Below are 144,179 nucleotides of genomic sequence, written 5' to 3'. Positions count from 1 at the left end.
ATGCGCACACCAAATCATGTGGTGATATTTCTGCGTAGCGATATCACGAGGACGAAGGTGATGTGTGAGGCTTATCGAGGAATGTGGGCTGATGACAGGGGTATGCACAGATATATATAGAGAGATCTGCAATCACGCGTATTCGGGACCTATTGGGGGCAGTTGTAATCTTGAAAGAATGTGCGTAGACGGTCACCGAGGGTCATGTAACTTCTGCTGTGGCGGCTACGGGCTTATGTCCGCGAGTGTCCTTGAAGAGCGACCTTACACTTCTGGAAAACATTTCTTCGGCATTGGCCAACGCACCTTGTTAAAATGAGAAATAGTGGCGTTTCCCATGCCTATGATCCGTTATTAGGAAGACCAGCGTTGATAAGTTAATTCAATATGAGAAACATGTCTGTCATCTACTCTGAGCCAACTCCTAATGAAATAGAGAAACTACCTCCAAACTTGCGCACGACGAAAAAAAAACCGGTATCTCTCTTCTAAAGTATTTATCGATTTATTTGGTTATTGCCCAAGATGAGCGCGTCCATTAATCTAGTTAACCATAACCATCAGGCTACTAATGTCATCTTCCAGCGATTTTCATAACCCTTGTCATGCACCAGCTGATTCAATGTTATGTCTACAAACTTTCTCATTTGATCACAGCACCTAATTCCCTGCCGTTGTCGACAGCGCTTCCTTTTCCTTGGCGTTCATCCTGCAACTCTAATGCAACTTGTGTTATCTGCCCTAGGCATTACATCGTTCGTAAACTCTATATTTTACTCTTTATGTCAACTATAGTGTCGGCGACCCCTGTTTGCTCTCTAATCCACATCGCTGTCTTCCTGTCTCTGAGCGTTACGCCTAGCATTTTTCTCAAAGTTGTTCGTTAATCCCCAAGTGTATGCTCCATATATTGGGACCTTTAGAATGCTGTGATTGTACGCCTTTCAAGGAAGGCGGTAAGCTGCCGGTCATTATATGGTAATTCGTACCTTATGGAATCCAACCGATTTTATTTTCCTGCAAGTTAGGTTAGCATGATTAGTCAACATAGCTAGGCTATCAAATATTGCCTTAATGTTATGCCTTCAACCTCACTCTTACACTCAGACGGCTCAGTCAAACCATAGCACACATGCTTCACTTTACTTATGAATTTGCCATTCATCATCATCATCAGCCTGTTTTATGTCCACTGCAGGACGAAGGCCCCTTCCTGCGATCTCCAATTGCCCCTGTCCGACGCCAACTGATTCCAACTAGCGCCCGCGAATTTCCTCATTTCATCGCTCCATCTAGTCTTCTGCCGTCCTCGACTGCGTTTCCCTTCTCTTGGTACCCATACTGTAACTCTAATGGTCCAACGCTTATCTAACCGGCGCATTACATAACCTGCACAGCTCAATTTTTTTTCTCTTGATCTCAATAAGAATATCGTCTATACCCGTTTGCTCTCTGATCCGAACCGTACACTTTCTGTCTCTTAACGTTATGCCTAGCAATTGTCATTCCATCGCTCTTTGTGCGGTTCCCATTATAGACATATTACTCAGCGCAATGATATAGACGTTATAATTTCGGCAACAATAGTCTGGTAAGGTTATTTTATCCAGCAATTGATCCTTTTAGCAAAACTAATCACAAGCTCCGCCACCCTTACGTTGCATTAGCGGAAGGTGAAATCTGACACTAGACACTCAATCATCAGGCATCACGTAGGCAAATTTGCACGCTGCGTTAAGGTAACGTCAAATGAGCATCAGCCAAATGTCAGAAGAACATCATGTTGGCCTCCAGCTTCCATAAATAGTCATCACCGAGAGTTCTATGAAAGTCACAGCCTGCATATTCGTAATATTAGCGAAGGCGAAAGCTGTACTTCAGGCGAAAGACTATGGCAGTTAGGATTGTCATGTGTTAGCATCCCATGCGCTCGGTTGTCTTCCGTCAGGAATTGCGGTATCATGGCCTTTACGGAATCTGGGCCTAGGTCCTTTTACACAAGCTACCATTTTGCGCTTTGTTCCTGTGTTTTGCTTTTCCGCACTGATGAGACAAATTATTTTTGCTTCTTACGGAATTATTCATTTGTCGGACCTAAACACTTTGTTTGTGTGTTTTGCTTGCGTTCACCTGTTTTTGTACGCGACCGAGATACTTTCTGGCACTTTGACAAGCTGACTATCTTCACGCAAGGCAAAGAACAGTGCCAGCCGTTTACATAATTGAGTCCGGTGCCGAGTCTCGCAAAATCTAGCGAAACTATCTCCATAAGTGGTCACCACAGAATACACGCCTGCTTTTTCAAGATGACGAAAAAAGAGGAGGCATGCTAGCGGTGGCCGGCACAAACGGGGTCTGCTGTCCTGTCGTTTTTATAACTAGGTTGTACCTGACTCAGTCATAGTCGAGGTAAACGCCACAAGTGTCGATGTCTTTCTAACTCAAATGAGACCGCTTGTCTATATGCCTAACCAACTCGGGCCAAGCTGACTATACTAACTCATATGAGAAGAGCCGAATGACCTAATGAGTCCTAATGTCGTTATAGATATCTTTTTTCAATAGGTCATGGCTGCGGTTACGGTGTCAAGAACAGAAACCGAAGGCATCGCGTCCTCATTTTTTTCACCGTGTTTCTCACATACCCGTGCCATGTCTCTTTTTCAACGGTGCCGTCAGCGAACGGGAGGAGATCGAACCGATCGTGGCGAGTACCTATTCCTCAAGCGAAGGCGATGCTGGCGTTTCGTGCATCGTCACCGGGACCGGTGTGGGAGGCCGCACTGTGACCGACTCTACTAGCTAGGCCACCAAGGCGATCGCATCGAAGACGTGTCTTCTTGCGTCTTGATCTTTCCGTAGCCTTTCGCTCTACAAAGGTAATTACCTAAAAAATTATCTTACGCTCAATAAACTTAAGTAAACAAGCATTCCTTATAACCCTTAGCAATAAAGCGTAAAAAAACAATAATAAGTGGCTATCGTTAGCGCATCGACAATTATGCCACCTCTTTTATGGTACAACAGAAAAGAAATGCAATCTGGGTAAATTGCAACTTATTCAGCGAAGTATCGCTTGAGGAAAAATCAAATAGCAGACGTGCGTTGAATCAGAATGGAAAGTTCATTGAAAAATTATAACAGTTTTGTCATAAACGTCAGACGTCTGAGCAAACGTGTAATGTAAATGAAGATGTATTATTTTTTTTCAAGCTTGTGAGCCCCTAATGTAACGCCTTCAAGCACAGCGGAAAAATTTATCAATAAAGAATAAAGAGAAACGGCGACCAAAGCAAGGAATGCGATTTAAAAATATTACACGAAGTATAGGAATCATAGATGCAGTGGCTGTATGAACTGAAGTAAACGTCAGCTAAATAAAAAGAGCTGTTGTGCTAGGGGTCCTCTGTTTGAAACTTGCCACTGGCCAATTTCATTTATGCTTATTAATTAAAGCCAACGCCCTTCTTTAGCGATTTAGTGATAGGATACGTGCATTTGCAGGGGAACTGCTGTCAGCGTCCAGTTCGAGCCTTTGAGAGAATTGAGTGAACAGGAGTTACCTGAGCTTCTAAGGGCAATAGGGTGATATCGTTTTTCTGTGAAAAGTAATTTGGGAAAATTCGTTTATCAATTATTCAAGTCAGTGTCAGTATACTTACATTTGCAGGGAGAGCGATGTATGCGTCGAATTTGAGCTTCTCAGAAAATTCAGTCGATAGGATTGTGGTGAGGCACTAACAGTTTACAGGCTGGCGTATTTCGCACCGTAACTTGAGCAAATTCGTTTACTAATCATATATGTTAGTGGCAGTATTCATGCCATTGCAGGAGTAATGAAGTTAGCGTCCAGTTTGAGCATTTCAGAGAATTGAGTCAACAGGAGTTACCTGCGCTTCTAAGGGCGTTATAGGGCGACATTTCTTTCTGCGAAAAGTTATTGGAGCAAATTTGTTTATCAATTAGGCAAGGTATTGTCAGTACACGTACATTTACAGGGAGAGGGATGTATGCGTCGAACTTTAACTTTTCGGAGAATTCAGTCAATAGGAATGAGGGGAGGTACTTAGTCTACAGGTTCCCGTTTTTTGCGCTATAACTTGAGCAAATTCGTTTACTAATCATATATGTTAGTGGCAGTATTCATGCAATGGCAGCAGTAATGAAGTCATCGTCCAAGTTGAGCATTTCAGAGAATTGAGTCAACAGAAACTACCTGAGCTTCTAAGGGCACTGTAGGGTGATATTTTTTCTGGGAAAGTAATTAGAGCAAATTCGTTTATCAATTATTCAAGTCACTGTCAGTATACGTACATTTGCAGGGAGAGTGATGTATGCGTCGAATTTGAGCTTTTCAGAGAATTCAGTCAATAGGAATGTGGTGAGGTAGTAACGGTATACAGGCTGGCGTGTTTTGCACTATAACTTATTTGAGCAAATTTGTTTACTGATCCTATAACTTTGTGGCAGTATTCATGTAATTGCAGGAGTAATGAAGTAAGCGTCCAGTTTGAGCCTCTCAGATAATTGAGTGAACAGGAGTTAGCTGGGCTACTAAGGGCGCTATAGGGAGATACTTTGTTTTCTGCGAGAAGTAATTTCGACAGGGTCGTTAATCCAATAGGCAAGTTAGTTACAGTATACGTAAATTTGCAGGAAGAGTGGTTTTATGCGTTGCTTTTGTGCTTTTCAAAGAATTCGGTCTATAGGAATACGATAAGGTACTAATTGTCTACGGGCTGGCGTATTTTCCGCAGTATGTTACTTCAGCAAATTCGTTTGCTAATCATACAAGTTAGAGGCAGTATTCGTGCAATTACAGAAGTAGTGAAGCGTCAAGTTTGAGCGTTTCAGTGAAATGAGTGAGCAGCAATACGCTGAGCTTCTAAGGTGTTATAGCCTGATGTTTTTTTCTGCGAAAAGTAAATTGGGCAAGTTGGTTTATCACTTAGGCAAATTAGTGTCAGCATACGTACATTTGCAGGGAAAGTGTTGTATGCGTGGAACTTGAGCTTTTCTCAGAATTCAGTCAACAGAAATGCGGTGAAGTACTAACTGTCTATAGGCTGGCGTGTTTACCGCTATAAATAAGCTGAGCAAATTCGTTTTCTAATTATATGATTCAGTGGCAGTATTCGTGCAAATGCAGGAATAGTGATGTAGGCGTCCAGTTTGAGCCTTTGAGAGAATTGATTGTGCTGTATTACACTGAGCTTCTAAGGGGCCAATAGGCAAATTTTTTTTCTGCGAAAGGTAATTTTGGGCAAATTCTTTTATCAATTAGGCAAGTTAGTGTCAGTGCACGTACAATAGCAGGGAGAGTGAGGTATGCCTGGAATTTCAGCTTTTCACAGAATTCAGTCAATAGGAATGCGGTGAGGTACTAATTTTCTACTGGCTGGCATTTTTGCCGCTATAACCTACTTCAGGAAATCGGATTACTAATCATACTTAGTGGCAGTATTCGTGCAATTGCAGGAGTAATGAAGTTATCGTACAGTTTAGCCTTTGAGAGAATTGAGCGAACACGAGTACCCGAGCATCTAAGGGGGCTATAGGCTTATATTTTTCTGCGACAAGTTTTTTGGGCAAATTCGTTTATCCATTACGCAAGTTAGCGTCAGTACACGTACTATCGGCCAAAAAAAGTAAACGGACCACGGCTTAGGTGGCCGGAGCGGCTGCGGGGCCACACCGGGGCGCTGCTGTCTCGCTCCGCGCGCTGACAGCGAGAGTGCCCCGGGTGACGCCAGACTTCGCCCACACTCTCGCGTGGTGCCTTGTCACGCTTGATAAATTTCTAGTGCGCCGTTCGGTTGCTCTACTGCTGGCAGTCGCGACGAAGGAAACCGTGCATCGCCGGTAGTCCAGCACATGGCGCTGTCGCACAGGGGCGGACGGCAGCCGGACAACAAACCGCGGCACTGAGAAGGAACGGAGACCCGTTCTGATTGTTGTTTTGTTTATATTCACCGTATCTTTTATATTAGTGCATGTCGCCGGCGTCCACCGCTGCTCGATTTTAGGCAACGTCGCGCAAGTAGCCGCAACAACGGCTACGGTGACGCGCGCTCTTTCTCGCCGGCGCGATAGTCGTAGGCGGCAAGGTTTACTGCGGGCACAGCTTATATGTCGAGAGCACTTTTCCGTCATTGTCTCCAGTAGTACGTTTAATATTAACATCAGCGATGCCTCTGAAAACTGCTTTAATTAGATACTACAATGCGTAGACCGTAATGAAACTTTACAAAAGCACGGCCAGGAAGAGATAATTGGGACGACGAATAGCAATAACTATAGTCAGTCATGAAAGTTTATTCGTGGAAACATTCCGTGGCTTGAAGGGGTCCTCAGTGCGATGGAAAGTTGCCGTCGACCGTGATGACTTGGCTTAGTCGCCTTGGCATCGAGAGCGCCGCCGCTATAGCTTCGGACGTCCACGCAGCGCTTCCAACTCTCTAAGTTATCGCGATGACGTGAAAATGCGCGCGTCACGGTAGCCGCCGTTACGGCTACTTGCGCAATGTTGCCTAAAATCGAGCAGCGGTGGACGCCGGTGACATGCACTAATATAAAAGATACGGTGAATATAAACAAAACAACAATCAGAACGGGTCTCCGTTCCTTCTCAGTGCCGCGGTTTGTTGTCCGGCTGCCGTCCGCCCCTGTGCGACAGCGCCATGTGCTGGACTACCGGCGATGCACGGTTTCCTTCGTCGCGACTGCCAGCAGTAGAGCAACCGAACGGCGCACTATAAATTTATCAAGCGTGACAAGGCACCACGCGAGAGTGTGGGCGAAGTCTGGCGTCACCCGGGGCACTCTCGCTGTCAGCGCGCGGAGCGAGACAGCAGCGCCCCGGTGTGGCCCCGCAGCCGCTCCGGCCACCTTAGCCGTGGTCCGTTTACTTTTTTGGCCGATAGTACATTTGCAGGGAGAGTGATGTATTCGTCGAATGTGAGCTTTTCAGAGAATTCAGGCAATAGTAATGCTGCGAGGTACTAAATGTCTAAAGGCTGTCGCTTTCCCGTTATAGCTTTCTTGAGCAAATTCCTTTACTAATGATACAAGTTACTGGCAGTATTTCTGCAATTGCAGGAGTAATGAACTAAGCGTCCAGTTTGGGCCTTTCAGGGAATTAAAGGGAGCGGATTAGGCTGAGCTTCTAAGGGTGCTATAGGCAGATCTTTTTTCTTCGAACAGTAATTTAGGCACATTCGCTTATCCGTTAGGCAAGTTAGTGTCAGTATTCGTACCTTTCCAGGGAGAGTGATGTATGTGCGGAACTTGAGCTTTTCAGAGAATTCAGTCAATAGGAATGCGCTGACGTACTGACTGTCTATATGCTGGCGCTTTTTCCGCTAACACTAAGTTGAGCAAGTTCATTTACCGATCACGTATGTTAGTGGCAGTATTCGTGCAATTTCAGGAGAAATGAAGTGAGCGTCATGTTTGAGCCTTTCGGAGAATTTAGCAGATAGGAGTATGCTGAGCGCCTAAGAGGGATATAGGCTGATCTTGTTTTCTCCGGTAAATAATTTTGGTAAATTCGTTTATCAACTGTGCAAATCGGTGTCAGGATTCGTAGATTGTCAGGGAGAGTGATGGATGTGTGGAATTTTTGCTTTTCAGGAAATTAGGTCAATTCGATTGCGGTGATGTACTGTCGACGGGCTGGCGTTTTTTCCGCTATAGCTATGTTGAGGAAACTCGCCTAGAAATCATATAATTTAGTGACAGTATTCGTGACATTGTAGGAGTAGTGAAGTAAGTTTCCAGTGTTTACCTGTCGGAGAACTGGGTGAACAGGAGTATCCCGAGCTTAGAACGGAGCTAACACATTTGAGCTGATGTACTAACATACCATTAAAGGCAGATTTTTTCCGTGTATAGTTCATTTACGCAAATTCGTTTATTATTCAAGTACCTTAGTGTCTATAAGCGGGCATTTGCAGCGGCAGTGATGGATGGGTTTGAATTTGAGCATCACATTGAACTGTGCTAACACGGCTGAGCTGCGGTTCTAACATACTTTTAAAGGCAGGTGTTATTTCCTCTATTAAGTTTTTGTGCAAATTCGTTTATTAATCAAGTATGTTAGTGTCTTTAAACGTGCATTTGCTCGGGGAGTGATGGATGGATAGAGTTTCAGCTTCACATAGGAATTTAGCTAACACTCTTGAGCTGAGGTACTTACATGCCATTATGAACTGATGTTTTTTCCTCTATAAGGTATTTGCGCAACTTCGTTTATTAATCAAGTAAGTTTCTCTGTGAACAGGAATTTGCAGGGCGAGTGATGGATGTGTGGAACTTGATGTTCACATAGAACTATACTATAATAGGCTGATGTTTTCTACCGTTTTAAATTATTTGCGCAGATTCGTTCATTAATCAAGAAAGTGTCTGTAAGCGTGCATTTGCAGAGGCAGTGATTGGTGGATCGAATTTGAGCGTGACATAGATCTGAGCTAACACTACTGAGCATAGGTTTTAACATATTAATATAGGCTGATGTTTTTTCCGCTATAATTTATTTTTCACAAATTCGTTTTTATTCAAACAAGTTAATGTCTGTAAACGGGCATTTGCAGGATCAGTAATGGATCGATCGAACTTGAGCGTGACTGAGATCTCAGCTTACATCAATGTGGGCAGGTTCTAACATACTATTACAGGCTGATGTTTTTTCCGCTATAATTTATTTGCAGAAATTAATTTATTAATCAAGTAAGTTTCCGTGTAAGCGGGAGATTTGCTGGGGAAGCGTTGGATGGGTCGAATTAGAGCTTCACAAAGAACTAACTATGCTATTATACGCTGATGTTTTCTTCCGTTTTAAGTTATTTGCGCAAATTCCTTCATTAATCAAGTATGTTACTCTGTGTAAGCGTGCATTTGTAGGAGCAGTGATGGATGGCTCGAATTTGAGCTTCGCATAGAACTGAGCTAACACGACTGAGCTGAGGTTCTAACGTACTATTATAGGCCGGTGTTTTTTCCCTCTATAATTTATTAGCGCAATTTCCTTTATAAATCAAGTATATTACTGGCTGTAAGCGTGTATTTGCATGAGCAGTGATGGATGGGTCGAATTTAACTTCACATAAAACTATTCTATTGTAGGCTCGTGTTTTTGTCCGGTAGAATTAGTTTGCACAAATTTGTTAATTAACCAAATAAGTTAATATCTTTAAACATGCTTTGCAAGGGTTTTTGTCCACTGTTAGTTATTTGCCCAAATTGGTTTATTAATGAAGTAAGTGGGTCTAAGCGGGAATTCGCAGGGGGAGTGATGAATTGGTGGAACTTGAGCTTCACATAGAACTGTACTATTATAGGCTGATGTTTTTGTGCCGCTACACTTTATTTGTACGAATTCGTTTATTAATCTAGTAAGGTAGTGCCTATAAGCGTGCGTTACCAAGGGGAATTATGGATGGTTCGTATTTGAGCTTCACATAGAACTATACTTTTAGAGGCTGATGCGTTCTTCCGCTATAATTTATTTGGGTAATTTCGTTCAATAATCAAATAAGTTAGTGTGCTTAAGCGTGCATTTGCAGGGGCGGTGATGGATGGATCGAATTCGAGCATCACATAGAACTGAGCCAACACGACTGAGATGAGGTTCTAACATGCTATATGCTTATGCGTTTTCCCGCAATATGTAATTTGCGCAAAATCGCTTCATAATCATGTATTTATTGTCTTTGAGCGTGCGTTCAAACGGTGGCATGGATGCATCAAGTTTCAGCTTCAGAGAAAAATAAGTTAGCACGATTACGCAGAGGTTCTATGGGGTATAGACTGATGTTCTTTCCTCGAACAGAAATTTCTGCATATTCGTTTGATTTTAACGGATGTTAGTGTCATCATACGGGCTTTTGCAGGGGGAGTGATAGATGCGTTGAAGTTGAGGTTTTCAGAGATTTGGGTCAGGCGACGTGGCTGAGGTTCTGTTGGGCTCTGTTTAGTTTTTTTTTTTCGAGATTAGTAATTTTTGCAAATTTATTTAATAGTGATGTAACTTAGTAACTCCGTACGTGTGTTTGCAGGAGCAGTGATGGGTACGTCGAGATTAAGCTTTTCATGGAGGTGATTTACCACAAATGAGCTGGTTGCAGTTTTCCGCGACAACTAATTTCTTGAAATTCACTTAATAATCGTGTAGTTAACTTCTGTATATGTGCATGTGCAGCGGGAGTGAAATATGGTTGAAATTTGAGCTTTATATATAAGTAATCCCGACAGCGCAGACGTTCTATCGGGCTATAGACATACGTTCTTTCCGCGATGATGTACTTCGCATATTCGTTGAATATTTATGCAAGTTTGTATACGCGCATTTGCAGGGGTAGTGATGGATGGTTCGAATTTAAGCTTTACGGTGAAGTGAGTTAACACGACGTCGCAGAGGTTCTGACATGCTGTAGGCTGGTGTTTCTTCTGCGAATTGATGTATCTATCATTTACGTGTCTGCACACGTGCATTTTTAGGGGTCGTGATGGATGCGTTGAGTTTGAGCGTTACAGAGAACTGAGTTAGCACGACGTAGCGCAGGTTCTAACGGGCTAAATGCTTGTATTTTGCTCTATAAGTAATTTGCGCAAATGGGTGTAATAACCGTATGTGTTAGTTTCTGTATAGGTGCATTTGTGCCAGCGATAGTAATATTGCTCATGTAGTGTCCATATAAATGTTACCGCAATTAAAAGAAAAGGTATGGCGGAATCTGAGAACAAGTTCGAGTTTGATGCTGACTAGGCTAGCAACCCAGTGTCTCGTATCATGAAATGTTTTTTCCCGTTCCTGTCACACACGAAAACCACGTTTTCTTTTGTTTGCTTTCGTCCATCGCTGCCGAGAACGGCCGGCACGACATGGACCCAGTCGTGTCGTGCACCCATCTGCTGGCCGAGGACGATGCCGGATTTTCTGGCTTCGTCACCAGGTGAAGCGTGGGAGGCAGCACCGGAGGCAGCTGTAAGAGTCAGAGCAACAAGGTGAGCTCATCGAGCAGTTTTCTTGCGTCGTAATTTTTCCAATACCTCTCGCTCTGCACGGTGAATTGCCTGTAAAATTATTTCGGTAGCTCTATACTCGAGCAGCCCAGCGTCACAAGGTCGACTGCGGTGTGTGCAAGGTGTGCTGCAAAGACCGTTATGCATCATTTTTTGTTTAATTCTTCCTTTTTAATGTGTTTTGTCGTTTCTTCCCGCTATCACTCGCTTTTTTTTTTTCTGGCTGGAGTGCTATAGTTCGCACTGATCCATCAGTCCTAATAGTGAGAATAAACTGCTTATTGGCTCCTATTCCATCATTTGTGCTTTTAATAAGCTTTACTTCGAAACTTGCAATATAATCACAGAAATTTCGGTATTGTTTCGAGCATACTGGGATGTGAAGACCTCTTTATATTCATGGAGAGAACGGCAGTTCCTCGTTCGAGAACTATTCTGAAAGTATGCGATATTCAATTCGTTTCGCTTTTGACGCTATTCGATTCGTATTTGATGCAGTTTTGTAATATTGCACTCATACACCCTCAGCAAAATTGAAATACAAGCAAAATAGTGAATGTTAGTAATTACGGTGGGCGTTATGATCGTCCTCAAAGGATAGCAGGCGCCCAGCGTGCTCATTCAAAGTTCGTGCAAGAACTCCTTGTGACTGGTGCGCCATTTGCTTTCAGTGGCGGTGGTTTTCAGAGGCACATAATTTAATAGCGGGAAGCAACGTAGGCGTTCTGTTGTAGTCAGAGGGCTTCCTGAATCTCAGACAAAGTATGCCCCTGTAGGACCAGTATTGAAGCAGGTCCCGTCGCTTGCCGTCGTACAACATGCGGCCAGTCGATGTAATCGCCACAAGACTAAGGAAGAAGGAAGATAGCTGCTATGAATGCCATTCAGATAGAAAAGTCTCATGACATGGAGGCTTTGTGTAAAACTGGCGCAACGTGATTTGATCGTTTAATCACAGCCGCAGCCTCATCTGCGTCTGTGATCCAGTGAGGTGGTCAGCTTTCATTGCATATTCGCCAACACAGTTGGCGGCATATTACCACAATATCCCGAATTTGAGCTTCACAAAGGACTGCGCTAACACAATCGAGCTGAGGTTCTAACATAGCTGATGTTTTTTTTTCTCTATAATTTATTTGCGCAAATTCGTTTATGAATCAATTTAGTGTGTGAAAGCATTTGCAGGGGGAGTGATGGATGGGTCGAACTTGATCTTCACATAGAACAATACTATTGTAGGCTGGCGTTTTTGTCCGCTATAAGATATTTGCGCAAGTTCCTTTATCAATCAAGTAAGTATGTGTGAACATCCTTTGCGGGGGGATTCATGAATGGCGGGAGTTTGAGCTTCACATAGAACTATACTATTCTGGGCTGTTTTTATCCGCTATAAGTTCTTTCCGCAGATTTGTTTATTATTCAAGTAAGTATCTGTAAACGTGCATTTACAGGGGAAGTGATGGATGGGTGGTACTTGAGCTTGACACAGAACTATACTATATTAGGCTGATGTTCCTTGCCCTATAATTTACTTGCGCAAATTCGTTTATTAATCAGTTAAGCTAGTATCTGTAGACATGCTTTGCAGGGGAAGTGATCGATGGGTGGTATTTGAGCTTCACATCGAACTATACTATTATAGGCTGATGTTCCTTCCCCTATAATTTACTTGCGCAAATTCGTTTATTAATGAGTTAAGCTAGTATCTGTAAACATGATTTGCAGGGGAAATGATGGATGGGTGGTAATTGAGCTTCACAATAACTTTACTATAATAGGCTGATGTTCTTTCCCCTATAATTTACTTGCGCACATTCGTTTATTAATCAGTTAAGCTAGTATATGTAAGCATGCTTTGCAGGGGCAGTGATGGATGGATGTAATTCAAGCTTCACATTGAACTATAATATTATAGGGTGATGTTTTTGTCCGCTGTAAGATATTTGCGCAAGTTCCTTTATCAATCAAGTATGTATCTGTAAACATGCTTTGCGGGGGGATTCATGAATGGGGGAGTTTGAGCTTCACATAGAACTATACTATTATAGGCTGAAGATTTATTCCATTATAACTTATTTACGGAAATTCGTTCATTAATCAAGTAAGTTAATGTCTCTAAGCGGGCATTTGCAGGGGGAGTGATGCCTGGGTCGAACTTGAGCTTCACATAACAATGAGCTAACACGACTGAGCTGAGGTTCTTACATGCCCGTACAGGCTAATGTATTTTTGTTTCGCTATAAGGTACTTACGCAAACTTGTTTACGAATCAAGTTAGTTTCTCTAACGAGTTGCAGGGGGAGTCATGAATGAGTCGCATTTGGGCTTCGCATAGAACCATACTATTGTGGGCTCGTGTGTTTGTCCGCCATAAATTATTTGCGCAGATTTGTTTATTATTCAAGTAAGTATCTGTAAACGTGCATCTACAGGGGAAGTGATGGATGGCTGGTATTTGAGCTTCATATTGAACTATACTATTATAGGCTGACGTTCTTTCCCCTATAATTTACTTGCACAAATTCGTTTAATAATCAGTTAAGCTAGTATCTGTAAATATGCTTTGCAGGGGAAGTGTTGGATGGGTGGAAATTGAACTGCACATGGAACTATACTATAATAGGCTGATGATCTTTCCCCTATAATTTACTTATGCAAATTCGTTTATTAATCAGTTAAGCTAGTATCTGTAAACATGCTTTGCAGGGGAAGTGATGGATGGACGGTATTTGAGCTTCACATAGAACTATACTATTATAGGCTGATGTTCCTTCCCCTGTAATTTAGTTGTGCAAATTCGTTTATTAATCAGTTAAGCTAGTATCTGTAAACATGCTTTGCAGGTGAAGTGATGGATGAGTGGTAATTGAGCTTCACTTAGAACTATACTATTATAGGCTGATGTTCTTTCCCCTTCAATTTATTTGCGCAAATTCGTTTACTAATAACTTAAGCTAGTATCTGTAAACATGCTTTGCAGGGGCGGTGATGGATGGGTGGAACTTGAGCTTCACATGTAACTATACTCTTATAGGCTGATGTTCTTTCCCCTATAATTTACTTCCGCAAATTCGTTTATTAATCAGTTAAGGTAGTATCTGTAAACATGCTTTGCAAGGGAAGTGATGGATGGGTGGTATTTGAGCTTCACATGTAACTATACTATTACAGGCTGATGTTCTTTCCCCAATAACTTACTTGCGCAAATTCATTTATTAATCAGTTAAGCTAGTATCTGTAAACATGCTTTGCAGGGGCAGTGATGGATGGGTGGAACTTGAGCTTCACATGTAACTATACTATTATAGGCTGATGTTCTTTCCCCTATAATTTACTTCCGCAAATTCGTTTATTAATCAGTTAAGGTAGTATCTGTAAACATGCTTTGCAAGGGAAGTGATGGATGGGTGGTATTTGAGCGTCACATGTAACTATACTATTACAGGCTGATGTTCTTTCCCCTATAATTTACTTGCGCAAATTAGTTTATTAATCAGTTCAGCTAGTATTTGTAAACATGCTTTGCAGGGGCAGTGAGGGATGGGTGGAATTTGAGCTTCACTTAGAACTATACTATTATAGGCTGATGTTCTTTCCCCTATAATTTATTTGCGCAAATTCGTTTATTAATCAGTTAAGCTAGTATCGGTAAACATGTTTTGCAGGGGCGGTGATGGATGGGTGGAACTTGAACTTCACATGTAACTATACTATTATAGGCTGATGGTCTTTCCCCTATAATTTACTTGCGCAAATTCATTTATTAATCAGTTAAGCTGATATCTGTAAACATGCTTTGCAGGGGCAGTGATGGATGGGTGGTATTTGAGCTTCACATAGAACTATACTATTAATGGCTGATGTTCTTTCCCCTATAATTTATTTGCGCAAATTCGTTTATTAATCAGTTAAGCTAGTATCGGTAAACATGCTTTGCAGGGGCAGTGATGGATGGGTGGAACTTGAGCTTCACACGTAACTATACTATTATAGGCTGATGTTCTTTGCCCTATAATTTATTTGCGCAAATTCGTTTATTAATCAGTTAAGCTGGTATCGGTGAACATGCTTTGCAGGGGTGGCGATGGATGGGTGGAACTTGAGCTTCACATGTAACTATACTATTATAGGCTGATGTTCTTTCCCCTATTATTTATTTGCGCAAATTCGTTTATTAATCAGGTAAGCTAGTATCGGTAAACATGCTTTGCAGGGGATAGGATGGATGGGTGGTATTTGAGCTTCACATAGAACTATACTATTATAGGCTGATGTTCTTTCCCCTATAATTTACGTGCGCAAATTCGTTAATAATCAGTTAAGCGAGTATCGGTAAACATGCTTTGCAGGGGATAGGATGGATGGGTGGTATTTGAGCTTCACATAGAACTATACTATTATAGGCTGATGTTCTTTCCCCTATAATTTACTTGCGCAGATTCGTTTATTAATCAGTTAAGCTAGTATCTGTAAACATGCTTTGCAGGGGCAGTGATGGATGGGTGGTATTTGAGCTTCACATAGAACTACACTATAATAGGCTGATGTTCCTTCCTCTATAGTTTACTTGTGCAAATTCGTTTATTAATCAGTCAAGCTAGTATCTGTAAGCATGCTTTGAAGGGGAAGTGATGGATGGGTGGTATTTCAGCTTCACTTAGAACTATACTATTATAGTCTGTGGTCTTTCCCCCATAATTTGCGCAAATTCGTTTATTAATCAGTTAAGCTAGTATCTGTAAACATGCTTTGCAGGGGCAGTGATGGATGTGTGGAACTTGAGCTTCACATGGAAATATACTATTATAGGCTGATGTTCTTTCCCCTATAATTTACTTGCGCAAATTCGTTAATAATGAGTTAAGCTAGTATCTGTAGACATGCTTTGCAGGGGAAGTGATGGGTGGGTGGTATTTGAGCTTCACATAGAACTATACTATTATAGGCTGATGTTCTTTCCCCTATAATTTATTTGCGCAAATTCGTTTATTAATCAGTTAAGCTAGTATCTGTAAACATGCTTTGCAGGGGCAGTGATGGATGTGTGGAACTTGAGCTTCACATGGAACTATACTATTATAGGCTGATTTTCTTTCCCCTATAGTTTACTTGTGCAAATTCGTTTATTAATCAGTCGAGCTAGTATCTGTAAACATGCTTTGCAGGGGAAGTGATGGATGGGTGGTATTTGAGCTTCACATAGAAATATACTATTATAGGCTGATATTCTTTCTCCTATAATTTACTTGCAAATTCGTTTAATAATCAGTTAAGCTACTATCTGTAAACATGCCTTGCAGGGGCAGTGATGGATATGTGGAACTTGAGCTTCACATGGAACTATACTATTATAGGCTGATGTTCTTTCCCCTATAATTTACTTGCGCAAATTCGTTAATAATCATTTAAGCTAGTATCTGCAAACATGCTTTGCAGGGGAAGTGACGGATGGGTGGTATTTGAGCTTCACATGGAACTATACTATTATGGGCTGATGTTCATTCCCCTATAATTTACTTGCGCAAATTCGTTTATTAATCAGTTAAGCTAGTATCTGTAAACATGCTTTGCAGGGGATGTGATGGACGGGTGGTACTTGAGCTTCACAGAGAACTACACTATAATAGGCTGATATTCCTTCCCCTATAGTTTACTTGTGCAAATTCGTTTATTAATCAGTTAAGCTAGTATCTGTAAACATGCTTTGCAGGGGAAGTGATGGATGGGTGGTATTTGAGCTTCACATAGAACTATACTATTATAGGCTGATGTTCTTTCCCCTATAATTTACTTGCGCAAATTCGTTTATTAATCCGTTAAGCTAGTATCTGTAAACATGCTTTGCAGGGGCAGTTATGGATGTGTGGAACTTGAGCTTCACATGGAACTATACTATTATAGGCTGATGTTCTTTCCCCTATAGTTTACTTGTGCAAATTCGTTTATTAATCAGTCGAGCTAGTATCTGCAAACATGCTTTGCAGGGGAAGTGATGGATGGGTGGTATTTGAGCTTCACTTAGAACTACACTATTATAGGCTGATGTTCTTTCCCCTATAATTTACTTGCGCAAGTTAGTTTATTAATCAGTTCAGCTAGTATTTGTAAACATGCTTTGCATGGGCAGTGATGGATGGGTGGAATTTGAGCTTCACATGGAACTATACCATTATAGGCTGACGTTCTTTCGCCTATATTTACTTGCGCAAATTCGTTTATTAATCAGTTAAGCTAGTATCTGTAAACATGCTTTGCAGGGGAAGTGATGGATGGGTGGTATTTGAGCTTCACATAGAACTACACTAATATAGGCTGATATTCTTTCCCCTAAAATTTACTTGCGCAAATTCGTTTATTATTCAGTTAAGCTAGTTTCTGTAAACATGCTTTGCAGGGGAAGTGATGGACGGGTGGTATTTGAGCTTCACATAGAACTATACTATTATAGGCTGATGTTCTTTCCCCTATAATTTATTTGCGCAAATTCGTTTATTAATCAGTTAAGCTAGTATCTGTAAACATGCTTTGCAGGGGCAGTGATGGATGTGTGGAACTTGAGCTTCACATGGAACTACACTATTATAGGCTGATGTTCTTTCCCCTATAGTTTACTTGTGCAAATTCGTTTATTAATCAGTCGAGCTAGTATCTGTAAACATGCTTTGCAGGGGAAGTGATGGATGGGTGGTATTTGAGCTTCACTTAGAACTATACTATTATAGGCTGATGTTCTTTCCCTATAATTTACTTGTGCAAATTCGTTTATTAATCAGTTAAGCTAGTATCTGTAAACATGCTTTGCAGGGCAAGTGATAGATGGGTGGTATTTGAGCTTTATATAGAACTATACTACTGCAGGCTGGTGCTCTTTCCCCTATAATTTACTTTCGCGAATTCGTTTATTAATCAGTTAAGCTAGTATCTGTAAACATGCTTTGCAGGGGCAGTGATGGAGGGGTGGAATTTGATCTTCACATGGAACTATACTATTATAGGCTGATGCTCTTTCCCCTATAATTTACTTGCGCGAATTCGTTTATTATTCAGTTAAGCTAGTATCTGTAAACATGCTTCGCAGGGGATGTGATGGATGGGTGATATTTGAGCTTCACATAGAACTACACTATAATGGGCTGATGTTTTTTCCCCTATAGTTTACTTGTGCAAAGTCGTTTATTAATGAGTTAAGCTAGTATCTGTACACATGCTTTGCAGGGGATGTGATGGATGGGTGGTATTTGAGCTTCACATAGAACTACACTATTATAAGCTGATGTTTTTTCCGCTAAAATTTACTTGCGCTAATTCGTTTATTAATCAGTTAAGCTAGTATCTGTAAACTTGCTTTGCAGGGACAGTGATGCATGTGTGGAACTTGAGCTTCACATGGCACTATACTATTATAGGCTGATGTTCTTTCCCCTATAATTTACTTGTGCAAATTCGTTAAATAATTAGTTAAGCTAGTATCTGTAAACATGCTTTGCAGGGGCAGTGATGGAGGGGTGGATTTTGAGCTTCACATGGAACTATACTATTATAGGCTGATGCTCTTTCCCCTATAATTTACTTGCGCGAATTCGTTTATTATTCAGTTAAGCTAGTATCTGTAAACATGCTTCGCAGGGGATGTGATGGATGGGTGATATTTGAGCTTCACATAGAACTACACTATAATGGGCTGATGTTTTTTCCCCTATAGTTTACTTGTGCAAATTCGTTTATTAATGAGTTAAGCTAGTATCTGTACACATGCTTTGCAGGGGATGTGATGGATGGGTGGTATTTGAGCTTCGCATAGAACTACACTATTATAAGCTGATGTTTTTTCCGCTAAAATTTACTTGCGCAAATTCGTTTATTAATCAGTTAAGCTAGTATCTGTAAACTTGCTTTGCAGGGGCAGTGATGGATGTGTGGAACTTGAGCTTCACATGGAACTATACTATTATAGGCTGATGTTCCTTCCCCTATAATTTACTTGCGCGAATTCGTTAATAATCAGTTAAGCTAGTATTTGTAAACATGCTTTGCAGGGGAAGCGATGGGCGGGTGGTATTTTAGCTTCACATAGAACTGTACTATTAGAGGCTGATATTCTTTCCCCTAAAATTTACTTGCGCAAATTCGTTTATTATTCAGTTAACCTAGTTTCTGTAAACATGCTTTGCAGGGGAAGTGATGGACGGGTGGTATTTGAGCTTCACATAGAACTATACTATTATAGGCTGATGTTCTTTCCCCTATAATTTATTTGCGCAAATTCGTTTATTAATCAGTTAAGCTAGTATCTGTAAACATGCTTTGCAGGGGCAGTGATGGATGTGTGGAACTTGAGCTTCACATGGAACTACACTATTATAGGCTGATGTTCTTTCCCCTATAGTTTACTTGTGCAAATTCGTTTATTAATCAGTCGAGCTAGTATCTGTAAACATGCTTTGCAGGGGAAGTGATGGATGGGTGGTATTTGAGCTTCACTTAGAACTATACTATTATAGGCTGATGTTCTTTCCCTATAATTTACTTGTGCAAATTCGTTTATTAATCAGTTAAGCTAGTATCTGTAAACATGCTTTGCAGGGCAAGTGATAGATGGGTGGTATTTGAGCTTCATATAGAACTATGCTACTGCAGGCTGGTGCTCTTTCCCCTATAATTTACTTTCGCGAATTCGTTTATTAATCAGTTAAGCTAGTATCTGTAAACATGCTTTGCAGGTGCAGTGATGGAGGGGTGGAATTTGAGCTTCACATGGAACTATACTATTATAGGCTGATGCTCTTTCCCCTATAATTTACTTGCGCGAATTCGTTTATTATTCAGTTAAGCTAGTATCTGTAAACATGCTTCGCAGGGGATGTGATGGATGGGTGATATTTGAGCTTCACATAGAACTACACTATAATGGGCTGATGTTTTTTCCCCTATAGTTTACTTGTGCAAAGTCGTTTATTAATGAGTTAAGCTAGTATCTGTACACATGCTTTGCAGGGGATGTGATGGATGGGTGGTATTTGAGCTTCACATAGAACTACACTATTATAAGCTGATGTTTTTTCCGCTAAAATTTACTTGCGCTAATTCGTTTATTAATCAGTTAAGCTAGTATCTGTAAACTTGCTTTGCAGGGACAGTGATGCATGTGTGGAACTTGAGCTTCACATGGCACTATACTATTATAGGCTGATGTTCTTTCCCCTATAATTTACTTGTGCAAATTCGTTAAATAATCAGTCACGCTAGTATCTGTAAACATGCTTTGCAGGGGCAGTGATGGAGGGGTGGAATTTGAGCTTCACATGGAACTATACTATTATAGGCTGATGTTCTTTCCCCTATAATTTACTTGCGCAGATTCGTTTATTAATCAGTTAAGCTAGTATCTGTAAACATGCTTTGCAGGGGCAGTGATGGATGGGTGGTATTTGAGCTTCACATAGAACTACACTATAATAGGCTGATGTTCCTTCCTCTATAGTTTACTTGTGCAAATTCGTTTATTAATCAGTCAAGCTAGTATCTGTAAGCATGCTTTGAAGGGGAAGTGATGGATGGGTTGTATTTCAGCTTCACTTAGAACTATACTATTATAGTCTGTGGTCTTTCCCCCATAATTTGCGCAAATTCGTTTATTAATCAGTTAAGCTAGTATCTGTAAACATGCTTTGCAGGGGCAGTGATGGATGTGTGGAACTTGAGCTTCACATGGAAATATACTATTATAGGCTGATGTTCTTTCCCCTATAATTTACTTGAGCAAATTCGTTAATAATGAGTTAAGCTAGTATCTGTAGACATGCTTTGCAGGGGAAGTGATGGGTGGGTGGTATTTGAGCTTCACATAGAACTATACTATTATAGGCTGATGTTCTTTCCCCTATAATTTATTTGCGCAAATTCGTTTATTAATCAGTTAAGCTAGTATCTGTAAACATGCTTTGCAGGGGCAGTGATGGATGTGTGGAACTTGAGCTTCACATGGAACTATACTACTATAGGCTGATTTTCTTTCCCCTATAGTTTACTTGTGCAAATTCGTTTATTAATCAGTCGAGCTAGTATCTGTAAACATGCTTTGCAGGGGAAGTGATGGATGGGTGGTATTTGAGCTTCACATAGAAATATACTATTATAGGCTGATATTCTTTCTCCTATAATTTACTTGCAAATTCGTTTAATAATCAGTTAAGCTACTATCTGTAAACATGCCTTGCAGGGGCAGTGATGGATATGTGGAACTTGAGCTTCACATGGCACTATACTATTATAGGCTGATGTTCTTTCCCCTATAATTTACTTGCGCAAATTCGTTAATAATCATTTAAGCTAGTATCTGCAAACATGCTTTGCAGGGGAAGTGACGGATGGGTGGTATTTGAGCTTCACATAGAACAATACTATTATGGGCTGATGTTCATTACCCTATAATTTACTTGCGCAAATTCGTTTATTAATCAGTTAAGCTAGTATCTGTAAACATGCTTTGCAGGGGATGTGATGGACGGGTGGTACTTGAGCTTCACATGGAACTATACTATTATAGGCTGATGTTCTTTCCCCTATAGTTTACTTGTGCAAATTCGTTTATTAATCAGTCGAGCTAGTATCTGCAAACATGCTTTGCAGGGGAAGTGATGGATGGGTGGTATTTGAGCTTCACTTAGAACTACACTATTATAGGCTGATGTTCTTTCCCCTATAATTTACTTGCGCAAGTTAGTTTATTAATCAGTTCAGCTAGTATTTGTAAACATGCTTTGCATGGGCAGTGATGGATGGGTGGAATTTGAGCTTCACATGGAACTATACCATTATAGGCTGACGTTCTTTCGCCTATATTTACTTGCGCAAATTCGTTTATTAATCAGTTAAGCTAGTATCTGTAAACATGCTTTGCAGGGGAAGTGATGGATGGGTGGTATTTGAGCTTCACATAGAACTACACTAATATAGGCTGATATTCTTTCCCCTAAAATTTACTTGCGCAAATTCGTTTATTATTCAGTTAAGCTAGTTTCTGTAAACATGCTTTGCAGGGGAAGTGATGGACGGGTGGTATTTGAGCTTCACATAGAACTATACTATTATAGGCTGATGTTCTTTCCCCTATAATTTATTTGCGCAAATTCGTTTATTAATCAGTTAAGCTAGTATCTGTAAACATGCTTTGCAGGGGCAGTGATGGATGTGTGGAACTTGAGCTTCACATGGAACTACACTATTATAGGCTGATGTTCTTTCCCCTATAGTTTACTTGTGCAAATTCGTTTATTAATCAGTCGAGCTAGTATCTGTAAACATGCTTTGCAGGGGAAGTGATGGATGGGTGGTATTTGAGCTTCACTTAGAACTATACTATTATAGGCTGATGTTCTTTCCCTATAATTTACTTGTGCAAATTCGTTTATTAATCAGTTAAGCTAGTATCTGTAAACATGCTTTGCAGGGCAAGTGATAGATGGGTGGTATTTGAGCTTCATATAGAACTATACTACTGCAGGCTGGTGCTCTTTCCCCTATAATTTACTTTCGCGAATTCGTTTATTAATCAGTTAAGCTAGTATCTGTAAACATGCTTTGCAGGGGCAGTGATGGAGGGGTGGAATTTGAGCTTCACATGGAACTATACTATTATAGGCTGATGCTCTTTCCCCTATAATTTACTTGCGCGAATTCGTTTATTATTCAGTTAAGCTAGTATCTGTAAACATGCTTCGCAGGGGATGTGATGGATGGGTGATATTTGAGCTTCACATAGAACTACACTATAATGGGCTGATGTTTTTTCCCCTATAGTTTACTTGTGCAAAGTCGTTTATTAATGAGTTAAGCTAGTATCTGTACACATGCTTTGCAGGGGATGTGATGGATGGGTGGTATTTGAGCTTCACATAGAACTACACTATTATAAGCTGATGTTTTTTCCGCTAAAATTTACTTGCGCTAATTCGTTTATTAATCAGTTAAGCTAGTATCTGTAAACTTGCTTTGCAGGGACAGTGATGCATGTGTGGAACTTGAGCTTCACATGGCACTATACTATTATAGGCTGATGTTCTTTCCCCTATAATTTACTTGTGCAAATTCGTTAAATAATTAGTTAAGCTAGTATCTGTAAACATGCTTTGCAGGGGCAGTGATGGAGGGGTGGAATTTGAGCTTCACATGGAACTATACTATTATAGGCTGATGCTCTTTCCCCTATAATTTACTTTCGCGAATTCGTTTATTAATCAGTTAAGCTAGTATCTGTAAACATGCTTTGCAGGGGCAGTGATGGAGGGGTGGAATTTGAGCTTCACATGGAACTATACTATTATAGGCTGATGCTCTTTCCCCTATAATTTACTTGCGCGAATTCGTTTATTATTCAGTTAAGCTAGTATCTGTAAACATGCTTCGCAGGGGATGTGATGGATGGGTGATATTTGAGCTTCACATAGAACTACACTATAATGGGCTGATGTTTTTTCCCCTATAGTTTACTTGTGCAAATTCGTTTATTAATGAGTTAAGCTAGTATCTGTACACATGCTTTGCAGGGGATGTGATGGATGGGTGGTATTTGAGCTTCACATAGAACTACACTATTATAAGCAGATGTTTTTTCCGCTAAAATTTACTTGCGCAAATTCGTTTATTAATCAGTTAAGCTAGTATCTGTAAACTTGCTTTGCAGGGGCAGTGATGGATGTGTGGAACTTGAGCTTCACATGGAACTATACTATTATAGGCTGATGTTCCTTCCCCTATAATTTACTTGCGCAAATTCGTTAATAATCAGTTAAGCTAGTATTTGTAAACATGCTTTGCAGGGGAAGCGATGGGTGGGTGGTATTTTAGCTTCACATAGAACTGTACTATTATAGGCTGATGTTCTTTCCCCTATAATTTACTTGCGCAAATTCGTTTAATAATCAGTTAAGCTAGTTTCTGTAAACATGCTTTGAAGGGGCAGTGATGGAGGGGTGGAATTTGAGCTTCACATGGAACTATACTATTATAGGCTGATGTTCTTTCCCCTATAATTTACTTGCGCAAATTCGTTTATTAGTTAAGCCAGTATCTGTAAAGATGCTTTGCAGGGTAAGTGATGGACGGGTCGTATTTGAGCTTCACATAGAACTACACTATTATAGGCTGATGTTTTTTTCCACTATAATTTACTTGCGCAAATTCGTTTAATAATCAGTTAAGTTAGTATCTGTAAACGCGCTTTGCAGGGGCAGTGATGGATAGGTGGTATTTGAGCTTCGCATAGGACTATACTATTATAGGCTGATGTTCTTTCCCCTATAATTTATTTGCGCAAATTCGTTTATTAATCAGTTAAGCTAGTATCTGTAAACATGCTTTGCAGGGGCAGTGATGGATGTGTGGAACTTGAGCTTCACATGGAACTATACTATTATAGGCTGATGTTCTTTCCGCTATAGTTTACTTGTGCAAATTCGTTTATTAATCAGTCGAGCTAGTATCTGTAAACATGCTTTGCAGGGGAAGTGATGGATGGGTGGTATTTGAGCTTCACTTAGAACTATACTATTATAGGCTGATGTTCTTTCCCCAATAATTTACTTGTGCAAAGTCGTTTATTAATCAGTCAAGCTAGTATCTGTAAACATGCTTTGCAGGGGAAGTGATGCATGGGTGGTAATTGAGCTTCACTTAGATCTATACTATTATAGGCTGATGTTCTTTCCTCTTTAATTTATTTGCGCAAGTTCGTTTATTATCAGTTAAGCTAGTATCTGTAAACATGCTCTGCAGGGGCAGTGATGGATGTGTGGAACTTGAGCTTCACATGGAACTATACTATTATAGGCTGATGTTCTTTCCCCTATAATTTACTTGCGCAAGTTCGTTAATAATCAGTAAAGCTAGTAGCTGTAAACATGCTTTGCAGGGGAAGTGATGGGTGGGTGGTACTTGAGCTTCACATAGAACTATAGTATTATAGGCTGATGTTCTTTCCCCTATAATTTACTTGCGCAAATTCGTTTAATAATCAGTTAAGCTAGTATCTGTAAACATGCTTTGCAGGGGAAGTGTCAGGGGGGTGGAAATTTAGCTTCACATAGAACTATACTATTATAGGCTGATGTTCTTTCCCCTATAATTTACTTATGCAAATTCGTTTATTAATCAGTTAAGCTAGTATCTGTAAACATGCTTTGCAGGGGAAGTGATAGATGGGTGGTATTTGAGCTTAACATAGAACTATACAATTAAAGGCTGATGTTCTTTTCCCTATAATTTACTTGCGCAAATTCGTTTAGTTATCAGTTAAGCTGGTATCTGTAAACATGCTTTGCAGGGGCAGTGATGGATGGGTGGTATTTGAGCTTCACATAGAACTATACTACTATAGGCTGATGTTCCTTCCCCTAAAATTTACTTCTGCAAATTCGTTTATTAATCAGGTAAGCTAGTTCTGTAAACATGCTTTGCAGGGGAAGTGATGGATGGGTGCTAATTGAGCTTTACTTAGAACTATACTATTATAGGCTCATGTTCTTTCCTCCTTAATTTATTTGCGCAAATTCGTTTATTAGGAAATGCGATAGAGCACATTGGCGCTAATATTTAAAGGGCTAACGCGTTTTGCTCCTAACGGGGAAACTAATTTGCGCGAATTCGTTTTTTCATTGTTTAAATAATTGTCTGAAAAAGGGGACTTCAGGGTGAGAATGATCTATGCGTTGATTCGGTGCTGTTAGCGAAAGTGATAAAGAGGTGGGGTTAATATTCTAAAGGGCTAGAGGCTTCTCCTTCTTACGCGGCAAATTATTTGTGGAAATTCGTTTGTTAATCGAGTAAATAATTTGCTCAGAAAGTAACTTTCGGGTGTGATTGATCTATGCGTTGAATCTGAGCTGTTAGGAATAGCGATAGAACACATTGGCGCTAATATTCTAAAGGGCTAATGGGTTCTGCTCCTAACGGGGAAACTAATTTGCGCAAATTCGTTTTTTCATCGCTTAAATAATTGTTTGAAAAAGGGACTTTCAGGTGGGAATAATTTATGCGTTGAATCTGAGCTGTTAGGAAAAGTGATAAAAGAATATTCTAAAGGCTATAGGCGTATGCTCTTAAAGGGGAAGCCAATTTATGCTATTTCGTTTATTCGTCGCCTAAATAATTATCAGTAAAAGTTTATTTGCTGGGGGAATGATCTATGCTGTCAATCTTAGTTGTTAGAAGTTATAAAGCAAATGGAGAGATTATTCTAAAGGGCTATAGCACTCTGCTTTTAACACGGAAAGTAATTTCTGCAAATTCGTTTTTTTTTTATCGCGTAAGTAATTTTCAGTGAAATTGCATTTACTGGAGGAATGATTTATGCGTTGAATCTGATCTGTTAGAATAATCTCTCCACCGTGTTTTAAAGCTTCTAAGGGGCTATGAGCTTCTTGTTTTAACGCAGAAAGTTATTTACAGAAATTCGGTTATTCATCGAATAAATAATTGTCAGTAATAGATAATTTCCTGGGGAATGATCTATGCGTTGAATCTGAGACGATGGAACTTTTCAAGTAAGCGGAAATATTATTCTATAAGGGCTATAGGCTTCTGGCTTTAACGTGGAAAGTAGCTCATGGAAATTTGTTTTTTTTTTTTATCGAGTAAGTAATTGTCAGTAAAAGTGCATTTGCTGGTGGAATGATCTATGCTTTTAATCTGAGCTGTTAGAAGTTATAAAACACGGCGGAGAAAATATTCTCAAGTGTTATAGGCCTCTGCTTTTAACGCGGAAAGTAACTTACGCAGAATCGTTTATTCGTCACGCAAATAATTGTCATTAAAAACGCATTTACTTGTGGAATGATGTATGTATTGAATTTAGCTGTGAGAAATTATAAAATAAGGCGGAGAGAATATTTAAATGCTTATAGGCTTTTGCTTTTAACGCGGAAAGTAATTTACGCAAATCGTTAATTCATCGCGTTAATCATTGTCAATAAAATTTATTTCCAGGGGGAATGATCTATGCGTTGAATCTGAGCTGTTTGATTTTATAAAGCAACCGGAGAAATTATATTAAAGGCTATATGCTTCTGATGTTAAAGTGCAATGTAATGTACACAAACAAGTTTATTCATCACGTAATGAAATGTCAGTAAAAGTGTACTAACGATATCCCCAGTAGACTTTCTCTTCTTTTAATCTTTCCGTCCCCTTTTCCCTTTCCCCAGTGTAGGGTAGCCAACCGGGCTCAGTCCTGGTTAACCTCCCTACCTTTCCTTTATCATTTGCTCTCTCTCTCTCTTAAGGGGGAATGACATTCACTCATGAATGGATGAGTGACATCGCATGTCATCTGACTTCTCCGTCTGTGAATTATTCTTTCGATAAAAGTCGTCCAGCTAGGTTTAGTTGTTTAATTTTAGCCCTAGTTTTATGGGAGCATGTGCTGCCGTCAACTTTCTTTGCCTATCCGCCAACGCAGTTGGCAGTATATTAAAGTAGTGTGCCTGTCGACACGGCTGTTTACTGCAGACGGCGATCCACCTCGCGTCGTTATGGTGAAGATGTCATAGTTGGGTCGATGGACCGTCATGATGACGATGGCCGCCCTGGTGGCCTGTTGGACAAAATCAATTTAGGACGTCAGTCAAAAATGGGTTGGTTTAGCAAGGCTACATCTGCATGAAGGATATAAACATCACTGAAGTTAAATGTCATCAGCAGCAGGCATCATCATCAGTAGACATATCGCCCGGAAATTCAATCCAATAGGCATTGGGAAGTGCTATTAGCAGTGAAGAGTAGGCGAGAACATATGGTGCCATTTATTTTCATGGAATGCCACTGACAGTTTTGCACAGAGGTCGGGGGTTTGCTTCGCATTGAGTCATGTCGTATAAAGAACAGCGGATAGGTCGTTTTCATAGACTGCCCACAGCCGTCGCACCTATTACCTGGTGTATTGTAGGGGCAAAGTTGTTTCAAATGTTTCATGCTGGTTATGCTATATAACACTACTAACGACTGCAAAAGGTTTTGACAGTCATGTCAAAGACAAACCTAAAGGTAAGGCTCTTTTGCACTAGCTTTTACATGGACCCATGCTGTAGTGCTTGCAGGCCATATAGTACCCCTGTGGTAATCCGTTGTTTATTGAAATAAAGGAGTGAACGGCACAAACTTACTCCTGATTGCTCTCTAATGGGGCTGTAACTGTTTAGCCTGGTCAATTGTTCAATAAACTCAGAAAGACGAGTACATGTCATTCTCACTGTTGCATTGGCATCATCCCAGGTCGACCTGACTTCTTTGGCAGCGAGGTGAACATCTCCTGCAGCATGCTCATGTCAAGCCACATGTAGCAGCTGCGAGCAACGTACGTGACACAGTGTTCATGCCACTGGCAAGGCTGCAGCACACTCTGTTGTCCTCGCGCAGCCGGATGCTCCATTTTGGATGTCGGTTAGCCAGGATGTCCAGCAAGGTTGAACCTTCTTGCTCAGCATTTCTAAGTGCAAAAGTATGTTGTTTAATTGACTCGGCCGCTGATATTTGCAGATGTGTACGTTTTGCTACATTTTCAAGTTTCATGTCAGCGATGCACCGTTTCTACATTCCACACTAACAATCAACGACCTGTGGATGTAGATGTCAATGTAAACAAATGCACCGCTTTGGCTAATCCGACACGCAAGGCTGCGCGCTAAGACTTATTCAATATGCGTGAGGTCTAAAATATGTGTAAAAATTATACAAAGAGAGTTTCAACTGCTGAAATCAGCGACAACAAACTCTAAGGCAGCCGCGTCCGCAGACGGAACTCGGCACGCCTACAACGGCCGCATTGCTGGCACGAGAGAGCGCTCAGGCTTGCTCATCCGGTGGTCGATGATTGCGACGTGGCTTCCAGGTACGACATTGCTACCATGAAGAAGCCAGCCGCGATCGACGAAACGCCTAACCGACGCAGACTCAACATGGGTGCAGCTGCACAAATCGAAGGGCGAAAGCCCCGGCTCCCTTCCAAAGCGTTGCCAGCGGCATGCGACAGAGCGCAGCACAGAAAAGTGAAAAAGTCTGATTAGAAACGAACGCATGCTGTAAACTACTTTTCCTTGGTGAGCTGAACATTTTCGGTCTAATCCTGAGCTTCGGAATAATTTGCTAGTACTGAAACGAGTAAATCACAATTGGGGGCAGCATCAGCGTAGTTTCAAACGTGAACAATTCTGAAGATACTCGGACATATCGTCCCGTTCCCAAGTTCACCTGCATTTGTTTATGCGATTTGAATGAAGACACCAAAACCTACACTAGAGACAATTGCTACATGCTTAAACAGAGGCTACATAGCAATTATATTCCGTGTACCTACCTCACCAGAAATTCAATTCGGTTATTTTCTGATCAGGTTTGTATTTATGCTGATGGTACAGTGGTTCAGAATTAAAATCTAGTTAAAGCCCACTGGCTAAACTTAGGCCCTCAAGTTAACAGTACGTAATTGCGGGTCTGCGTATGAAACATCTCCTTCAGCTAGCTTAATGTGAGCCTTGCAATTGGAGCAGATAAGAAGCACTCGTTTCTGTATCGGAATTCATACTCCGCCGATTCATTACTTGGACTCGTGCTTTTGACACACACTGGCTCGCTTCACAAATGAGCAGCGTGCCACTGACAGGTTCCTATTTGAAACATTCAGTTCTTTGGAATTAATAAGGCGGGCCATGAAATAGCGTATATATTCTGGCTGGAATTGTCCCCTATGTAGCACGTGGGTAGATCTGTGCTTTTGAAACGAAACGCCAACTAGATGCATGCGCAACAGCACGAGAACGTTGTGGCGTTCAAAACTTTAGATAATGTCCAGTCGTCTAGTTTATATGAGCTCTGTCGTGTATTCGCTTGACTAAGAGCATTGATATTGTATTATTTTTCGTACATAGCCAATATATGTATGTTTCTTTCAGTACTCGTCACCATATTACTAACCACGTAAAGCCCCCTTACATATTGATCCGATCAGCAGCCTGTTAGATACTGCAAATAAATAAAAAATTAAATACATAAATAAAATAGACTATAATTGGGCTATATGCTGCGTCAGCGGCGCTAGGAAGCAGGGTCTGTAAATTTCGCCCTCCCACTTTTCGTAGCACCAACTTGGCATCGAACAGTATGCGAATTTCTGACAACTGAACCGCGCGGCAATCATTTATTTCTGCCTGAAGGAGTTGCCAGCGCACTCAATTTTTTCTTTATTTTTTTGTTACAGTTCCAGAGCAGCGTGCTCACCGGAAGTTCTCCGGAGGATCCGGATGCTCACCGGAGGATCTCCCCACCACGGACTTCGGAGAATCCCTCGATCTGAAGCAACCTGGTGCGCGAGCCACCGAGCAGCCGCTGACCCAGACTGGAGAGGTTCAGCTCGAACGCCAGGTTTCGAACTTGCGTCAAAGCGGCCACTTTCACTGTCACGACGACGTGGCCATTCGCACCGTTGCTGAAAATTACGACAAGCGCTTGGTTCCGCACACAAAAAAATAAAGTCTGAAAACACCGCAGGCCAAAAGTCCAGAAGACGACGACGACGGCGACGTGTAACGCCCATGACGTGCAAGATGTCTTACACTTCACGTACCACGACTCGAACTAATAAGTGTTTACGGGGTACGTCCTGGGTAGCTTGAGGTGAGTTACGGGCGGGTCTTCGAAATAGAGCACCGATAGCACGGCGGCTTACCGAGTTATATAGTTGGTAAGGGGGGAGGGGGAGACAAGGAGTGGAATGTTGGTGGAGTGCATGGCTAGCTGAAATAACGAAGAACCCCCGTACGACTGCAAAATTAGCCGGAGACTTTCGCGGTGGCGTATGTTATTCGCCTACTGTTATTCAATAAGCGAAGAGCTTTGTTCAGGATCCTTTTAACCCTGCAATGCATAACGCGCCATCCGATTGCTGCGCCATTCGAGACTGCATTTCAAATTTCTGCACGTGAAACAGAAGTAGCGACATACATTCCTAAGCCGTTCACGTGTGAAACTCGGCTGCAATATAACTACTAGCTGCAGTGCTCGTTATGTTTGCTGAAGCTATCTTCAGTATAAGTATGCGCTCCATGACGAGAAATCAAGTTGTACGTATTTCGTGTAGAACGCTGTTTGGGCATTGCAGGGTTTAATGCGCCCAATTACGTTTGGTGTCTGTGTTGTTGGATGCTCTGAACAGCGAACTCTTCAAAGCACTTGAAAAACTGCAGCAATGGATAACGAAGCCTGAAAGGACACCACACCACACTACTACAAAATTTGGAGTTCATCTGGGAGGCATACCGCAGGTTGAGTAAAATAGACGTCGGGATAATTTATCACTCTGAACTGGCGCCTGTGTTGTGTAGCAGGCAAACTTACGCGTGACATTAGCATGTTAAGCAATCGCCGTATAAGAATGAAAACGCTTGTTGAGCATCGGAAGTACTTCCGGGCTGTTCTGTAGTTTTTCCGCGTAGTTTTCTCTCGCGTTCCGCAATCTTCGCGAACAGCCGTGCGCCGTGCTTATTAGCCGCAGGCTTCCGTTAAGCTGTTCCAAACATACCTCTAGAATGGATTTCGTTGTTTCTCGCACAGATGCAGCCTTCTGGGTTTAAGATCTCCAGGACTTCGGAATTGCCACCAAGAATTTGTGATAGTATGTGTTTTCCCCTGCCAGCGTTACTTTCTATTCCCGGCACCTGTCGTTCTAGTAATGATTTCGATGTCATATTTGTGAGAAATTTGCACTTCCGGCGTCATGTGCGCGCATGTATACGGCGTAAATTAAGGTGAGAATGTTCAGTTTTTGATCGTCCCTCAATTTTGTTTTTTTTTACAGGGCCGGAGGAATGCTTTTACTGGTGTACGAATGGTTAAGAGCTTCGAAATAAAGTTACGGTGTGTGGAATTAACGCCCGTACGTGTCTGGTCTCTCTTCGCTAGCATTTTCTTTCAGCGTGGACAAGCGTCCGAGTGTCGCCAGTCAATCGACAAGTAATTCTGTCAAAGGGGGACGTGGGTCTTCTCATGAAACGAATTCAACAGCTTGCTATAACCGCTCCTCGCAGTGCTACTAAACCGGGTCAAGGATTCAAATAACTACAGCGTGCTCAGTGACGCCGGATACAGTTCCGCTACGCTGCTGCAAAGTGTACGCAGAGTGTAGCGTAATGTGCACATGAGCACGCGGATAGAGCATGTGGTATGTTGTCGGCAGAACGAACTGTGTGGCCAGCTAGGCAGCAATAGCGGGCCAGCTGGCCAAGCTACTGGTCGACAAATAAACAGCGTTTGATGTGCCGTTCCGGTGGTCGAGCGGCTTGAGTGTTGATCTCGTATCCTTCAGGACGGCAGTTCGAATCCCGGTGCCTGCGTCGCTGAAAAAAAAAAAAGACAGCGACGCCGGGGCTCAAAGTGCCATCCATGAAGGTTCGAGGTGGACCGTTAAGGCTGGGTCTCGGACCCCAGAGGACCTCCTGCATCGTAGTACCGGCGTACGCATGGCCAGTGCGCGGATTGAAGGCGGTGCGGACGTCGGCACAACGACACAGGTGACCCCCTGGGATCTACGTCGCCGTGCAGCTGGCTGGCGGAACTAGGAGTTCCGGCACCCAGCTGTGCTCTCGGCCGCCGGAATGTGGCGGATAAGAGGGAGTTTTGTGTCATGGTGCACACTATTTCCTCTCGCTATCCCCCGGGTATCTTAAGAGGGTGGATACCTGCTGCTTTTGTGGGAAGTGCGAAGCGCACCCCCACGCGAAGCGCACCGCAAGGAGAACGGCGACGAAAACTCCGTTCTCGTAACACCGCCAGAAGACGACCACGTAACACCCCAAGAGGCAACCTACCTGTAAAAGACCCGAAAGCTCCCCCCTAGACCAAAACCCCCCTTAGAGAAAGCGACGACCCGGCCCACCTCTAAGAGACCGAACCCCCCCAGAGAAAGCCGACCCGGCCGACCTCTAAGAGACCAGCCCCCACCCCCCCCGCTCTTTTGCCGCGCGACCTCTATAGAGGTGGGCCCCTCTCGCGGCAAAAGAGCGAAGGGGGGGGCTGGTCTCTTAGAGGTCGGCCGGGTCTGCTTTCTCTAGGGGGGTTCGGTCTCTTAGAGGTGGGCCGGGTCGTCGCTTTCTCTAAGGGGGGTTTTGGTCTAGGGGGGAGCTTTCGGGTGTTTTACAGGTAGGTTGCCTCATGGGGTGTTACGTGGTCGTCTTCTGGCGGTGTTACGAGAACGGAGTCTTCGTCGCCGTTCTCCTTGCGGTGCGCTTCGCGTGGGGGTGCGCTTCGCACTTCCCACAAAAGCAGCAGGTATCCACCCTCTTAAGATACCCGGGGGATAGCGAGAGGAAATAGTGTGCACCATGACACAAAACTCCCTCTTATCCGCCACATTCCGGCGGCCGAGAGCACAGCTGGGTGCCGGAACTCCTAGTTCCGCCAGCCAGCTGCACGGCGACGTAGATCCCAGGGGGTCACCTGTGTCGTTGTGCCGACGTCCGCACCGCCTTCAATCCGCGCACTGGCCATGCGTACGCCGGTACTACGATGCAGGAGGTCCTCTGGGGTCCGAGACCCAGCCTTAACGGTCCACCTCGAACCTTCATGGATGGCACTTTGAGCCCCGGCGTCGCTGTCTTTTTTTTTTTTCAGCGACGCAGGCACCGGGATTCGAACTGCCGTCCTGAAGGATACGAGATCAACACTCAAGCCGCTCGACCACCGGAACGGCACACCGAACACCGTTTTTTTCTCGACCAGTAGCTTGGCCAGCTAGGCCGTTGTCGCCGCCCATGCTCTCACAGTTCGTTCTGCCGACGAGACAAGACGTGCTCCACCCCGCTCCAAGACGTGCTCCACAGGAAGCCGCCAGTCACGCTGGCTGCGCGGTGACGCTACACTGTTCGTCGTCGACTTTGCCGCGGCGTGGATTAACAGCGTCTTGCCTCTAATGCACTAGAACAATTACATACGCTTGACTGGTGCCATTTTGTCCACGCTGAAAGAAAAATGATGTAAACGGCAACGCAAGTACGCGTGCGTTATATTGTAGGTAGTGAACGCATCTTTCGTATGCGAGACATTCGTGAGGAAAACAAAGTCAGACTGGACACGCACGGCGTTAATTCAAGGCAAGTTTATTTCGAAGCCAGTAAACGTTCTTACACGAGGCAAACCATTTTTCTGGTTGTGTGAAACAGCGTGCGCGCGCGCGCACGCTCAAACACTACATTGATATCAGCTCTGCAAGAGCGGAAAGGCGGTAGCTGTTCTAGAAAAGATAATCTTCATTTTAGACGCAGAACATATGGGAAATCTTTAAGGAAGCCTTTGGAATGAACAGCTGTACGCTTGTGCGTAGCCGGAGGATAGGGCACCCGAGAAATGCACGCTGCAGAACTACAATAGAGCACGAAACTATCACACCGTTTTAGAAGCGAGTTTGCAGACTTACGTACGTTAAACGTAATCGGATTTGTGGGACGTCACGCTGTGCATCCTTTGAAGACGGTCAGTTTACCGCACGGGAACACATACGTAAGGACTCCACAAAACAGACCGCCGTCTGGTGCCTCGTGCCGAACGTATCCACGCCAAGACGACCCACTAGCAAATACCTCGCCGTTGCTATGCCGACGAGTCTGGTTAGGCCTACGGACGCCGGAATCGCCGGCTGATCTCTGAAATTGCACGCGCTATGCGCTAACGTTTCAGGCGAGTTCAGAGGAAGCGCAAACTGTTTTGTAGCTACTGGCGACAAAAGAGTCTCCGAGAGCGGTTATCAGAACATACGCTGAAGCTGAAGCATGTTCGACGCTACTAAGCGTACGTAGACGTTCGAACCAGAAACTCGTTAAATACCGTACGCTATCACAGCGCACGCAAACCGCAGAACCCCATTAACGTTCAGAACGTGTGAAGGGTCAAATATTTCTTCACCTACGTAATGCTATTGTTCGGTTGCAAACGCTAAACTGAAACGGTCAATCGAAGCATCTCTAACCCTGAACGACGATTGCTTAGCTCGCGCATAATGCCAGTGGCACGGTTAACTGTACCGGCTACACAATCGACAGGCACCAGTTGAGGCGTGCGCTTCATAAGTCATCGCGTAATTTTTTTTCAGCGTACTCATCCTGTGGCGAGTCCTCAAGATTCGCTGTGAATAGCATTATAAGTAACGTGTCCGACCAGGCTTCGTTGTCCGTTAACGAGACCGCTGGTTGCGGAAGTCTCCAAATACTTACTTTGCAGAGTTCGCTGTTCAAAGCACACAACACTAACGCGAATACTATTAGGGAGTAGTTAACCCTGTAATGCCGAAACACATTTCTACATCAAAGAAAATTCCTAGAATTTCCTCTATTTCTCGTCTTGGAGGACACATTTGTACTGAGAATAAGTTCAGCAAGCACTCGTTTGTAATTAGATTCGAACCTAATCACAACAGCCACATGGCTCCAACGCATTCACGAATTTCCAATTCAGTGAAGGAACCGCTTGACTTCAGTGAAGGAAGAAAACAGGCTAGCTTCGGGATGTTCAACGGATCTCTTCCCTCCTCCTCCTCCTCCTGTCATCAATGAGGTAATTGAGAAATCTGCAGAGTACGAGCAACCACTCTACAATGCTTTCATTCATTATGACTGCTGGTGTCTCTAAGCAATCAAACGCATTTTCACAGAAGTATTGCGTAATCAAGAAGTACATATGGCATATGTGAATATCTTCTGAAATATCTAAAAGGATTCCTCAGCTACCTTTTTTCTCCACAAGTAGAAAGGTACGTATAGAGAAAGTAGTGAAGAAGACGCAAACTCTCCAATGGTATTCACTGCATGCTTCAAAGTACTGAAACTAACAAAATATGATGGACTAGGAGAGGTTTAACGGCGAACATCTCAGCAACCTTCGGTTTGCAGACGACGTCCTGTTAAGCAGCACTGGGGAGGATATACAAATGATTGAGGGCCTTAACAGAAAGTCTAATGGTGCAGTTGGATTAATATCAGAAGGAAAAATGGTCAATAGCCTGGCAAGGGAACAAAAGTTCCGGATTGCCAATCAACCTCTAGGCTGTGTGAAGGAGTCCATTTACCTAGGCCAGAAGTCGCAAGAGACACTAATCAAGACAAAGAAATTTACAGAAGAGAAAGAATAAGTTGGAGTCCGTACGGCAAGCATTGCCAGATCCTGATTGGGAGAAAAAGTCACTATCACTAAAACAGAAACACTATCGCAGAAAAAGTCCACAATCACTGCATTCTACTGGTGCCAACATATGAGGCCGAAACATGGAGGTTGACTAAGAAGCTCGAGAACAAGACCGCGAAAAGAGCAATGGGACCAATAACGTTAGGCGTAATGTTCAGAGACAGGTGAAAAGCGCTGTGGATTCGAGGGTAAACAGGGATACCCGCTATTGTAATCGACGCAAAGAGAAAGGAATGGAGCTGGGTAGGCTATGCAATGCGTAGGATTGATAATCGGCGGAGCGTTAGCGTTACAAAATGGGTGCTAAGAAAACGGAAGCGCAGTCGAGCTGAGATGAGAAAATTCACAGGCGCAAGTTGGAAGTAGTTGGCACAGGACAGCCGTAATGGGAGATCGCTGGGAGAGGCCTTCGTCATGTAGTGGACATAAAAATGCCCTGATTGTGAATTAATACGACTACTTGTGTTCCACGTGCGCCAATTTAAATTACGAAGCCTCAAACGCGCACCGTACAGAATCTGCGTTGTGCAGTACAGGGTTAAAAGGGTGCAGAAACACCTTGGTGACTGGGTGAAGAACACATTGCGCGAATACGCTCCCGTGAACATCACATTTTGCCGTCGTGCGTGGTTTTCCGCTCTTTGGGCCATTCATGCCATCCACCAACGTTTCGCTCCTCGCGTTTCCTCTGCCATCACCAACAGGGTAACTCCGTAAGCCTGTGTTACCGAAGCTCTATTTCAATGACCCGCCCTAACCTCTCCTGAGGCTACCGAAGATCTACCCCGCAAATACTCATTAGTTAGACTCGTGGTACGAAAGCGCGAGTTGTCTTGCACGTCATCGGCGCTGAACGCCGCCATCGTCGTCGTCTTCTGGCCTTGTGGCCAGCGCTGTTTTGAGTCTTTATTTTTGTGTATGTGTGTGCGTAACCAGGCGTTTGTCGGGATTTCCAGCAATGGTGTTGATTGCCTCGTTGTCGTGACGATAGATGTGGCCACTCTGACGCCTGTTCGATACTTGACGTTCCAGCTGAACTTCTCCAGCCTGGGTCAGCGGCTGTTCGGCGGTCCGGCAGCAAGTTGCTCCCGATCGAGGGATTGTCGTTCCAAGTCCGTGGTGGCGAGGTCCTCGCCATCATCGCCACTGACGATGAGCACGTTGCGCTGAACGTGAAAAAATAAGTATTAGAGGGCTGCGAACACCTTCAGGCAGAAAAAAATTGATCGCGGCCTGTGTTCCTCAGTTTTCAGGATTTTGCCTACTGTTCGATAGACAGTAGGTGCTATGGACAATGGGAAGAGGAAATTTACGGACCCTGGTTCCTAGCGCCGGTCACGGTGCGTCGACCATGGATATAAGATTATAAAAAAATTTATTATTAACCTATTTATTTATGTATCTATTTATTAATGTACAGTACCTAACAGGCTACTCATCGACAGTGAAAAGTACCTTTTTATTGTTAATGACAACGTGTGGTTACAAGTCCCCCCCCCAAAAAAGAAAACGTATGATTCAACATGTACGGTAAAAAACAGTGATATTCAAGATACAACACATCATAACTTTCAAAAAATTTAGAAAGAACGTGGCCTAAACTGTCTACGAGGAAATACTTATCACAATGCACATCGCCAAGCAAGGATACAAATGGCACCGTTCATAGAAACTGGACGAAGAGCCATTATCTAAACCTTCGAACGCCGCAAAGTTCGCGCGCGAGACCACGTGACGTTCGGTGACATGCACGCAGCGCAACCCACGTGCTCCATGCGGGAGAATTCTAGCCTGGAAATATGAGTCATTTTATGGGCCATCCTATTATTAGCATATAACTCAGAATATTTCAAATATTGAGATGTCAGTGGCATACTACTGCTTTGTGAGGGTAGCCAAAGTTTGTAAAAAGCATGATTCCTAGTGATGAATCGGCCCAGTATGTGGATTCTGATACTGAAACGAGTGCTTTTTATCTCCTCCGACTGCAAGGCACACATCAAGCTAGCTTAACGATAGGCACTCCAGAAATTCCATGCTGTTGACATGAAGGCCTAATTTTTTGCAATTCGGCTGCATTTCCCATTTTAACCGCTGTACCATCAGCGTAAACAGCAACGTGACCAGAAAATAATCCACCGGAATGCCTGTAGCGTAACCTGGCATTCTACTGTGTTACATGTTGCTCTCGGTGAGCAGCAGTATGAGGAAAATGAAACAAATTGTTTCTTGAAACAACTCCATTCAGAATAGTTTCCCACCATTCTGACACAAACTGTGCAAATTGACTTGTGTCAGAATGTCCCTCGCCTACAGCTACAGTGGCTCAGGCCAACTTCTTTCTGATTCCAGTTTGACGAGAAAAGGTGTACACGTCACAACATATCAACAAAAGGTTGTACAATAGCATTGGATACTTAATATTCGAGGGAAAACATCGTTTTTTATCCCCTTTGGCAACATTAAGTTCTCAAAGGCGGTATAATTAGGCTCGTACAGCTACATAGCCTGGTTCATTGAGTAACTTCACTTGTATATGCCTAATATGGCTGCGGGGAAAAATGCAACAGTACTCTTGCTCGAATAGTATATTTGATCACAGATTTGCGAATTTGAAGCTACTCGAGAAATATTGGAAAAATACTGTACTCAGAAAGTTTGACAATTTGATTAGACGACTGAATTGAATCGAAAAATACCCAAGTTGTTATTAAATATTTTCAAATATTCGCCCACCCTCAATACCGCGTGAATTCATACCAATCAGTCATACCGATCACACTGCTATTCTAAATGTCCACAGGCAACGGTTCGCACGTATCTCACCTTTGTGGATGTCACGGAGATTTCAGTTTACAGCAAATACGTCAACTGCTTCCTTCAGCGCGACATACAGCTTCCTGCCTGCTCCGCAACAAGCCTGCAAACTATTTCATTTTAATCAACACAGCATTCAAACTCCCCCAATATATAATAGGCAAATCCACTTTGCATTCCTGTCACATACTCCATCATTGCTAATCCACGCCTCACATCTACTGCGCTTGGACAGTAATGACCGTCCCAGGGCTGAGCATGCTTCTCACTGAATTCTTCAGTGATATTGACTGCGCTGCATTAAGGTTGCATGCTTCACTGAAATTCCCTATCCAACACCATGGTTGTCGTTTACTTTCCTTCGTTGTTGCTAACCCACACTGGAAATGAATGTACAGCTGAACTGCAGCCTATCCCCGGCCTGTGCCATTTCTCTGGCCGCTTCACCAACTACATTAATATGTAAGTGAAGTGTGAATCCATAAATATTGAGTTCGCAATATTCTATATTTCCTTGTTTGTACAATTTAAGATGTTCTAAATTTGCAGCATTTCAAAAGCCGTGGCAACGGCTTTGTTAACTAGAGTAAAGCACCTCGAAGAGGAGCCCGGTTCAGTAGAATTTTTGGATGTTATAAACAATGGGTTACAATTGAGTTTGCAGAAAAACTAACCACGGAAAATATACCTGAGTACATCCTCAAGGTGCCCTTTCTGATTGATAATTACGGCGAGAACAAATGGCCAGGTAGGGCAAGCAACAGAGATGGTCACAGGTAGAAAAACGCAGTATTGAAGCACAAAATAACAGTTTGCGCAGAATGGCCGAAGCAATGCACTCAATGATAGCGTTATTCCACAACTGACACAACAACAAAAGTAATGTGACGATAAGGCATAACAAACTCCACAGCATATTTCTTTTCTACCTGAACTATGTCGCCACACTTGACGGTTAAAAATATGCAAGGTTTGAGTTTCGTTGAACATTCGGCGATATCTAAATGCATAGAAGTTAGGCGCCACCAACATATTCATTTGACTATTGCGTGGACGCACATGTAACAGCTTCTGTAAATCCAAATACAGCGACACTAACCAAACGCACCACATTACGAAAAAAAAATAATTGTCGTGGAAAAAAACGTAAGCCTATAGCCCGCTAGAATGCCTTTCCAGCCCTGTTCTCTCTTCTCTAAAAAGTTGTAACGGTACGAAAACATCATTTAGCCCGTTAGGATGTCTGCCCAGCAGTCTGTGCATTTATATAAAAAGCTGCACCTGGATACACATGACCACTTCTCAAATTCAAATATACTGACACTAATTAAAGGCAATACAAACATTTAGAAAAATATTGCCGAGGCGAAGCATAGCTTAATAAAGGTTGTTAGAATATATGCCCATCCCCGTGCTGACTTCTCAAAAAACTTTACTGGAAGGGCACATCATTTCCACTGAAAATGCCCGTATACCAAGACTAATTAAAGCGAAGAATACTGGAATTTACGCGAAATCCTTGTCGAGAAAAAACATGAGCCTATAGCCCGCTAGAATGTCTGCCCATCCCTGCTTGTATTTAACTAAAAAGCTGCACCTGCACAGGCCTGACGACTTCTGAAAATTTACATACATTGACACTAATTAAAGGCAATACAAAAATTTAGAAAAAATATTGCGCAGGTAAAACATAGCTTATTAAAGGCTGTTAAAACGTACGCTCAGCCTTCTTCTGACTTCTCTAAATACTTTATTGGAAGGACATATCATTACCACTGCAAATACCCGTATACCAACACTAATTAAAGCGAAGAATGCTGGAATTTACGGAAAATCATTGTCGAGGAAAAACATGAGCCTATAGCCCGCTAGAATGTCTGCCCAGCCATCTTTGTATTTAGCTAAATATCTACACCTGGACAGATTTGACAACCTCTAAAATTCACATACATGGACACTAATTAAAGGCAATACAAAAATTTAAAAAAATATTGCGGAGGTAACGCATAGCTTATTGAAGGTTCTTAGAATGTACGGCCAGCCCTCTTCTGACTTCTCTAAATACTTTACTGGAAGGACATATCATTACCACTGCAAATACCCATACACCAACACTAATTAAAGCGAAGGATACTAGAATTTGCGCAAAATCATTGTCGAGGCAAAACATGAGCCTACAGCCCGCTTGAAAGTCTGCCCAGCCCTCCTTCTATTTAACTAAAGAGCTGTACTTAGACAGACTTGACGACGTCTGCAAATTCACATACACTGACCCTAATTAAAGGCAATACAAAAATTTAGGGAAAATATTGCTGAGGTAAAACATAGCTTACTAAATGTTGTTAGAATGTACGCCCAACCCTCTTCTGACTTCTCTGAATACTTTACTGGAAGGACTTATCATTACCACTGCAAATACCCATACACCAATAGTAAATAAAGCGAAGGATACTGGAATTTATGCAAAATCATTGTGGAGGAAAAACATGAGCCGATAGCCCGCTAGAATGTCTGCCCAGCCCTCCTTGTATTTAACTAAAAAGCTGCACCTGGGCAGACTTGACGACGTCTGCAAATTCACATACATTGACCCTAATTAAAGGCAATACAAAAATTTAGGAAAAATATTGCGGTGGTAAAGCATAGCTTATTAAAGGTTGTTAGAATGTACGCCCAGCCCTGTTCTGACTTTTCTAAATACTTTTCTGGAAGGACATATCATTACCACTGCAAATACCCATACACCAACAGTAAATAAAGCGAAGGATACTGGAATATATGCAAAATCATTGTGGAGGAAAAACATGAGCCTATAGCCCGCTAGAATGTCTGCCCAGCCGTCCTTGTATTTAACTAAAGAGCTGTACGTGGACAGACCTGACGACGTCTGCAAATTCACATACATTGACCCTAATTAAAGGCAATACAAAAATTTAGGAAAAAATATTGCGGTGGTAAAGCATAGCTTATTAAAGGTGTTTAGAATGCACGCCAAGCCCTGTTCTGACTTCTGTAAATACTTTACTGGAAGGACATATCGTTACCACGGCAAACACCCGTATACCAACACCAATTAAAGCGAAGGACACTGGAACTTACGGAAAATCATTGTCGAGGAAAAACATGAGCCTATAGCCCGCTAGAATGTCTGCCCAGCCCTCCTTGTATTTAACTAAAAAGCTTCACCTGGGCAGACTTGACCTCTAAAAATTCACATACATTGACCCTAATTAAAGGCAATACAAAAATTTAGGAATAATATTGCGGTGGTAAAGCATAGTTTATTTAATGTTGTTAGAATGTACGCCCAGCCCTATTCTGACTTCTCAAAATACTTTACTGGAAGGACATATCATTACCACTGCAAATACCCATATACACACACTAATTAAAGCGAAGGACACTGGAATTTGCGCAATATCATTGTCGAGGAAAAACATGAGCCTATAGCCCGCTTGAAAGTATGCCCAGCCCTCCTTGTATTTAACTAAAGAGCTGTACTTGGACAGACCTGACGACGTCTGCAAGTTCACATACATTCACCCTAATTAAAGGCAATACAGAAATTTAGGAATAATATTGCGGTGGTAAAGCATAGCTTATTAAAGGTTGTTAGAATGTACGGCCAGCCCTCTTCTGACTTCTCCAAATACTTTACTGGAAGGACATATCATTACCACTGCAAATACCCGTATACCAACACTAATTTAAGCGAAGGACACTGGAATTCACGGAAAATCGTTGTCGAGGAAAAACATGAGCCTATAGCCCGCTTGAAGGTCTGCCCAGCCCTCCTTGTATTTAGCTAAAAAGCTGCACCTGGACAGATTTGACGACCTCTAAAAATTCACATACATTGACACTAATTAAAGGCAATACAAAAATTTAGGAAAATATTTCGGAGGTAAAGCATAGCGTATTGACGGTTATTAGAATGTACGGCCAGCCCTCTTCTGACTTCTCTAAATACTTTACTGGAAGGACATATTACCACTGCAGATACCCGTATACCAACACTAATTAAAGCGAAGGACACTGGAACTTACGGAAAATCATTGTCGAGGAAAAATATGAGCCTATAGCCCGCTTGAAAGTCTGCCCAGCCCTCCTTGTATTTAACTAAAGAGCTGCACTTGGACAGGCCTGACGACTTCTGCAAATTTACATACATTGACACTAATTAAAGGCAACACAAAAATTTAGGAATAATATTGCGGAAGTAAAGCGTAGCTTATTAAAGGTTTTTAGAATGTACGCCCAGCCCTCTTCTGACTTCTCTAAATACTTTACTGGAAGGATATATTACCACTGCAAATACCCGTATACCAACACTGATTAAAGCGAAGGACACTGGAATTTACGGAAAATCATTGTCGAGGAAAAACATGAGCCTATAGCCCGCTAGAATGTCTGCCCAGCCCTCCTTGTATTTAACTAAAAAGCTGCACCTGGGCAGACTTGACGACGTCTGCAAATTCACATACATTGACCCTAATTAAAGGCAATACAAAAATTTAGAAAAATATTGCGGTGGTAAAGCATAGCTTATTAAAGGTTGTTAGAATGTGCGCCCAGCCCTGTTCTGACTTTTCTAAATACTTTTCGGGAAGGACATATCATTACCACTACAAATACCCATACACCAACAGTAAATAAAGCGAAGGATACTGGAATTTATGCAAAATCATTGTGGAGGAAAAACATGAGCCTATAGCCCGCTAGAATGTCTGCCCAGCCCTCCTTGTATTTCACTAAAAAGCTGCACCTGGGCAGACTTGACGACGTCTGCAAATTCACACACACTGACCCTAATTAAGGCAATACAAAAATTTAGGGAAAATATTGCGGAGGTAAAGGATAGCTTATTAAAGGTTGTTAAAATGTACGACCAGCCCTTTTCTGACTTCTCTAAAAACTTTACTGGAAGGACATATCATTACCACTGCAAATACCCATATACCAACACTAATTAAAGCGAAGGATACTGATATTTACGCAAAATCATTGTGGAGGAAAAGCATGAGCCTATAGCCCGCTAGAATGTCTGCCCAGCCATCTTTGTATTTAGCTAAAAATCTACACCTGGACAGATTTGACAACCTCTAAAATTCACATACATTGACACTAATTAAAGGCAATACAAAAATTTAGAAAAATATTGCGGAGGTAAAGCATAGCTTATTGAAGGTTGTTAGAATGTACGGCCAGCCCTCTTCTGACTTCTCTAAATACTTTACTGGAAGGACATATCATTACCACTGCAAATACCCATACACCAACACTAATTAAAGCGAAGGATACTGGAATTTGCGCAAAATCATTGTCGAGGAAAGACATGAGCCTACAGCCCGCTTGAAAGTCTGCCCAGCCCTCCTTGTATTTAACTAAAGAGCTGTACTTAGACAGACTTGACGACGTCTGCAAATTCACATACACTGACCCTAATTAAAGGCAATACAAAAATTTAGGGAAAATATTGCCGAGGTAAAACATAGCTTACTAAATGTTGTTAGAATGTACGCCCAACCCTCTTCTGACTTCTCTGAATACTTTACTGGAAGGACTTATCATTACCACTGCAAATACCCATACACAAATAGTAAATAAAGCGAAGGATACTGGAATTTATGCAAAATCATTGTCGAGGAAAAACATGAGCCTATAGCCCGCTAGAATGTCTGCCCAGCCCTCCTTGTATTTAACTAAAAAGCTTCACCTGGGCAGACTTGACCTCTAAAAATTCACATACATTGACCCTAATTAAAGGCAATACAAAAATTTAGGAATAATATTGCGGTGGTAAAGCATAGTTTATTTAATGTTGTTAGAATGTACGCCCAGCCCTATTCTGACTTCTCAAAATACTTTACTGGAAGGACATATCATTACCACTGCAAATACCCATATACACACACTAATTAAAGCAAAGGACACTGGAATTTGCGCAATATCATTGTCGAGGAAAAACATGAGCCTATAGCCCGCTTGAAAGTATGCCCAGCCCTCCTTGTATTTAACTAAAGAGCTGTACTTGGACAGACCTGACGACGTCTGCAAGTTCACATACATTCACCCTAATTAAAGGCAATACAGAAATTTAGGAATAATATTGCGGTGGTAAAGCATAGCTTATTAAAGGTTGTTAGAATGTACGGCCATCCCTCTTCCGACATCTCCAAATACTTTACTGGAAGGACATATCATTACCACTGCAAATACCCGTATACCAACACTAATTAAAGCGAAGGACACTGGAATACACGGAAAATCATTGTCGAGGAAAAACATGAGCCTATAGCCCGCTTGAAGGTCTGCCCAGCCCTCCTTGTATTTAGCTAAAAAGCTGCACCTGGACAGATTTGACGACCTCTAAAAATTCACATACATTGACACTAATTAAAGGCAATACAAAAATTTAGGAAAATATTTCGGAGGTAAAGCATAGCGTATTGACGGTTATTAGAATGTACGGCCAGCCTTCTTCTGACTTCTCTAAATACTTTACTGGAAGGACATATTACCACTGCAGATACCCGTATACCAACACTAATTAAAGCGAAGGACACTGGAACTTACGGAAAATCATTGTCGAGGAAAAATATGAGCCTATAGCCCGCTTGAAAGTCTGGCCAGCCCTCCTTGTATTTAACTAAAGAGCTGCACTTGGACAGGCCTGACGACTTCTGCAAATTTACCTACATTGACACTAATTAAAGGCAACACAAAAATTTAGGAATAATATTGCGGAAGTAAAGCATAGCTTATTAAAGGTTTTTAGAATGTACGCCCAGCCCTCTTCTGACTTCTCTAAATACTTTACTGGAAGGACATATCATTACCACTGCAAATACACATACACCAACAGTAAATAAAGCGAAGGATACTGGAATTTTTGCAAAATCATTGTCGAGGAAAAACATGAGCCTATAGCCCGCTAGAATATCTGCCCAGCCGTCCTTGTATTTAACTAAAGAGCTGTACGTGGACAGACCTGACGACGTCTGCAAATTCACATACATTGACCCTAATTAAAGGCAATACAAAAATTTAGGAAAAATATTGCGGTGGTAAAGCATAGCTTATTAAAGGTGTTTAGAGTGCACGCCAAGCCCTGTTCTGACTTCTGTAAATACTTTACTGGAAGGACATATCATTACCACGGCAAACACCCGTATACCAACACCAATTAAAGCGAAGGACACTGGAACTTACGGAAAATCATTGTCGAGGAAAAACATAAGCCTATAGCCCGCTAGAATGTCTGCCCAGCCCTCCTTGTATTTAACTAAAAAGCTTCACCTGGGCAGACTTGACCTCTAAAAATTCACATACATTGACCCTAATTAAAGGCAATACAAAAATTTAGGAATAATATTGCGGTGGTAAAGCATAGTTTATTTAATGTTGTTAGAATGTACGCCCAGCCCTATTCTGACTTCTCAAAATACTTTACTGGAAGGACATATCATTACCACTGCAAATACCCATACACCAACACTAATTAAAGCGAAGGATACTGGAATTTGCGCAAAATCATTGTCGAGGAAAGACATGAGCCTACAGCCCGCTTGAAAGTCTGCCCAGTCCTCCTTGTATTTAACTAAAGAGCTGTACTTAGACAGACTTGACGACGTCTGCAAATTCACATACACTGACCCTAATTAAAGGCAATACAAAAATTTAGGGAAAATATTGCCGAGGTAAAACATAGCTTACTAAATGTTGTTAGAATGTACGCCCAACCCTCTTCTGACTTCTCTGAATACTTTACTGGAAGGACTTATCATTACCACTGCAAATACCCATACACAAATAGTAAATAAAGCGAAGGATACTGGAATTTATGCAAAATCATTGTCGAGGAAAAATATGAGCCTATAGCCCGCTTGAAAGTCTGCCCAGCCCTCCTCGTATTTAAATAAAGAGCTGTACGTGGACAGACCTGACGACGTCTGCAAATTCACATACATTGACCCTAATTAAAGGCAATACAAAAATTTAGGAAAAATATTGCGGTGGTAAAGCATAGCTTATTAAAGGTGTTTAGAATGCACGCCAAGCCCTGTTCTGACTTCTGTAAATACTTTACTGGAAGGACATATCATTACCACGGCAAACACCCGTATACCAACACCAATTAAAGCGAAGGACACTGGAACTTACGGAAAATCATTGTCGAGGAAAAACATAAGCCTATAGCCCGCTAGAATGTCTGCCCAGCCCTCCTTGTATTTAACTAAAAAGCTTCACCTGGGCAGACTTGACCTCTAAAAATTCACATACATTGACCCTAATTAAAGGCAATACAAAAATTTAGGAATAATATTGCGGTGGTAAAGCATAGTTTATTTAATGTTGTTAGAATGTACGCCCAGCCCTATTCTGACTTCTCAAAATACTTTACTGGAAGGACATATCATTACCACTGCAAATACCCATATACACACACTAATTAAAGCGAAGGACACTGGAATTTGCGCAAAATCATTGTCGAGGAAAAACATGAGCCTATAGCCCGCTTGAAAGTATGCCCAGCCCTCCTTCTATTTAACTAAAGAGCTGTACTTGGACAGACCTGACGACGTCTGCAAGTTCACATACATTCACCCTAATTAAAGGCAATACAGAAATTTAGGAATAATATTGCGGTGGTAAAGCATAGCTTATTAAAGGTTGTTAGAATGTACGGCCAGCCCTCTTCTGACTTCTCCAAATACTTTACTGGAAGGACATATCATTACCACTGCAAATACCCGTATACCAACACTAATTAAAGCGAAGGACACTGGAATTCACGGAAAATCGTTGTCGAGGAAAAACATGAGCCTATAGCCCGCTTGAAGGTCTGCCCAGCCCTCCTTGTATTTAGCTAAAAAGCTGCACCTGGACAGATTTGACGACCTCTAAAAATTCACATACATTGACACTAATTAAAGGCAATACAAAAATTTAGGAAAATATTTCGGAGGTAAAGCATAGCGTATTGACGGTTATTAGAATGTACGGCCAGCCCTCTTCTGACTTCTCTAAATACTTTACTGGAAGGACATATTACCACTGCAGATACCCGTATACCAACACTAATTAAAGCGAAGGACACTGGAACTTACGGAAAATCATTGTCGAGGAAAAATATGAGCCTATAGCCCGCTTGAAAGTCTGCCCAGCCCTCCTTGTATTTAACTAAAGAGCTGCACTTGGACAGGCCTGACGACTTCTGCAAATTTACATACATTGAAACTAATTAAAGGCAACACAAAAATTTAGGAATAATATTGCGGAAGTAAAGCATAGCTTATTAAAGGTTTTTAGAATGTACGCCCAGCCCTCTTCTGACTTCTCTAAATACTTTACTGGAAGGACATATCATTACCACTGCAAATACCCATACACCAACACTAATTAAAGCGAAGGATACTGGAATTTGCGCAAAATCATTGTCGAGGAAAAACATGAGCCTACAGCCCGCCTGAAAGTCTGCCCAGCACTCCTTGTATATAACTAAAGAGCTGTACTTAGAGTTGACGACATCTGAAAATTCACATACACTGACGTTAATTAAAGGTAATACAATAATTTAGGGAAAATATTGCCGAGGTAAAACATAGCTTACTAAATGTTGTTAGAATGTACGCCCAACCCTCTTCTGACTTCTCTGAATACTTTACTGGAAGGACATATCATTACCACTGCAAATACCCGTATACCAACACTAATTAAAGCGAAGGACACTGGAATACACGGAAAATCATTGTCGAGGAAAAACATGAGCCTATAGCCCGCTAGAATGTCTGCCCAGAACTCCTTGTATTTAACTAAAAAGCTGCACCTGGGCAGACTTGACGACGTCTGCAAATTCACATACATTGACCCTAATTAAAGGCAATACAAAAATTTAGAAAAATATTGCGGTGGTAAAGCATAGCTTATTAAAGGTTGTTAGAATGTACGGCCAGCCCTCTTCCGACTTCTCCAAATACTTTACTGGAAGGACATATCATTACCACTGCAAATACCCGTATACCAACACTAATTAAAGCGAAGGACACTGGAATACACGGAAAATCATTGTCGAGGAAAAACATGAGCCTATAGCCCGCTTGAAGGTCTGCCCAGCCCTCCTTGTATTTAGCTAAAAAGCTGCACCTGGACAGATTTGACGACCTCTAAAAATTCACATACATTGACACTAATTAAAGGCAATACAAAAATTTAGGAAAATATTTCGGAGGTAAAGCATAGCGTATTGACGGTTATTAGAATGTACGGCCAGCCCTCTTCTGACTTCTCTAAATACTTTACTGGAAGGACATATTACCACTGCAGATACCCGTATACCAACACTAATTAAAGCGAAGGACACTGGAACTTACGGAAAATCATTGTCGAGGAAAAATATGAGCCTATAGCCCGCTTGAAAGTCTGGCCAGCCCTCCTTGTATTTAACTAAAGAGCTGCACTTGGACAGGCCTGACGACTTCTGCAAATTTACCTACATTGACACTAATTAAAGGCAACACAAAAATTTAGGAATAATATTGCGGAAGTAAAGCATAGCTTATTAAAGGTTTTTAGAATGTACGCCCAGCCCTCTTCTGACTTCTCTAAATACTTTACTGGAAGGACATATCATTACCACTGCAAATACACATACACCAACATTAAATAAAGCGAAGGATACTGGAATTTTTGCAAAATCATTGTCGAGGAAAAACATGAGCCTATAGCCCGCTAGAATGTCTGCCCAGCCGTCCTTGTATTTAACTAAAGAGCTGTACGTGGACAGACCTGACGACGTCTGCAAATTCACATACATTGACCCTAATTAAAGGCAATACAAAAATTTAGGAAAAATATTGCGGTGGTAAAGCATAGCTTATTAAAGGTGTTTAGAATGCACGCCAAGCCCTGTTCTGACTTCTGTAAATACTTTACTGGAAGGACATATCATTACCACGGCAAACACCCGTATACCAACACCAATTAAAGCGAAGGACACTGGAACTTACGGAAAATCATTGTCGAGGAAAAACATAAGCCTATAGCCCGCTAGAATGTCTGCCCAGCCCTCCTTGTATTTAACTAAAAAGCTTCACCTGGGCAGACTTGACCTCTAAAAATTCACATACATTGACCCTAATTAAAGGCAATACAAAAATTTAGGAATAATATTGCGGTGGTAAAGCATACTTTATTTAATGTTGTTAGAATGTACGCCCAGCCCTATTCTGACTTCTCAAAATACTTTACTGGAAGGACATATCATTACCACTGCAAATACCCATATACACACACTAATTAAAGCGAAGGACACTGGAATTTGCGCAAAATCATTGTCGAGGAAAAACATGAGCCTATAGCCCGCTTGAAAGTATGCCCAGCCCTCCTTGTATTTAACTAAAGAGCTGTACTTGGACAGACCTGACGACGTCTGCAAGTTCACATACATTCACCCTAATTAAAGGCAATACAGAAATTTAGGAATAATATTGCGGTGGTAAAGCATAGCTTATTAAAGGTTGTTAGAATGTACGGCCAGCCCTCTTCTGACTTCTCCAAATACTTTACTGGAAGGACATATCATTACCACTGCAAATACCCGTATACCAACACTAATTAAAGCGAAGGACACTGGAATTCACGGAAAATCGTTGTCGAGGAAAAACATGAGCCTATAGCCCGCTTGAAGGTCTGCCCAGCCCTCCTTGTATTTAGCTAAAAAGCTGCACCTGGACAGATTTGACGACCTCTAAAAATTCACATACATTGACACTAATTAAAGGCAATACAAAAATTTAGGAAAATATTTCGGAGGTAAAGCATAGCGTATTGACGGTTATTAGAATGTACGGCCAGCCCTCTTCTGACTTCTCTAAATACTTTACTGGAAGGACATATTACCACTGCAGATACCCGTATACCAACACTAATTAAAGCGAAGGACACTGGAACTTACAGAAAATCATTGTCGAGGAAAAATATGAGCCTATAGCCCGCTTGAAGGTCTGCCCAGCCCTCCTTGTATTTAGCTAAAAAGCTGCACCTGGACAGATTTGACGACCTCTAAAAATTCACATATATTGACACTAATTAAAGGCAATACAAAAATTTAGGAAAATATTTCGGAGGTAAAGCATAGCGTATTGACGGTTATTAGAATGTACGGCCAGCCCTCTTCTGACTTCTCTAAATACTTTACTGGAAGGACATATTACCACTGCAGATACCCGTATACCAACACTAATTAAAGCGAAGGACACTGGAACTTACGGAAAATCATTGTCGAGGAAAAATATGAGCCTATAGCCCGCTTGAAAGTCTGGCCAGCCCTCCTTGTATTTAACTAAAGAGCTGCACTTGGACAGGCCTGACGACTTCTGCAAATTTACCTGCATTGACACTAATTAAAGGCAACACAAAAATTTAGGAATAATATTGCGGAAGTAAAGCATAGCTTATTAAAGGTTTTTAGAATGTACGCCCAGCCCTCTTCTGACTTCTCTAAATACTTTACTGGAAGGACATATCATTACCACTGCAAATACACATACACCAACAGTAAATAAAGCGAAGGATACTGGAATTTTTGCAAAATCATTGTCGAGGAAAAACATGAGCCTATAGCCCGCTAGAATGTCTGCCCAGCCGTCCTTGTATTTAACTAAAGAGCTGTACGTGGACAGACCTGACGACGTCTGCAAATTCACATACATTGACCCTAATTAAAGGCAATACAAAAATTTAGGAAAAATATTGCGGTGGTAAAGCATAGCTTATTAAAGGTGTTTAGAATGCACGCCAAGCCCTGTTCTGACTTCTGTAAATACTTTACTGGAAGGACATATCATTACCACGGCAAACACCCGTATACCAACACCAATTAAAGCGAAGGACACTGGAACTTACGGAAAATCATTGTCGAGGAAAAACATAAGCCTATAGCCCGCTAGAATGTCTGCCCAGCCCTCCTTGTATTTAACTCAAAAGCTTCACCTGGGCAGACTTGACCTCTAAAAATTCACATACATTGACCCTAATTAAAGGCAATACAAAAATTTAGGAATAATTTTGCGGTGGTAAAGCATAGTTTATTTAATGTTGTTAGAATGTACGCCCAGCCCTATTCTGACTTCTCAAAATTCTTTACTGGAAGGACATATCATTACCACTGCAAATACCCATACACCAACACTAATTAAAGCGAAGGATACTGGAATTTGCGCAAAATCATTGTCGAGGAAAGACATGAGCCTACAGCCCGCTTGAAAGTCTGCCCAGCCCTCCTTGTATTTAACTAAAGAGCTGTACTTAGACAGACTTGACGACGTCTGCAAATTCACATACACTGACCCTAATTAAAGGCAATACAAAAATTTAGGGAAAATATTGCCGAGGTAAAACATAGCTTACTAAATGTTGTTAGAATGTACGCCCAACCCTCTTCTGACTTCTCTGAATACTTTACTGGAAGGACTTATCATTACCACTGCAAATACCCATACACAAATAGTAAATAAAGGGAAGGATACTGGAATTTATGCAAAATCATTGTCGAGGAAAAATATGAGCCTATAGCCCGCTTGAAAGTCTGCCCAGCCCTCCTCGTATTTAACTAAAGAGCTGCACTTGGACAGGCCTGACGACTTCTGCAAATTTACATACATTGACACTAATTAAAGGAAACACAAAAATTTAGGAATAATATTGCGGAAGTAAAGCATAGCTTATTAAAGGTTTTTAGAATGTACGCCCAGCCCTCTTCTGACTTCTCTAAATACTTTACTGGAAGGATATATTACCACTGCAAATACCCGTATACCAACACTGATTAAAGCGAAGGACACTGGAATTTACGGAAAATCATTGTCGAGGAAAAACATGAGCCTATAGCCCGCTAGAATGTCTGCCCAGAACTCCTTGTATTTAACTAAAAAGCTGCACCTGGGCAGACTTGACGACGTCTGCAAATTCACATACATTGACCCTAACTAAAGGCAATACAAAAATTTAGAAAAATATTGCGGTGGTAAAGCATAGCTTATTAAAGGTTGTTAGAATGTACGCCCAGCCCTGTTCTGACTTTTCTAAATACTTTTCTGGAAGGACATATCATTACCACTACAAATACCCATACACCAACAGTAAATAAAGCGAAGGATACTGGAATTTATGCAAAATCATTGTGGAGGAAAAACATGAGCCTATAGCCCGCTAGAATGTCTGCCCAGCCCTCCTTGTATTTCACTAAAAAGCTGCACCTGGGCAGACTTGACGACGTCTGCAAATTCACATACACTGACCCCAATTAAGGCAATACAAAAATTGAGGGAAAATATTGCGGAGGTAAAGGATAGCTTATTAAAGGTTGTTAAAATGTACGACCAGCCCTTTTCTGACTTCTCTAAATACTTTACTGGAAGGACATATCATTACCACTGCAAATACCCATATACCAACACTAATTAAAGCGAAGGATACTGATATTTACGCAAAATCATTGTGGAGGAAAAACATGAGCCTATAGCCCGCTAGAATCTCTGCCCAGCCTGCTTTGTATTTAGCTAAAAATCTACACCTGGACAGATTTGACAACCTCTAAAATTCACATACATTGACACTAATTAAAGGAAATACAAAAATTTAGAAAAATATTGCGGAGGTAAAGCATAACTTATTGAAGGTTGTTAGAATGTACGGCCAGCCCTCTTCTGACTTCTCTAAATACTTTACTGGAAGGACATATCATTACCACTGCAAATACCCATACACCAACACTAATTAAAGCGAAGGATACTGGAATTTGCGCAAAATCATTGTCGAGGAAAAACATGAGCCTACAGCCCGCCTGAAAGTCTGCCCAGCACTCCTTGTATATAACTAAAGAGCTGTACTTAGAGTTGACGACATCTGAAAATTCACATACACTGACGTTAATTAAAGGTAATACAATAATTTAGGGAAAATATTGCCGAGGTAAAACATAGCTTACTAAATGTTGTTAGAATGTACGCCCAACCCTCTTCTGACTTCTCTGAATACTTTACTGGAAGGACTTATCATTACCACTGCAAATACCCATACACCAAAAGTAAATAAAGCGAAGGATACTGGAATTTATGCAAAATCATTGTGGAGGAAAAACATGAGCCTATAGCCCGCTGGAATGTCTGCCCAGCCCTCCTTGTATTTAACTAAAAAGCTGCACCTGGGCAGACTTGACGACGTCTGCAAATTCACATACATTGACCCTAATTAAAGGCAATACAAAAATTTAGAAAAATATTGCGGTGGTAAAGCATAGCTTATTAAAGGTTGTTAGAATGTACGGCCAGCCCTCTTCTGACTTCTCCAAATACTTTACTGGAAGGACATATCATTACCACTGCAAATACCCGTATACCAACACTAATTAAAGCGAAGGACACTGGAATACACGGAAAATCATTGTCGAGGAAAAACATGAGCCTATAGCCCGCTAGAATGTCTGCCCAGAACTCCTTGTATTTAACTAAAAAGCTGCACCTGGGCAGACATGACGACGTCTGCAAATTCACATACATTGACCCTAATTAAAGGCAATACAAAAATTTAGAAAAATATTGCGGTGGTAAAGCATAGCTTATTAAAGGTTGTTAGAATGTACGGCCAGCCCTCTTCCGACTTCTCCAAATACTTTACTGGAAGGACATATCATTACCACTGCAAATACCCGTATACCAACACTAATTAAAGCGAAGGACACTGGAATACACGGAAAATCATTGTCGAGGAAAAACATGAGCCTATAGCCCGCTTGAAGGTCTGCCCAGCCCTCCTTGTATTTAGCTAAAAAGCTGCACCTGGACAGATTTGACGACCTCTAAAAATTCACATACATTGACACTAATTAAAGGCAATACAAAAATTTAGGAAAATATTTCGGAGGTAAAGCATAGGGTATTGACGGTTATTAGAATGTACGGCCAGCCCTCTTCTGACTTCTCTAAATACTTTACTGGAAGGACATATTACCACTGCAGATACCCGTATACCAACACTAATTAAAGCGAAGGACACTGGAACTTACGGAAAATCATTGTCGAGGAAAAATATGAGCCTATAGCCCGCTTGAAAGTCTGGCCAGCCCTCCTTGTATTTAACTAAAGAGCTGCACTTGGACAGGCCTGACGACTTCTGCAAATTTACCTACATTGACACTAATTAAAGGCAACACAAAAATTTAGGAATAATATTGCGGAAGTAAAGCATAGCTTATTAAAGGTTTTTAGAATGTACGCCCAGCCCTCTTCTGACTTCTCTAAATACTTTACTGGAAGGACATATCATTACCACTGCAAATACACATACACCAACATTAAATAAAGCGAAGGATACTGGAATTTTTGCAAAATCATTGTCGAGGAAAAACATGAGCCTATAGCCCGCTAGAATGTCTGCCCAGCCGTCCTTGTATTTAACTAAAGAGCTGTACGTGGACAGACCTGACGACGTCTGCAAATTCACATACATTGACCCTAATTAAAGGCAATACAAAAATTTAGGAAAAATATTGCGGTGGTAAAGCATAGCTTATTAAAGGTGTTTAGAATGCACGCCAAGCCCTGTTCTGACTTCTGTAAATACTTTACTGGAAGGACATATCATTACCACGGCAAACACCCGTATACCAACACCAATTAAAGCGAAGGACACTGGAACTTACGGAAAATCATTGTCGAGGAAAAACATAAGCCTATAGCCCGCTAGAATGTCTGCCCAGCCCTCCTTGTATTTAACTAAAAAGCTTCACCTGGGCAGACTTGACCTCTAAAAATTCACATACATTGACCCTAATTAAAGGCAATACAAAAATTTAGGAATAATATTGCGGTGGTAAAGCATACTTTATTTAATGTTGTTAGAATGTACGCCCAGCCCTATTCTGACTTCTCAAAATACTTTACTGGAAGGACATATCATTACCACTGCAAATACCCATATACACACACTAATTAAAGCGAAGGACACTGGAATTTGCGCAAAATCATTGTCGAGGAAAAACATGAGCCTATAGCCCGCTTGAAAGTATGCCCAGCCCTCCTTGTATTTAACTAAAGAGCTGTACTTGGACAGACCTGACGACGTCTGCAAGTTCACATACATTCACCCTAATTAAAGGCAATACAGAAATTTAGGAATAATATTGCGGTGGTAAAGCATAGCTTATTAAAGGTTGTTAGAATGTACGGCCAGCCCTCTTCTGACTTCTCCAAATACTTTACTGGAAGGACATATCATTACCACTGCAAATACCCGTATACCAACACTAATTAAAGCGAAGGACACTGGAATTCACGGAAAATCGTTGTCGAGGAAAAACATGAGCCTATAGCCCGCTTGAAGGTCTGCCCAGCCCTCCTTGTATTTAGCTAAAAAGCTGCACCTGGACAGATTTGACGACCTCTAAAAATTCACATACATTGACACTAATTAAAGGCAATACAAAAATTTAGGAAAATATTTCGGAGGTAAAGCATAGCGTATTGACGGTTATTAGAATGTACGGCCAGCCCTCTTCTGACTTCTCTAAATACTTTACTGGAAGGACATATTACCACTGCAGATACCCGTATACCAACACTAATTAAAGCGAAGGACACTGGAACTTACGGAAAATCATTGTCGAGGAAAAATATGAGCCTATAGCCCGCTTGAAAGTCTGCCCAGCCCTCCTTGTATTTAACTAAAGAGCTGCACTTGGACAGGCCTGACGACTTCTGCAAATTTACATACATTGAAACTAATTAAAGGCAACACAAAAATTTAGGAATAATATTGCGGAAGTAAAGCATAGCTTATTAAAGGTTTTTAGAATGTACGCCCAGCCCTCTTCTGACTTCTCTAAATACTTTTCGGGAAGGACATATCATTACCACTACAAATACCCATACACCAACAGTAAATAAAGCGAAGGATACTGGAATTTATGCAAAATCATTGTGGATGAAAAACATGAGCTTATAGCCCGCTAGAATGTCTGCCCAGCCCTCCTTGTATTTCACTAAAAAGCTGCACCTGGGCAGACTTGACGACGTCTGCAAATTCACACACACTGACCCTAATTAAGGCAATACAAAAATTTAGGGAAAATATTGCGGAGGTAAAGGATAGCTTATTAAAGGTTGTTAAAATGTACGACCAGCCCTTTTCTGACTTCTCTAAATACTTTACTGGAAGGACATATCATTACCACTGCAAATACCCATATACCAACACTAATTAAAGCGAAGGATACGGATATTTACGCAAAATCATTGTGGAGGAAAAACATGAGCCTATAGCCCGCTAGAATGTCTGCCCAGCCATCTTTGTATTTAGCTAAAAATCTACACCTGGACAGATTTGACAACCTCTAAAATTCACATACATTGACACTAATTAAAGGCAATACAAAAATTTAGAAAAATATTGCGGAGGTAAAGCATAGCTTATTGAAGGTTCTTAGAATGTACGGCCAGCCCTCTTCTGACTTCTCTAAATACTTTACTGGAAGGACATATCATTACCACTGCAAATACCCATACACCAACACTAATTAAAGCGAAGGATACTGGAATTTGCGCAAAATCATTGTCGAGGAAAGACATGAGCCTACAGCCCGCTTGAAAGTCTGCCCAGCCCTCCTTGTATTTAACTAAAGAGCTGTACTTAGACAGACTTGACGACGTCTGCAAATTCACATACACTGACCCTAATTAAAGGCAATACAAAAATTTAGGGAAAATATTGCCGAGGTAAAACATAGCTTACTAAATGTTGTTAGAATGTACGCCCAACCCTCTTCTGACTTCTCTGAATACTTTACTGGAAGGACTTATCATTAGCACTGCAAATACCCATACACCAATAGTAAATAAAGCGAAGGATACTGGAATTTATGCAAAATCATTGTCGAGGAAAATTATGAGCCTATAGCCCGCTTGAAAGTCTGCCCAGCCCTCCTTGTATTTAACTAAAGAGCTGCACTTGGACAGGCCTGACGACTTCTGCAAATTTACATACATTGACACTAATTAAAGGAAACACAAAAATTTAGGAATAATATTGCGGAAGTAAAGCATAGCTTATTAAAGGTTTTTAGAATGTACGCCCAGCCCTCTTCTGACTTCTCTAAATACTTTACTGGAAGGATATATTACCACTGCAAATACCCGTATACCAACACTGATTAAAGCGAAGGACACTGGAATTTACGGAAAATCATTGTCGAGGAAAAACATGAGCCTATAGCCCGCTAGAATGTCTGCCCAGAACTCCTTGTATTTAACTAAAAAGCTGCACCTGGGCAGACTTGACGACGTCTGCAAATTCACATACATTGACCCTAATTAAAGGCAATACAAAAATTTAGAAAAATATTGCGGTGGTAAAGCATAGCTTATTAAAGGTTGTTAGAATGTACGCCCAGCCCTGTTCTGACTTTTCTAAATACTTTTCTGGAAGGACATATCATTACCACTACAAATACCCATACACCAACAGTAAATAAAGCGAAGGATACTGGAATTTATGCAAAATCATTGTGGAGGAAAAACATGAGCCTATAGCCCGCTAGAATGTCTGCCCAGCCATCTTTGTATTTAGCTAAAAATCTACACCTGGACAGATTTGACAACCTCTAAAATTCACATACATTGACACTAATTAAAGGAAATACAAAAATTTAGAAAAATATTGCGGAGGTAAAGCATAGCTTATTGAAGGTTGTTAGAATGTACGGCCAGCCCTCTTCTGACTCCTCTAAATACTTTACTGGAAGGACATATTACCACTGCAGATACCCGTATACCAACACTAATTAAAGCGAAGGACACTGGAACTTACGGAAAATCATTGTCGAGGAAAAATATGAGCCTATAGCCCGCTTGAAAGTCTGGCCAGCCCTCCTTGTATTTAACTAAAGAGCTGCACTTGGACAGGCCTGACGACTTCTGCAAATTTACCTACATTGACACTAATTAAAGGCAACACAAAAATTTAGGAATAATATTGCGGAAGTAAAGCATAGCTTATTAAAGGTTTTTAGAATGTACGCCCAGCCCTCTTCTGACTTCTCTAAATACTTTACTGGAAGGACATATCATTACCACTGCAAATACCCATACACCAACAGTAAATAAAGCGAAGGATACTGGAATTTTTGCAAAATCATTGTCGAGGAAAAACATGAGCCTATAGCCCGCTAGAATGTCTGCCCAGCCCTCCTTGTATATAACTAAAGAGCTGTACTTGGACAGACCTGACGACGTCTGCAAGTTCACATACATTCACCCTAATTAAAGGCAATACAAAAATTTAGGAATATATAGCGGTGGTAAAGCATAGCTTATTAAAGGTTGTTAGAATGTACGCCCAGCCCTGTTCTGACTTCTCAAAATACTTTACTGGAAGGACATATCATTACCACTGCAAATACCCATATACACACACTAATTAAAGCGAAGGATACTGGAATTTGCGCAAAATCATTGTCGAGGAAAAACATGAGCCTAAAGCCCGCTTGAAAGTATGCCCAGCCCTCCTTGTATCTAACTAAAGAGCTGTACTTGGACAGACCTGACGACGTCTGCAAGTTCACATACATTCACCCTAATTAAAGGCAATACAAAAATTTAGGAATATATAGCGGTGGTAAAGCATAGCTTATTAAAGGTTGTTAGAATGTACGGCCAGCCCTCTTCTGACTTCTCTAAATACTTTACTGGAAGGACATATCATTACCACTGCAAATACCCGTATACCAACACTAATTAAAGCGAAGGACACTGGAATTCACGGAAAATCATTGTCGAGGAAAAACATGAGCCTATAGCCCGCTTGAAGGTCTGCCCAGCCCTCCTTGTATTTAGCTAAAAAGCTGCACCTGGACAGATTTGACGACCTCTAAAAATTCACATACATTGACCCTAATTAAAGGCAATACAAAAATTCAGGAAAATATTGCGGAGGTTAAAGCATAGCTTACTAAATGTTGTTAGAATGTACGCCCAACCCTCTTCCGACTTCTCTAAATACTTTACTGGAAGGTCATATCATTACCACTGCAAATACCCTTATACCAACACTAATTAAAACGAAGGATACTGCAATTTACGCAAAATCATTGCGGAGGAAAAACATGAGCATATAGCCCGCTAGAACGTCTGCCCAGCCATCCTTGTATTTAGCTAAAAATCTACACCTGGACAGATTTGACGACCTCTAAAAATTCACATACATTGACCCTAATTAAAGGCAATACAAAAATTTAGGAATAATATTGCGGTGGGTAAAGCATAGCTTATTTAATGTTGTTAGAATGTACGCCCAGCCCTGTTCTGACTTCTCAAAATACTTTACTGGAAGGACATATCATTACCACTGCAAATACCCATATACACACACTAATTAAAGCGAAGGATACTGGAATTTGCGCAAAATCATTGTCGAGGAAAAACATGAGCCTATAGCCCGCTTGAAAGTACGCCCAGCCCTCCTTGTATTTAACTAAAGAGCTGTACTTGGACAGACCTGACGACGTCTGCAAGTTCACATACATTCACCCTAATTAAAGGCAATACAAAAATTTAGGAATATATAGCGGTGGTAAAGCATAGCTTATTAAAGGTTGTTAGAATGTACGGCCAGCCCTCTTCTGACTTCTCTAAATACTTTACTGGAAGGACATATCATTACCACTGCAATTACCCGTATACCAACACTAATTAAAGCGAAGGACACTGGAATTCACGGAAAATCATTGTCGAGGAAAAACATGAGCCTATAGGCCGCGTGCACCGCCTATAGAGGCGCCACTGATAGCCACCTAGCGGGCGCTTCCAACAATACGCGTGGGAGCAGTAGCAGACGACAACGCTTTGCAGCAAGGGTGACTGAAGTTCGCGGCTGCGATTTGTCCTTGGTTCGGGCGCCAGACTGCTTCTTCTGCGGTGACAGCTGTAGGGAAGACGCAGACCTCTGTGGGAGCGGGTATGAACAAGATGTTACCGGTGTTTGGGGCAACATGGTCCACATACGCGCCAGGTGCGTCCCGCAGACAAACGCCATGAAGACCATTTACATGAAGTGGAGCTCATGTAAACTAGCCGACAAATTTTGTTGACTAATGCGATGTCTCGACCGTTTTTTTTTTCTTTAATTCTACCCTTGCCGTAATGCTGCTTCTGTACCTCAATAATAAGCACCCGTCGTTAGTGCAGACTTAGATAACAAATCCGCACGGTGCGATGTCTGCATATACCGTTGTGATTTTTCTGCCGATGAATATATGTGACGCCGCCGAATAAGTGTAGTGAAAGTCGCCTGAAGTAGAATAATTGCGAATTTATTGATAGAAACGCGTACACTATAGTCAACGAAGCCACCAAACGCACGGGTTCATAAAAGCGCGTGTTAGCGCTGTACCGCCGATGAACTGCCGTTCGCGCTGCAGTTATTGCAATTTTAAATTCCCTAAGGGAACTGCTTGGAAACGTACAAAGCTATAGTGTGACTAACATTGCAGTACTTTTTTTAAATGTTACTAGAGAGAAGGGCCACATGATATATTTAAAGGCAGAGCAGCGCCAGTCAAATTAGATACACCGCTGGCGGCAAGGCCGGGTTTAGTCCTATGCGGCGTAAGCATAATAAGAAATAATTCAGCTGAGTGCAAAATTCACTTGCAAGAAGCGACTACGTTGTGAAACAAACAAATCACTCGGCGTGTTAAGTCTGCTCAGACAGCATCAAGGTATGATGACGTGACGCGAACTACTCAGCGAAAAATGGATCGGCGAAAAATAGAACAAAAATACCATATGCCGTAACTATTAGCAATTCTCGCCCTGAGCTACCTATTTTCTAAACACATTTCCCAAAAAACCACAATATCTAAGGTGCCCTCGGGCGAAATGAATAAAGCTGTTAAAGAAGCACTTGCTTGGTGTCATTCCGATAAGACACAGCGTGATTTATACCCTTTACAAACGAGGCAGGGTGAAAACCTCGCAGCTCAAAAGAATCAAGAGTTATGCATGAAGCAACTAGCAACAGTTAAACATGGGCGAAGCCACGCATAAAATAAATGTAAAAACATGAAGAGCGCGACAGCTGGTGCGAGGATTTACCGGGCCACATAAAACTAACAATTTCAGTTCTTGCAAACTTCTGTAGCTTTAATATGCAAAACAATGCGCTCATGCAGTCGTGCTGCCTAGCTAGCCCAACGCGGTAAAGAAGCGGAAAACAATATAAGCGGCAAACGGCATTCCGAACTTTAGCGAAATGCCTTTCAACCGCATGTTGCACTGCAGACGAACTTCGTCGCTAACCCGTCTAACTACAATTGAGTAAAAAAATAATAATAAAAAAGAAAAAACACCGAAGCGACAAAGGAAAGGATGAGAACAAGAAATTTCGCGCCGAAGCTACGATCCATTGCCACCGTTGCTCCTGCTGATGAGGCTTTGCGGGGAATAATTAGAACCGTATCACCGGCACGTTTTCGCCGGTATTTGAGCCCCCCCACCCTGCAACAATTCTTCTTCGACATTCTTCGGAAGCTTTGGCCATCCCACACATGCGAAGGGTGTTGCTTATTTTGCTCTGAAAACACAAATAAGACGGAGAAGCACTATCAGCGACGCAACAAACTACGGCGTGCTACGGCGCGCGGCTCGCTCTCCCCACGGCCGGACTCGAGCGGCAGCGGCGCGCATTCGCGCCGCTGCCGCTCGAGTCCGGCCGTGCTCTCCCATGCGTTCTGCGCAAGGCCGCCACCAGTGGCGCGGCCATCGGCGTGCACGCCGCGTATAGCCCGCTTGAAGGTCTGCCCAGCCCTCCTTGTATTTAGCTAAAAAGCTGCACCTGGACAGATTTGACGACCTCTAAAAATTCACATACATTGACACTAATTAAAGGCAATACAAAAATTTAGGAAAATATTGCGGAGGTAAAGCATAGCTTATTGACGGTTATTAGAATGTACGGCCAGCCCTCTTCTGACTTCTCTAAATACTTTACTGGAAGGACATATTACCACTCCAAATACCCGTATACCAACACTAATTAAAGCGAAGGACACTGGAATTTACGGAAAATCATTGTCGAGGAAAAATATGAGCCTATAGCCCGCTTGAAAGTCTGCCCAGCCCTCCTTGTATTTAACTAAAGAGCTCTACTTGGACAGGCCTGACGACTTCTGCAAATTTACATACATTGACACTAATTAAAGGCAACACAAAAATTTAGGAATAATATTGCGGAAGTAAAGCATAGCTTATTAAAGGTTTTTAGAATGTACGCCCAGCCCTCTTCTGACTTCTCTAAATACTTTACTGGAAGGACATATTACCACTGCAAATACCCGTATACCAACACTGATTAAAGCGAAGGACACTGGAATTTACGGAAAATCATTGTCGAGGAAAAACATGAGCCTATAGCCCGCTAGAATATCTGCCCAGCCCTCCTTGTATTTCACTAAAAAGCTGCACCTGGGCAGACTTGACGACGTCTGCAAATTCACATACATTGACCCTAATTAAAGGCAATACAAAAATTTAGGAAAAATATTGCGGTGGTAAAGCATAGCTTATTAAAGGTTGTTAGAATGTACGCCAAGCCCTGTTCTGACTTCTGTAAATACTTTACTGTAAGGACATATCATTACCACTGCAAATACCCATATACCCACACTAATTAAAGCGAAGGACCCTGGAATTTGCGAAAAATCATTGTCGAGGAAAAACATGAGCCTATAGCCCGCTAGAATGTCTGCCCAGCCATCCTTGTATTTAGCTGAAAATCTACACCTGGACAGATTTGACGACCTCTAAAAATTCACATACATTGACACTAATTAAAGGCAATGCAAAAATTTAGGAAAATATTGCGGAGGGTAAAGCATAGCTTACTAAATGTTGTTAGAATGTACGCCCAACCCTCTTCTGACTTCAGTAAATACTTTACTGGAAGGACATATCATTACCGCGGCAAATACCCATATACCAACACTAATTAAAACGAAGGACACTGCAATTTACGCAAAATCATTGCGGAGGAAAAACATGAGCATATAGCCCGCTAGAATGTCTGCCCAGCCATCCTCGTATTTAGCTAAACATCTACAGTTGGACAGACTTGACGACGTCTGCAAATTCACATACACTGACCCTAATTAAAGGCAATACAAAAATTTAGGGAAAATATTGCGGAGGTAAAGCATAGCTTATTGAAGGTTGTTAGAATGTACGCCCAACCCTCTTCTGACTTCTCTAAATACTTTACTGGAAGGACATATCATTACCACTGCAAATACCCATATACCAACACTAATTAAAACGAAGGACACTGCAATTTACGCAAAATCATTGCGGAGGAAAAACATGAGCATATAGCCCGCTAGAATGTCTGCCCAGCCATCCTCGTATTTAGCTAAAAATCTACACTTGGACAGACTTGACGACGTCTGCAAATTCACATACACTGACCCTAATTAAAGGCAATACAAAAATTTAGGGAAAATATTGCCGAGGTAAAACATAGCTTACTAAATGTTGTTAGAATGTACGCCCAACCCTCTTCTGACTTCTCTGAATACTTTACTGGAAGGACTTATCATTACCACTGCAAATACCCGTATACCAAGACTAATTGAAGCGAAGGACACTGGAATTTACGGAAAATTATTGTCGAGGAAAAACATGAGCCTACAGCCCGCTTGAAAGTCTGCCCAGCCCTCCTTGTATTTAGCTAAACATCTGCACCTAGGCACCCTTGACGACGTCTGCAAATTCACATACACTGACCCTAATTAAAGGCAATACAAAAATTTAGGAAAAATATTGCGGAGGTAAAGGATAGCTTATTAAAGGTTGTTAAAATGTACGACCAGCCCATTTCTGACGTCTCTAAATACTTTACTGGAAGGACATATCATTACCACTGCAAATACCCATACACCAACAGTAAATAAAGCGAAGGATACTGGAATTTATGCAAAATCATTGTGAAGGAAAAACATGAGCCTATAGCCCGCTAGAATGTCTGCCCAGCCCTCCTTGTATTTAACTAAAAAGCTGCACCTGGGCAGACTTGACGACGTCTGCAAATTCACATACATTGACCCTAATTAAAGGCAATACAAAAATTAAGGAAAAATATTGCGGTGGTAAAGCATAGCTTAATAAAGGTTGTTAGAATGTACGCCCAGCCCTGTTCTGACTTTTCAAAATACTTTTCTGGAAGGACATATCATTACCACTGCAAATACCCATACACCAACAGTAAATAAAGCGAAGCATACTGGAATTTATGCAAAATCATTGTGGAGGAAAAACATGACCCTATAGCCCGCTAGAATGTCTGCCCAGCCCTCCTTGTATTTAACTAAAAAGCTGCACCTGGGCAGACTTGACGACGTCTGCAAATTCACATACATTGACCCTAATTAAAGGCAATACAAAAATTTGGGAAAAATATTGCGGTGGTAAAGCATACCTTATTAAAGGTTGTTAGAATGTACGCCCAGCCCTGTCCTGACTTTTCTAAATACTTTTCTGGAAGGACATATCATTACCACTACAAATACCCATACACCAACAGTAAATAAAGCGAAGGATACTGGAATTTATGCAAAATCATTGTGGAGGAAAAACATGAGCATATAGCCCGCTAGAATGTCTGCCCAGCCATCCTTGTATTTAGCTAAAAATCTACACCTGGACAGATCTGACGACCTCTAAAAATTCACATACATTGACCCTAATTAAAGGCAATACAAAAATTTAGGAAAAATATTGCGGTGGTAAAGCATAGCTTATGAAAGGTGTTTAGAATGCACGCCAAGCCCTGTTCTGACTTCTGTAAATACTTTACAAAAAGGACATATCATTACCACGGCACACACCCGTATACCAACACTAATTAAAGCGAAGGACACTGGAACTTACGGAAAATCATTGTCGAGGAAAAACATGAGCCTATAGCCCGCTTGAAGGTCTGCCCAGCCCTCCTTGTATTTAACTAAAGAGCTGTACTTGGACAGACCTGACGACGTCTGCAAATTCACATACATTGACTCTAATTAATCGCAATACAAAAATTTAGGAATAATATTGCGGTGGTAAAGCATAGCTTATTAAAGGTTGTTAGAATGTACGCCCAGCCCTGTTCTGACTTTTCTAAATACTTTTCTGGAAGAACATATCATTACCACTGCAAATACCCATACACCAACAGTAAATAAAGCGAAGGATACTGGAATTTATGCAAAATCATTGTGGAGGAAAAACATGAGCCTATAGCCCGCTAGAATGTCTGCCCAGCCCTCCTTGTATTTACCTAAAAAGCTGCACCTGGGCAGACTTGACGACGTCTGCAAATTAACATACACTGACCCTAATTAAAGGCAATACAAAAATTTAGGAAAAATATTGCGGTGGTAAAGCATAGCTTATTAAAGGTTGTTAGAATGTACGCCCAGCCCTTTTCTGACTTTTCTAAATACTTTTCTGGAAGGACATATCATTACCACTGCAAATACCCATACACCAGCAGTAAATAAAGCGAAGGATACTGGAATTTATGCAAAATCATTGTGGAGGAAAAACATGTCCCTATAGCCCGCTAAAATGTCTGCCCAGCCCTCCTTGTATTTACCTAAAAAGCTGCACCTGGGCAGACTTGACGACGTCTGCAAGTTCACATACATTGACCCTAATTAAAGGCAATACAAAAATTTAGGAAAAATATTGCGATGGTAAAGCATAGCTTATTAAAGGTTGTTAGAATGTACGCCCAGCCCTGTTCTGACTTTTCTAAATACTTTTCTGGAAGGACATATCGTTACCACTGCAAATACCCATACACCAACAGTAAATAAAGCGAAGGATACTGGAATTTATGCAAAATCATTGTGGAGGAAAAACATGAGCCTATAGCCCGCTAGAATGTCTGCCCAGCCCTATTTGTATTTAACTAAAGAGCTGTACGTGGACAGACCTGACGACGTCTCCAAATTCACATACATTGACCCTAATTAAAGGCAATACAAAAATTTAGGAAAAATATTGCGGTGGTAAAGCATAGCTTATTAAAGGTGTTTAGAATGCACGCCAAGCCCTGTTCTGACTTCTGTAAGTACTTTACTGGAAGGACATATCATTACCACGGCAAACACCCGTATACCAACACCAATTAAAGCGAAGGACACTGGAACTTACGGAAAATCATTGTCGAGAAAAAACATGAGCCTATAGCCCGCTAGAATGTCTGCCCAGCCCTATTTGTATTTAACTAAAGAGCTGTACGTGGACAGACCTGACGACGTCTGCAAATTCACATACATTGACCCTAATTAAAGGCAATACAAAAATTTAGGAAAAATATTGCGGTTATAAAGCATAGCTTATTAAAGGTGTTTAGAATGCACGCCAAGCCCTGTTCTGACTTCTGTAAGTACTTTACTGGAAGGACATCTCATTACCACGGCAAACACCCGTATACCAACACTGATTAAAGCGAAGAATGCTGGAATTTACGGAAAATCATTGTCGAGGAAAAACATGAGCCTATAGCCCGCTTGAAGGTCTGCCCAGCCCTCCTTGTATTTAAATAAAGAGCTGTACGTGGACAGACCTGACGACGTCTGCAAATTCACATACATTGACCCTAATTAAAGGCAATACAAAAATTTAGGAAAAATGTTGCGGTTGTAAAGAATAGCTTATTAAAGGTGTTTAGAATGCACGCCAAGCCCTGTTCTGACTTCTGTAAGTGCTTTACTGGAAGGACATCTCATTACCACGGCAAACACCCGTATACCAACACTAATTAAAACGAAGGACACTGGAATTTGCGAAAAATCATTGTCGAGGAAAAACATGAGCCTATAGCCCGTTTGAAGGTCTGCCCAGCCCTCCTTGTATTTAACTAAAGAGCTGTACGTGGACAGACCTGACGACGTCTGCAAATTCACATACATTGACCCTAATTAAAGGCAATACAAAAATTTAGGAAAAATATTGCGGTGGTAAAGCATAGTTTATTTAATGTTGTTAGAATGTACGCCCAGCCCTATTCTGACTTCTCAAAATACTTTACTGGAAGGACATATCATTACCACTGCAAATACCCATATACCAACACTAATTAAAACGAAGAACACTGGAATTTGCGAAAAATCATTGTCGAGGAAAAACATGAGCCTATAGCCCGCTTGAAGGTCTGCCCAGCCCTCCTTGTATTTAAATAAACAGCTGTACGTGGAGAGACCTGACGACGTCTGCAAATTCACATACATTGACCCTAATTAAAGGCAATACAAAAATTTAGGAAAAATATTGCGGTTGTAAAGCATAGCTTATTAAAGGTGTTTAGAATGCACGCCAAGCCGTGTTCTGACTTCTGTAAGTACTTTACTGGAAGGACATCTCATTACCACGGCAAACACCCGTATACCAACACTGATTAAAGCGAAGAATGCTGGAATTTACGGAAAATCATTGTCGAGGAAAAACATGAGCCTATAGCCCGCGTGAAGGTCTGCCCAGCCCTCCTTGTATTTAACTAAAGAGCTGTACTTGGACAGACCTGACGACGTCTGCAAATTCACATACATTGACCCTAATTAAAGGCAATACAAAAATTTAGGAAAAATATTGCGGTTGTAAAGCATAGCTTATTAAAGGTGTTTAGAATGCACGCCAAGCCCTGTTCTGACTTCTGTAAGTACTTTACTGGAACGACATCTCATTACCACGGCAAACACCCGTATACCAACACTGATTAAAGCGAAGAACGCTGGAATTTACGGAAAATCATTGTCGAGGAAAAACATGAGCCTATAGCCCGCTTGAAGGTCTGCCCAGCCCTCCTTGTATTTAAATAAAGAGCTGTAACGTGGAGAGACCTGACGACGTCTGCAAATTCACATACATTGACCCTAATTAAAGGCAATACAAAAATTTAGGAAAAATATTGCGGTTGTAAAGCATAGCTTATTAAAGGTGTTTAGAATGCACGCCAAGCCGTGTTCTGACTTCTGTAAGTACTTTACTGGAAGGACATCTCATTACCACGGCAAACACCCGTATACCGACACTAATTAAAACGAAGGACACTGGAATTTGCGAAAAATCATTGTTGAGGAAAAACATGAGCCTATAGCCCGTTTGAAGGTCTGCCCAGCCCTACTTGTATTTAACTAAAGAGCTGTACGTGGACAGACCTGACGACGTCTGCGAATTCACATACATTGACCCTAATTAAAGGCAATACAAAAATTAGGAAAGATATTGCCGAGGTAAAGCATAGCTTATTAAAGGTCGTTAGAATGTATGCCCAACCCTCTTCTGACTTCTCTAAATACTTTACTGGAAGGACATATCATTACCACTGCAAATACCCATATACCAACACTAATTAAAACGAAGGATACTGCAATTTACTCAAAATCATTGCGGAGGAAAAACATGAGCCTATAGCCCGCTAGAATGTCTGCCCAGCCATCCTTGTATTTAGCTAAAAATCTACACCTGGACAGATTTGACGACCTCTAAAAAATCACATATATTGACACTAATTAAAGGCAATGCAAAAATTTAGGAAAATATTGCGGAGGGTAAAGCATAGCTTACTAAATGTTGTTAGAATGTACGCCCAACCCTCTTCTGACTTCTCTAAATACTTTACTGGAAGGACATATCATTACCACTGCAAATACCCATATACCAACACTAATTAAAACGAAGGATACTGCAATTTACTCAAAATCAATGCGGAGGAAAAACATGAGCCTATAGCCCGCTAGAATGTCTGCCCAGCCCTCCTTGTATTTAACTAAATAGCTGCACCTGGGCGGACTTGACGACGTCTGCAAATTCACATACACTGACCCTAATTAAAGGCAATACAAAAATTTAGGGAAAATATTGCGGAGGTAAAGGATAGCTTATTAAAGGTTGTTAAAATGTACCACCAGCCCTTTTCTGACTTCTCTAAATACTTTACTGGAAGGACATATCATTACCACTGCAAATACCCATATACCAACAGTAAATAAAGCGAAGGACACTGGAATTTACGGAAAATCATTGTCGAGGAAAAACATGAGCCTATAGCCCGCTAGAATGTCTGCCCAGCCCTCCTTGTATTTAACTAAAAAGCTGCGCCTGGGCAGACTTGACGACGTCTGCAAATTCACATACATTGACCCTAATTAAAGGCAATACAAAAATTTAGGAAAAATATTGCGGTGGTAAAGCATAGCTTATTAAAGGTTGTTAGAATGTACGCCCAGCCCTGTTCTGACTTTTCTAAATACTTTTCTGGAAGGACATATCATTACCACTGCAAATACCCATACACCAACAGTAAATAAAGCGAAGGATACTGGAATATATGCAAAATCATTGTGGAGGAAAAACATGAGCCTATAGCCCGCTAGAATGTCTGCCCAGCCGTCCTTGTATTTAACTAAAGAGCTGTACGTGGACAGACCTGACGACGTCTGCAAATTCACATACATTGACCCTAATTAAAGGCAATACAAAAATTTAGGAAAAATATTGCGATGGTAAAGCATAGCTTATTAAAGGTTGTTAGAATGTACGCCCAGCCCTGTTCTGACTTTTCTAAATACTTTTCTGGAAGGACATATCGTTACCACTGCAAATACCCATACACCAACAGTAAATAAAGCGAAGGATGCTGGAATTTATGCAAAATCATTGTGGAGGAAAAACATGAGCCTATAGCCCGCTAGAATGTCTGCCCAGCCCTATTTGTATTTAACTAAAGAGCTGTACGTGGACAGACCTGACGACGTCTCCAAATTCACATACATTGACCCTAATTAAAGGCAATACAAAAATTTAGGAAAAATATTGCGGTGGTAAAGCATAGCTTATTAAAGGTGTTTAGAATGCACGCCAAGCCCTGTTCTGACTTCTGTAAGTACTTTACTGGAAGGACATATCATTACCACGGCAAACACCCGTATACCAACACCAATTAAAGCGAAGGACACTGGAACTTACGGAAAATCATTGTCGAGAAAAAACATGAGCCTATAGCCCGCTAGAATGTCTGCCCAGCCCTATTTGTATTTAACTAAAGAGCTGTACGTGGACAGACCTGACGACGTCTGCAAATTCACATACATTGACCCTAATTAAAGGCAATACAAAAATTTAGGAAAAATATTGCGGTTATAAAGCATAGCTTATTAAAGGTGTTTAGAATGCACGCCAAGCCCTGTTCTGACTTCTGTAAGTACTTTACTGGAAGGACATCTCATTACCACGGCAAACACCCGTATACCAACACTGATTAAAGCGAAGAATGCTGGAATTTACGGAAAATCATTGTCGAGGAAAAACATGAGCCTATAGCCCGCTTGAAGGACTGCCCAGCCCTCCTTGTATTTAAATAAAGAGCTGTACGTGGACAGACCTGACGACGTCTGCAAATTCACATACATTGACCCTAATTAAAGGCAATACAAAAATTTAGGAAAAATGTTGCGGTTGTAAAGAATAGCTTCTTAAAGGTGTTTAGAATGCACGCCAAGCCCTGTTCTGACTTCTGTAAGTGCTTTACTGGAAGGACATCTCATTACCACGGCAAACACCCGTATACCAACACTAATTAAAACGAAGGACACTGGAATTTGCGAAAAATCATTGTCGAGGAAAAACATGAGCCTATAGCCCGTTTGAAGGTCTGCCCAGCCCTCCTTGTATTTAACTAAAGAGCTGTACGTGGACAGACCTGACGACGTCTGCAAATTCACATACATTGACCCTAATTAAAGGCAATACAAAAATTTAGGAAAAATATTGCGGTGGTAAAGCATAGTTTATTTAATGTTGTTAGAATGTACGCCCAGCCCTATTCTGACTTCTCAAAATACTTTACTGGAAGGACATATCATTACCACTGCAAATACCCATATACCAACACTAATTAAAACGAAGGATACTGCAATTTACTCAAAATCATAGCGGAGGAAAAACATGAGCCTATAGCCCGCTAGAATGTCTGCCCAGCCATCCTTGTATTTAGCTAAAAATCTACACCTGGACAGATTTGACGACCTCTAAAAAATCACATATATTGACACTAATTAAAGGCAATGCAAAAATTTAGGAAAATATTGCGTAGGGTAAAGCATAGCTTACTAAATGTTGTTAGAATGTACGCCCAACCCTCTTCTGACTTCTCTGAATACTTTACTGGAAGGACTTATCATTACCACTGCAAATACCCATACACAAATAGTAAATAAAGCGAAGGATACTGGAATTTATGCAAAATCATTGTCGAGGAAAAATATGAGCCTATAGCCCGCTTGAAAGTCTGCCCAGCCCTCCTTGTATTTAACTAAAGAGCTGCACTTGGACAGGCCTGACGACTTCTGCAAATTTACATACATTGACACTAATTAAAGGAAACACAAAAATTTAGGAATAATATTGCGGAAGTAAAGCATAGCTTATTAAAGGTTTTTAGAATGTACGCCCAGCCCTCTTCTGACTTCTCTAAATACTTTACTGGAAGGATATATTACCACTGCAAATACCCGTATACCAACACTGATTAAAGCGAAGGACACTGGAATTTACGGAAAATCATTGTCGAGGAAAAACATGAGCCTATAGCCCGCTAGAATGTCTGCCCAGAACTCCTTGTATTTAACTAAAAAGCTGCACCTGGGCAGACTTGACGACGTCTGCAAATTCACATACATTGACCCTAACTAAAGGCAATACAAAAATTTAGAAAAATATTGCGGTGGTAAAGCATAGCTTATTAAAGGTTGTTAGAATGTACGCCCAGCCCTGTTCTGACTTTTCTAAATACTTTTCTGGAAGGACATATCATTACCACTACAAATACCCATACACCAACAGTAAATAAAGCGAAGGATACTGGAATTTATGCAAAATCATTGTGGAGGAAAAACATGAGCCTATAGCCCGCTAGAATGTCTGCCCAGCCCTCCTTGTATTTCACTAAAAAGCTGCACCTGGGCAGACTTGACGACGTCTGCAAATTCACATACACTGACCCCAATTAAGGCAATACAAAAATTGAGGGAAAATATTGCGGAGGTAAAGGATAGCTTATTAAAGGTTGTTAAAATGTACGACCGGCCCTTTTCTGACTTCTCTAAATACTTTACTGGAAGGACATATCATTACCACTGCAAATACCCATATACCAACACTAATTAAAGCGAAGGATACTGATATTTACGCAAAATCATTGTGGAGGAAAAACATGAGCCTATAGCCCGCTAGAATCTCTGCCCAGCCTGCTTTGTATTTAGCTAAAAATCTACACCTGGACAGATTTGACAACCTCTAAAATTCACATACATTGACACTAATTAAAGGAAATACAAAAATTTAGAAAAATATTGCGGAGGTAAAGCATAACTTATTCAAGGTTGTTAGAATGTACGGCCAGCCCTCTTCTGACTTCTCTAAATACTTTACTGGAAGGACATATCATTACCACTGCAAATACCCATACACCAACACTAATTAAAGCGAAGGATACTGGAATTTGCGCAAAATCATTGTCGAGGAAAAACATGAGCCTACAGCCCGCCTGAAAGTCTGCCCAGCACTCCTTGTATATAACTAAAGAGCTGTACTTAGAGTTGACGACATCTGAAAATTCACATACACTGACGTTAATTAAAGGTAATACAATAATTTAGGGAAAATATTGCCGAGGCAAAACATAGCTTACTAAATGTTGTTAGAATGTACGCCCAACCCTCTTCTGACTTCTCTGAATACTTTACTGGAAGGACTTATCATTACCACTGCAAATACCCATACACCAAAAGTAAATAAAGCGAAGGATACTGGAATTTATGCAAAATCATTGTGGAGGAAAAACATGAGCCTATAGCCCGCTGGAATGTCTGCCCAGCCCTCCTTGTATTTAACTAAAAAGCTGCACCTGGGCAGACTTGACGACGTCTGCAAATTCACATACATTGACCCTAATTAAAGGCAATACAAAAATTTAGAAAAATATTGCGGTGGTAAAGCATAGCTTATTAAAGGTTGTTAGAATGTACGGCCAGCCCTCTTCTGACTTCTCCAAATACTTTACTGGAAGGACATATCATTACCACTGCAAATACCCGTATACCAACACTAATTAAAGCGAAGGACACTGGAATACACGGAAAATCATTGTCGAGGAAAAACATGAGCCTATAGCCCGCTTGAAGGTCTGCCCAGCCCTCCTTGTATTTAGCTAAAAAGCTGCACCTGGACAGATTTGACGACCTCTAAAAATTCACATACATTGACACTAATTAAAGGCAATACAAAAATTTAGGAAAATATTTCGGAGGTAAAGCATAGCGTATTGACGGTTATTAGAATGTACGGCCAGCCCTCTTCTGACTTCTCTAAATACTTTACTGGAAGGACATATTACCACTGCAGATACCCGTATACCAACACTAATTAAAGCGAAGGACACTGGAACTTACGGAAAATCATTGTCGAGGAAAAATATGAGCCTATAGCCCGCTTGAAAGTCTGGCCAGCCCTCCTTGTATTTAACTAAAGAGCTGCACTTGGACAGGCCTGACGACTTCTGCAAATTTACCTACATTGACACTAATTAAAGGCAACACAAAAATTTAGGAATAATATTGCGGAAGTAAAGCATAGCTTATTAAAGGTTTTTAGAATGTACGCCCAGCCCTCTTCTGACTTCTCAAAATACTTTACTGGAAGGACATATCATTACCACTGCAAATACCCATATACACACACTAATTAAAGCGAAGGATACTGGAATTTGCGCAAAATCATTGTCGAGGAAAAACATGAGCCTATAGCCCGCTTGAAAGTATGCCCAGCCCTCCTTGTATCTAACTAAAGAGCTGTACTTGGACAGACCTGACGACGTCTGCAAGTTCACATACATTCACCCTAATTAAAGGCAATACAAAAATTTAGGAATATATAGCGGTGGTAAAGCATAGCTTATTAAAGGTTGTTAGAATGTACGGCCAGCCCTCTTCTGACTTCTCTAAATACTTTACTGGAAGGACATATCATTACCACTGCAAATACCCGTATACCAACACTAATTAAAGCGAAGGACACTGGAATTCACGGAAAATCATTGTCGAGGAAAAACATGAGCCTATAGCCCGCTTGAAGGTCTGCCCAGCCCTCCTTCTATTTAGCTAAAAAGCTGCACCTGGACAGATTTGACGACCTCTAAAAATTCACATACATTGACCCTAATTCAAGGCAATACAAAAATTCAGGAAAATATTGCGGAGGTTAAAGCATAGCTTACTAAATGTTGTTAGAATGTACGCCCAACCCTCTTCCGACTTCTCTAAATACTTTACTGGAAGGTCATATCATTACCACTGCAAATACCCATATACCAACACTAATTAAAACGAAGGATACTGCAATTTACGCAAAGTCATTGCGGAGGAAAAACATGAGCATATAGCCTGCTAGAACGTCTGCCCAGCCATCCTTGTATTTAGCTAAAAATCTACACCTGGACAGATTTGACGACCTCTAAAAATTCACATACATTGACCCTAATTAAAGGCAATACAAAAATTTAGGAATAATATTGCGGTGGTAAAGCATAGCTTATTTAATGTTGTTAGAATGTACGCCCAGCCCTGATCTGACTTCTCAAAATACTTTACTGGAAGGACATATCATTACCACTGCAAATACCCATATACACACACTAATTAAAGCGAAGGATACTGGAATTTGCGCAAAATCATTGTCGAGGAAAAACATGAGCCTATTGCCCGCTTGAAAGTACGCCAAGCCCTCCTTGTATTTAACTAAAGAGCTGTACTTGGACAGACCTGACGACGTCTGCAAGTTCACATACATTCACCCTAATTAAAGGCAATACAAAAATTTAGGAATATATAGCGGTGGTAAAGCATAGCTTATTAAAGGTTGTTAGAATGTACGGCCAGCCCTCTTCTGACTTCTCTAAATACTTTACTGGAAGGACATATCATTACCACTGCAATTACCCGTATACCAACACTAATTAAAGCGAAGGACACTGGAATTCACGGAAAATCATTGTCGAGGAACAACATGAGCCTATAGCCCGCTTGAAGGTCTGCCCAGCCCTCCTTGTATTTAGCTAAAAAGCTGCACCTGGACAGATTTGACGACCTCTAAAAATTCACATACATTGACACTAATTAAAGGCAATACAAAAATTTAGGAAAATATTGAGGAGGTAAAGCATAGCTTATTGACGGTTATTAGAATGTACGGCCAGCCCTCTTCTGACTTCTCTAAATACTTTACTGGAAGGACATATTACCACTCCAAATACCCGTATACCAACACTAATTAAACCGAAGGACACTGGAATTTACGGAAAATCATTGTCGAGGAAAAATATGAGCCTATAGCCCGCTTGAAAGTCTGCCCAGCCCTCCTTGTATTTAACTAAAGAGCTCTACTTGGACAGGCCTGACGACTTCTGCAAATTTACATACATTGACACTAATTAAAGGCAACACAAAAATTTAGGAATAATATTGCGGAAGTAAAGCATAGCTTATTAAAGGTTTTTAGAATGTACACCCAGCCCTCTTCTGACTTCTCTAAATACTTTACTGGAAGGACATATTACCACTGCAAATACCCGTATACCAACACTGATTAAAGCGAAGGACACTGGAATTTACGGAAAATCATTGTCGAGGAAAAACATGAGCCTATAGCCCGCTAGAATGTCTGCCCAGCCCTCCTTGTATTTCACTAAAAAGCTGCACCTGGGCAGACTTGACGACGTCTGCAAATTCACATACATTGACCCTAATTAAAGGCAATACAAAAATTTAGGAAAAATATTGCGGTGGTAAAGCATAGCTTATTAAAGGTTGTTAGAATGTACGCCAAGCCCTGTTCTGACTTCTGTAAATACTTTACTGTAAGGACATATCATTACCACTGCAAATACCCATATACCCACACTAATTAAAGCGAAGGACCCTGGAATTTGCGAAAAATCATTGTCGAGGAAAAACATGAGCCTATAGCCCGCTAGAATGTCTGCCCAGCCATCCTTGTATTTAGCTGAAAATCTACACCTGGACAGATTTGACGACCTCTAAAAATTCAGATACATTGACACTAATTAAAGGCAATGCAAAAATTTAGGAAAATATTGCGGAGGGTAAAGCATAGCTTACTAAATGTTGTTAGAATGTACGCCCAACCCTCTTCTGACTTCAGTAAATACTTTACTGGAAGGACATATCATTACCGCGGCAAATACCCATATACCAACACTAATTAAAACGAAGGACACTGCAATTTACGCAAAATCATTGCGGAGGAAAAACATGAGCATATAGCCCGCTAGAATGTCTGCCCAGCCATCCTCGTATTTAGCTAAACATCTACAGTTGGACAGACTTGACGACGTCTGCAAATTCACATACACTGACCCTAATTAAAGGCAATACAAAAATTTAGGGAAAATATTGCGGAGGTAAAGCATAGCTTATTGAAGGTTGTTAGAATGTACGCCCAACCCTCTTCTGACTTCTCTAAATACTTTACTGGAAGGACATATCATTACCACTGCAAATACCCATATACCAACACTAATTAAAACGAAGGACACTGCAATTTACGCAAAATCATTGCGGAGGAAAAACATGAGCATATAGCCCGCTAGAATGTCTGCCCAGCCATCCTCGTATTTAGCTAAAAATCTACACTTGGACAGACTTGACGACGTCTGCAAATTCACATACACTGACCCTAATTAAAGGCAATACAAAAATTTAGGGAAAATATTGCCGAGGTAAAACATAGCTTACTAAATGTTGTTAGAATGTACGCCCAACCCTCTTCTGACTTCTCTGAATACTTTACTGGAAGGACTTATCATTACCACTGCAAATACCCGTATACCAAGACTAATTGAAGCGAAGGACACTGGAATTTACGGAAAATTATTGTCGAGGAAAAACATGAGCCTACAGCCCGCTTGAAAGTCTGCCCAGCCCTCCTTGTATTTAGCTAAACATCTGCACCTAGGCACCCTTGACGACGTCTGCAAATTCACATACACTGACCCTAATTAAAGGCAATACAAAAATTTAGGAAAAATATTGCGGAGGTAAAGGATAGCTTATTAAAGGTTGTTAAAATGTACGACCAGCCCTTTTCTGACTTCTCTAAATACTTTACTGGAAGGACATATCATTACCACTGCAAATACCCATACACCAACAGTAAATAAAGCGAAGGATACTGGAATTTATGCAAAATCATTGTGAAGGAAAAACATGAGCCTATAGCCCGCTAGAATGTCTGCCCAGCCCTCCTTGTATTTAACAAAAAAGCTGCACCTGGGCAGACTTGACGACGTCTGCAAATTCACATACATTGACCCTAATTAAAGGCAATGCAAAAATTTAGGAAAAATAATGCGGTGGTAAAGCATAGCTTAATAAAGGTTGTTAGAATGTACGCCCAGCCCTGTTCTGACTTTTCTAAATACTTTTCTGGAAGGACATATCATTACCACTGCAAATACCCATACACCAACAGTAAATAAAGCGAAGGATACTGGAATTTATGCAAAATCATTGTGGAGGAAAAACATGACCCTATAGCCCGCTAGAATGTCTGCCCAGCCCTCCTTGTATTTAACTAAAAAGCTGCACCTGGGCAGACTTGACGACGTCTGCAAATTCACATACATTGACCCTAATTAAAGGCAATACAAAAATTTGGGGAAAATATTGCGGTGGTAAAGCATAGCTTATTAAAGGTTGTTAGAATGTACGCCCAGCCCTGTCCTGACTTTTCTAAATACTTTTCTGGAAGGACATATCATTACCACTACAAATACCCATACACCAACAGTAAATAAAGCGAAGGATACTGGAATTTATGCAAAATCATTGTGGAGGAAAAACATGAGCATATAGCCCGCTAGAATGTCTGCCCAGCCATCCTTGTATTTAGCTAAAAATCTACACCTGGACAGATCTGACGACCTCTAAAAATTCACATACATTGACCCTAATTAAAGGCAATACAAAAATTTAGGAAAAATATTGCGGTGGTAAAGCATAGCTTATGAAAGGTGTTTAGAATGCACGCCAAGCCCTGTTCTGACTTCTGTAAATACTTTACAAAAAGGACATATCATTACCACGGCACACACCCGTATACCAACACTAATTAAAGCGAAGGACACTGGAACTTACGGAAAATCATTGTCGAGGAAAAACATGAGCCTATAGCCCGCTTGAAGGTCTGCCCAGCCCTCCTTGTATTTAACTAAAGAGCTGTACTTGGACAGACCTGACGACGTCTGCAAATTCACATACATTGACTCTAATTAATCGCAATACAAAAATTTAGGAATAATATTGCGGTGGTAAAGCATAGCTTATTAAAGGTTGTTAGAATGTACGGCCAGCCCTGTTCTGACTTCTCTAAATACTTTACTGGAAGGACATATCCTTACCACTGCAAATACCCGTATACCAACACCAATTAAAGCGAAGGACACTGGAACTTACGGAAAATCATTGTCGAGAAAAAACATGAGCCCATAGCCCGCTAGACTGTCTGCCCAGCCCTATTTGTATTTAACTAAAGAGCTGTACGTGGACAGACCTGACGACGTCTGCAAATTCACATACATTGACCCTAATTAAAGGCAATACAAAAATTTAGGAAAAATATTCCGGTTATAAAGCATAGCTTATTAAAGGTGTTTAGAATGCACGCCAAGCCCTGTTCTGACTTCTGTAAGTACTTTACTGGAAGGACATCTCATTACCACGGCAAACACCCGTATACCAACACTGATTAAAGCGAAGAATGCTGGAATTTACGGAAAATCATTGTCGAGGAAAAACATGAGCCTATAGCCCGCTTGAAGGTCTGCCCAGCCCTCCTTGTATTTAAATAAAGAGCTGTACGTGGACAGACCTGACGACGTCTGCAAATTCACATACATTGACCCTAATTAAAGGCAATACAAAAATTTAGGAAAAATGTTGCGGTTGTAAAGCATAGCTTATTAAAGGTGTTTAGAATGCACGCCAAGCCCTGTTCTGACTTCTGTAAGTGCTTTACTGGAAGGACATCTCATTACCACGGCAAACACCCGTATACCAACACTAATTAAAACGAAGGACACTGGAATTTGCGAAAAATCATTGTCGAGGAAAAACATGAGCCTATAGCCCGTTTGAAGGTCTGCCCAGCCCTCCTTGTATTTAACTAAAGAGCTGTACGTGGACAGACCTGACGACGTCTGCAAATTCACATACATTGACCCTAATTAAAGGCAATACAAAAATTTAGGAAAAATATTGCGGTGGTAAAGCATAGTTTATTTAATGTTGTTAGAATGTACGCCCAGCCCTATTCTGACTTCTCAATATACTTTACTGGAAGGACATATCATTACCACTGCAAATACCCATATACCAACACTAATTAAAACGAAGGACACTGGAATTTGCGAAAAATCATTGTCGAGGAAAAACATGAGCCTATAGCCCGCTTGAAGGTCTGCCCAGCCCTCCTTGTATTTAAATAAACAGCTGTACGTGGAGAGACCTGACGACGTCTGCAAATTCACATACATTGACCCTAATTAAAGGCAATACAAAAATTTAGGAAAAATATTGCGGTTGTAAAGCTTAGCTTATTAAAGGTGTTTAGAATGCACGCCAAGCCGTGTTCTGACTTCTGTAAGTACTTTACTGGAAGGACATCTCATTACCACGGCAAACACCCGTATACCAACACTGATTAAAGCGAAGAATGCTGGAATTTACGGAAAATCATTGTCGAGGAAAAACATGAGCCTATAGCCCGCTTGAAGGTCTGCCCAGCCCTCCTTGTATTTAAATAAAGAGCTGTACGTGGAGAGACCTGACGACGTCTGCAAATTCACATACATTGACCCTAATTAAAGGCAATAGAAAAATTTAGGAAAAATATTGCGGTTGTAAAGCATAGCTTATTAAAGGTGTTTAGAATGCACGCCAAGCCGTGTTCTGACTTCTGTAAGTACTTTACTGGAAGGACATCTCATTACCACGGCAAACACCCGTATACCAACACTAATTAAAACGAAGGACACTGGAATTTGCGAAAAATCATTGTTGAGGAAAAACATGAGCCTATAGCCCGTTTGAAGGTCTGCCCAGCCCTACTTGTATTTAACTAAAGAGCTGTACGTGGACAGACCTGACGACGTCTGCGAATTCACATACATTGACCCTAATTAAAGGCAATGCAAAAATTTAGGAAAATATTGCGGAGGGTAAAGCATAGCTTACTAAATGTTGTTAGAATGTACGCCCAACCCTCTTCTGACTTCTCTAAATACTTTACTGGAAGGACATATCATTACCACTGCAAATACCCATATACCAACACTAATTAAAACGAAGGATACTGCAATTTACTCAAAATCAATGCGGAGGAAAAACATGAGCCTATAGCCCGCTAGAATGTCTGCCCAGCCCTCCTTGTATTTAACTAAATAGCTGCACCTGGGCGGACTTGACGACGTCTGCAAATTCACATACACTGACCCTAATTAAAGGCAATACAAAAATTTAGGGAAAATATTGCGGAGGTAAAGGATAGCTTATTAAAGGTTGTTAAAATGTACCACCAGCCCTTTTCTGACTTCTCTAAATACTTTACTGGAAGGACATATCATTACCACTGCAAATACCCATATACCAACAGTAAATAAAGCGAAGGACACTGGAATTTACGGAAAATCATTGTCGAGGAAAAACATGAGCCTATAGCCCGCTAGAATGTCTGCCCAGCCCTCCTTGTATTTAACTAAAAAGCTGCGCCTGGGCAGACTTGACGACGTCTCCAAATTCACATACATTGACCCTAATTAAAGGCAATACAAAAATTTAGGAAAAATATTGCGGTGGTAAAGCATAGCTTATTAAAGGTTGTTAGAATGTACGCCCAGCCCTGTTCTGACTTTTCTAAATACTTTTCTGGAAGGACATATCATTACCACTGAAAATACCCATACACCAACAGTAAATAAAGCGAAGGATACTGGAATTTATGCAAAATCATTGTGGAGGAAAAACATGAGCCTATAGCCCGCTAGAATGTCTGCCCAGCCCTCCTTGTATTTAACTAAAGAGCTGTACGTGGACAGACCTGACGACGTCTGCAAATTCACATACATTGACCCTAATTAAAGGCAATACAAAAATTTAGGAAAAATATTGCGGTGGTAAAGCATAGCTTATTAAAGGTGTTTAGAATGCACGCCAAGCCCTGTTCTGACTTCTGTAAATACTTTACTGGAAGGACATATCATTACCACTGCAAATACCCATATACCAACACTAATTAAAACGAAGGACACTGCAATTTACGCAAAATCATTGCGGAGGAAAAACACGAGCATATAGCCCGCTAGAATGTCTGCCCAGTCATCCTTGTATTTAGCTAAAACTCTACACTTGGACAGACTTGACGACGACTGCAAATTCACATACACTGACCCTAATTAAAGGCAATACAAAAATTTAGGGAAAATATTGCGGAGGAAAAGCACAGCTTATTGAAGGTTGTTAGAATGTACGCCCAACCCTCTTCTGACTTCTCTAAATACTTTACTGGAAGGACATATCATTACCACTGCAAATACCCATATACCAACAGTAAATAAAGCGAAGGATAATGGAATTTATGCAAAATCATTGTGGAGGAAAAACATGAGCCTATAGCCCGCTAGAATGTCTGCCCAGCCCTCCTTGTATTTAACTAAAAAGCTGCACCTGGGCAGACTTGACGACGTCTGCAAATTCACATACACTGACCCTAATTAAAGGCAATACAAAAATTTAGGGAAAATATTGCGGAGGTAAAGGATAGCTTATTAAAGGTTGTTAAAATGTACCACCAGCCCTTTTCTGACTTCTCTAAATACTTTACTGGAAGGACATATCATTACCACTGCAAATACCCATACACCAACAGTAAATAAAGCGAAGGAAGCTGGAATTTACGGAAAATCATTGTCGAGGAAAAACATGAGCCTATAGCCCGCTAGAATGTCTGCCCAGCCCTCCTTGTATTTAACTAAAAAGCTGCACCTGGGCAGACTTGACGACGTCTGCAAATTCACATACATTGACCCTAATTAAAGGCAATACAAAAATTTAGGAAAAATATTGCAGTGGTAAAGCATAGCTTATTAAAGGTTGTTAGAATGTACGCCCAGCCCTGTTCTGACTTTTCTAAATACTTTTCTGGAAGGACATATCATTACCACTGCGAATACCCATACACCAACAGTAAATAAAGCGAAGGATAATGGAATTTTCGCAAAATCATTGTGGAGGAAAAACATGAGCCTATAGCCCGCTAGAATGTCTGCCCAGCCCTCCTTGTATTTAACTAAAAAGCTGCACCTGGGCACACTTGACGACGTCTGCAATTTCACATACATTGACCCTAATTAAAGGCAATACAAAAATTTAGGAAAAATATTGCGGTGGTAAAGCATAGCTTATTAAAGGTTGTTAGAATGTACGCCCAGCCCTGTTCTGACTTTTCTAAATACTTTTCTGGAAGGACATATCATTACCACTGCAAATACCCATACACCAACAGTAAATAAAGCGAAGGATACAGAAATTTATGCGAAATCATTGTGGAGGAAAAACTTGAGCCTATAGCCCGCTAGAATGTCTGCCCAGCCCTCCTTGTATTTAACTAAAGAGCTGTACTTGGACAGACCTGACGACGTCTGCAAATGCACATACATTGACCCTAATTAAAGGCAATACAAAAATTTAAGAATAATATTGCGGTGGTAAAGCATAGCTTATTAAAGGTTATTAGAATGTACGCCCAGCCCGGTTCTGACTTTTCTAAATACTTTTCTGGAAGGACATATCATTACCACTGCAAATACCCATACACCAACAGTAAATAAAGCGAAGGATACTGAAATTTATGCAAAATCATTGTGGAGGAAAAACATGAGCCTATAGCCCGCTAGAATATCTGCCCAGCCCTCCTTCTATTTAACTAAAGAGCTGTACGTGGGCAGACCTGACGACGTCTGCAAATTCACATACATTGACCCTAATTAAAGGCAATACAAAAATTTAGGAAAAATATTGCGGTGGTAAAGCATAGCTTATTAAAGGTGTTTAGAATGCACGCCAAGCCCTGTTCTGACTTCTGTAAATACTTTACAAGAAGGACATATCATTACCACGGCAAACACCCGTATACCAACACTGATTAAAGCGAAGAATGCTGGAATTTACGGAAAATCATTGTCGAGGAAAAACATGAGCCTATAGCCCGCTTGAAAGTCTGCCCAGCCCTCCTTGTATTTAACTAAAGAGCTGTACTTGGACAGACCTGACGACGTCTGCAAATTCACATACATTGACTCTAATTAAAGGCAATACAAAAATTTAGGAATAATATTGCGGTGGTAAAGCATAGCTTATTAAAGGTGTTTAGAATGCACGCTAAGCCCTGTTCTGACTTCTGTAAATACTTTACTGGAAGGACATATTACCACGGCAAACACCCGTATACCAACACTGATTAAAGCGAAGAATGCTGGAATTTACGGAAAATCATTGTCGAGGAAAAACATGAGCCTATAGCCCGCTTGAAGGTCTGCCCAGCCCTCCTTGTATTTAACTAAAGAGCTGTACTTGGACAGACCTGACGACGTCTGCAAATTCACATACATTGACCCTAATTAAAGGCAATACAAAAATTTAGGAATAATATTGCGGTGGTAAAGCATAGCTTATTAAAGGTGTTTAGAATGCACGCCAAGCCCTGTTCTGACTTCTGTAAATACTTTACAAGAAGGACATATCATTACCACGGCAAACACCCGTATACCAACACTGATTAAAGCGAAGAATGCTGGAATTTACGGAAAATCATTGTCGAGGAAAAACATGAGCCTATAGCCCGCTTGAAGGTCTGCCCAGCCCTCCTTGTATTTAAATAAAGAGCTGTACGTGGAGAGACCTGACGACGTCTGCAAATTCACATACATTGACCCTAATTAAAGGCAATACAAAAATTTAGGAAAAATATTGCGGTTGTAAAGCATAGCTTATTAAAGGTGTTTAGAATGCACGCCAAGCCGTGTTCTGACTTCTGTAAGTACGTTACTGGAAGGACATCTCATTACCACGGCAAACACCCGTATACCAACACTAATTAAAACGAAGGACACTGGAATTTGCGAAAAATCATTGTTGAGGAAAAACATGAGCCTATAGCCCGTTTGAAGTTCTGCCCAGCCCTACTTGTATTTAACTAAAGAGCTGTACGTGGACAGACCTGACGACGTCTGCAAATTCACATACATTGACTCTAATTAAAGGCAATGCAAAAATTTAGGAAAATATTGCGGAGGGTAAAGCATAGCTTACTAAATGTTGTTAGAATGTACGCCCAACCCTCTTCTGACTTCTCTAAATACTTTACTGGAAGGACATATCATTACCACTGCAAATACCCATACACCAACAGTAAATAAAGCGAAGGACACTGGAATTTACGGAAAATCATTGTCGAGGAAAAACATGAGCCTATAGCCCGCTAGAATGTCTGCCCAGCCCTCCTTGTATTTAACTAAAAAGCTGCACCTGGGCAGACTTGACGACGTCTGCAAATTCACATACATTGACCCTAATTAAAGGCAATACAAAAATTTAGGAAAAATATTGCGGTGGTAAAGCATAGCTTATTAAAGGTTGTTAGAATGTACGCCCAGCCCTGTTCTGACTTTTCTAAATACTTTTCTGGAAGGACATATCATTACCACTGAAAATACCCATACACCAACAGTAAATAAAGCGAAGGATACTGGAATTTATGCAAAATCATTGTGGAGGAAGAACATGAGCCTATAGCCCGCTAGAATGTCTGCCCAGCCCTCCTTGTATTTAACTAAAAAGCTGTACGTGGACAGACCTGACGACGTCTGCAAATTCACATACATTGACCCTAATTAAAGGCAATACAAAATTTAGGAAAAATATTGCGGTGGTAAAGCATAGCTTATTAAAGGTGTTTAGAATGCACGCCAAGCCCTGTTCTGACTTCTGTAAATACTTTACTGGAAGGACATATCATTACCACTGCAAATACCCATATACCAACACTAATTAAAACGAAGGACACTGCAATCTACGCAAAATCATTGCGGAGGAAAAACATGAGCATATAGCCCGCTAGAATGTCTGCCCAGTCATCCTTGTATTTAGCTAAAACTCTACACTTGGACAGACTTGACGACGACTGCAAATTCACATACACTGACCCTAATTAAAGGCAATACAAAAATTTAGGAAAAATATTGCGGTGGTAAACCATAGCTTATTAAAGGTGTTTAGAATGCACGCCAAGCCCTGTTCTGACTTCTGTAAACACTTTACTGGAAGGACATATCATTACCACGGCAAACACCCGTATACCAACACTGATTAAAGCGAAGAATGTTGGAATTTACGGAAAATCATTCTCGAGGAAAAACATGAGCCTATGGCCCGCTTGAAGGTCTGCCCAGCCCTCCTTCTATTTAACTAAAGAGCTGTACTTGGACAGACCTGACGACGTCTGCAAATTCACATACATTGACTCTAATTAAAGGCAATACAAAAATTTAGGAATAATATTGCGGTGGTAAAGCATAGCTTATTAAAGGTGTTTAGAATGCACGCCAAGCCCTGTTCTGACTTTTCTAAATACTTTACTGGAAGGACATATCATTACCACTGCGAATACCCATACACCAACAGTAAATAAAGCGAAGGATACTGGAATTTATGCAAAATCATTGTCGAGGAAAAATATGAGCCTATTGCCGGCTTGAAAGTCTGCCCAGCCCTCCTTGTATTTCGCTAAAAAGCTGCACCTGGACAGGTCTGACGACCTCTGAACATTCACATACATTGACACTAATTAAAGGCAATACAAAAATTTAGGAAAATATTGCGTAGGCAAAGCATAGCTTATTGAAGGTTGTTAGAATGTACGGCCAGCCCTCATCTGACTTCTCTAAATACTTTACTGGAAGGACATATCATTACCACTGCAAATACCCGTATACACACAATAATTAAAGCGAAGGACACTGGAATTTACGGAAAATCATTGTCGAGGAAAAATATGAGCCTATAGCCGGCTTGAAAGTCTGCCCAGCCCTCCTTGTATTTAACTAAAGAGCTGTACTTGGACAGACCTGACGACGTCTGCAAGTTCACGTACATTCACCCTAATTAAAGGCAATACAAAAATTTAGGAATAATATTGCGGTGGTAAAGCATAGCTTATTAAAGGTTGTTAGAATGTACGCCCAGCCCTGTTCTGACTTTTCTAAATACTTTTCTGGAAGGACATATCATTACCACTGCGAATACCCATACACCAACAGTAAATAAAGCGAAGGATGCTGGAATTTATGCAATATCATTGTGGAAGAAAAACATGAGCCTATAGCCCGCTTGAAGGTCTGCCCAGCCCTCCTTGTATTTAACTAAAAAGCTGCACCTGGGCAGACTTGATGATTTCTGCAAATTCACATACATTGACCCTAATTAAAGGCAATACAAAAATTTAGGAAAAATATTGCGGTGGTAAAGCATAGCCTATTAAAGGTGTTTAGAATGTACGCCAAGCCCTGTTCTGACTTCTGTAAATACTTTACTGGAAGGACATATCATTACCACTGTAAATACCCGTATACCAACACTAATTAAAGCGAAGGACACTGGAATTTACGTAAAATCATTGTCGAGGAAAAATATGAGCCTATAGCCCGCTTGAAAGTCTGCCCAGCCCTCCTTGTATTTAACTAAAGAGCTGTACTTGGACAGGCCTGACGACTTCTGCAAATTTACATACATTGACACTAATTAAAGGTAACACAAAAATTTAGGAAAAATATTGCGCAGGCAAAACATAGCTTATTAAAGGCTGTTAGAACGTACGCTCAGCCCTCTTCTGACTTCTCTGAATACTTTACTGGAAGGACATATTACCACTGCAAATACCCGTATACCAACACTAATTAAAGCGAAGAATACTGGAATTTGCGCGAAATCCTTGTCGAGAAAAAACATGAGCCTACAGCCCGCTAGAATGTCTGCTCAGCCCTCCTTGTATTTACCTAAAAAGCCGCACCTGGACAGGCCTTACGACTTCTGAAAATTCACATACATTGACACTAATTAAAGGCAATACAAAAATTTAGGAATAATATGCGGAGGTAAAGCACAGCTTAATAAAGGTTGTTAGAATGTACGCCCAGCCCTGTTCTGACTTCTCTAAAAACTTTACTGGAAGGACACATAATTTCTACTGAAAATACTCGTATACCAACACTAATTAAAGCGAACAATACTGGAATTTACGCAAAATCATTGTCGAGAAATAACATGAGCCTATATCCCGCTTGAAAGTGTGCCCAGCCCCCCTTGTATTTAACTAAAGAGCTGTACTTGGACAGCTTGGACAGATCTTCAAGCCCTGTCGACTTCCCCTGTTTGGGTAGGAGGGTGGGACTAAAAATTAATCTGCAGAAAACTAAAGTAATGTTTAACAGTCTCGGAAGGCAACAGCAGTTTACGATAGGTAGCGAGGCACTGGAAGTGGTAAGGGAATACATCTACTTAGGGCAGGTAGTGACCACGGATCCGGATCATGAGACTGAAATAACCAGAAGAATAAGAATGGGCTGGGGTGCGTTTGGCAGGCATTCTCAAATCATGAACAGCAGGTTGCCACTATCCCTCAAGAGGAAAGTGTATAACAGCTGTGTCTTACCAGTACTCACCTACGGGGCAGAAACCTGGAGGCTTACGAAAAGGGTTCTGCTGAAATCGAGGACGACGCAACGAGCTATGGAAAGTAGAATGATAGGTGTAACGTTAAGGGATAAGAAAAGAGCAGATTGGATGAGGTAACAAACGCGAGTTAATGACATCTTAGTTGAAATCAAGAAAAAGAAATGGGCATGGGCAGTACAAGTAATGAGGAGGGAAGATAACCGATGGTCATTAAGGGTTACGGACTGGATTATAAGGGAAGGGAAGCGTAGCAGGGGGCGGCAGAAAGTTAGGTGTGCGGATGAGATTAAGAAGTTTGCAGGGACAACATGGCCACGATTAGTACATGACCGGAGTAGTTGGAGAAGTATGGGAGAGGCCTTTGGCCTGCAGTTGGCGTAACCAGGATGATGATGATGATTGTTATGATGATGATGATGATTATGATGGTGATGATGATGATTATGATGATTATGATTATGATGGTGATTATGGTGATTATGGTGATGATGATGGTGGATATGGTGATGATGATGGTGATGGTGATTATGGTGATTATGGTGATGATGATGGTGATTATGGTGATTATGGTGATGATGGTGATGATGATGATGGTGATGATTATGGTGATGGTGATGATGGTGATTATGGTGATTATGGTGATTAAGGTGATGATGATGGTGATGATGGTGATGATGGTGATGATGGTGGTGATGGTGGTGATGGTGGTGATGGTGATGATGGTGGTGATGGTGATGATGGTGATGATGATGGTGATGGTGATGATGATGATGATGATGATGGTGGTGATGATGATGGTGATGATGGTGGTGATGATGATGATGGTGATGATGGTGATGATGGTGGTGATGGTGATGATGATGATGATGATGATGGTGGTGGTGATGATGATGGTGTGCTGATGATGATGATGATGCTGATGATGATGATGATGATGATGTGCACATATACGCAGACTAAATAAACGATTTATAAACGAATTTGAACAAATTAGTTCCAGCGCAAACGACGCAAGGCCATAGCCTCTTGGAATCAAAATATCTGAAAAGCTCAACTTGGATGCATACAACACTACCCCAGCAAACGCAATTAAACTCACAGTGAATTCCATGATTGAAAAACCCAATTTCCTCAAACGAGTTCTTGTGGTAAAAGACATAAGCCTACAGCCCATTAGAACCTCGACGCGCTCTTGTTCCCTCACTTCTCTGAAAACCTGAATATCGACCCATATAGTAAGGGCCTTGCATATGCACATATACGGAAACTAAATTAAACGATTTATGAACGAATTTTGACAAATTAGTTGCAGCGGAAAAAAACGAAAGGCTATATAGCCTGTTCGAATTTCAACGCACAGCTGTTGACTCAAATCTCTGAAAAGCTCAAATTGTATGTATGCAACGCTGCCTCATCAAACGCAGTTACACTCACAGTGAATTACATGATTGACAAACCAATTTCCTCAAATGAGTTGTGGTAAAAAACATCAGCCTATAGCCCATTAGAACCTCGATGCGCTGCTGTTCCCTCACTTCTCTGAAAATCTGAATATCGACCCACATTGTGAGGCCCCTGCATATGCACACATGCTGAAACTAACCTAAATGATTGATAACGAATTTGACCAATTAGGTACCACAGAAAAAACGAAAGGTATAGCCTGTTCGAATTTCAACGCGCCGCCGTTCACTCAAATATCTGAAAAGCTCCAATTGGATGCATGCTACACTGCCTCAGCAAACGCAGTTACAGTCACAGTGAATTACATGATTGAAAAACGAATTTGCTCAAATGAGTCGTGGTAAAAATCATCACCATATAGCCCATTAGAACCTCGACCCGCTCCTGTTCCCTCACTTCACAGAAAACCTGAATATCGACACATATATTAAGGCCCTTTCATATGCACATATACTGAAACTAGCCTAAACAATTTTTTAACGAATTTGGAAAAATTTGTTACCGCGGAAAAAAAAGTAAGGCTATATATAGCCTTAGTAAGATCTTGATGAGGGCTAGTTGGTTCATCCTTAGCACTGAGGTGAAACAGCGCGAAAAAGACGAGGACACAAGGAAACAAATACCACAGAAAAGCGCTGACTGCCAACTGCAAGCTTATTTGAAATTCACCGGACATTTATACCTTTTTTCAGCATAGGCATGCGCACATCAGTCGTAAAAACATCTGCAAATGAAGAACATTTTAATCTTTCTTGAAAAAATGTGATTTCTTTTTCGACAAGGAAAGAGAGGGAGTGCTTATACATTTATCTCCTTCCTTTCTTATACGAAAGGCCTCTACTATTTCCCTTACCTTCTTACCCTTTCCTTTGCCTATGAATTTTATCTTTTCAAATATGGGGGTGCATTGACACTTGTTACAGTGTCCAGCTAAATGACTCCCATAACCATTCTTTAGGTTAGTGCTGTGCTGACGAGCTCTTTCATTGAAGCACTGTCCCGTTTGACCTATATAAGATTTTCCACAGCTGAGCGGTATTTGATAGATGACGTTGCACCTGCACACAGTGAAACGAGTTTTATGATTTGTGGTGCACAGGTACCTTTCGCGCTTGTTCGTGCGATTACATACCGAGGACAACTTACACGGTACACTGAAAACCAAATTAATATTGTGTCTATTGGAAAACTTCAGATTGTGTGACAACTTGTGTGGGTATGGCACCACGTGCGCTTGTCTTTTGTCTTTGTTTTCTTTTTGGGAAGCATCAGAACTTCTTTTCTCTTTCTGCAATATGGCTTCGCATACTGAAGCGATCACAGAACCTGGAAAGCCTGCGTTCTGTAGTCGAGATATCTGATTTTAAAAACTTTGATTGCACTCATGCTCACATGACTTACTAAGTGCTGCCTTAATGCACGTTGTTGCTATTCCTCTCTTAATCAATTTAGAGTGTGCGCTGTCGTAACGCAACAAGGTTTTTTTAGATCTGGGATGATATCCCCAGCATACGCGCTCGTCCAAAGAAAAACAGAGGTTAATATCTAGAAACTGAATACGGTTGTTAATTGGCAATCCATACGTGAACTTAAGTCCTCCCGATGAGTTGATGAACAAGTTTAAAATTTCTTCGACCGCGTCATGAAAATGCATACAAGTATCTTTCTTCATAACAATTAAGTAGTCGTAAACATATCTAAACACTCGCGTTACAGGCATTCCACCAACTCAGCAGAAATTACATAGTCAATTGAGGATAAAAAAAATGTCACATAATATGGGGGCGATGGCTGATCCTATACAGATGCCAGTGCATTGGATGTAGAATTGGCCATCATAATTAACAGCAGTTGAGTGAAGATAAAAGTCTAGAACCGCTAAAAAGTTGTCGCTGTTGACACATACAGAATTCTGAAAATTAACTTCTCCGAAATCTTCTATCCTATCGCGCACAGCGCACATCAAACCATCTCGCGGCACAGAATAATATAAGTCCTCTACATCTCTACGGCAGCTACATCTAAGTCCATATAAGTACATGTAAGTACATATAAGTCCTCTACACCTCTACGCCAGCTTGTGAACAAAGCAGAGATGTTTGCTTCACTTGCAAGACACACAAGCCTGAATACCCTTTCAGGGTTACTGTGTCCGAGAAGACCTCATCGCAATGTCATGTAGGAAAAGTTCTGCAAGGCCATCTCCATATGTTGCGGATAAATGACCCTTTCCTGGTAAGAAGCTCGGAAGAAGTTATCTTGGCCATAAATGAAGACCAGGGAACCGTACTAACCGCATTTTCAGTAGATGTAGAGGACTTATATTATTCTAGGCAGCGAGATGGTTTGATGTGCAATGTGTGCGATAGGATAGAAGATTTCGGAGAAGTTAATTTTCAGAATTCTGTATGTGTCAACAGCGATAACTTTTTAGGGCTTTTAGACTTTTATCTTCACTCTACTGCTGTTAATTATGATAGCCAATTCTACATCCAACGCACTGGCATCTGTAAAGGATCAGCCATCGCCCCCATTTTATGTGACATTTCTTTATCCTCAGTTAATGTGATTGCTGCTAAGTTGGTGGACATGCCTATAATGCGAGTGTTTAGGTATGTTGACGACTACTTAATTGTTATGAAGAAAGATACTTGTATGCATTTTCATGACGCGGTCGAAGAAATTTTAAACTTGTTCATCAACTCATCGGGAGGACTAAAGTTCACGTATGAATTGCCAATTAACAACCGTATTCAGTTTCTAGATATTAACCTCTGTTTTTCTTTGGCCGAGCACGTATGCTGGGGATATCATCCCAGATCTAAGAAAACCTTGTTGCGTTACGACAGCGCACACTCTAAATTGATTAAGAGAGGAATAGCAACAACGTGCATTAAGGCAGCACTTAGTAAGTCATGTGAGCATGATGAGTGCAATCAAAGTTTTTTAAGTCAGATATCGCGACTACAGAACTTCACTTCACTTCACTTTATTACCTTAAAGGCCCCCGGGGTTGGGGGTGTTACATAAGGGGTGGGTTACATGTATAAATCATAATAAACAAAGAAAACACGTAACGAACATAAATTATTCGCTGTTAAATATAGTAGTTATACAATTCAGAAATTTGGATGTACAGATGATTGCGGCGATGGCTTTCCAAGTTCTGTGATCACTTCAGTATACGAAGTCATATTGCAGAATAAGAAAAGAAGTTCTGATGCTTCCCAAAAAGAAAACAAAGACAAAAGACAAGCGCACGTGGTGCCATACCCACACAAGTTGTCACACAATCTGAAGAAGGTTTCCAATAGACACAATATTAATTTGGTTTTCAGTGCCCCGTGTAAGTTGTCCTCGATATGTAATCGCATGAACAAGTGCGAAAGGCACCTGTGCACCACAAATCATAAAACTCGTTTCACTGAGTGCAGGCGCAACGTCATTTATCAAATACCGCTGAGCTGTGGAAAATCTTATATAGGTCAAACGGGACAGTGCTTCAATGAAACAGCTCGTCAGCACAGCACTAACCTAAAGAATGGCTATGGGAGTCATTTAGCTGGACACTGTAACAAGTGCCAATGCACCCCCATATTTGAAAAGACAAAATTCATAGGCAAAGGAAAGGGTAAGAAGGGAAATAGTAGAGGCCTTTCATATAAGAAAAGAAGGAGATAAATGTATAAGCACTCCCTCTCTTTCCTTGTCGGAGAAAGAAATCACATTTTTGGAAGAAAGATTAAAATGTTGTTCATTTGCAAATGTTTTTACGACTGATGTGCGCATGCCTATGCTGAAAAAAGGTATAAATGTCCGGTGAATTTCAAGTAAACTTCCAGTTGGCAGTCAGCGCTTGTCTGTGGTATTTGTTTCCTTGTGTCCTCGTCTTTTTCGCGCTGTTTCACCTCAGTTCTAAGGCTATAGCCTGTTCCAATCGCAACGCACTGCTGTTCACACAAATCTCTGAAAAGCTAAAATTGTCTGCATGCAATACTGCCTCAGCAAACACAATTACACTCTCGGTAACTTACATGATTGAAAAACCAGCTTGTCCAAATGAGTTGTGGGAAAAATATCTCAGCCTAAAGCCCATTAGAACTTCGACGCGAGCTCGTTCCCTCACTTCTATGAAAACCTGAATATCGACGCCTACATTAAGCCCCTTGCATATTCATATATATATATATATATATATATATATATATATATATATATATAAACGCTCACATAACCGATTGATAAACAAATTTGGACAAATTAGTTACCACGGAAAAAAATTCAAGGCTGTAGCCGGTTCTAATCTCAATGCATTGGTGTTCCCACAAATTTCTGAAAAGCTCAAATTGTATCTATACAACGCTGCCTCAGCAAATGTAACTACACTCACGGTAACTTAAGTGCTTGAAAAACCAATTTGTCCAATGAGCTGTGGTAACAAACATCAGCCTATCGCCCATTAGAACCTCGACGCCCTCCCTTTCCTTCACTTCTCTGAAAAGCTGAATTACGACGCATACATTATGGCCCCTGCAAATGAACATATGCTGACACTAACTTAAACGATTTATTACCGAATTTGGACAAATTGGTTACCGCCGAAAAAAACGCCGAATTCCTACGCATACATTAAGCCCCTTGCATATGCACATATACTGAAACTAACATAAACGATTGATAAACGAATTTGTACAAATTATTTGCCGCTTAATAAAACGCAAGGCCTGTTCGAATCTCAACACATTGCTATTCACACAAGTCTTTGAAAAGCTCGAAGTGTATCCTTACAACCCTGCCACAGCAATAAGAATTACACTCTTGGTAACTTATATGATTGAAAAACCAATTTGTCCAAATGAGTTGTTGTGGTGAAAAACATCAGCCCATTAGAACCTCGACGCCCTCCCTTTCCTTCACTTCTCTGAAAAGCAGAATTGCGACGCATACATTATGGCCCCTGCAAATGAACATATGCTGACAATTACTTAAACGAATTATTAACGAATTCGGACAAATAAGCTACCGCTGAAAAAAAAACGCTGAATTTCTACGCACACATTAAACCCCTTATATATGCACATATACTAAAGCTAACATAAACGATTGATAAACGAATCTGCACAAATTAGTTACCGCTGAAAAAAAACGCTAGGCTATAGCCTGTTTGATCTCATCGCATTGCTCTTCACACAAATCTCTGAAAAGCTCAGAATGGATGCATACAGCAGTGCTTAGCAAACGAAATTACACTCACGGTACCTTGCACGATTGAAAAAAACCACTTTTGCGCAAGTGAGTTGTTGTGTAAAAAATCATCAGCCTATAGCCCATTAGAACATCGACGCCCTCCCTTTCCTTCACTTCTCTGAAAAGCTGAATTACGACGCATACATTATGGCCCCTGCAAATGAACATGTGCTGACACTAACTTAAACGATTTATTACCGAATTTGGACAAATTGGTTACCGCCGAAAAAAACGCCGAATTCCTACGCATACATTAAGCCCCTTGCATATGCACATATACTGAAACTAACATAAACGATTGATAAACGAATTTGTACAAATTATTTGCCGCTTAAAATAAACGCAAGGCCTGTTCGAATCTCAACACATTGCTATTCACACAAGTCTTTGAAAAGCTCGAAGTGTATCCTTACAACCCTGCCACAGCAAACAGAATTACACTCTCGGTAACTTATAGGATTGAAAAACCAATTTGTCCAAATGAGTTGTTGTGGTGAAACACATCAGCCCACTAGGACCTCGACGTCTCCCTTACCCCTACTTTTCTGAAAAGCTGAATTGCGACGCATACATTATGGCGCCTGCAAATCACATATACTGACACTAACCTAAACGATTTATTAACGAATTTGGAAAAATTAGTTACCGCGGAATAAAACGCAAGGCTATAGCCTGTTCCACTCGCAACGCACTGCTGTTCACACATATCTCTGAAAAGCTCAAACTGTATGCATACAACACTGCCTCAGCGAACGCAATTACACTCTCGGTAACTTACGTAATTGAAAAACCAGTTTGCGCAAATGAGTTGTGGTAAAAAACATCAGCCTATATAGCCCATTAGAACCTCTACTCGCTCCTGTTCTCTCACTTCTATGAAAACCTGAATCTGGACGCATACATTAACCCCTTGCATATGCACACACAATAAAACTAACTAAAACGAATGATACGCGAATTTGGACAAATTAGTTACTGCGGAAAGAAACGCACGGCTATAGGCTGTTCGCATCTCAACGCATAGCTATTCAAAAAAATCTATGAAAAGCTCAAAGTATATCCATACAACACTGTCTCAGCAAACGCAGTTACATTCACGGTAACTTACATGATTGAAAAACCAGTTTGCCCAATTGAGTGGTGGTAAAAAACATCAGCCTATAGCCCATTAGAACCTCGACTCGCTCCTTTTCCGTCACTTCTATGAGAACCTGAACATCGACGCATGCATTATCATCATCATCATCATCATCAGCCTAGTTACGCCCACTGCAGGGCAAAGGCCTCTCCCATACTTCTCCAACTACCCCGGTCATGTACTAATTGTGGCCATGTTGTCCCTGCAAACGTCTTAATGTCATCTGCCCACCTAACTCTCTGCCGCCCCCTGCTACGCTTTCCTTCTCTTGGAATCCAGTCCGTAGCTCTTAGTGACCATCGGTTATCTTCCCTCCTCATTACATGTCCGGCCCATGCCCATTTCTTTTTCTTGATTTCAACTAAGATGTCGTTTACCCGCGTTTGTTGCCTCACCCAATCTGCTCTTTTCTTATCCCTTAACATTACACCCATCATTCTTCTTTCCATAGCTCGTTGCATCGTTCTCAATTTCAGCAGAACCCTTTTCGTAAGCCTCCAGGTTTCTGCCCCATATGTGAGTACTGGTAACACACAGCTGTTGTACACTTTCCTTTTGAGGGATAGTGGCAACCTACTGTTCATGATTTGAGAATGCCTGCCAAACGCACCCCAACCCATTCTTATTCTTCTGGTTATTTCAGTCTCATGATCCGGATCCGTGGTCACTACCTGCCCTAAGTAGATGTATTCCCTTACCACTTCCAGTGTTTCGCTACCTATCGTAAACTGCTGTTCTCTTCCGAGACTGTTAAACAGTACTTTAGTTTTCTGCAGATTAATTTTCAGACCCACCCTTCTGCTTTGCCTCTCCAGGTCAGTGAGCATGCATTGCAATTGGTCTCCTGAGTTACTAAGCAAGGCAATATCATCAGCGAATCGCAAGTTGCTAAGGTATTCTCCATCAACTTTTATCCCCAATTCTTCCCACTCCAGGCCTCTGAATACCTCCTGTAAACATGCTGTGAATAGCATTGGAGATATCGTATCTCCCTGTCTGACGCCTTTCTTTATAGGGATTTTGTTGCTTTCTTTGTGGAGGACTACGGTGGCTGTGGAGCCGCTATAGATATCTTCCAGTATTTTTACATATGGCTCATCTACACCCTGATTCCGTAATGCCTCCATGACTGCTGAGGTTTCGACTGAATCAAACGCTTTCTCGTAATCAATGAAAGCTATATATAAGGGTTGGTTATATTCTGCACATTTCTCTATCACTTGATTGATAGTGTGAATATGGTCTATTGTTAAGTAGCCTTTACGGAATCCTGCCTGGTCCTTTGGTTGACAGAAGTCTAAGGTGTTCCTGATTCTATTTGCGATTACCTTAGTAAATACTTTGTAGGCAACGGACAGTAAGCTGATCGGTCTATAATTTTTCAAGTCTTTGGCGTCCCCTTTCTTATGGATTAGGATTATGTTAGCGTTCTTCCAAGATTCCGGTACGCTCGAGGTTATGAGGCATTGCGTATACAGGGTGGCCAGTTTCTCTAGAACAATCTGACCACCATCCTTCAACAAATCTGCTGTTACCTGATCCTCCCCGGCTGCCTTCCCCCTTTGCATAGCTCCTAAGGCTTTCTTTACTTCTTCTGGCGTTACCTGTGGGATTTCGAATTCCTCTAGGCTATTCTCTCTTCCACTATCGTCGTGGGTGCCACTGGTACTGTATAAATCTCTATAGAACTCCTCAGCCACTTGAACTATCTCGTTCATATTAGTAACGATATTGCCGGCTTTGTCTCTTAACGCACACATCTGATTCTTGCCTATTCCTAGTTTCTTCTTCACTGTTTTTAGGCTGCCTCCGTTCCTGAGAGCCTGTTCAATTCTATCCATATTATAGTTCCTGATGTCCGCTGTCTTACGCTTGTTGATTAACTTAGAAAGTTCTGCCAGTTCTATTCTAGCTGTAGGATTAGAGGCTTTCATACATTGGCGTTTCTTGATCAGATCTTTCGTCTCCTGCGATAGCTTACTGGTTTCCTGTCTAACGGCGTTACCACCGACTTCTATTGCGCACTCCTTAATGATGCCCATGAGATTGTCGTTCATTGCTTCAACACTAAGGTCCTCTTCCTGAGTTAAAGCCGCATACCTGTTCTGTAGTTTGATCCGGAATTCCTCTAGTTTCCCTCTTACCGCTAACTCATTGATTGGCTTCTTGTGTACCAGTTTCTTTCGTTCCCTCCTCAAGTCTAGGCTAATTCGAGTTCTTACCATCCTGTGGTCACTGCAGCGTACCTTGCCGAGCACGTCTACATCTTGAATGATGCCAGGGTTCGCGCAGAGTATGAAGTCGATTTCATTTCTAGTCTCACCATTCGGGCTCCTCCACGTCCACTTTCGGCTTACCCGCTTGCGGAAAAAGGTATTCATTATACGCATATTATTCTGTTCTGCAAACTCTACTAATAATTCTCCTCTGCTATTCCTAGAGCCTATGCCATATTCCCCCACTGACTTGTCTCCAGCCTGCTTCTTGCCTACCCTGGCATTGAAGTCGCCCATCAGTATAGTGTATTTTGTTTTGACTTTACCCATCGCCGATTCTACGTCTTCATAAAAGCTTTCGACTTCCTGGTCATCATGACTAGATGTAGGAGCGTAGACCTGTACAACCTTCATTTTGTACCTCTTAAGTTTCACAACAAGACATGCCACCCTCTCGTTAATGCTATAGAATTCCTGTATGTTACCAGCTATTTCCTTATTAATCAGGAATCCGACTCCTAGTTCTCGTCTCTCCGCTAAGCCCCGGTAACACAGTACATGCCCGCTTTTTAGCACTGTATATGCTTCTTTTGTCCTCCTAACCTCACTGAGCCCTATTATATCCCATTTACTACCCTCTAATTCCTCCAATAACACTGCTAGACTCGCCTCACTAGATAGCGTTCTAACGTTAAACGTTGCCAGGTTCAGATTCCAATGGCGGCCTGTCCGGAGCCAGGTATTCTTAGCACCCTCTGCAGCGTCACAGATCTGACCGCCGCCGTGGTCAGTTGCTTCGCGGCTGCTGGGGACTGAGGGCCGGGGTTCGATTGTTGTATTCATATAGGAGGTTGTGGCCAAGTACTGCACCAGGGTGGCCAATCCTGCTCTGGTGAGAGAGTGCGTTACCGGTTCTGGTCACCGGGATCAGGCCGCACTCCAGGCCTGTTTGTGCAATTTTCTCAACACACGGTTTTTTTTTTTTTGTATTTTCCGGTGGAGAATAGCGCGGCACCGGGATTTGAATCACGGTCCTCTTGCACTGGAGACGGATACTCTACCGTCCCCGTAGGGGTTAAATTAAAAATTAATTTATGGGGTTTTACGTGACAAAACCACTTTCTGATTATGCACGCCGTAGTGGAGGACTCCGAAAATTTCGACCACCTGGGGTTCTTTAACGTGCACCTAATTCTAAGTACACGGGTGTTTTCGCATTTCGCCCCCATCGAAATGCGGCCGCCGTGGGCGGGGTCCGATCCCGCGACCTCGTGCTCAGCAGTCTAACACCATAACCACTGAGCAACCACGGCGGGTCCCGCAGGAGTTGTACGCCTCATTTAACCTACAGTGGTGCCCTACTTGGTCAGTCAAGGTGGACCAATCTGAGCTCGGTTATACCGCATGGATGGCACTCGGCTAGAGAACCTGGTATTTATGACCTGCACATGTGAGTGTGAGGCCATACATATTTGAAGATATATATCTTTCTTTCTTTTTTTTTTTTAGGAGGGTTCCCGTACAGTGATAAAATAAAGGAAAAGACATTAAAAGAAAGAAAAAAAAGAAAGAAAAAGGGGCGGAAAAAAAAAGGAATGCATTAAGCCCCCTGCAAATGAACATATGCTGATACTAACTTTCACGTTTGATAAACGCATTTGCACAAATGAGTTATCGCGTGAAAAAACATCTGTCTACAGGCTGTTCGAATCTCAACGCAATCCTGTTCACTGAAATCGCGTTATTAAATCCAAAAGTATTCGAGTTTGCTTGTGTGAAATCGTTTGATATGCATTTATGTTGGCAGTGTGAAAGGCTATGAAAAGATCACGACGCAACACGTCACGTCTCCGACGCGCTCACCTGGCTGGCTTGACTTTTGCTGTCCGACCCAGTGCTGCCTCCCAGGTTTGACGTCACGATGACGCACGCAGGGCCGGCATCGTCTTTGCTCCCGCACGTGCATGCAGGGTACGAACATGTTGATCTCGTGCCATTCGTTCCGTGTGAAAAAAAAAAAGAATGCTCACGTACGTGAAAAGCGCGAAGATGGCGTGAAGAAAAAAGGTCATTCAAGAGCGGCACATACCAGCTATTAGTGACACATGTTGGTCTGAAGGTTGGTAGCGAACCCTGTTCCATCGGCACAGCCGCCTGATGCTCTACACGTTAGGCCTTGGACACAGTAAAATATGCAAGATTGCCATTGATTTGATGACTGTTTCTTGGTTGAGGCCGTGTCGGGCTGGTTCGCCACTTGCAGCACAGAGGACAACACTCCTAGGTACTGGACTCCCATCTCTGTAACGAAAGGATTCGCATTACGTTATGGTTAGGGCGCGTAAGCTTATGCGGTCCCCTTTGTTGCACGTTCTCAATGGAACGACAGGAGGACATAGATTTACAGACCGGTCGGCGAACATCTGTGCTGGTACACATTTTTAGTGACGCTGGACCTGCGAGAACAGAAACACGCCGGAGTAGACATGCACCTCGCGTACATTAGGTTTCACTCTTCTCGTGCGTGCTTCGATTTTCACGTTCAACGACGTTATCATAGTTTACATAAGACACGGCCAAGCGGGTGTTTAAGTGCTGAAGCGCTTGGCCGACGTGCGTGCGTGCGTGTTAGCCGCCTGTTAAATTCTTTGCTCGAAATACAACCGTTCAGTTGATTTCAGTTTGCAGTTAAAAGTGTTACAGAAGCCTTTGTAACGGGCAAGTAAGTTCATGTTAAACGGTTCCCGTTTAGCTTTCCCGTTTGGGCTCGTTTGGGCAATGCTCATGATAACTGCTGTAAGATTCATGGATTATGATAATCAGTTTTTTTTTTTTATATTTCTTTTTGGAGGTGAACTTTCGTAAGTACGATATAATTAGCGGGAAAAAATGTGGAAAAGCTCTCTGTGGGTACTTTAGTGATCTAATTTCAGACAAGTTTGTATTATCAACAGCAGTTATTAAGCCGTTTCTTTTTTTTTAGAACACCTTTGGTATATGAAGGTGGGTAAGGTAGTACATTAGAATGGAAGCGTGAGAGCAGAGGGTAATAATTACTGATGTCGACGTGCAAAACTTTCGCCTCTGGTGAATGAAGCAGGTAAGAAAAAGCATGATCAATAAGTGTGCCGTGCCATCAGAGACTTCGCGTGCGGGAACGTCAATTAATCATATCCGTAGCTACGGGAAAAACTTGTACAGTTAATACAGATGGATAATGCTTCATCGAGTAAATTAGTATTTATAACACCCATTATAACAACATCTTTATTTCCTAGTGATACAGTATGTAATATATGACCAAGATTGGTACAGAATTCGTAGACTGACCATGACGGAGAACTGTAAATGCAGCCAAATATAAATTCTTGCTGTTCTGAGCAAGAAAGCAGTTACTCAATTGAATCCAAGCAGATTCGCAATTAGTAACGCTTAAGGATAGGTCATGTATTCTTCGATAAGCAATATTGGAAGAAACATATATGGCTGCACCACCATGACTGCTCGTTAATCTATTGCAGTATTCCGACTTATAGTTCGCGAAGCAACACATTTTTGTCGTCGTCAGATGACCAAGTTTCAGTAATGGCAATAAGTGAAAACGAGCTAAAAATTAATTTATGGGGCTTTACGTGCCGAAACCACGATCTGAATATGAGGCACGCCGTAGTGGGGGACTCCGGAAATTTGTAGCACCTGGGGTTCTTTAACGTGCACCTAAATATAAGTACACGGGTGTTTTCGCATTTGGATCCCATCGAAATGCGGCCGCCGTGGTCGGGATCCAAACCCACGACCTCGTGCTTAGCAGCTCACTAAAAGCACCACGACGGGTAGAAAACTAACTAGTTAGCGAAGCGAGGAAACTACCGATTACCGCATTGTGCTTACGAAGTCTCCTGGCGTCAAATTGAATGATGGAATGAAATCCGCTTAGTAGGGTTTAATCATGTTTCAGTAAAGAAGCCATAATTGTTACGTCAACTGTATAAACAATGAGCTCTAGTCCATTTTAGTTAGGTAAGATTCATCTCAAATGCGCAGAACATTGATATTAGTAGTCTTTCTAGCATTAATTCGGCGGTTGTCCGTCCAAAAAAACATCCAGTTTCTTGCTTTCTTTCTACAAAGTTGGAGCTTTGGAAAAGGGAGCCTTCTTAGACGAGGTCAGATGCTCATTTACGAAAACGGGAGCGTTGAAAGAGCCAGACAGTCCAACGTCGCTAAGACAGAGTTTGTGCAGCATCAGCACAAGACAAGCGCTTTGTCCAACTTTCTTCCTAAGTCTCCATTTTGGGAGCGCTTTTCCATTTTCCATTAGTTCTAGAACACAATCGAGCAATGGTATTGTTGTTGTCGTTAGATCTGGTGCGCACGTAATGAACAATGTCCAGATCGCTAGCCGACACGGGACAGGTAATTCTTTCCACTGCCGTTTTCATTAAGGCAACACAGTCATCTCCTTGTGAGCAGGGAACGCCCTTGATCCCGACATTGCCAAGGGGGGGGGGGGGGGGGGGGGGGTACTGTACAAGCTCCTCAACCTTGCGAGTCAATGACTGGTTCTGAGATTTCAATCGTTTGTTCTCAACGATTAGCGTGCCATACTGGCTGCGTAGTTCTTATACAAGTCCATTCAAGTGCTCAGCCCTTGTATTCAAGGAATGAACTTTCCTTTTTTTCAGCTCAACAACATCGATGCCAGAGTCCTTTCTCAGCAAGATCTTACCAACGACTAGTTCATGCGTGCTTTCAGCCATGTTGTTAGTCTTTTCTTCCAGCCCCTCAATTTCTTTCGACAGTTCTGCATTCGTCGGCTCAGTATGAGCATTAAACGCAGACTCAGGTATTAAAAAAAGGAGAAACGGTTGATGGCAGCAGTAGCAGCAGCAGCAGTGGCTGAAAAAGAGAAAAAAATATGTCAACGCAGGAATACCTGCGCAAACAGAGAATTCAGGCTTAGATGTGGGTCATGCAGTGCCGCTGCTGCCAGTGAAGACCAGTCGTCGATGTCGACTTGTTTATAGGGCGCGGCGCGATAGCAGCGATCTCCAGTGGTGATTTTGCCGATGCCAGCAGCAGACCCCCATTTGGCCACGCAGTCGCAGATTCAACCTGTGTAGATGATTCAGCGCCGTCCAGGGAAGCAAAGCGGTGGGACAGCGCCTCGAAGACGATCGACGAACAAACAGCGGCCGACAACGACAGCTTCGCAAACGAAAAATTCAGGCTTAGATGTGGGTCATGCAATGGCACTGCCGCCTTTATTCCTTTATTTTGGTACTGCCTGCACATGTGTATTATATTACCATCGACTCCAAGCCATAAAGTTTTCACAGCGTTAATATGGCAATACTGTCAAAACAGTGAGTAACAGAATACAATGTTGCTTGAAGTCATGATAATAGTAGTGCATCTTCTAATCTGCTCAAATTTCCCATTTTGTTAACTCAAGAGGTGAAAGGCACACAAGGCTTGCTGTTTTAGTCCTACGATAAGTTCTACGTATTCGGCTGTCCGATTCTAGGGACTTCTATTGCTTGGGTTCACTCACTGTTAGACCAAACGTCGATGAATAAAGCAGGATAACGTATTTGTCAAGTAGCAAAGTGAACAGCAGTGAATAAACGCATGCGCTGACTATCAGTTGATGATTTTGCTCAATGATGATCTTGCTGCTAGTCGCTCGGTGGCTTGGAGTCAAATTTTGTTTCCTGCATCTTCACGCTATTTTAAGACGTGCAATGTACCAGCTGGGGCCCCAATGAACACTCCAATATTACTAATACGTGAGAACTATGCAGATCCGAGGCGCATATTGGAATTTCTGTCAAGCGAAGCTTCAGTGAAGCAGGTAAATAAATGCTATACAAGTTATGGCGATGCATACAATTTCGTTTATTTTCGTCCTGTGCTGCGTGTAAAACTTGCATTGTACATGCTTATTTACCAAGAAGGTCGCAAATTTATTCTCATGCAATTTTTTATACACTACACCATTCATAAAATATGATCAAATTCCAACACCAAATAATGCGGCTACGCAGTGTCAAACATCTACGCAACGATGTCACGAGGGCAAAGGTGAGATGATGCTTCTCGGGGAAAGAAACGGGGTGTATGCACGGAGAGGTGTGACACATGTCAAGATACATTAAGGCTTCTGTACCACTTGTGTTCAGTGGCACATAGCCATTCACAAGAATTGGCCAAGAAATGGCCCACACCCACTGGCACGTACCTAATGTGTTGTAATAAAATAAAGTACAATAAGTACTTTATTACAATGTGCTAATACATTAGGACGTTTGTGTGCTTATGAGATACGTATGTGCGGGTATCATACGTTATGATTTTATGTAGGGACGTTTTTGTATTGCGCCAAACAGAGGTCCACGCACTGGCTATACTTCGCCGTCAGGCTTATAGGGGTTATATAAACCCGTTTGCTGGTACTAGCACATGACCCACACATAACCTTCGCATGTAACCTTCGCATAACCTTCTCGTCTATCCGTCACAGCGCCGGCCGACCAGGCAGCAGCAGTAGCAGCAGCCACGTCACACAGGGAGGGGGTAGGATAAAAACTTCGTTTTAAAATGTGCATATGTCCAAACAATTACGCAACCTGTCGCATCTGTATATCTTGCCTGTCTGCCTTGAGTCTGCCTTGATGAGGTGCCTTACGCCACGGTTACGCTATCCTCCACTGTGTGGGCCTGCCTCTAACTACAGTTCTTCGCCATAGTGGCAGATAATGCATCCTCCTAGTAAGGCGAACTATCGTGTATGCGGGTGCGTGTGCATGTGTGCGTACCCATGTGATTATGTGCGTGATTGCGTGTGAGATCGAGAGACGATGAAGAGACAATGGTACCACAATGACCACACAAGTCGAGGATAAAAACGACTTGACAAAAATGGGGAGGACGCGATGGTGACAGTGATAGCACAAACCCAGCGATTTTGTCACAAGGACGACCGCGGCAAGATGAGCCGGCCGCAACGGTGATGACAAGTACGAAGCTTGACTATGACGTCAACCTGGCAGCCATGATATGTACAATACTACAGAGAGGTGACGAAGACACCGCAATAGCAAGGACAATGAAATACAGCAACGACGACGACACGACCATGCTGTGCACGACAACCACAATACCACAAAAAAAAAAAAAAAACATGCAGTGAATTGTTGTGAAGCTTGCGGAAAATTCTACGTCTCCTTGCAGACATTTACCGCCCAATCTACTCCTGCAGAACACATAGGGCTTAGCTAAGGCTAAATAAAATAGCAGCAATAGGCGTTTCCCAAGGATAAAATTGGCCTAGTGCTCCGCGCATCCTTACACGATGCTTCATTGCACTGTGGTTGCCAAACTACCACAAACGCGTTCACAGTTTACTAATTCCAGTACGGATGCAGAAGACAAACTCCAAACGACAAAGTAACTCCACTTTAAATGCAAAATGTGTAGCATTTCTGATCGCGCAGGACACAAACCAGTAAGTTTCGCGCCACATTTGAATTATGCGCCCTGGTGATGCCCCCGATGACGTCACGACCGTGTTCGCCAATCATACCCCGTCAATCTCTACGCACCATTTTCCACGACCACTGCTACTCGTTTTACTTAAAGCTACTTGCGACGTCTTATTAATATTATGAGCAGCTATTTTTGTATTCAGGATAGAATAGCTATAACAATTGCTCTAAGTTCACTTCTTCTAAAAGTGCCTCAGCTTCCCTTCAAATAGGAACTCGGTGAATAGTATACTTCTCCCTGCCTGCGTCCCGATGAGTCGGTCACGTGGTCTTCGGATACACGCTGAAGGGTTATATGGGCAAAACTCATGCTGCGCGCTCGTTAGCATGCACTGACAGCCTGGCGTATTGCGGGTGTTGTTCCTTTCTTTCTGGATCTTGTGCGCGTCCGCAAAGCCGGATCGTGATGACGGCGAGTTGTGCGGTTTGATGCATAAAGCGCAAGAAATAAATAAGAGTCACCAGCCCTTTAACTTTGTGGAGAAGGGCGAGCAGCGAAGCTGTGGTGTCTTTTGCATCAATCGACGCATATATTATCATTATCCTTATCATTATCATCATCATCGTCGTCATCATCATCGTCATCATTATTATCATTATCATTATTATTATTATTATCATTATTATTATTATTATTATTATTATTATTATTATTATTATTATTATTGGACACAGACAAGGACCTGGACACAGACATGGAATACGGCTTTTAACTATGAAGTGATTTAATCTCATTTTATGAAATAGCGACATGTGCAAGCGCCGCTGCATGGCAGAAGGGAATTCCAGAATATTTACAACTTCACTGTGAACTATGTAATCATGAAAAGTAGATAAAACTTGGCTTACTGTTAGGGTCGTCTTAGCGGTTATTTGTCATATAATTTGTTTCGCAATATTTTCGATGAAAACAAGAGCTACGGCCGTTTTCTGTAACCATACTACCTCCATAGACGGCCATGTATAGACAGCAGACGGGAATCCTGTAACATTTACAACTTCACTGTGAAGTACCTAATTAACACAAGTAAACGAAGCTCAGCGTAATGATAGAGTCGTTTTAGCAGCCAATTTGAGTAGGATTTTTTCCAAGGTACGTACGTTAAACTGATAGCTACAGATCATTCGCGACAAATTGGAGACGAAAATTATTTCGCGTCGACGCGACGTAATAGACGTACAAACATCGATTCCCGCCGCAGTGTTGCTCTAGGCAGCTTCACTGTAAAATGCAGTGTGATCGCCTTAGCTGACAAGGTGAACAACAGCTTGGCACCGCAGCGAACAAGCATTCGTACCTCCTGTCACATCGGTTGACGCCACACGGGCACTTACGATCGCGGCAGTCAAACATGGATAGAGTGCTGCTATGGTGGGCTTTTCCGATCGCGATTTTGCTCCATCCGGTTCCATTCCATCCTGATCGAGCTTCTTGATCGCGGTGTCAATCGTCTGCACCCTCAAAGCTCAGTGAGCTCAATCGCGCATGTCCGACCATGTCCATTCATGGCAAGGGAGCACGCCTTTAGCGAGATGTACGGTTTCATTCCACGACGTAAACACATGTCGCAGAATCGCACGTCGGCCTTCATTTCGTATCGTGTTTCGAGCCGCCTATAAAAAGAAAGGATCATGAAACCGCTTGCCGCTGAAAAACAGCTCCTGGCAGCGAACTCGGGTAATCGGAGAAATCCATCGCCCATATGCCATGGTAGCCATAACAGGAGGGAAATGTTTCACCCATCATGTATTTGCGCACGTCTCCCACTTCGCTTTGCGCACATCCCGTGACGTCACGCTTTTACGCAAGGGAGAATTCAATTTCGTTCTCTTGGAACACGGTGAAAACGAGCATCATCAAGCGCTTTCACCCTCGCACGAACAGCTTCCCTGTAATAGCATGACACGGAAAAGTGCTGTGCTTCTTTTGCGTGGCAAACTTCGCCGGCGACTTGGTCTGGCAGATAAGCTCGCATCTGGTCAACCAGTTGTAAAAAGATAACGTCACAAAGAATCGCTGTTGCATTCAGCTATTGACGGTCCCGAACTAAACGGACGTCGCACGGAAAGATCGGGCTTCACGGAAAGCCCGACTTCAATTCTGCGCTTTTTTTTTTTCGTTTCCCCGCCGCAAGCGTGAAGTGGAACTGATACCGCGCCAAAACGACGTCTTACAGACTCGAACACATCCCTACCTATCCTTTGTACCCGCCATTTTATGCGAAATCGTCAGATTCGCTTAAAAGAAGGACTTTAGGTTCACTTCGGCAGTTTTACATGCCCAAACCACGATATCGCTATGAGGTACGCCGTATAAAGGGACGGAGGACTGACGGATTAATTTTTATCAGTTGGATTTCTTTGACGGAATGATTCTTAGTCGCACTGAACCGTGGACAGCACCTCCAACTTCTTCGTTGTTGCAACATTGCTGAGCACAAACATAAACACCTGCTGGCAGGTTTACCAGTGTTCTTTAATAGCTAACAAACCTTACGAGGATTCAAAGTTCGCATTCACCAAAACTGTCCATTGTATTGGCCATCCCTTTCCTGTCGTTTGAACGTATTTGTTCAGTCGAAGGTCGGGATGCCAAAAGGACGCTTTGAACACTTCTGTGAGTTCCTCAGTGCCAGGACAACATTAAGGTTGCAACGCTATTTGAGATAGAAAGCTTGTAGCGGACTAATTACTTTCATACGTAGTACTAGCAGCGGCAAATTACGATACCCACAACCGAAGTGTAGAATGACCGGTATCAGGCGTCACGAGAGCGCCTGCTGCGGTCCCGATTACGGAAACGCACAGAAAAGGTTTGCCCTCGCTAAATCTCTACCAATATTTTTGCCACTGCTTCAGCAGAGAGGCTTGCGCGCGCGTTGTATACTGTTTGAGAGGCAACAAAGCAAGTAGCCAGTCAAACATACTATTTCATTCCCCCTGCTTTCGTTCAGAGCGTCTGACCGAACGTAGTGCGCTAACGACAGCGCGCTTTAGCTACAGACATATAAACACATAAGCCTTACACGGCAAGACCATATATTCCGCCAAAATTTGGCAATAAACGCACAACACGAAGCCTTCTCAGGGATCCTCCCAGAAACACTTAACGCGTTCCTTTTTCTCACCACCGTATGTACGCTTTAGGAAAGTAGCCTCTCACTGACTTCTGACAAAAATATTTTAAACGTTTTTGCAAGAAAAATTGCAGTTCGGCTCACCTCGCACGCAGCCGTGGCTTCTGCAGGCAGCTCTCGACACTGTTCTGTCGCGTCTCGGTCGGACTGCGCACGCTCGGCGGTTGCCCAGGCGACTGAGCCGAGTAGCACGCCGTATATGCGGCCTCATCTCTCAGACTTCGCGAGTAGCACGTTCGTGCTATCGCGCTCCCTTATCGCCCTCGACAGTATCATTTTCTTCGACGCGTTAGTACGCTCAAGATCGGTAATCACGCTGCGGAACGCACACTCGTGAACCCTTGCATTGCTCTCGCAAACACGCGTGGAATATCTGCTGGTTCCCATCGCCGGCACGCCGCGTATTCGTGTTGCGACAGTAAGATCTTTGCAAAAAAAATGATATACGTACACCCGTCATAAAAAGTATACGGACCACAGGACCATCGAAAAGAACCACAGTCTTGTTCCTGATTCGCACGCGGAAATTGAAATTGACGAGTGCTCAGCTTGCAATGACAATTTTCGACTGAAGCCTTCAATTTCAAGTTACATTAATTTCGGCAAACGGAGATCAGCTTAATCGCGGAATCCTTGGTCCTTCTATTTTTTGCTCAATGGACTGCATGTGCCACACCTTGCAGCATTACATGCTATTGGGAGTAAAACGAGCAGTGTACTCGAAGCTGGGAGTGCAATGTACAAATGTTCTATGGCAGGACGCAGGAATCATTTACCATTAATGAACATCCAATTGTATGCGATCACCTACTAGATAAAACGCATCAAGGGGTAATTCGCTGCCATCGTTTCGCCTGCAGCGCTTGAGAGAATGTGCAGGAACGGGTTCGAGACCCTTTCTGGCGTTGACAAATTTTAGTGGATCTCTACAGGTGCTTAATTTTCGTATTCTTTCCTTACGTACCGTGCAGGTCTTTGTTGAATCCCATCGTACGAATCATTGAACTCATGAAAATGGAATTCCTGGACACCGTGCCTTGTGCGAACCCACGTTGTCTATCGGGGCTACCCGAACCCACACAACAGGTTCATACCGAGCATGTTGTGTGCAAGCGGCTGTCCCACTCCTCGGAACGAGCAGAACACAACACTTCCATGCCGCACGACCTAGTTCTCGAGCTGGTACCGGGTCAACCTGACGACTGTGTACCAGTCACCTCGTCCGTCCAAACGAGCCAAGTCCACCAATCTGCCTTGTGGATCGTCGTTAACACGTCCTTAGTCGAGCCTCTCCTTTTTTGCACATCGACAGTGCGAGCTCTGAACACGAGACCATCTGGCCCAGTTGTACTGGTCCAGAAGAGCGCGACGCCACCGCCAGAAGAGCAAGCGCCGAGTTCAAGGGGCCTTCATTTCGGAAAAAGTTCGTGTTCTGGTACGACACCGAGATGTTCATCATAGTCTTGGTACTAATGGTACTAATAGGAAAATCATGTGCAAATTACGCATTCGTACACAATTTATTCGAAATCACACACACAGTTCCAACTATGCCGTGTTCGATGTAAGGCATTTCTCTTCTCAGCTGAGACTGAGTGGCTCTTTAACACCGAGCTAAGAGGCGCCCTGTTGAATTTGGTCATTTCGCATCGGCGCTTGTAATTAGTAAAAAAAAAGGAGCAATCACGACAAATATTCTTTCATAGCACAAACTTCGAAAGGTCACTCAATCATTCCTTATGTACTTCATTATCAGTGCAAAAAATAAACATAATATATACGACTAGAAACGAAAATGCTCATCATAGCATAGACGTCTTCCTCCAGTCTGTGTTCCGTCCGGCCGACTGCATAAGGCTGTCAACACGAGTTTCTCCGAAACACCACTAGACCTAACGAGCTTACAAAAAAAAAAATGTCGCACAACGTTATGTTCTTGACAGCACGAGGTGTGCCGAAGGTAGCGCTTAAAAAAGAAGTTTGTCACAACTACACAAACGGTGATCCATTTTTGTTCAAAGGCATATTCGTCGTAGTCCCCGGTGCCACTCGGTCAGAACAGATTGCGCCTCCGTGCCGGGTTCATGGGCGACTGGTGAGGGCACCCGAGTACGCGGGCGAACTCGTCGACGTGCTTAAAGGTGGCGTCACACTGCGCATGCGCGAAGCTGCCTGAGTGTGCGTCGCCGCCGATGCAGCGCGTGAGACACGCGGCCACGAAGAACAGTTGCTCTGGAGAGAGGAACTCAAGGCCCTGGACACGACTGTAGCTGGACGCGCCTCCACTCGAAGGGTATGCGCGTCCAGGCTCGCCTTCAGGGAGATAGGATCTATGTATAGAGCACAGTTGCTTGGATCGAGCTGCATGCAGAAGCAGGATTGGCTATGAAGAGGCGCACATGTGTGCCAAGTCGACCGGTGACGGAAGAAGAAAACAATAACAAGAATTACCCGCATCCAACACGCAATTTACGTGAAACGAAGTTCTTGTGTGAAGCGGTCACATGAATTGTGTAAAACGAAATGCGACGCACGTCTTAATTTCAATCCTACGCAACACGTGCACTGAAGCAATGTCTAGGTTTATGCACCGCACAGGTCACAACTTTGTAATGTTACGCAATAGTTGCCTTTACGGGCTGAACGCTTCTCGAGCTATGCGGAAATGGAAACGCCCGATAATGGCGTCAGACGTGGATGCTGAGACGTCGCGTGGACGAAATCAATTCGTTGATGTCGGGCTTGCTAGCCCGACATCCATGACCACGGCGGCTTACCTGCTATGCCTTTTTACAGCGAACCTGTATTACAGGGTGCCCCAACAAATTTTAGCCGGAATTAAATATGTGCAAATGCCACATAGCTAGACAGTACAAAGGTAATGTTCTTTGCCGTCACTTGGAGATACTCATATTTTTTCCGTTCCGCCTAATTAGATAATTAGTCTTAACTAATCAACTTCTCAAATATTAGAAATAGATGAAAGATGTAAACGAGAAAATTGCAAAACGACATGGATAACTCCCGACACAGCTTTCCGTTGCTCAATACCTCCTACATAAACGTGTGTTTCCGAACTTGAAGGCAAATCGCGAATACACGCAAAGTGCCTCGAGCGGCCAGTTGCGCGGCAATTTTGCGTGCATCTGTGCGCTTCTTTCACGTTCGAAAAAACAGTTTGATGTCGCGCGTACTGAGCAGCAGAACGCTGTATCGGGAGTTCTTCACATCGCTCTATAATTTTCTCATTGACACTTCTGACATAGGGTCCTGTTAGTCGTCCACGTGAAGCTTACAACTTTCATTTGTGATGCATTCATGACCAGCTTGTTACCAGCGCACCCGCGCAACCAACGTGTTACTAACGACCCGCGTTGTTGTTCAAGCCTTTGGGAATGTGTTCCTCTTATAAATAAGAAATGAAAATGCAAGTGAGCACTGGAACAAGCAAGGACACGTACGTCTCAAGACCACACGAAAAAGAAAGTTTTAGGCGTTTGATGCTCTTAAAGGACAAGTTCCTCTGAAACCGATAGACTTGAATCCAGGGAAGGGTGATTGGAAAGCTTACTAACTCCTTCACTGTACCCTTCACCGTACACAGACCCGAAGTGTAGGGCGAAGGCGCGCGGGACAACTGGAACAGGTTGGCTGTCGTCGCTAAGTAAAGCGATACCTTGTTTCGCATTATTGGATGATTGTTCACGAACGTGTCTCCAGAAGAACTTCGAATATAGAAGTACTAGCTTCCGCACGTGCTATATAGAAGGAATGATCACGCTTGTAAAGAGGTTTAGAGGGTGCCCTGCACATTTTAAAATCTATATGTCAGTGTTCCTGATTTGTACGCTGTGCTTTCCTGTGAGCACGCTCTTTAAGCTTCAAAGCTGTTTTCAGTTCAACAGAAAACCAGTCGCGAAATTTAGAGTGTTTAGTACATTTTCGTGGTATAAAGTTCTTTATTGCATCTTGAATGATATTCGTGAATGCCATGACTTGGTCATTAACATCTCTTAGTTCTACTACTGCAGACCCGTCAGCACCATTAAGATAGTGGTAAAGACCCACGTAATCTCCGCATGAGAAACTAAAAGACCGAGGTGTCGCTGCATCCTTTAATCTCCTGCTACTATATAGGTAACGCGAACTGTAACGAACTATGAAACGGCGGATGATATTTATCTGGCTTAACAAGGGGGAAATCGCCACAGGACATATTCACAGCTTCTGCGTTATTAAGGCATAGATAGGTCTAGTACATTGCCACAAGAGTTCAGGATATTGTTAAATTACCACAGAGATGCAAAAGATATAAAATCAAGTAACGAGTTGCTCTTGGCAGATAAGTAAAAAGAATGGGTTGAAATTTCGCCAGTTTGCCATTAAATGCCAGGCGTATTAAAATCGCCGACTATAAGTATTTTATGGTCAGCATGGGCCAATAGAACATTTTCAATAGTGGCTACACTAGTGATTTACATCTCGATAAGAATAATAATAATAACGATCATAATTATTATTATTATTATTGCCACTTTGTAGAGGATTATATATATATATATATATATATATATATATATATATATATATATATATATATATATATATATATATATATATATAGAGAGAGAGAGAGAGAGAGAGAGAGGCAAACGCCACAGCTTCGCTGCTCGTCCTCCTCCAGAATAGAAGGGCTGACGATTTTTTTTTCTGCAGGACATGATCAATATTCATAGTATGCGCGACGCACTTGCTATATAGCCTCTGTAGTGCTACCGAGCCCACATTGTTCTATTCATACTGCATTCGATTGTGCACGCGTCGCTTATCAACCACTAAAACTGTCAGGAAACGTCTAGTTTGAGCACAGGTCCAAGCACTCATGCTGTCGAAACGCAAGCGTGCGGTGACATAATGGCAGTACTGACTGAAATCCAATATGCGCAAATTTCGCCAGCCAAGTAAATCATGCAACGTAAGCTGCCCCAGAGTGACAGCGCTACAAAGGAGATTGAAAACCGGCTTGCCAAAATTGAAGAAGATTGCGCATCACTGGTTGTGATGAAAAAAGAAACAAGTTGACGATATCCGGACGTTTGACGATGAAAATGCAAAAAAAAAATATATCGCATTAAGTAAGACTAGCCTGGATGACTCGAAAGACCGCACACGGCGCTCTAACCTAGTATTATCCGGATTAATGGATAGCGAACGAGAAACGTGGTCAGAATCAGAATATTTAATAACAAAACCTTGACGTAAATAATTAAACATGGCTGACCATTCAACAGAGATCGAACGTGCCCACCGATTGGCCAAATTATATTTTTAAACACCATGTCAGTTAGCGTTAATCTTTCACATTTCAACGCAACAGAACAAATGCTTTCACATGTTGAGAAATTGAAGGGCATTGAATATCTAATTTGATAAAATTACAGCCATAACATTCTAAAAGCTAAAAGGCGTTTAGTCAAATTCGCCAACACACAACAGAAGCCGTTCAAGTTGAGACACGACCAACTATCTCTTGATGAGAAAACGTAAACGTTTGATCGTTAACACCCAATAGGTTGTCTCATCCCATCCCCCCCCCCCCCCCCCGTTATATGCCTAGGCCCCAGCAATGCTAGCTCCAAGAATTCCTTTTCGTATGTCTTCACTAGCATTAGAAGCATCGTACGGAAGCTTGACGCCCTCAGTAATTACGGCAACACAACAGTGTATCAACTAATCATAATTACTGAAACGTGCCTCAACTCTACAATAGAGGTCTCTTAAATTCTATCTTTTTCCCTCTAATTTTTTCCCTCTATCTTTTTCCCTCTAACGTGGGGGTCGCGTATTCACCGGCACAAAAAAAAAACCTTCAGAGTACTGGACTTAGGAAAGTGTCTTCCTTAGAAATTGTATTTGTATAGAAATTGTATAGAATATAGCACACTCGCTATTCGTATTGGCATTCAGAAACTAGCAATTCGCTTATTTTCCAATACCGAACCTGATGAGCTATTTCGACTGGGAAAGCCGAGCTACTGTTCTCCGTCTCCTAAACAAAATATCGCAAAATACCACAAGTGGAAAACGAACAAGAGCAACGCTGACACAAAATGGGCCATGCAAGCTTTGTTTTCGGTTTCACGGCGAAAGCCTAAATGAAAGCCTGTGATTTTCGCTTTTAGTCTGTAATGTTGTGTTCCATCCAGTCTAGTCAGGCACTGGTTTATTTATTACAGCACGAACAGAGATGCTGTACTTGACCTGAAACGGGCCCCCTTACGTCTGTCTACCGTACACAAATCCTTCAGCAGCAGTTCTTTTTTTTTTTTTCTTTTCTCCACAACATGTAATCATTTAACCATTTATATTTAACCAGTGTTTTTCATACAACAGCCATTCATTCTTAGATAGCTTGTTTAGAACCAGGCTCTCAATATGCAAGGCTATTCTAGTTCTTTTATTGATAACTGACAATCTTCTGTTTAAACGTGATCCTATTTGTTCGTACGTGAGAGCTGGATGTCTTCCTTTTTTTCAGTCGTCGGTACAAGCCGGGAAACCTAACTATACCGAAATAAATTTTCTTGCTATGCGTCTGCGTTTGATTATTCGATATTTGATTCTGCATTCAATACTTGCTACTCGTAATCCATTGATATTCGAAAATATTCATATTCGCCCACCTCTAACAAATAGCCCACGCGTTTGACCCGCGGATCAAACTTCAACCATCCACAACCGTGCTCGCCGCTATCATTCTGCTCCGAGTATTAACTGTTTTTTCTGGGAGCAAGTTCGACCAATAAAAGTTGTCCTCCAGAATGAGGTGCCGCAACCTTAGCCAATTATATTAATAAACGCCACCGGCGCCCCGTTCGCGTGGAGGCACCGGTGAATAAACGCTCCTGGCGGACGGCGGTGTCCTAACAGTGAAGGGATGGGGCCGATGACGGTTTTGTGGATCAGGGCTAAATAAAGCATCCAGGTTGAACTATGCCCATGCCGAAGGGAATTCACTCTCACCTTGCCTCGTTCGCAAGCTGTTTCCTTGCGAACCGCACCGCGCTGTTCGGCGGACCACGAAGGGGCCAGTTCTGCTCGCGGCTTTCCCAGTTTGGGGTCCCACTGCTGCCTCGAGCTTTTCGATTGGTCGAGCGTTGGCTTCCCGGGCTTCGCGGGCGCCTTCATGGACTCCGGGGTCTTGGGTGGCGCCTTGCCCTAGCTGCCCGTTTCAGTGGTCGTTGCGCTCTTCGACTCCTGCTTGGGAGCCTTGCTTATGGGCTCAGCTTCCATGGTCCAAGACGCCTCCAGCGCGTTTATGGCGGCCCCGATGTCGATTTCGGTTAAAACGTGGGGTCGCTCTGAAGTCTTGGTCGCAGCGCCGTCGACAACCTGAGACAGCTTGGCACTGAAGACTGCGATGGCTTGTTATGGTTTGGTGCTTACGAATATGGCTCAACCCAATGCGGGTGTTCAGCCATGAATCAGGCGGCAGTACATACAAAGCGAAAAATACCTAAATGGAATATTGTCACTTAAAAATGACAATAAATGAATACTAATAATTAATTTCAATTGCAATTTTCAGGCAATATTGTTTCAAATTTTGAAGTTAATATTGTGTTCATATTCAAGAAAGTAAAACCACGAAAGTAAGAAGTCAGCCTCTTTGTTTCACTTGCAGAATTAAACATGGCATCACATATGTCCTGTTGCAGTGTCCTAGTGCCGCCGTTTCAAGAGACAGTATCACAGGAAGCGTAACGACCAATCGATTTTTTTAATGTTGCAGCCGTGATGCATGCCGAAGCCTTTAGTATCCTCAGCACCGGGCCTTTAAGAGATTCCGCCGCTATGGCTTCGATGACGACGGGTGGGTGCTCCAGCCAGAGATTTTTTTTTTTTTTTGCACGTTGCGGGATTGGTTAAATACTAGTGATGATGTTGGTGTTATCAAAAAGTGGGGCGCATACTGAGTTTTTTGGCCAATGCCCCGGTGTTGTTACGTGTAATATCTTCCCATATGAAGTAGGGGAGATTGGCGAGGAATCGGGTCGTGTGTCTAAACGCATTCGAGGAGAAAAAAAGATAATTATGCGATTGATTCTTGTGATAAATGAATGAATGCAAGTGGGTCAATGCATGTTATCTGAAAATAAAACATGCCGCGTTTTAGTTTACCTTTTAACCCAGAGAAAAAGAGCGAGAGAGAGAGAAAAAGATTAGTTCTCAAGCCAACGAAAAATAACAGCCTGTTAAAACAGTTTGTTTCCATCTTCGTATAGGATATGTTGTATTGTTTCAGACCTCCTGCCTAATACATTTATGTGATTCCAAAATATTCTAGGTTCGGCTTTCTCTTCTTCGTGTATTTCTGCCAACCAACACTCACTTTCACTTTCTATCTTTGCTTGAACCAGTATTTGACCCACATATTCTTTCTCCCGGGATATTTCCCCATTTTCTGGCTACTTCATCGTGGGATAACTGTGCTTTTTTTTTTTTTTTTTGCCTACCTGTGCTCTCGGGAGGCCTTCTGTAGTTCGGCGATCGCTTCTCGTATTTCCCTGTTCCACCAACTTTTTCGGTTTCCTTCTTTCTTTCCAACAAGTGTGTTGGTCCTCTTTCCCGATTTCTCTCATTACACTTAGAAGCTCAATATAATCCCATTCTTTACTTGGTGATTTGCCAAGTTATTTCCCGACTCTTGCGACTGCTTTTGTCATTTGTTCAGCGTTCAAATTTGGACTAGTCGTTCCTTGCTCCATTTCCCAACTACTTATTCCATTTTCAAAATGATACGCTTATGGTCACTCCCTATGCTGCTATAGCCTTCCTCGTCAATGACCATTTCTCTCTTTTATCATGAATTTCTTAGATCATGAGACAGTACTGGATGACCGATTGCCTATTTCCGCCTTCCCATGTGACCTGGTCGTCACATGTAGGCCCCGCATTCACGATAAGGAGGTAACGTTGCTCACATACATCTAGCATTAACTTCCCGTTGTTGTCAGTATATACGTCTAGGTCTTGCATGTTGGCATTCATGTCACCTAACAGAATAATTTCCACATCATTCCCGAAACCCCTAATATCAGCACTTAGGCGTTCCACTAACTCCCGATTCTTCTCTTTGCACTTTTTTCCCGTCCACAAATACGTTACACCCAGCAAAGCTTTCTTTCCACTTACTGTGCCTGACAGCTTTCAATTTACACTTTGCCATTTGGCTCCCTGATGTGTGAGCGTTCAGACTTATCCTCCCTTTCTTTGCAATTTAGTTCTGTTGCACCCTTCCCAAGCGTAACTCTCAATCACTGGCGGCTCTTCTAAGGCTCTAACGTGCGTTTCTGCCAACGGCATACACCACTATTTGTTGTCTATTTAACTGCTCTTCAACCTCTAACCATTTTTCATTTCTTGTTCCGCCCTGCATGTTCATGTAGCATATTGCACGGCGAGCTCTCTTCCTCCTTCCATCATTTTCCTGTTATTGATGGCGATGCTAGTCTGCGGTTCGCCTAGGGGACCCTCTTCATTAGTACCCAACCTGGCCACCTGAGCACCCGCACGCCCCCCAAAAAACGCAACTGCGGTGCAAGCAAGTCACCACCCCACTTCTAGTTCAAGCACTGAAGTGGATTCCGTCTCGTTGAAAACCACCCTACTTCCTCGCTTCCCTGCTTACTCCCACAACCTCGAAACCTTTCTCTCGGCTCTCTCTCCATATATCCTCGTTAGTGGCCGCAACCACTCTTTGTACATCACCTTTACGTAAAGGTACCTGCGGCACCGTGCACACCGCAGCCTGCACCAGAGGGGACACCTAGCGTAAGTCGTCTATCCCTTTGCTAAACGCCGGACCAGTGCTGCCGCTTTTCTGTTCAGCACGTTATTTAGCCAGCCCGCTACTACTACAAGATTGCGTCCCTGTGCATTATCCGCGAGCTTTTCTGTATCTCGCTTCGTGGCAAAGCCCAATGTCTGCCCTGGAAACGTCCCTACCGCCACTCCATTTTCGCCTTTCACCCTGTCCACAATCGCCTCTGGGCACCTAGCCAGATTTGAGTAACCGGCGGTTATAACCTGCTGACAGCGCAAAAAGAAAGTCCCCTGACAACAACTGCAAACTAAGAATAAACAGAGGTGTTCACACAGAATGGTGCTATAGTATTGATGGCACTCACGCTATATAAGACCATTCGTGATCAGATCATTTAATTTAGAGGGGAGGGCACGCATATGTCTCGTGTCACTCGTCTTGGTGAACTCTTCGAGCTTGTGCTAACTTGCGTCTTTCTTTTTTCGTGGTCGAACATTGGTTCCCCCCGACATTCGGAAGCAGTGCAGCTTTGAACTGCTCCACGGGACGACTTCGCAACGGTAGTCCATCATTGTCCGGCGTTGGCATCAGCGTTAACAACGACAACGTTAACATCAGCGTTGAAATCGGCGTCCATGTTAGCATTCACTTCGGCTTCGTGTTTTTTCTCCACCCGTTCCTTCAAGTCCTTGAGTCGCGTCAGCAGTGTGTCGTACTGATACGTAGTTTTCTGCGTGAAGAAACCTAGAAATCCCCCCGCCACGTTGGAAAAAGTGACTTGAGTCAGGCCTTTGACTTTTTCTTCGTACATGCCATAAGACTCGGCGAACTGCTTTAAAATGGCCTCCGCCAGGTCCGGCGGACACGGAGGGTTGGCCTGCAGGCAGGCTTCTACCATGTCGCAGACGGCAACTCTAATGGTCTCGTGTTGTATATTGTCGTTGTAGCTTTTAGAGGCGACGGGGGACATTCCTTTTGCAAATCCAGGTTCGTTGTAGTACGGTTCCTCGTTGAGCAGCGACTGGATGGAGATCAGTACGCTGCTTACGCTCTGTGCCGGGCTCCAGGCGGGTCCTGGCCATGTGCCGAGGATGCTGAGGCAGACCTGCGAGAGAAAGGTTGAGAGAAGTAATTAAAATAAAGAATGTTCACCAGCGTCATGTCCTCTGAACTGTTCTTGGCTATGGATGTAAGGTCAGGTTTGGGGAATGTTGGTGCGCGGGATTGTTTTCATATATATATGTGCGCGCGCGCGCGTGTGTGTGTGTGCGTGTGTGTGTGTGTGTGTGCTTGCGTGTGTGTGTGTGTGTGTGCTTGCGTGTGTGTGTGTGTGTGTGTGCTTGCGTGTGTGTGTGTGTGTGTGCTTGCGTGTGTGTGTGTGTGTGTGTGCTTGCGTGTGTGTGTGTGTGTGTGCTTGCGTGTGTGTGTGTGTGTGTGTGCTTGCGTGTGTGTGTGTGTGTGTGCTTGCGTGTGTGTGTGTGTGTGCTTGCGTGTGTGTGTGTGTGTGCTTGCGTGTGTGTGTGTGTGTGCTTGCGTGTGTGTGTGTGTGTGTGTGTGTGTGTGTGTGTGCTTGCGTGTGTGTGTGTGTGTGTGTGTGCTTGCGTGTGTGTGTGTGTGTGTGTGCTTGCGTGTGTGTGTGTGTGTGTGTGTGCTTGCGTGTGCTTGCGTGTGCGTGCGTGCGCGCGCGCGTGTATGTGTGTGTGCGTGTGCGTGTGCGTGTGCGTGTGCGTGTGCGTGTGCGTGTGTGTGTGTGTGTGTGTGTGCTCCAATAAGAAAGGGCTCCAATATATAATAGTTCCCTGACAAAGCCGAATTAATGTGTTTCTATTAGAACCGGAGGCATTAAACTTACTTTTAGAAGTTGGCGGAGTGCTTGATGCCCGATTCACCTCTCCCGCGGTTCGGCCCGATATTGCGCTGTCTCCGGGATCGACGCCCACGCATTCCTGCCCACGCGCCGTGATACGAACACGCATCCGTCTGGGATTGCGATCGCGTCCGTCTGCTCGTTCGCGGATGTGTTCCCTGACAGGTTGAGGACGCCTCTGCGGACACGAGCTCGGGCTCGGACGACACTTACCTTTCCGCAAGCGTAGAGGTTCGGGTTGAATCGCACGCGTCCAGCGTCCGTGGTCATCAGGCGCACGCGTGGCGGCTGCATCGGGTAGTTGGCGGGGCACTTCATGAAGAACTGGAAGAAGCCGCGCTCGTAGGGAGTGCCCGACGGCCCCACCACGATGGCGTGGAACTTGGTCAGGTCGTCCTCCTCGGGAGACACGTAGATTCCGGGCAGCGGGTTGGCCTTGATCTCCGCGATGTCCTGTTTGACCCTCAGGAGACAAGTGGCCGAGGGCTGCTGGTTCTCGATTGTCTTCGGGTCCCACTCAGTCAACATCGCGGCGTTTGCCCGGAAGGCCGGCTCAACAAGGCCAGTCTCTATCGTTTACCCGTCGCCGTTTGGCCGACGACGATTAGAACAATTTCGACATCCAACCGATTGCTGGCCCTCACCCTGACCTTCTTTTTCTTCTTCCTTGTACTTGTAGAGCATGCGCACGAGGGGAAAGGGGGGGGGGGGGGTGGCCGCAAAACGCTATATAGTGATGTTGATGAGGCTTGCTTGCTTGCTTGCTTCCTATATTATGGCGCACATCTACTACGGCGGATTGGCCAAGAATCCGGCGGGCAAACGGGTGGGGCGGTGGGAGAAAACGTGAGGGGAAAAAGTATATGCGAGGGCACAGATGAAATCGTACAATTATTTTATGTAGACAAACTAATGCTAGAGACATGTTTTATTAGAGGAAAAGGTGTGCTTTTGGAAAGGAGAGAAAACTAGATGGTAATAAATTGAATTACAGTTAAATAAATTGGAATTTTGCAAAATCATAGATCTGTAAGTTAACCAGGTATTCTCCTTGTGTCACAAAGGAACTCGCAACTTTTGTTATCTATAAGATTTATCTATATATCGCAGACCGACATGCATACGTTACTGTGGCTAAAACCCAATGTAGCTGCCCCAAAGGAGGGAATACTTCTTGCGTCTACAGCAATGCCAATTGGCCAATATTTTGATGGAATTAGGAAATTTCAGTTACTTCTAAAATGTGTAAAAGTGTCAGGAAGAAGTAAACAAAAATATAACACACGATGAACTAAAGGAAGATGTGCTCAAAACAATTATACATTCCTTCCCGGCTGAGCGAACAGCCCTTCGGCAGTTCCTAAGAAAGGAGGCTCCTAGAGAAAAAAATGTACGGTATGGAAACATTTACACCAAGTTGTCTAAACCTTGATTATAAAATGTATTTCCTTAAATAAGAAAAACGGCCACAGAATAAGTGCTCGCGTTACTTTCTTCTCTGCTCACGAAATGACCAGCCCCAAAGCGGGGCATTCACGAAAAGAACCTTTCGTTTTTTTTTTTCACCGACGAACAGAAAAAGAAATTGACAACGACACATTGCCAATGTGTCACATGCTTCAATACTCACTCATCTAGCCCAAATGAATGTCGGGAAGCGCACTTATAGCTATATTACAAGCTTTCTCAAGGATCGATCGCACTGCAGAAATACATTTTGGGAACATTAAAAGCGGACAATTTCAATTAGGTACAAGAGGCACCCCTCAGGGTTCGATCTTCTCCCCCTTCCTTTTCAATGTGACCATGCGAAACCTGCTTCCATTACTGGAAAGGATCCCGCATATCAAACACTCTATCTATGCCGATGATATCACCATCTGGACCAATAGCGGTTCCGACGAAGAAATCACGGAAGCATTACAAGTGGCCGCGGATACCGTACAAAATTTTGTGCGACAGAATGGTCTAGCGTGCTCGCCGACAAAGTCGGAGCTTCTCGTCATCCGAGATAAATCGACCAAACACGCCACCGAAAGGGACGCCACCTCACCTATACGAGTCAGTTTGGAAGACGGCCCAGTTCCGCTCGTACTGACTATAAGAGTCCTGGGAATGCTAATTCAACATAACACCCATAATTCTGAGGCGATTGTCCGATTACAGACGACAGCCCGCCAAATATGTGGCCTAATCAGACGAGTAGCCACACTACACCGCGATATGAAGGAGGCCGATATCTGCCATCTGACGCAGGCTTTCCTGATCAGTCGCATCGTGTATTCCTTCCCTTACCACCACCTACGCCTTTCTGAAAAGGAAAAGGTTAACAGCGTCATTCACACAGCTCATACAGCTGCCCTTGGTTTCCCGAGGTATGCGAACACTGAACGATTACTTGAGCTAGGCTTATACAATACCCTAGATGAACTTGTGGAGGCCCATAAGACAACCCAACGTGAACGACTCTCCAGCACCGCCACTGGCAGCGTCATTCTAAGTAAACTCGGGCTGAATCCCGTTATGAATTCAGCAGGAAGAACAACATTACTCGGTGCGGTCAAACGCCGTTTGGTTATAAAACCGTTACCCAAGAACATGCTGCCTGGGAGACACGACAACAGGCGGTCTGCCAGAGCCAAGGCCCTTCAAGAAAGATACAAACCAACCAGCACACCGCTTATGTCGATGCAGCAAAGCAAAATCACCAAACTTACGTAGTGAGCGTCGTGACCGGAGAGGGATGTATCCTCAACGCCGCGACCATAAAAACAGCGTCCACCGTGGAAGCGGAAGAGACTGCCATTGCTTTGGCCATCATGAATCCTTCCGTGCAAACCATCATATGCGACTCCAAAGGGCAATCGTCAAGTTTTCGAGAGGCAGCATAGGCGTCTGCGCAGCGCGAGTCCTACGGGACTTTACAAATGAAAATACTGTTGAACTCGTATGGGTCCCTGCCCATTCGGGGAATCAAGGGAATGAGGAGGCGCGCTGGGTAGCCCGAGGTCTTATTAACCGGGAGGTGTGCCCCTCAGACTCGGATCCCATGGATGAGGCACCGGCAACATACCACGAGATAACATACTACAAGTAAAAAACGCGAACCTACCTGCCTCCAAACGCAAGCCTCGATCCTGTGTCAAACCCAAACTAAGTCATTCCCTAGCCCACATTGGCTGGCCATAATTACCAACGGGCAATGGAACCCAATATGTCAAAACTGCACAAATCAAACATTGGCTACCCAAAATCACATTCTTTGGGGTGCGAGGGCTTACCCCCTCCCAGGTCGTTCCTGCCAGCTCCCTCACAACAGACGCGGGAGAAGCTGCTCAGAACGCCGGATCAAAAACTACAAAAAGCCTTCGTTGCCTGGGCCGAAAGGGCCGCTCCTCGTGATGGGACATCCTAGGACTCGGGCCTGCCAGATGATAACTGAGCAGAATCTCAATAAAGTTGTTACCACCACCACTAACAGAAAAAAATATCAGTGCGGGGCTGCGAATTGGATCCCAGAATTGGATAGGTTTCAAAGGATAATCAGCAAAGTCTAAAAAAAACACTAATGAGAAATTTCGAGATCAAATGAAAAGTAAAAGAGGGTATTGTTTAATTTCACGAGGAAGTCCTCTCCAAATAAATAATGTAATCGGGACAGCTACGCAGACAACCGTATGGCAATGTCCTATAGAGGAGCTGGTGCTTGTTGTTGACCTGACTGGTTGTGGCATATACTCGTGTGTTTGGCCACAAATCGGGTGGTTAAATTAGGTGCATGAAAACAAGACGATTGAAACGCTGAAACTTAGTAAAATTTTTGAGAGAGGTACAAAGCAATCAGAATTCCTAAACACACCAGCTTTTTTCTTTTTTTTTTTACACCAAGGGCTCTTACTACGGGGGATTCCCCATAAAGCAGGTGGTTCTACAAGTTTTTTTTTTTTTTTTATTTTACAACTGAAACAAAAACTTACAGGAAAAATTTATTGTGAAGAAATTTATCCCGCATGTTGAGATTTAATACCTTTCAAAAAAATATCAAATAAAACGCTGCATACAGAGTTAATTAAGACGTTTTAACTTACGCAAGTTCTTAAAAAAAGATGCTAACTTTAGAAAGCAATAAACGAACGCGAAAGTGACAGTAGTCAGACTTGCACGAGCACAAGAAGAAACAAAAACAAATTCTTAAACTCCAATTCATCCTCGGACGCAATGTCGCTGCTCCGGTTCGACGCACAGGCTGGATGGACGCCAGTTGCCACAGGTTAGCCGGTGGTGAGCGCGCTACTTCAGACAGCGCACAGATTCATGCAAGGCCTGCACTCACTCTTAACCTGGCTCGACACAGCGAGGGTTGCACGAACTCTTTCGCAGGCTCTCTCGAGATTGTGCAAAGACGCCGGCACTTCTTATTGGTCAGCTGCCTATGTACTCCCGGAATTTCACGTGCACTACGCGACGCCTGGGGTTAAAAAGGATGTGCCACATCCGCTGCCACAGTCATGAGCGGCGTTTGCTATCCCTGCCAGGATCAGCTGCTGCGCGTATACATACTAAAGAATGTGGTCGTGAACAGACGTCTCCGTATCACCCTATACATACAAAGCACCGCACTCGTTATGCAGATATCGGTTCGGCTCGGAGCAGCAACGAGTCGCTTTTCATCCATAATTGAAGAAAAAAACAAATAAGCTACTTGTTTACCGAACATAGGCCAAGTTACCTCGTCTTTTCTATGTAACTAACGCGCAACGGCCTCTCGCACACCCATAATTCATCCCTGTCGGCTTGGGGTGAGCCGATTCTACAAGACCATATGGTACGTGCACTTGCCAACTTCGGTAACTTTATTCCGCCAGAAGACAAAAGAATGCAAAGCTAAATGTTGATTCCGCCACAGTAACGTTTTGCACAAGCTCACTCCGAGACATTTCGCAAAGACAATAGGAATGAGAGCGACTCGGTGCTGTGCCTTTCGCATGTGCACAACGCGCGGTTCGTGTCGGTTGTGTGAAATGCGACGTTTTACACAACGGCATTATAGCGCTAATGTAACAGGCTCCGCTTTAACTCGGAGACGTTTCCATGGACCTGGTTGTGTCTGTTACACCTAACCATCACCACAGCTGACACAGACCGTGTCAATTACAAGAAACGGACGTCTACTAGAACGGCGTTATAACTCGAGCGTGATAAACTTAACGTCAACCTCAGGGAAACTCCACGGACATCGCCATGACTGATTAAACTGATCTGTACTTGCAAACTACTGATACAGTGTACAACAGTTTAAACAGATACATGTAAAAGTCAAGATAATTAGACATATAATGTATCTGCGAATTGGTTAAGTATACAAGCAAACAATCGATCCAACCTCGCCGATGAGTGGCGCCAATAACGCGCTCTTTATGGTAACATCTAATTCACATATTATATACAATTCATTTCCGATGTCGGCGGGTGGAGAAGGGTCTGGTGACCGAACTCTGGCTCACTTGCGATACCTGTAGAAAAAGGACCATCGTTAAAAGTTTGAGTGAGAAGAACCGGGAGAACTGGAGAGCCACCGCAAGTCCCTCCAAACCACGTATTACGTCATTAAAAGTGGGCGGTAGTATATCTGAATCTTCATTCTTGTTTACTCGAAAAATTATCTCCACAGCTCATCACGTTAGCCCCCGAGGACATCTCATATTTCACGAAATGACCACACGTTGCGTACGTTATTTAACCCGGTTCACTATGGAAGTTTTATTTTACTGCTTATCACAGCAAAATATCGCTTTCTCTTGCGACGTGTACCACTTGAGCGCTTTACAAAAAGTGTGGACAATATGGCGCAGAAGTTGAACGGTTTGAATATAGGGCGATTCTATTTGCAGAACGATGAATATTGGCAATTAATGGCAATTAATATGCCCTAAATGAGGGCAGTTTGCCCAAAATAGTGCTAACATGAGGATTAAAATCATACAAATGCGAGCAAAATTCAGTAAAGTTCCAGGACGTGCTCGATCTGTGCCGCATTGTGGATCCGAAAATGTCCAAACCTGATAAAGTGGCACACGTCATTAAGGACATAGCAGATGATGCCTTCCACCTCCTTGTTTTCAAGAATTCTTCCACTGTGCAAGCCATTATTACCGAATGCCGGCGGTTTGAAGAAGCCAAGAGTCGCCGCATTGCCCAGCCATTTCCCCGCCTTCCCAACACGGCTGCTACGCCAACCTGCGAAGACCCCCGCAGTCCGCCCATGCCCGATCGCTCTGATGACGTCCTACATATCATCCGACGTGAAACAGAAGCCGCATCTCCTGTCACAACCCCAACCCATGGCCCCCACAATTGCCAGGCGACCGTCTCACTGATACACTCCGTCGTGCGCCAGGAATTGGCCAACATTCGCTTGACCAACGTCTGCTCAGTTAATCGACCTGACTACACTCCGTCCAGCACCGTCATACGCACCCGCAGCCTGAATGCCCCAACGGAGTATCGAAATCCGGCCGAATGGCGCACTACAGACGACAAGCCTATATGCTTCACTTGTGGCCGCATCGGCCATATTTCACGTCACGTAACAATATTTCACGTAACAATATTAAGAGAAAAAATTGGAGCTGGGCAGGTCCTGTAATGCGTAGGTTAGATAACAGGTGGACCATTAGAGTTACAGAATGGGTGCTAAGAGAAGGGAAGCCCAGTCGAGGATGGCAGAAGGTGGAGCGATGAAATTAGTAAATTCGCTGCCGCTAGTTCGAATCGGTTGGCGCAGGACAGGGGTAATTGGAGATCGCAAGGAGAGGCCTTCTTTCTGGCAGTGGACATAAAATAGGCTGATGATGATTATACTTGCATTTGCAGGCTGAGTGATGGATGCGTTGAATTTGAGCCTTTCTGAGATTTGAGTTAACACGAATGCGCTGAGGCTCTGACGGGCTATGATTAGCCTTATGATTTTTCCGCGATAGTTAGCGCACATTCGTTTATTAATCATGGGCATTAGTGCCTGTATACGTGGATTTTGAGGGTGAGTCATGGATGCGTCGAATTTGAGCCTGCCGTTCCTAAACTTGAGCTAATGCTACTGCGCTGAGGTTGTAACAGGCTATAGGCTGATGTTTTTTTTTCGCGGTAAGTTATTTTCGCACATTTATTAATCATGTAAGTTAGTGTCGGTATATGTGCATTTTGAGGATGGGTGATGGATGCTTCAAGCTTGAGCTTTTCATTGACGTGAGTTAACATGATATACAGGCTTACATCAAGCTTGCGCAAATGATCAGGGTCAGTAAATTACTGACACTGAGCCCAGTACATTGGGCTTTCTCGTACAAACACGAAAAAGCCCAAATGTAAGTCACCGAGCAAATAAATCAGCCGGCGCTCGAGGCGTCACTGAAGACACGTCGAAGGAGAGCTGCAGCGGCATTCTCGCTGCAGCGGCATCCCCCCGCCAATAGCTACCCTGGCCACCTTCCACCCCCGCGACCACCAGCGTTTCTTGCCAGCCGGCCACGGGAATGGTGATTAACAAACGATAACAGCACTATATTAGCGTTACGCTTTAACCCCTAACCACGAAGTAGAAGACGAAGGAACACGCAGATATCCCACGCAGTGTTTCAATGCAGATGAGGAAAAGCGCTTTTGATGAGCTAGCGAGTGAGCAGCAGTAGCGGTTGACAGCGGGGCAGCGTGGTCGCCAGTACATTTTAGCTCTCTGCCTCACGAGTACGAACTAAGGCGGTACATGAAGCGCGAAGTGTGTTGATGAAAGGTGTATACACAGAGAAGTGCTATGCATATCTAAATAGATTTAAGTATTCATACTCCTTATGGAACTTCGACACATACATTCTAGGACACATACACGGTAGGCACATACCGAGTTGCACGTACTGAGCGCGTGGAGTTGTCTGTTCGTGCGCATTACCAGTGGTACATACAAAACCAGTGACCCAAGTTGTCTGCTACAGTGCAGCCAGCAGCAACACGTTTGTTCGACCGCGTATACCCACGCGGCCCAAGTTGCTTATGTCCGATGAGAAAACGACAACGAGCTCCAAACCCCGGAGAAGTCCAAAGAAAGCTTCCCTCTAAAAGAAGAGGAACGAATGCAACTGTTTGAAACGCCCCGGTCCGCTCCGAAAGCATCAGCCGTCTGTGTCAGTTTATTTTATACAAAGCGCTGCGTTTCCTGTCGGCTAGCTGTGTCAATTCCAAACTGCGGCCACTTATCTGTGGTACCATTGTGGATGCTGTCAAACTGAGCGATGCTGGCGTTTTGAGCCATTCAGGCAAGGCGTTTGCATCAGCGCAGGCGCGGTGATTCGTTTGTAATTTTGGCAGAATGCGAGTGTCAAAAATAATGGTATTGCACATTTGCCTTGCTCATTGTCGCTTCTGCATCTGCGACTTCGAGAGGTGAACGACTTCGATAGGTGAGAACAAAAAAAAGGCACGAACATAAAGCCTAGGCATGACAGTATGACAGCCATGGTAGCTCAGCCATGACAGTTTACTCACGACGGCGAGAATGCCACTGCAGCTCTACTTCCACGTGTTTTCAGTGACGCCTCGAGCGCCGGCTGATTTGCACTGCGACGCACATTGAGCTTTCTCTTGTTTGTACGACAGCGCATGCGGACTGTGTGGACGTCGGTAACATTGCTGCCGTAGTAAATTGCAAGCCCTTGAGCGCCTCACGAAGAATGGAATGGAAAAACTTTATTTCTCTATATCTCAGAGAGATTGGCGGTGGGCCGGTGTCTTCATGTTTTGAGTCCTGGCCGCTTCACAAGGTCGGCGCCCCTATTCCAGGGCACCGCTGAGTCTTGCTGCCTCGCAGGCGTGCTGCCCAATTGCCCGTTGGGCTGCGAGCTCGCTGCTGGTGAGCAGACCCTCCCATTGTTCCGCACTTGGGTTATTTACTTTATGGAATGCGAAATTACGCTTGCATTCCCACGTGATGTGGTATAACGTGGGGGTTGTTCCGCACCACCGACATGTATCCCTGTACTGGGTAGAGAACATTTTGTGTCAAGTCATAGCGAAGAAGTCATAGCGGAGATCACGAAGAAGTCACCCTACCATAGGGTGACTATGCTACCTATGGTACCCTACCATAGGGTACCATAGGGTCTTGCGTGCTCGGTGACTGTTCTCAAAGGCACGTCGGTCCGTAGCACGTGGAAGTACCGCACACGTCGTAGCCGCGTCTCAGGGACACTTCAAGTCAAATTTCTTCCGAATTTTCCACGTGCCGACTTGGTTCACGGCCGGCTATGCGGCCCCGCCACAATCGCGCAGAATAAGCTCACCACCGCACCGCGGAAAGACAGACGACACTGCTGAAGCTGCGATGTTCGCACTGCGTCTGCCTCGGCGGTGAAATCAGGAAAAAAGGGAAAGGGCGTTGCTCTAATGATAAGACGAGCTGGGCGATGAATCTGTGGCCTAGGCGCGATTTCTGTCGCCGACGGGCCTGACTATAATTGAGGTATGGTGTAGTGGAACGGGACAGCGTGTCGTCCGTATAGCAAAACAAGGGGAGAAGCGCGGTCGCTTCTGCGATGACGCTGCCAGACGGGCGCCGCGATGAACCGGTGTTCCTAGCGCGTCCGTCTGCTTCAGTGCATAATACAGCGTTTTCTCAAAAAAGGAAACGAAAAAAGTAACTGGAACGCCGATGCATTTCGTTGGACACATTGAAAATTATCTCGGAACTGCTGCTAACCTGAGAATACGGTCCAACTGGATACCCCCTGCGAATTCACCAGGTATAATTCGTAAATTAAAACATGTGCGGTAATTAATTAAACAGCATGAAAGCTCTCCCACACCTCCCGCTGTTATCAACCCGTAGAAAACTATCTCGCATATGTCTTTTCCATAAAATCTACTACCACAACACATATTTACGTTCTATCTTTGTTCAACCGCCTCCATACATTTTATCTCGCATTGACCACCGCCAGAAAGTAAACATTCCGCACTGCAACACCGTCGGCTTTTCATATTCATTTCCTCCCCAAACGAGCGAAGATTGGAATAACTTACCCGCATTACTTAGAAGCACAACTGACACCAATAACTTTAAAACCTCACTTCAAAGTATCATGTTATAAATTAATGTTGCGTTTGCTTGTTCTGCACAATAAATGATCTTATGCCATAATTTTAATTTCCATATGGTATGTTCTTCTCTTTCTTTCCTTTCTTTTTTTGTTACGCCATGTATTTCAGCCACGCTTACAAGTTTCTCTATTTACCATTCTTATTATTTTGTATAGCATGCTTTTGCCATGTTGTTGCCTTCCTTCCTTATTTTGTGATTTGCCTCTGTATTTACCTTGCGCCTCCCCCTGCAATGTACAACCGTACCTTGAGGGTACAATAAATAAATAAGTAAACTAATAAGCCATACGTGTTACTTAATGAATTAAGAAAAACATCGAGTAAATTAGATCAGTGTTAAAATTGTGTTGTCTGCAACAGGAAATTTTTGAAAACTTTCTGCAGACTAAAAAACGCCTTATATATATATATAGCCCAATAAAGTTCGCAAAGAACGATGTCACGAAGGGTTTTTGCGGGGTTACCCAATAAGTGGGGCGAATAGGTGAGAGGGATAACGGTTTGGGTAATGAGGGTGCTATTGGATGGTACTGTCATACGCTGCGCACAGTGTTGCGATAGCCAACTATATATTGCGAGAGGCTTTTCAGCGAGCAGACCTCTGAGAAAGTGCTGGAGTGAGAAGCGTGTTCGTCTGAGCTTGTCGGATCAATGCGCCCTGTTGTAAGCTCTGGGCGTAGCTTACACACGAGAGAATGCAATCTCAACTGACATGTTGCAAGCAGAAGACTAAAAAAATCCATCAAGTTGTGCACAGACATAAATCAAATATCTGCATTGCTGCCTGCCATTGTAGACGTATACCGGTCTCGAAGTCTCCCCAGATCTGCATATCGAAGAACCATAATTTGCCGACTGAGTTAGGGAACAAAGCCATTTATTGAGGTGCATCAACAAAATCCGGAACGTTAGTTAGCATGTTCCTGTTCCTATTCCGATATTCGTCTCGCAATAGACTGAGAAACACTAGAGCAGGAAAAACGTTTGGACCCTTGAATTCCTTCGAAGAGCGGCATTCTACCCAGTCGATCGCAAGAGCTGAAGCACAGGTGGTAGGTCACTGGGACGTGATCAAAAGAACAACCACTAAAAGATGGGACTGCTGGGGGCCCTTCGTATCCCGGGATTCCGATACCGTGCTTCTGCGCTTCGGTCGGGCCCCGTGACCTGCCCATAGCTCTCCCTGTTGAGGAGGCCGGACAGGTACCAGCAGTACACCACCCGGCGGCAGACCAACTCCTTGACGTGAGAAACGCGTGAATCCCCCGCCAAGAGCTAACCTGGCCACCTCCCACACCCATGAGAACCAGCATTTCTTGCCAGTCGGTCACGGGAATGGTGATTAACGTACGATAACAGTACTATATAAGTGCGACGTTCTAACCCTTAACCACGAAGCCGAAGGAACACGCAGATATCCAACGCAACGTTGCAATGCAGATGACGCGAAACTTGTTTGAGCCAGCGAATTAGCCGCAGTAGCGGATGACAGCTGGGCAGCTACCAGTAAATTTTAGCTGACTACCTCACCAGTCAGAAATAAGGCGATGCATGATGCATCAAGAGTGTTGGTGAAAGGCGCATGCATAGAGAGGTGCGAAACATATTTAAACATTTTTGAGGCTTCGTACTCCTTACGGCATTGTGGCACATACATTCTGTGGGATTGGGCAAGGGTTGGACACATACCCGGTAGGCAAAGGCCGAGTTGCACATAGTTGCCGAGTTGCACGGCCGATTCACAGTGGTACATATAAAACCACTGGCCCAAGTTGTCTACTACAATCCAGGCAGCAGTCAGCAATAAATTGTTTATTCGGACTCGTATACCAAGATGGCCCAAGTTGCGTATTCGACAAGGCACCCTCCAGCACACATCCAGTGGCCCAAGTTCTCTACTTATATCAAAAAATATATAAGGTGAGAAAACGATGGCGAGCGTCGAGCTACGCAGAAGTAAAGAAAGCTTCGCTCTAAAGGAAGAGGAACGAATGCGACCGTGTGAAACACTCCTGGTCCGCTCCGAAAGAATCAGCGCCCCGAGTCCTTTTATACGAAGTGCGGCGTTGTATGTCGACTAGCTGTGTCGGTCCGAGTGTGCGGACAATGATCCGTGGTACAGTTGTGGACGTCTCAAACCACGAAATGTTGGCGTTTTGAGCCATTCAGGCACAGCGTTTGCATCAGCGCTGGCTAAGTGGCTCGTCTGAAACTATAGCAGAATATGAGTGTCCCGAATAATGGTATCGCACATTTACCTGCTCATTGTCGCTCCTGCATGTGCCACTTCGAGAGATGAACGTACTAGGAAAAAGCGAAGATTCTGCTGCACTGGTGGAAACAATTTATATATGGCGTCCACGGGGCAACACATGCGCTAGACATGCTTTGATTCATTTGGTAAGTGTAATAAACAGAGCTTCTTGAGCTGCAAACTGCAGTGGTTCAGTGATTTCATCCATAATTCTTAGAATTGTTCTTTCTTTGTTTTCCTTAAAGGGAAGCATTTCTTTGCCCAGTCGGAGCCACGGCAAAACGCGAGGACGCTCAAAGTCACAGAGTTTGACGCCGATACGCGCACAGCCCCAAAGCGCCAGCTCGCATACCGCTATGTCACCACCACCCATAGTCTATAGGTCGTGTTGGCTATACACGCTTGGCGCTTCCTCTCCTTTCTCCACTCGCCGGTACGGGCGTAGGTACGGTACGAGCCACGTAACAGTACAAAGGCTCTGCAGAGACCACAGAGGTATGCGAGACGCATCGAAGTGACGAGACAGGAGGCGAAGCCACGGGCCGACCAGACACACGCGGTCGTGGAGTAGAAGCGACTCGCGGCCGAAGAACAGCGGCGCGCCAAGTGGACGGCCGCTGGAGTGGCTGCCGAGATCGAGCGGCTCGGACTGGTGGCCCGCCACTTGCGGGACGACGACGCCTACTTTCAAAAAGCACTTTGCCGAAGACGAACTTGGTTCGGCATGTACAGTCTGAGACTGGCTCTGATTCTGTTCGTATGACGTCGAGGTGTCGCTGCCCGCGCATGTGGCGGTGGTCGGGTGAGCGTTTCGTCGAGAGGGCGCGAGTTCTTTCTGGCTTTGCGCCACGTGCAGGTAAGAAATGTGTCGCACTGACTTCGATAGCCACCGAGAATGTCTTCTGCCGTAATTTCATAAAGACAAAGCCTTTCTTAGCGAGTTACCACAACTATTCTGTATCGGCCGGGTACGTTTCTGGCCTCTCACCGTGGGCAGATCCCGAAGATTGTGCGGCATAAATGTGTGGGCCTATATGCACGCCCAACCACAAAATATTACGGACCACGAAATCTTAGAAAAAGCTTAATATCTCCGCAACCTTATAACGCAGCCTGGTATTTGCATTTGCCTCGCGAAAAGAAACCTCGAGGCGAACACTGACCGCGCAGCTCACTTAAACAGCGAGCACATTGTAGCAATACAGACAGCCCAAACCAGCACGGCTTCCGTAGTGAGTTATCCACTGTCACTCCACTAATAGAAATAACTTCGCACGAGCCCGGACTTCGCACGAGCCCTGAACAACCAGTCTCAAATTGATACGCTCTTTTTGGACTTATCGAAAGCCTTTGACCGGCTGTTTCATACGAAACTAAATTTCAAGCTTACGAACGTGCTCTGAGATGGGCCAGTGACTTGCTGGGTTAAGTGATCATTTGTCCAAGAGGAGGAATTTTGTGCATCTTGGAGACATTCTTCTGATCCTGTTCCAGTTGCTTTCGATGCACCTCAGGGCACTGTTCTGCCTCCCCTCTTTTTTTTTTTTTTTTACTCTTCATAAATCATATAGCGAAAAACGTTAACGTTAAAATCTGACTGTTTGCTATCACTACGTGCTTTACCACGAAATCCAGAACATAGATGATAAATTAAACTCCATAACGCATTAAATAAAGTCTGGCAGTGGTGCACGCATTGGCCGATGTCAATTTAGAAAAAACTGTCTCATCGTCAGTTACAAAGGAAAAAAAAGAAAATTAGATTATTCTTATTCCATTAACAATGCCATCATCCCAAGTGGTTCCGAGTATCGTTATTTAGGACTCTTCATTTCTTCCGACTTGACGTGGACAGCGCATATCCAACACGTATCCAGGAAAGCAATGCAGAAACTGTTTTTTCTCAAGAGAGTCTTGTGTCACTCGGATCATGAAAATAAGTACCTTCCCTACGTCACACTTATTCAGCCGATCATTTTACAACATGCCAATATCGTTTGGTTTCCGCACACGAAAAATAACATCCACACACTCGAAATTATTCGAAGGAACGCTTTCCGTTTTCTTTATAACCGCTACAAGCGTACCGATTCACCAACCGAGCTCTCACAATGTGCAGGCCTTCACACTCTGGGAAGCCAAGCGAAACTACAGTGTGAAGTTTTTGCACATGCTGCTCCACGACTCATTTAGGCAAAACTACTCAGACTTTAAGACTTCAAATCCACTGGACAGACTCGACAGATGCACTCAAATAGACTAGAAGAATCTTTCTGCCATAATAACGCGTTCTTGTTCTCTTACTTCCTGCAAACTGTACGAGAATACAATGGATTGAACACGTTTGCCACTGCCCAGACAACGTTTGCCAAATTTGTTGAGCTTGCCGAGAAGGCAGTCGTCTCTTCTATTTGCCGATATTGTTTGCGTCTCTGTATTTGTTGCGAACTACTCTGTATATTCTTTTCTTTCTTTTTCTGGCTCAAACAGAAGGAAAAGCCAGGATTGCAAATGTATTTATATGTGTCAAAGCTTGTTCATCCACTCCTGCAATAACCATCATGGGATCGACAGTATGTTGAAAATAAAATAAATAAATAAATAAATAAATAAATAAATTTCTCCTTGAAGCCCTTGCTCTCCGCGTGGCTTACAAAACAGGCTGCTCAAACCACCGCGCAGGGTTCGAATATATGCCTGGAGAAATTCGCTGGTAATAGTAGTTGCAATTTCGCGCCACGGATTACAGCTATTCGAAGACTGTGGGTAACAGGTTCAGGAAAACGAATACGCGCAAATTCAAATATACCAACATTATAACCAAACAGATCGCGTAACCAATTACTCCGGTTATCAGGTTATCGATTTCGAATAACCGCTTTTGCAGCAACACCGGTGTAGTGTTGCTACACTAAAAAAAAAAAAAAAACTCCGCTTAAAGAAAGTATCTGCAACGAAAAACTTGCGCATCGGCAACTTACTGATCTTAGACGTGCGGAGTTGAAATACTATTGTTTTAACCTCTGTTGCTGCCACTGAGAAATCGGTAAGGCAGCGACGCAGGCTTCGGCTGAGGAACCCGCGTTCGCAATCGGTCTCGCTCGCTCGCTCGCCGAAAGAACGCGCACGTTGGTCCACGGTAGCGACACGCAGACCGTAAAAACGTAAAATCATCGCTGCCCTAAGCTAGCTGTCAGCGTATCATTTCACGGTGACCGTCCGATAATCGTCATGCGCGGTGGTGTCTTCCGATGCCCAATCCCTAGCAAAAACGTGGTGGAGGCTTCGCGCTCACGACCTGTTTGAATTGGAACGCTTTCGCCACTGTAGCCTAATAAAATACAAGTGGTTTGTGTTAGCACATACCCCACGCCATTGTTGTAAATGGACAGCAATGTATGATATACACTATCGTGATCGATTACGAAGCAATGCGCCATAGTGTAGCCAAATATTACAGCACCAATTTATGGTCTCACAAACTGATGTGGATGCCCGGATGCAGACTATGTATGCGAAGTAGTCGCTGCTTTTGGAAGTTGGAAGCGGTGAAGCCACCTATTTCGTTCTGTGGAACGACTGCAAATGGGCCAAGACGAAACTAATTTGTTTTGAAAATTCGCGATGAGTACACTGTAAGAGATCCTAAAAAGATATTAGCGAGGTTCCTACTTGTTTTAACTCAGTGTGCGCGTTTGAGTATTTTGTATTTTTAATCAGCTAAATGAGAATGCGTCATCATGCATACTGGAACTGCACGCGGACGTGGCGACGCATTTCTCAAAACAACGTCGCGCGAAACGTGTTGGCCTATAGGCTACGACATCCATGACCACATTCTTATAAACTATTTTGCACCCATCGGCGCGTGCCTTGTCCCGCAGCAATAATCGTCATGTCTTGCACGCCTTCTTTCAATGTCGCGCGCCCGGTACTTTCAGGTATGTGCGTAATTAGTGTGACGCAACATCCTCGATAGGAAAGTAGCCAGCGCAAGCAAGGCAGATGATTATTCCTGTATGACAAGATAACCTACAAAGAGTGCAAACCTCCTTAAAAGTGCTGGACTATTAATTTCTCGCGTTTAATTACGAAGACGTTTGCAGTCTCCAATGGCGAAGTTCGGTCGGGAACACTGACTGCTCCGCAGGGTAACGTATCACAAGAACCACAACGCACCTAACCTCCACAAGAAAGATCAATAGCTATAGCGCTCCTCGGCCAACGCTGACAATTCAGTGCTTACCTCATAGGCTGACCGGCCTGTGAACCGAGAAAACAACTGCGCCACACGAGCCAGTAGAGGTGAGAACAGAAAAGGCAATCAACGTAAGGTCTGCTACGAAAATTCAGATGACCTTCCTGCAGAAGCCAGCCATCGGCGTTAAGAGCGCGGTCGTTTTCAAGCTCTTTCCATACTTAAGGTCACTGTAATGGTGTTACAAGTGACAAGACGTAAACAAAATCAAAGATAACTATTACAAATTAACCAAACGCACGATGACGGAGATGACAAAGTAGTCACCCTACCATTAGATCTTGCCTGCTCGGTTGAGTGTTCTCAAACGCGCGTCGCTCTGTTGCGCCTGGAAGGGCCGCGTACGTGGTAGCCAGGGACACTTCGGGACACTCAGGGACACTTCCAAGTCAAATTTCTTGCGAATTCCCCACGTGTGGACTTGGTTCATGGCTGGCCAGCGGCCCTACGGGCCCTACCACAATCGCGCAAAATATGCTCACCACCGCACCGCGGAAAGGCGGGCGCCATCGCTGAAGCTGCGATGTTCGCACTGCGACATGCTGCGTCGGTCTCGGCGGTGAAAGCATGGTGAAAGGGGAAAGGGCGTTGCGCTTGCCGAAAAAGCGAGCTGAGCAATGAATCTGAGCGCTAGGTGCGATTTCTGTCGCCGACGGGCGAGACTATGAGGCATGGGCCGGTATTTTGCAGCGATGCCTTTTCCGATTCTATGCTTTTTCAGGCTTTTCGCGCTTGGCCAGTGGTCAGAGCGACGGTCTGCCCACATTATCAACGGGATCAGGCGGCCGTGTGTGGTGTATGATAAGAATAGCATAGAATAAGGCATAAGGCATCGCTACAAAATAGCGGCCACGGTGTAGTGGAACGGGGCAGTGCGCCATCCGTGTAGCAAAACAACGAGAGAACCGTGGTCGCTTCTCCGGTGACGGTGCAAGACGAGCGCCGCGATCGACCGGTGTGCCTACCGCGTCCGTCTGCTTCAATGCATAATACCGTGTTCTCTCAAAAAAAAGAAAAAATGAAAACGAAATGAAATGGAACGCCAATGCATTTAGTTCGACACATCGAAAATTAATATCTTAAAACTGGTGCGCTCCCGTGAACACCTTCCAAGTGGATACCCTTCGCGAACTCACCCTGTATAATTTGTAGACGCAAATATATGCTGCAAAGTAATTAATTAAAAACCTAATTAGCGTAATTACGTTACTTATTGAAACAGGCACGTTTATTTCTCGTAGAGGTAATGGCCGCCTCATCGAGTAACATAGAACAAGGTTAGAAATGTGTTATCTACCACAGACAATACTTAAATACTTGGCGCAGCTTGAAAAAACGCCCTGTATATAGGCCAATAAAGTCCGTAAAGAACTAAGTCGCGAAAAGTTTTTGCGGCGTCGACCACACAGCGGATAGAATAGGTAGGAGGGATAACGGTTTGGCTAATGAGGCTGCTATTGGATGGCACTGCCATATGACCCGTGACGTTTTGCGATGGACACCCCTATTGCGAGAGGTTTCTCAGGGAGCGGACCTATGAGGAGGTGCTGAAGTGACAACGGTGTTCGTCCGAGCTTGCCGGATCAATGCGCCCTGTTGTAAGCTCTGGGCGTAGCTTACACACGAGAGAATGCAATCTCAACTGACACGTTGCAAGCAGAAGACTAAAAAAAAATCCATTAAGCTTCAACAAAGAAGTTGTGCAAAGACATAAATCAAATATCTGCATGGCCGCCTGCCATTGTAGACGTATACCGGTCTCGAAGTCTCCCCAGATCTGCATATCGAAGAACCATGATTTGCCGACTGAGTTAGGGAACAAAGCCACTTATTAAGGTGCTTCTACAAAACCCGGAACGTTGGTTAGCGTGTTCCTGTTCCTATTCCGATGTTCTAGTCTCGCAGTAGACTAGACTGAGCTTTCGGCACGAAATTCAAGAGAGAACGCTGGCTCTCACTTTATCTCCCAATAACCGTAGCATTACAACGAAAATAACAAAAATAGCTTTGAAATAATACTTTGTCATACACTTTAAATTTATGGGCTGTTTTACGGTCAATGCCCGCACTACGGCGATTAGTATTGTAGCGACGTAGCTACACGCCACATTGCCAGCCCTGAAACACGTCGTGTACGATGCATCTATGCAGCGAGGCTACGCTCTCACACTTTTCCCTAAGGTGCAGCGCCCAACAAGCCAGAACTATCTCGCAAATGAAGCGAATTGAAATCCAGTCCGGTTCTTCCCTCGTGTACGCGTATGCGTGTGTCGGTGGCTTTCTTTTTATTCACAAATACGTATCAACTCGCCCGGCAAGACATTGCATTTCGGCTTGAACACAAGCGCGGTTGCGCTCAACTCCAATTACGCGAGGATTACATTTTGCTATGTAATGTTTCGGATACACCACAACCCTCGGAGAATCTAATCGAGCGCATTGCGAAGCGCAGTAACGCTGCTTTCGAGACTCGCATTATTTACCAAACAATTGACACAGAGCGCAAGTTCCGACCCGAGCGTGTAATGAACCAATATGCACTTTGAAAAGTTCAAGTGTGTCACGAAAAAGTGTTTTCTGCTGTTCCCACGTTTGTGCAGCCTTGACGACTTAGGTTTTTATGTTGTCTGAACATTTTCAACTGGGCCAATGCAATGCGTATGTGACATTTACAAATGTTCTCGACGCGATGGATGAGTGGCATATATATTATCATATCAAATGCTTCCGGATGCTAAATGTATGACTTACAGTGCCTTTCTTGAGAAAACCAGCTTGGCAGTTTTGTACCAATATTAAAGTGATGTAATGGCACTCCCAAAAGGTACAACAAGCAATAAACGAAGGCGGTGGTCGCAGAAGTTTCTGGTGAAAAGTGTATTGTCTTTAAAAAAACGGTGGCTGAAAACGTTTATCGCCGACTAGCGGGCAATTAGCGGTGAATATTACGCAATCACATTACACGAGAGACCAATCGCAATTTAACACGGCGAATAAGCAGGATTGCGAAAGCGTCTGGACGGTTTTTTTTTTTTTTCTCTTTTTTTCGAAGCCTGCGGCAAGAGTTGGACGCAGAACTTTTTTTCAACGACACACAGTTGTGAACTGATACACATCTTGAAAATGCTTCTTCTCAAGATTTTATTGCGGAACTACAAAGGCAACCGAATCCGGCGCGCATTCCGCGGCTTATGCTAAGGACGTTCTCTCAATTGCCCCTAGCAATATGGCTGCCGTAGCTTCAATCGCTCCCGGGGGCGGATTTAAAGCCTCCTGGTTCTCGGCAAAACAAATAGCACTCGAGCACAATAACTAAGCACAGCAAGCGATCGTCGAAATCTGATCGTCAGGTAGGGAAATAACTACTTGCTTTGGGAATATGAGGTGTCCAAAGCTAGGCGACCATGACGTGTTTCCGGCTCCTGTCAACACTTGCAGCGATCTTCAGGGCTTCGAGGGCGCAAACGCCAAAGCTTGGGCATCAGCTACTACTACATGGCGTCTATGACGTAATTTTTGCTTGCGTAATCGTTCGTGCAGCCAGCGAAAGCATAGCCTTCGAGATCTGTCGCGCTGATGAGCTTGAGATCACGAGTTTCATTCAGGCCGCGGCGACTGCACTTCCATTGGAAATAATGCAAGAACGATCATGTACTTAGACTCAGGTACATGCTATGGAAACCCCAGGCGGTCAAAATTATAATTTGGAGTCTCTAGTACGGATTGCCTCACGATTACATCATGGTTCTGACATGTCAACTTCAAAAATGTTATATGTCTTGCTAACCAGCCCCGCCCTGGAAGACCAGCTTGTCCTAAGCTCCAGGGGCCAGGCGGCTAGGGAAGCATATGGGTCCCGTGAAGAGGGAACCACTTCCATTGACGCCGTCTAGATGTCCAGCTCGGCTCAATAAAGTTGTTTCTCTCTGTCTCTCTCTCTCTCTCAGTGACAGGTTGGGCAGGTGGGTAGGCGGCTCATAATCAACCTTTTCGCAATTATGGAGCTTGAGTACGCAGGCTCCATGTTGCGTAATTAATGGCTTCCAGTGGGCAATTCATATTCTGAAAGTTTTTCATAAGCATGTTTTTAAATAACTGAACTCGCCTATGCCCTTTATTATTTTAATAATGCCAGTTCTTCAGCGAGAAAAACTGCACAATTTTCATGCCACAGTCAATTTGTCCAAACACTACAATCAGCATAATGATCACCTTAAGTTGCAAGAATAACCAATATTTACGACGAGACCTGGTGAGGGGCCCTTTAAGAACGCAGAAATTGATCAGAGGAGAGATCTTCTTTAGGAATATTCTATATTTGGGCGTGCTTGTTTCAAACTTTCTATGCAAGTCCCGAAATTATGGAAGAAGGAAATTGAAGGTCGTTACATCAGTTTTTGTGAAGCCGGAGGCTGACTTTCGGGTAACTTGTCCTGCTCCTTGGCTGTGGTCTATTATCTATAGTGAACATAGTCGTGCCAACCTTGGTGTATACCCTCTAGTTTGCATAAGCACAGCGAGTGTGCCTGGCGGCCATTTTTACAAACCAGAGCCCATACACACACAGCTTGAGCACACGACTGCAGTCATTCTCATCACATCATCATCCCTCAATGGCCATTACAGGATGCATGAAAACCTCTCCCAGACTTCATCATTTGCCCGTTAGTTTCCGATATCGACACACTACCTAACTCTCCGCTACTCCCGTTTAGCATATCAAGGGTATTATGACGTTCCCTGAGGTATTTCTTCTACCTGTTTCTCTTGAACACATCATCACACTATCTTTACATTTCAGGTGTTGGAAGCTTTTTAATGTTCAGTGCCTTCATAAGATTTCTGTTTCCTAATTCCTACAAACTGCAGTTACACAGCATCACACACGGCTGTTACAATACACACCAGCACCAACTTTGCAGAATCACAGATCACCAACTAAGAGGAACACAGAGACACAGGCAGTTCAACATTGTTTGGAGCTTTGTTTTCTGATATATGTATGTCCGCATAACATGACAATTAACAGAACAGTGACAATGAACAGAAGATTGCTTCATTCAAACTGCATGCTCCGTAAGAGCAACACAGCAGCGCTCGTACTGCGAACCTGCTTCCATCTGGAACGGTTACTTTAGTGCCCCGACGTCACAACCGGGGCAAAGCCTCACAATCAAGTGCACCAGTTTGCACCACCCAAGTTTTCTAGGTGGTGTCGCACCAATGGCTTCACCCCATGCCCGTGACCTCCACATATGTGGCTCTCAAATGTGCAGTTACAGAAAGACGATCAGACAGGCAACAGAGGACTTCTGGTAATCATGCAGCACAGAGAAAGGTCACCTTATTAACATAACCAATCACCAACAATGCTGGCACATGAGGTGAAAGCACAATTTGGCTCATAATCCGTACATACAGTAGATTCTTCTTCCATCTTAGGGGAGCACATACACATCTAGACTAACACGAAAGAGTATGTTTAACTCACATGAGCACATGTAGATTGAACGAATCCAGTTCAGGTATCTATATCTGCTCCATGCTGAGCATGTTCACAGGCTCTCAATGGCAGTGCCAGTACCAAGTTACCAGGCACCAGGGTCTGGTTAAGAAAAATAACGGAAGCCCAGGAACTAGAAACCTGTGTAAACATATCTGCAAATAAGTATGAACTGAGCATTTTGTGTATTCATTGAGCACTCATGAGACAGTGAGCCACCCAACCAGTGCAGAGCAGGAACACTGCAAAAGCACAAAAGCAAGGACCTTACACAACCTGCATCAGACCAAGACAAAAGCTTTTAGAATACCAAAGCCACAAGCACAGAAAAAGACATTTTAGAAATGTTGACACCACCAACTAAATTGAATGACTTTTCTAAAGAGAGCTTCACAGTCGTGACAGTTTCCTTAAAGAAGTCAGTTCAGGTTACAGTAAAATGATACAAACTAATCTTGTATTACTGGCCATGTTTCGTATCAGTGGAAACAATCATTTCAATGGAGTGATTGACGTTGCACTGTGGAACAACAAAAATACAATATGCAATACTGACAACTTGCAC

At 42.8% G+C, this 144,179-nt stretch overlaps 1 protein-coding gene and 2 long non-coding RNA genes across 6 annotated transcripts; 1 reads left to right on the top strand and 2 right to left on the bottom strand.

Annotated features, from left to right (window-relative positions):
- The first annotated feature begins 6,939 nt into the window (after positions 1 to 6,939).
- LOC129381365 (uncharacterized) lies at positions 6,940 to 31,940 on the top strand. Of its 4 annotated transcripts, none has more exons than XR_011891324.1 (3): positions 6,940 to 11,007; positions 28,291 to 28,480; positions 30,272 to 31,940. It is a non-coding gene; the product is annotated as an uncharacterized lncRNA (long non-coding RNA). The 4 variants fall into 4 exon arrangements; XR_011891326.1 differs by lacking the exon at positions 6,940 to 11,007 and having other exon boundaries at positions 27,800 to 28,480; positions 30,272 to 30,687; positions 31,868 to 31,940; XR_011891323.1 differs by lacking the exon at positions 6,940 to 11,007 and having other exon boundaries at positions 27,800 to 28,480.
- Positions 31,941 to 34,140: 2,200 nt separating this feature from the next.
- LOC129381724 (uncharacterized) lies at positions 34,141 to 109,957 on the bottom strand. Its single transcript, XR_011891344.1, has 4 exons — positions 109,842 to 109,957; positions 101,163 to 101,374; positions 100,937 to 101,060; positions 34,141 to 37,406 (listed from the first exon to the last, which is right to left on the bottom strand). It is a non-coding gene; the product is annotated as an uncharacterized lncRNA (long non-coding RNA).
- A 10,004-nt stretch (positions 109,958 to 119,961) lies between these two features.
- LOC140214400 (ubiquitin-conjugating enzyme E2 Z-like) lies at positions 119,962 to 138,494 on the bottom strand. Its single transcript, XM_072285768.1, has 2 exons — positions 138,384 to 138,494; positions 119,962 to 120,688 (listed from the first exon to the last, which is right to left on the bottom strand). Exons 1-2 carry the CDS (start codon positions 138,384 to 138,386, stop codon positions 120,152 to 120,154), a joined length of 540 nt encoding a protein of 179 aa, XP_072141869.1. The 5' UTR covers positions 138,387 to 138,494; the 3' UTR covers positions 119,962 to 120,151.
- Between the last annotated feature and the right edge of the window lie 5,685 nt (positions 138,495 to 144,179).

This window comes from Dermacentor andersoni, unplaced genomic scaffold (assembly GCF_023375885.2).
Source record: "Dermacentor andersoni unplaced genomic scaffold, qqDerAnde1_hic_scaffold ctg00000041.1, whole genome shotgun sequence".
NCBI lineage: Eukaryota > Metazoa > Arthropoda > Arachnida > Ixodida > Ixodidae > Dermacentor > Dermacentor andersoni.
Note: the sequence above shows the minus strand (reverse complement) of the source record. Positions and strands in the feature narration are given on the sequence as shown.